This window comes from Lactuca sativa, chromosome 8 (assembly GCF_002870075.4).
Source record: "Lactuca sativa cultivar Salinas chromosome 8, Lsat_Salinas_v11, whole genome shotgun sequence".
NCBI lineage: Eukaryota > Viridiplantae > Streptophyta > Magnoliopsida > Asterales > Asteraceae > Lactuca > Lactuca sativa.
In genome coordinates this window covers 114,126,927-114,271,105 of record NC_056630.2, presented here as the reverse complement: position 1 = coordinate 114,271,105, position 144,179 = coordinate 114,126,927, and the positions used below count along the sequence as shown (strand labels likewise).

The 144,179-nt window shown below is 38.0% G+C and overlaps 3 protein-coding genes across 3 annotated transcripts; 2 read left to right on the top strand and 1 right to left on the bottom strand.

Moving 5' to 3' along the window:
- Positions 1 to 49,076: 49,076 nt before the first annotated feature.
- Positions 49,077 to 53,468, top strand: LOC111896768 (U-box domain-containing protein 33). The gene is made up of 7 exons (XM_023892757.3): positions 49,077 to 49,528; positions 50,750 to 50,868; positions 50,963 to 51,072; positions 51,153 to 51,594; positions 51,678 to 52,220; positions 52,291 to 53,004; positions 53,083 to 53,468. Exons 1-7 carry the CDS (start codon positions 49,261 to 49,263, stop codon positions 53,263 to 53,265), a joined length of 2,379 nt encoding a protein of 792 aa, XP_023748525.1. The 5' UTR covers positions 49,077 to 49,260; the 3' UTR covers positions 53,266 to 53,468.
- Positions 53,469 to 73,146: 19,678 nt separating this feature from the next.
- LOC111896756 (probable protein phosphatase 2C 23) lies at positions 73,147 to 76,593 on the bottom strand. Its single transcript, XM_023892742.3, has 4 exons — positions 74,777 to 76,593; positions 74,585 to 74,698; positions 73,752 to 74,016; positions 73,147 to 73,483 (listed from the first exon to the last, which is right to left on the bottom strand). The coding sequence occupies exons 1-4, from the start codon at positions 76,373 to 76,375 to the stop codon at positions 73,368 to 73,370; spliced, it is 2,094 nt and encodes a 697-aa protein (XP_023748510.1). The 5' UTR covers positions 76,376 to 76,593; the 3' UTR covers positions 73,147 to 73,367.
- Positions 76,594 to 78,864: 2,271 nt separating this feature from the next.
- On the top strand, positions 78,865 to 80,542 carry LOC111896760 (uncharacterized). Its single transcript, XM_023892747.1, has 5 exons — positions 78,865 to 79,335; positions 79,495 to 79,785; positions 79,891 to 80,002; positions 80,100 to 80,158; positions 80,438 to 80,542. Exons 1-5 carry the CDS (start codon positions 78,865 to 78,867, stop codon positions 80,540 to 80,542), a joined length of 1,038 nt encoding a protein of 345 aa, XP_023748515.1.
- Positions 80,543 to 144,179: the final 63,637 nt, after the last annotated feature.

Genomic DNA, 144,179 nt, shown 5'->3' with positions numbered 1-144,179 from the left:
TAACTTTAATTTTAATCGGTCTTTCAATTATATGATCTATTTGGAAACGTTTTCAGTAGTTAATAAATTAATGATGTATAAGAACATATAAGAAAACAGTTTAACATTTTTATTTATTTATTTATTTATTTTGTCTTTTTAATAGTATTGTTATGCATGTACGAAGGTACACTAGGTTGGGAAACATACATACATAGCAAACACAGAAAACCTCTAATTCGGCGAAGGATCCAATGAAAACAGTCCCAGATTCAAACATTCTAAATACGAATATGCATCATCATTCATTCACACTTTCCTTTTTAATTGTATTTTAAAGAATTTATATTTTATTTTATTATTCAACTTTTTATTTTTAATTATAGCTTTTTCTATCACCTCTACAAACCTCAATGCTCCACGAACCACGTGATTTACCTACAAATCTCTTTCACAAAAGCTTCAAAACATAACGCACGGATCTGATCTCATCTTTATGTACAATGCAATTATAATACATTAATTTTAATAATTATAAGATTCTGATACGATTTACAACTAAAAGTTATTATACGTATGATATAAATTATAAAGTTATTTGGCAATTTAATCACCTTAAGGTAATTTTTAATGTTGTTAGGTGCCATTATTCTCTTTTGTATTTTTTGTATATATAACAAAGGTTCTAAATTGAGTTGTTGGGTTGACTTTTTGGAAAGTTAAAATTAGCCATCATAGATTGCTTGGGTTTCACCCATATACATATGATGTATTCTCCTTTTTATATAAGGTGGTATATATTAAATTAAAATTTATTAATCTCAAAATTGAAACAATTAACAAATTTTATAATATTTATAGATATTTTTCATTGCTTCGAAGAAAACCCATGTTTACATTACATGCATATTGCAAACTAAAAAAGAGAATACAACTACCAATATAAAATAATAAACAATAAATTTATTTTATTTTTTGATTTTCAAATATGGCTTACATTAATCGTTTGGATCATAAATAGCCGGCAATGGGTTTTCAAAATTTGAATTTTTTGGTATATTCCTACAAAAATATACATAAATTCGATTTTATTTATTTATTTGTTCCCATATAATATGCCAACTATCGAATAACGTTTCAAATTTTGATCAATAGAAAGTTGTCATGGACTGTTTTATATGAGAAACACATAAAATATATTAATTAATAAATATATTATTCCCCTAAATTTCCCCTGATAGATGGGTAGTAATTTAATTAATTATGAGTGTATGATACATAGAAGATGGTGTGGGGTATTAAAATAAAGAAAAGGTGATGAAGACACAGACTCTCATGGGCACATAATCAAGTGCGTCTTTCATGCTTATGCTTAAAATCATTTTGTTACCATCTCCCATCATAATGTTCTTTCTCTATGTTCCATTTATTTAATTCCAGTTCTAAAGGTGAGCATATGTCTTTGTTATATATTTTTTTAATTACTTACTATTCAAAAGAACTAAATTTGTGAATTAAATTTGGGTAGTTAGGGTATTTCAAGTAGTTAGCACACTCTGAATGCAATAACGTATTTGGTTTCTGATTTAAGTTTATGTTACACAAAAACCTATTAAAAAATGACAATTGTCATGTTGTTGATACCGAATCTATAAAAGGGCATTTTTTATGAATGTGTTGTGATTAACTTTTGAAGAGTTATAACATACCATTTTTATATGAATCATACAAATTAAGAAGAATAAAGATAGGGATATCTTGAACGATATAGATCACTTGCATATGCAGGTTTAGAGGTGCACAAAATCGATCCTAGTAAAACTAGTCCATGGGCTAAAAATAGGGATGTGTTTTGGGCCAGAAACGACCCGAACCGACCCAAACCCCCCGAAACCCGAATTGGATGAAAAGTGGGAACCAAAACCCGAACTGGTTATACTAATATGGTACCAGTTCGATTCGAGTAATACGGGTTTTGATTCGGTTATTAACCCGAAATGACGGAAATAACCCAATTAAACATTTACACTATGCTTTTGAACCAAACAATTGAAATAAATAGAAATGATCCGAATAATCCAAATAAACTGAAATGACATGAATAACCCAAATAAGGAAATTCTATATGTAGTTCAAGAAAAAAAATTATTAATTTAATAGTTTTTTTTTCTTGAACTAGATATTAAAATTATTTATTTGGGTTATTCGAGTCATTTCGGTTTATTTGGATTATTCGGTTCATTTCGGTTTATTTGAGTTATTTGGTTCAAGTGATTATTCACTTTTCGGGTCGGTCTTTTTGGCCCGATTAAACCATTGTTCGGGTAATCCGGACCGAATAACCCAAAACCCGAATTGGGTAAAAATAGATATCTGATAACCGACCCAAATAACTTATTCGGTCCTAATTTGGATCGGTCTGGTCTGGGTTTCGGTTTCGGTTTCGGTTCAAATATTCGATCCAAACACACATCCCTATCTAAAGAATCGTTGACGATGTAAAATACAAAATTTATAAGATTTTAACTCCACTTAAATAAAAATTTTATTTGTTTGATTATAAATTACAAAAAAGAGAAAGAAGTAAGAAACTTAAATTAAACTATAAAATTTTCATCTTTGTTGTAGTATCGCATTTGGCATGTTGGTCATTTTTATTGCATTAGTCTAGAATCTTATCGCCTTGACGCCCTCATTGTCCTTATATATATATATATATATATATATATATATATATATATATATATATATATATATATATATATATATGGTGATGGGTCAAACAAAAGCATTGGGCCAAATTTATAGTGGGCCCTACCTAACATGAAATTAGGATACTCTTCTACCACATGCTCAACTCACCTCGGCTTAGGGCCTTAAGCTACTCTGTAAGTCTGTATATTGTCTCAGTCCAAATATATTATTCCCTCCAAGGCTCCAACTACGAAAAAAATAAAATATTGTAGGAGTATTTTTACAAACTTTTTTCATATCTAACAACCACGGTTCTAAAAAATACTGGCGGATCAAGATGCATCATGGCAGAAGTTTTTTTGAAGGGTTTTTTTTTTTTTTTTTCTAACCAGGGATAAGCATTAAGTTTTTTGTTAAGTTTTTATTACTAGGTGTTGATATACAGTCCTAAAAACTTGATATTTTTGATATAAATATATAATTATACGATTTCTTCTCTTTTTGTATTTATTCAAATTGTTCAAGGTTAAGGATGTGTCATGTGTGATCTGGTATTGTGGGGTCTAGCTATAAACCAATTTCACGATAAAGGTTTGTTCCTTATTTGTCGCTTAACACATTGGAAATGGGTAGTCGATGTCCTTCTCAGAAAATGAAGACTCGTGGCTTTAGGAGTTTGTGGGAATATCAATTTTATGCCTTTTGTTCTTTGTTTGTTGTGTTTGGATAAACTAGAAGATCATAAACACGTCTTCTTGGATTGCAATGTGTCTTATTAGTTATGGGTGTAGTTGATCAATTGGTGTGATTTGGTTTTGTCGAATCGCAATTCCATTTACAAAGTTTGAGACAATATTGATATGTTGTATTTATTTTCTGCTACGAAGAATGCAGTTGAAGCCATTTTTAACCACGTGATGGGTCGTGTGGAACTATCGCAATTTCGTCACTTATGGTACAAGGAACATGTGAAAGGACGTACGTTTTGATTTTATAAGGCTGGAGGGAGTGGTGTTACTGAAACCGCACTCCCTCCTATGCCACATAGATGCCAACTCATATTTTTTCTTATTTCATCAATTTGATACCACATCAAGGTAGTGGGAGAATGGTTAGGAGAGAGAAAAAAAAATGATTGGTAGAGAGAGGAGAAAGAAAGCAAATAAAAGAGGAGAGAGAGAATGGGAGTGCAGTAGAAATTGGGTGAAGAGAGAGAATGTGTGGTTCCGCAGTGTGGGGGTGGGGGTGGTGTTTTGGGTGATGATGTGGCGGAACCGCGGTTGAAAACGCGCCTACACCCTCGGGTCTAACGACGACTTCTTACAATTTGTTCGTATTTAGACATCGCAAGTTGAAGGTTGGTTGGGTGTTATAGAGGCAAAATCATATTGCCATGTAAACGTTTCATAGCTCCTCGATAGTTTTTTATCTATAAATTCCAGCCGAAAATAAATCTAACTAAAAACATGTATATGTATATAATATAATTATAAATTACATATAAAATTTTTGTGTTAAGAGAACATTGAAAAATATTGTGGTCTCGTTATTACTCGTAAAATTCGAGACTATACCTTACCGTCACACTACATGCATCACGCCAATTAAAACTTGGCTAACAACATATTCGAAAAACCTTATGTTTAGTTTTTATATTAGATTAGATTAACTAATATCTACATGATCTAATTTGAAAAGATTATTATATATGTAATGGGCCGTGTATTAATCTCTTGTGTAGTTGCTGAAGAGCTTTGGAAGTTTTTGAGCAAGTGGTGCGATATCTAAATTGGTTAGATTCTATTCGTTTATCTAACATGAAACGGGGAGTGTTGGAAGGCCTAATCACGACTTTGTGGTGGCTTTTATGGAATTTTTGAAAGGGTATTCTTTTTGGTGATCAAAGAGTTAGCGGAATATGTTACCTGATAGTTTGGTTGATTATTCTTATAATTGGTTTGTGTGTAGGAATAAAAAAGTGGGTGTTAGTCGGTTGTCGTGGTTTTTAAACCATATTTTAACTATTCCGTGGCAATTGGTTTTTTGTTTTCTTTTTGTTAACCTTTATTTATCTATTTATCATTTAGCGGCACGGGGGGGGGGGGGGGGGGGGGGGGGGGGTTATGGGGTAAAGATGTAACAAGTCAAAATTTTCATTTTTACTTTAGCTAAAACCTCAATTATCATAAAACTAAATCACAAAAAATCTCAGGTGTATCAATACACTAATCCCAAATCAGAATATCAAAATGTGGAAATCATAAAATCTGCAAGCCGGAGTGTACGGTCATACATTCGTCTTCCCGCAATCATCTGAACTACCTGAAACACATTTAATCCACAATTGTAAGCATAAAGCTTAGTAAGTCCTTCCTAACATGTTCATACAACACATCGTAATAAATAACTATGAGTTATCAGCAATCTCAGTGGGCTAACAACAACCATGTCAATTAACAGCACATTTTAGGGATTATCAGCAATCTTGGGGATTCTCAGCAATCCAAAGTTATCAACAATTCAATTCAAGTATAACAACATTCAACAATTAAGACCTATCTGGTCACATACATAAATAACACACAGGTAGATGTAATGAGAAGACTCACCTCACAGATAACAGCTAAACAGGACAACTCACATAGAGTAGACAGGTACAACAAGTCACCTAATAACAATAAAAAATACCCTCTCAGTCTACACCCTTAAAATCCTAGATGATCCCCCAAAAGTCAACCATGGTCAACCTTAGCCGATTGTCACATCGTGGCCATCCATTGGTCACGTTGTGACAAGACTGGGATAAAACAGTCGTGAACACCCTCCTCTCACAACGTGATATGTCATTCGGCACGTCGTGAGATTTCTTCTGGGCAGCTTTAAGTATTAAGCTCTTAATCCCAAAAGCTACTCCTTGAGACCTTCCAGAAGGTCTTTCCCAACCCAATGGACCATAAAAATCGAAGCTTTTCATTCATGCATTCCCATTGCATGACTTGGACACTAACTATGTCAATAAAGAGAAAAGGAAGCCAAAACTCCAGATTGGGGTCTAGAACCACCACCAAAAATTAGATCTAGATCCTAAACTAATCAAGTGACCTCAATGATCCATAAAAGTTGCTAACTTTATGGATCTCGTGCATCCTACCCCACCCAAACATAAAAAGAAAAGATTAAAACTTAGATTTAACATGCATAAGAGAGAAAGGCAAGGGCTTTAGGACTTAAAAAAGTCCAGAAGCAATGCAAGGTGGTGAGGAAGGAACTTTTTTGCCAAAATGATGCACCCAAAGAGTCTTCTTCTTCTTCTTCTTCTTCTTCTTCAAGGAGCTAAAAATCACCAAATGAGATCTTTAAGATCACAAAGGAAGCTATCATCAATTTGGGCACGAGGAAGGTGATGGAGGCTAAGTGTGTGCAAACCCTATCCCCTCATTTCTTTTAAATAGGGCACAAATTATGGGATTAGAGCAAATCTGATCTCATATTGTGATCGCCTATGCATCACGTCGTGACCCACAAAGACGGACACGCGATTCAACCCGATGGAAACGTCATGAGGCTTTCTCCCTCACTTCGTGACCAGCTATTCATTTGGGTTTTACATTGTTTAATCAAAACAATCAGTAACAGATCGGATACCTACAATAGATGTTACAATTCTCCCCCACTAGAATCAAACTTCGCCCTCGAAGTCCTCAATCTCGAACAACGTAGGGTAGTCTTCTCAGGTTCCCAAGTCCACTCAGAACCCTTTCGGTGATGCCACTGCACCTTTACCAAATTCACCACCTTGTTACGTGGAGTCTTCGTCTTCCTACCGATAATCGCTACCAGCTGCTCGATGTAATTCAGGTGGTCATCAACCTGAATATCATCCAAAAGCACCACTACTATCTTGTTGGTCACACACTTCTGCAACTGGGAAACATGGAAGGTGCTATGAATCTAACTGAGCTCCTCCGATAACTCTAATCGATAGGCTACCTTGCCCACCCTAGCTGCCACCCGGAATGGACTGATGAATCAGGGGCCCAGCTTGCCCCGCTTCCTGTATCGGATAACACCTTTCCAAGGTGACACCCTCAGGAGCAACATATCCCCGAAATGGAACCCTAACTCGGATCTACGTCAATCGGCAAAACTCTTATGTCGGCTCTGGGTTATCTGCAACCAATGTCTGAACTGTTGCATGAGCTCGGTCGTCTTGAGCACTGTCTACGTGCTCCCCATGACTCTTTGTCCAACCTCTGTATGCATGTTGTTATTTGTATATGTTATCTATTTTAGTGTTGGTACTTTGGGGGAACTCACTAAGCTTCATGCTTATAGTTTGGTTTATGGTTTCAGGTACTTCAGTGGATCGTGGTAAGGTGAAGGCGTGACCATACACATCCTCGCGTTTTTGGACTTATAATTTCTAGGAAACTCTGATAATGTGAATGTTTTGAAAACTATGTTGAAAGAGATTCTAGTTTTTAGATAATGTTTTGGGAACAACGGTTTTTGTAAACACTTCTATAGAAAAAGGATTGTTTTGAAAAGTTTAAAATTTTTGAAATTTTATGGATGTTACAAGTACGCCCAGCGTACTCCTCCCATTTAGCCATCTTCCGCATTTAGCCCTTAATCCATTAAGACATTGCTCCAAAATGTAGATCTGACATCCTTGAGTTGGATTATCACGTAAAGTTGCTAACTTTACGTTCATGCATGGCTAAATGACGCTCTTAAAGCTCAAAGGGACTCGATAGGTGACTTAATGCATGCATATGACCAAAAATCCCATAAAGCTTGCACCTTTGTGCTTAAGGAATCCATAATAAGCTCAGATCTAAAAGAATAAGTCCTTAAAACGTCCCAACTCCTCAAACCAACCCAAAAGGGACCAAAAACATAAAAACCAAGATATGAAGAAATCTAAGCATCGAGAAGACAAGGTTTGAACTTGATACAACAAGGGTGATGATTCTGGATCTATAACCTTCTCACTAAGCAAAGCACCCTCAACCTTCTTTACTTCCTTCAAAAAGGGAAAAATAACCACCAAAGTCTTTTCAAGAGCTCAAGAATACCACAAAGAAGGCTTAATGGTCGATTTAGGCTTTAAGGAGGTTTGGAGGCTGGTAAAAAGGCCAGCCCTAAAGACTTAAGGTGATTAAATGGGGTATAACACATTTAAATTAGGGTTCCTTGCACTCCTCGTGCGCCCAGCGTACGAGGCCGAGGCTTCACGGTCAATCTGCTAACTACGCTCAGTGTACACCTCGTGTAATGGTCCTTGCACAAGTACGCCCTGCGTACTCCTCATGTATGCCCCGCGTACTAGGGTTTTCCCCAAACCTTAAATTCTTCTGAATGTCATAACTTCTTCATTATAAATCTAATGTCGACGATCCTTATATCCATGAAAAGGTAACGAGAAGCTCTACGCTTTTATCATCTCATAATCGCATTAAAATTTCCCGAACAAAATTCCAATTTCCATAAAAGTCTGAGCTGACACTTTACCAAAATACCCCATTGGCTCCAAAACACAAACCGAACCCCCGGATCATCTAAATTTACATCGCCCACATCCAAATAGGTATAGATCTCATTTCCTCAAAGGTCCTAAGCCTGATAATACATGCCATTTGTTCACCACTCCCAAATAGGAAACGATTCAGAACAGGGCGTTACATGTACGCTCGAGGTTCAAGCTCTAGCGGTGCTGAGAGGCAGGGTATCAGTGATGAGGAAATTCGGTGGATCATTGCCACTGAGGTGGCCACGATAGTCAAGGAGGCTATCCTTAGGGTATTTGGGTATTGAAGACCCCGATGGTCGAGATGTTTGACGAGTGCTACGCTGCTGTCACCGAGGTTGTTGCTGCCGTAGCCACTGCAGTTGTCACTACAGTTTAAATCATTTAAAACATGTATAAAATCATTCATCCAACATAGATAGCAAGTATACAGATAATATGCACACACAACATGTAATTTATATAAAATACTTCATATCTATGTGTAACCTGAAAGTAACTATGCACTCACCTGAAAAGGTGGTGATTCTGCCTTCGAACAACGTTTCGTTATCTCAAAACAATTATCCCTCGATAAAAACCTTGTATCAATATCACTAGGTTTTAGTCTAACGTTAACCGCGACAAATTAATAGTCTAGCTATTATTACTATTATATAAGCGTTAAACAATACTTATAAACCCATAATAATAGCCCAAGTACTTATTATAAGTTCCTAATAACGTTACTGTAATTAAATAAAAACTATATTAAAAATAGCATAGGCGTAGCTCACTTACAGCGGGTTTTCAAGAAAATCGGGCTTTGCTCGGAGCAGCGTTTCTAAACCGAAAGACCCTTTTTCTCGGGACTTCGGGAGCCTCGGGGCTTCCTTCAGGGGCTAGGGAGGTTTCTTAGGGTTTAGGGCGGGTTAAAACCCTTAGAGAGAGAAAGTAGTTTAGAGAGAGAAGGAGAACGGTGTGAAAAATCTAAGAAATCTCACAACTATTTATAGGCTGCTGGCTTCGGACGAACGTTGGGCGTTCAGCAGCTATGCGGCGCGTAGCTTCTGATAAGGCTGCCAGGTGGATCCAACTGTCTCGCACTTTGGACTCGGATGGATAAGAACCAAGGTACGTTGGGCGTAGGGCGAAGCAACGTGGCGCAAATCCGAAGCGAGGCTGATCAGTGATGGACGGTTGTGGCGCTGCCACGTCATCGACTTCTCATCAGACTTCGCAATTTTGAGTGAAATATTTAAAAATTCGTAACTTTCGCGTACGAGCTCTGTTTTTCGACATTCTTTATATACACGTGAAGGCGGGAACATACTCTACAACTTTTGTTTAGACTCCGTCGGCTAATTTTGACTTTATTTTTAAAGTTATATTATTAACAGACCGGGACAAGATTGATCCGTTAAAAATTCATAACTTCTTCATCCGTCATCTGTTTTCGTCCATCTTTTTATCGTTATGATACTATTAACGAGATCTTCGATTCTCTTTTAGGTTGTGTCGGCTAAAAACCGCTCGATCTACTATTCGAACTTCGGGCTGTATACCGCTAAGCCGAAACTTCGAAAAATCATAACTTCCTCATACGAAGTCAGATTTCGGCGTTGTTTTTATGGATTCTCTCGGTTTAACGTATTTTATGACTTTTGTTTAGGTTGGTAAGGCTAAAACTGTAACGCCTGTGTTTCCGGGCTTGCCACTTTTAGCAATGTAATAGTCTAGGTTAATCTTTGTAACCCGTTTTGAAATAATAAAAGTGTATTATTTGAATATTATGTGTTTTGTGCTTAATTGCTTAATTATGTGGTTTGATTAATTAAGAATAAAAATAAGCGTCAAAATTAAAGTGTGAGATAAGCCCGATATCTTTTCATAAAGTTGTAGTGGTCGAAACAAGGATTCCGGAGATATAAGGAATGTTGAAATCCGAGTTATAACGAAGAAGTTATGACCTGTCGAAGTTTCGCGACAGAACCGGCACGACCCAGCGAGACCCAGCGCGACGTAAATAGTGAATTTAAGGTAGATAGATATTTATCCTTAGTGATCTAAATGAGAATTGAAGATCTCATCGATAGTAGTGCAACGACGGAAAGACAGACGGAATCGGAGTTCAGATGAAGGAGTTATGAATTTCGAACGGAGTTTTTCCTGTCCCGGCCTACTAAAGATAATATATAAGTAATATACTTATAATATATTAAAAATAAAGTCAAAATTAGCCAATGGAGTCTAAACGAGAGTTGTAGAGCATAATCTCACCTTCGCGGCGATATAAAGAACGTCGAAAACGGAGTTCGTATGCGAAAGTTATGAATTTCTGAAGTTCGGGGCGCGAAACCCCAAAACTATCAGAGCCCACGACGTGGCAAGTGTCCTGTCACCTCCGGAAGGCCCCCAGATGCAACTTGGGATGACGCATGCAGTGACAACCAAGCCCACGACGTGGAACAAGGTTGCCACGACGTGGCAAGGGCCAAATTTGCCCTATAAATAGATTTGAAGGGCCAGCCGTTTAGGGTTGCTATTTTCTCTCTTCTCTCTCCCGTTTTGCATCGATTTGCGTGCCAGAAGTACCCCGAAGCCCCGGTAATATTCCCAAGTCCCGAAGCAAGTTCCGAGATCCCGAGAAGTGCGGTTCCCGAGCCGAAGCTCTGCCCGCGAGAAGTTCGATTTTTTTAGAGATCTTCCAGATCTGCTGAGGATTACTACTTCTGCAAGCCATAGTGCTGTCTGATCATCTTCTGATCAAGTGAGTGTGTAGTTACTTTCTTCCAAATACAATAATATGAAGTATTTTATATAAAATACGTGCTATGTGTATATATTTGGTTGTGTTATGTGTGAATGTGTATTCACTCTCTTCTATCTTATAGATCTGATTATTTCTCTATGAGATATGTGTTATGTGTGTGTGCCTCATCTGTTATGTGATATATGTGTCGATTAAAGCATGCTATACAGGTTTTTAAACTATGTATACAAATGTATATTGTTATCTACTAATATGTTGGGTAGAACATGGGTAGATAGTTGGTGTGTAATAAACAGATGAGAGGCCTCGTTGTTGTTTGATTTAGTCATCTAGCGGAGTTTAGATGACGACCACATACTTTTCTAGATAGTCTTGTGGAAACATTAGCAGGTTCACCACCTGTAGGTGTTAATGAACTTGGGTGTTCATTCGCTGTACTCCATCCCCCTCATGGTTGCCTTATTTGACTTATATTGCTGAGGTACCCCCGAAGCATGTGTTGTCGCCCCGATGAAATATTCTTATACTAGGTCCCTTATGTTAGTTGAATTATGGACATTAAAGTGAGAATAACAGGAATGGGTAATTGGGTTATTGTTGGTTGGTGAAAATTAAATATGATATTTATTGTGGGTTGAAAACCCTATATGCTCACCAGGCTCCCAAGCCTGACCCACTCAGTTTTAAATTGTATTACAGGAAGTGGCGGAAGGGCATGAGATGGATGATCCATCAAGTTGTTTTGTTTACAAGTCTGCATATGTTTATATTTGTTATATGACTTGTAATGTATTCGTTTATGCTTATTGGTCTGTATCGGAACATGGCACCCCGAGTTTTGATTATAATGAAAATACATTTCTTTTATGAAATGCTTCGGTAAACATTGTTTTATCATGTTTTGTTTTTGGGAACAAATTCCGCAACTCTTTCAAATCAAAAGGATTTACTCTGAAAATATTTAAAAGCATAAATGAAAATCGGTCTTTTCTGGCCGAGATTTTGGGGATGTCACAAAAACTCACTTTATCATAAATTCACTATTCACGCTTCCCGGTATCATGTCGGTTCCGTCGCGAAACTTCAACGAGTCATAACTTCTTCGTTATAACTCGGATTTCGGCGTTCTTTATATCCCCGAAATCCTTGTTTTGACCACTACAAATTTATGTAAATATATCGGTTTTATCTCACACTTTAATTTTATTTTTATTCTTTATTTATTATACTTTTATAATTAAGTTATAAGCACATAAATACACATAATTCACATAGTATTCAAATATTTCATTTTTATTACGTCAAAAGAGTTACAATAGTTGACCTATACTATTACGTCGTATAAAATGCTTATCCCTAAAACATAGGCGTTACAATTCTCTCCTCCTTAGGATGATTCCGTCCCGGAATCATGCATCAGCAAACAGATGTGGGTAGCGACTTATCATGTCATTTTCTGTTTCCCAAGTGAGATTCGGCCCATTTGAATGTTTCCATCAGACTAGCACTAAGTCGACCATCTTGCGTCGCAACTTCTTAGTCTTACGGTCAACAATTGCCTTGGGCTCTTCAATTAGCCTCTTATCCGCATCCATTCTTAACTCCGAGATTGGAATTATGTTGGGAACTTCTCCCGTGAACTTCCTCAAATAACACACATGGAAGGTGTTATGAATACCATCTAGTTCTTCGGGTAATTCGATCTTGTAGGCTTGGTTCCCAATCTTCTGAAGAACTTTGAATGGTCCTATAAACCTTGGACTTAGCTTTCCACGTTTCCCAAATCTTATAAGTCCCTTCCATGTTGAGACTTTCAGCAAAACCGAATCCCCAACTGCGAAGGTCATCGATCGTCTTTTTTTGTCAGCATAACTCTTCTGACGATCCTGAACTGCTAACATTCTTTCCCTAATCACCTTCAGTTTCTCAACAGTCTCATGGACTATCTCGAGGCCCATAAACTGCTTCTCTCCGGCCTCACGCCAACAAGACGACGTACGACACTTATGTCCATACAAAGCTTGATAGAGTGCCATCTTGATGCTCGAGTGGAAACTGTTGTTGTAGGAAAATTCTACCAGAGGTAAGTGCTCGTCCCAGTTCACTTGGAACTCGAGGGTACATGCTCTCAGCATATCTTCCAGTATATGAATCGTTCTATCGCTCTGACCATCAGTTTGTAGATGGTAAGTTGTACTCAAACACAACTTCGTACCCAATTCCTCTTGTAGACTCCTCAAAAACCTCAACGTGAAACGACTATCACGATCTGATACAATCGTAAGAGGAATACCGTGAAGTCTTACTATCTCCTTCATGTAAGCATTTGCGAGCTTATCCATAGACCACCTCTTCTTGGCTGCTATGAAGTGTGCACTCTTAGTGAAACGATCCACGACTAGCCAAATCATGTTGTGATCGTTCTTCGTCCTGGGTAGTTTAGTCACAAAATCCATGGTGATGTCTTCCCATTTACCCATGGGTACAGGTAAAGGTTCTAGACTCCCATACGGTTTCTGATGTTGTGCCTTAACTCTTGCACATGTTACACACTCAACCACATACTTCGCAACATCGAGCTTCATCGTCGGCCACCAGTAGTAAGGTTTTAGGTCCCTATACATTTTAGTGTTACCGGGATGAATCGAGTACATGGTCTTGTGCACTTATTCCATCAGAAGGTCTCTTATTCCTCTCGTCTTAGGTACCCAAATCCAATCTTGGAACACCTTCAGTCCTTGGCGGTTTGTACCGAACACCAACGTTTTTCCCAAACGTTCTTCTTTTCGGTCACCCTTTTCTAAAGCTTCTTCTTAAGCTTTCCTGATACTTTCCACAATCGTCGAGACAACTTCTATTATCAAGGCTCTTGGCCTTTTTCTCTCAAGGTTGATTTTTTGACTGAGAGCATTAGCAATGGCATTTACTTTACCAGGATGGTAAAGTATCTCACAGTCATAGTCCTTGAGTAACTCTAGCCAGCGTCGTTGTATCATGTTCAATTCTTTCTAATTAAAGAGATACCGGAGACTCTTATGATTAGTGAAAAGCTTGTACTTCGTGCCATAGAGGTAATGCCTCCCTAATTTCAAGGCAAATACTACCGCTGCCAACTCCAAATCATGAGTGGGGTAGCTCTTTTCGTGCTCTTTCAATTGTCGAGATGCGTATGCCATCACCTTTTCTCTTTGGGTCAGAACACAACCCAACCTGACTCTAGATGCGTCACTATAGACCCCGAAGTCTTCAACTCCCTCGGGTAGAGAAACAATCGGTGCTTCACATAACTTCTTCTTTAGCTTCTCGAATGCCTCATCGTATTTCTCACTCCATGCATATGTAGCTCCTTTGTGAGTCAAATGTAGCACCTGGTTCCCGGTACGTATTCCTTGTAATTATAATTCTTATTTCTTACATTTTTGCCTTGGACTCGGCAAGTTGAAGGACCAACTCGCCGAGTAGAAGCGGGATGAGGCGCGGGGTCCAAGCTTTGGACTCGGCGAGTAGACCCTATTTGGGAAAAAACCCTAATACGGGTGTTTGCACCCTATTTAAACGCTCTAACTTGGCCTCCCTTGTCCCTAACACTTCCAGAGAGCTGTAGAGCGAAACCCTAGCCCCCATTTTGTTCTTGAGAGTGTTCTTGGCTTTGTGAAGAAGGTTTAGAGCTTAGGAGAAGAAGGAAGAGGTTCAAGTGTGTAAGGAGGGGAGGTAGATCTGAAATCTTCACTAAGAGAAGCTTCCATTCAGGTAGAAAAGTTCTTACCTTGATCACTAGTTCATTAGATCCCCATTTTGTCCCAAATTAGTGGTTTTCAAGCCCTAAAACCTCAAACTCCATGTATTTGTGCTCTATGTTCCGAAAGGACTTCGGATCTAGACCTTATGGACGTATTAGAAGTATAAAGTTTATGTGGTTGAAGTGATTGAGGTCCCCATTGAGTGTATGAACTCATTAAGAGCTTGGTTTTGCCTTTTGGAGCTTATAGGGCCATGCATGCACGTAAAGTTTGCAACTTTACATGATAAGCATGCCCTAGGATCATAGATCTATGGTTTGGAAGCATTGCATGTCTCAGATTTGGTCTGTATAGGAAATGGGTCGAAGGGACTCGGCGAGTCCCAAAGTGGAACTCGGCGAGTTCTATGAAGATGGTCTTAGAATCGGCGAGTTGGATGAACAACTCGGCGAGTCCTTTGAAGATTGCCTGGTACTCGACGAGTTGTTCTTCAAACTCAGCGAGTCATATGAACTATTACTGAGTTAAGACGGGCTTAAGTATAGAAGGTCCAAACCTTCGCATCTACACGCGAAATTAGCAATTTAACGTGTAGCAATAGTCCTAGAAACCCAAATCTTCATAAAGGATGCTCTGAGGAGGATTTGGAATCGAGTAGGAGATCTGCTCGTGGGACTCGGCGAGTTGTTCTTGGACTCGGCGAGTCGGATCGCGAGTCGGTTCTATAATCCCAAGTAGTGAGTTGAGGGTGACTCAGTGAGTGGGAAGAGGGACTTGGCGTGTAGGACCAGGTTAGTAGGAGAAGGACTCGGCGAGTCTGTGCCATAACTCGGCGAGTCCAGTCAACTGGAAGTTGACTTTGACCAAGGATTTGACCTTGGACCAGGGGTGGGTCAATCATTTGATCTGAGGGTATTTATGAGTGGCTAATTTATGTTTATGGATTTGTAGCTGAAGGATTACCGGTGCAGCAGTCAGACGTTCAACAGTTAATCTTTTGGTAGCTACTTTTCGAGGTGAGTTTCCTTCCAGTAGGAACGGGTCTAAGGCACCAAGTCCGGCCCGTATAGACGATATGATAGTATCGGAGTGTGGGCAGAGCCTGTATCTCTTAGTTTAGTCTGATGATGATATATGCTAGTGTGGTAGAATTGTTTATACACGTTGTCTGTGTGATACTTGTATATTATGGTTTAGTAGTGGAGTGTGGGCGAGGCCCGTATCTCCTAGATAGCGGAGTGTGGGCAAGGCCCATATCTCTTAGATAGTAGAGAGTGGGCGAGGCCCGTATCTCCCAGTTAGCGGGGTGTGGGCGAGGCCCGTATCTCCATGAGTGTGGGCGAGGCCCATATCTCCTAGCTGTTCTTTATATGATTGTATGAAATGTGGTATCATGGGGGAACTCACTAAGTTTCGTGCTTACAGTTTAGAGTTTTGGTTTCAGGTGCCTCTTCAGCGAAGGGGAAGGAGCTGGCACGGTAGCGGCACATCATACACACCCCTTGTTTTTCCGCACTATGAGATTGTTCTGGGATTTGTACTCTGACAATATGGTTGATTACATGTTTTGGTTTTCAGACACGTAATATGTTTAAGAAACGATATGATCGAATGTTGTTTATTTTCAAATGTTTTGCAAAATGTTTAATTAAAAATGAAATTTTTGGCTGTGAAAATTGGGTCGTTACAAGTTGGTATTAGAGCCCTGGTTTGAGGGATTTGGGCACACCCTCGGGGATGTATGAACTCAAATCAAGGGATTAAAGGATTTCGAAAAAAAAGTTTTCTAAAGGATTAAGTAAAGATTTTTACGAAAGAACGAAGTGTGTGATGTGCGCGACCGGCCGGGCTCAAGTAAGTATTCCCCAAAATACCCATACAAGTTATGTTATGTTTAACAGTTTCAGTAGATCAACATGCTAGAATAGGACCAAGGATCTAGGAGTGATGCCTTACGTGCCTGCTTGATGTGCTTCAGCTTATGAGAATTGCATGCTAGTATTGAGTAGACAGCAGTAGGATAGCCTATTTAGGTTATGCCTGACAGTATGAGTTTAGCATTGTATGCTAGATCAGTTTCTCTCTATGAGATCGGATTTGCTTGAGGTTGTTCCCTTTTGTCTGAATGTTGCTTGCTTTGTGCTTGTGGGGCTCTGAGTCATGGGAATTAGCTATTAGGTGAATACGTCACGTCACATGTGACCAGGGTTGAATAAACTTAGAGTGCTGGATCTGGCCCTATTGCGCAGCTCTCGTTTGAGTCTAATCGTTGTAGGGACGAGTCTGTTACTTGAAGGATTATCTGAGCCTCATCACATGTGATGGTATTCAGGTAATGGCTAATTGGCATTACAAGGAGGCCTTCAGCAGCTGAGGACCGGGTAGGGTGGAGTCAGAGATTTCCCTAGGGCAAGCCTAGGATGAGTATAACAGTGATCAATAGTAGTGAAAGGGATCTGGTGGAGTCGAGGCAGTCCTTGAAGCAGGTATGGATAGATGTGGAAGGTAGTATGGGCCCGTACTACTAAAAGCAGAGGATCCGTACCCGAAATAAGGAAGGCCGAGACAAGACCAGGGAACTTGAAATAGACGTGATCCCTTTAGAAGTATCAGTATCACTAATGGTTGCCTGTGTGTATTGCAAAAAGGTGGTACTACGTCAGAGGCCAGCTAGTGGCAGTTCTGGAGAGGGATCGGGTTTGAGATCAGGTTCTGAGCCAGTAGATGAGAGGCTACGTGAGTTCAACGCATCAGAGATCACCAGAGGCATCCTTGAGTCGACCCCCATCATCTTCGGGTCGATCAAGGAAAGGATAGTTGAGCTGATGGAGGACCGCCACAGGGCGTTCAGGAATGGCATGGCATCTGGCCAGTCAGGATCTCGCGCACTGTCCTTTAAGGACTTCAGGGGTAGTGGTGTGCCGGATTTCCATGGGGCAAAGGACCTCATTGCTGCCAGACGATGGATTACGGACATTGAGTCCGCACAGCTGACTAGCTTCTGCCCTGAGGGGTCGAAGGTGAGATACGCAGCAGGGTGTTTGAGAGACAGAGCCAGAGATTGGTGGGAGTCCGTCGGTGACTCGTTGGGAACCTCGACTGTTGAGGCTATGACCTGGTCAAACTTTGTGACCAGGTTCAGGGCAGAGTTTGCGCCGACTGTCGAGCTTCAGCAGTTGGCCAGGGAGTTCCTAGACATGAGACAGACTACAGAGATTGTGGCGGAGATCACCGCCAAGTTTCGGGAGAGGGCATTGTTGGTGCCCCAGTATGCTGGAGACGAGGATATGAGGAGGACCCTCTATCATGACATGCTCCGCGCTGACATCTGAGAGCATGTTAGCTTTTCAGCTTGCCCTACCCTGGAATCCATGATTGCCAGGGCAAGGGAGAGGGAGATTGATCTGGAGCATATCCGGAAGAGGAAGGCAGAGGCGGGGCAGGTGGCTGGGGCTTCGGGGAAGAAGCCCAGGGGATCAGATGGTAGGCCGAAAGGCCAAGGAGGACCGGGCCGCTGCGGGAAATGCGGCAGGTCACACGAGGGAGCATGTAGATTGGGATCGTCGGGCTGCTTCAAGTGCGGCAAGACGGGACACTTCAGCAGGGATTGTACTGCCCCTGCCTCGGTTGTTCAGACATCTGAGTTGTTGTGTTTCCACTGCAACCAGAGGGGCCACAAGAGGGCCAATTTCCCCCAATTGACAGCAGCATCAACGCCAGTGAAGGCGCTCGCTCCAGCGAACCTACAGATCACAGATGGCCGGCAGGGAAAGTCGGAGGCTCCAGTGGTGAGGAGTCGGGACTTTCAGCTGAATGCAGAAGAGGCACGCATCACGCCCAATGTGGTGACGGGTATGATTTCTTATTTATGCTTTATTTTATGTTGTTGTAATTTTGATATGTTATATGTATGTGCTTTGTCTAGGATCGTTCCATGTGAACGGCATCCCAGTTCAGGTGTTGTTTGATTCGAGGGCTACCTGATTGTTTGTTTCTCTTGCGCTTAGCAAGAAGTTTCCTGAGTCTCCGGGCATGTTGGGTTGCCCTTTAGAGGTAGAGATTGCCGATGATCGATCGGTGCGAGCATCAGTAGTGTTCAGGGATTGTGTTCTAAGGTTGTTTGAGGAGTGCTACTTGGTGGATTTGGTTCCCATTCCGTTACGTGGGAACAAGGTGATAATTGGTATGGATTGGTTAAGCCCCAATGGGGCAGTGATAGACTACGCACAGCAGCTAGTGCGAGTCCGAGCCCCAAGTGGGGGAGAGTTGGTGATTCAGGGCGAGAGACCACAGCGAGGGCCAGCCTTATGTTCGGCGGAGAGGGCAAGGCGCTACCTCCAACAGGGTTGCGCAGGTTATGTCGCATATGTTACAGATGCCCGGGAGGCGGGTAGAGAGATAGTGGACAAGGTGCCCGTAGTACGAGAGTTCGCGGATGTATTCCCCGAGGAGCTGCTTGGGATACCTCCGGAGAGGCAGGTGGAGTTCAGGATCGACCTAGTCCCTGGTGCGGCTCCGATAGCCAAGGCACCATATCGGTTGGCTCCTCCCGAGATGCAGGAGTTGTCTGCACAGCTACAGGAGCTGTTAGACAAGGGGTTCATTAGGCCGAGCAGTTCACCCTGGGGAGCCTCGATCCTGTTTGTGAAGAAGAAGGACGGGTCGCATCGGATGTGTATAGACTATCGGGAGCTGAACAAGGTAACAGTGAAGAACCGTTACCCACTCCCGAGGATTGATGATCTCTTTGGCCAGTTACAGGGAGCATCTTAGTTCTCAAAGATCGATTTGCATTCAGGTTATCACCAGATGAGGGTCCGAGAGGAGGATGTGCAGAAGACCGCGTTTCGGACGCGCTACGGCCATTATAAGTTCATGGTGATGCCGTTTGGGCTCACCAATGCTCCTGCTGCGTTCATGGACCTCATGAACCGCGTGTGCAGACCGATGCTAGATCGATCTGTGATAGTTTTCATTGATGACATCTTGGTTTATTCCAAGACGCAGGAGGAGCACGAGGAGCACCTGCGAGAGGTGTTGGAGACTTTGAGGAGGGAGATCTTGTATGCTAAGTTCTCCAAGTGTGAGTTCTGGTTGTGCGAGGTGCAGTTTCTTGGGCACCTTGTCAACCAGGATGGGATTTCAGTAGACTCGGCCAAGGTAGAAGCCGTGATGAGATGGGAGGTTCCGAAGTCTCCATCCAAGATTCGGAGTTTCCTGGGTTTAGCGGGCTATTATCGGAGATTCATCCAGGATTTCTCCATGATAGTCGTACCATTGACCAGGCTAACAAGGAAGGTCGTGGTCTTTCGTTGGGGGCCTAAGCAGCAGGCAGCATTTGAGACACTAAGACGAAGATTGGGTGAGGCGCCAATCTTAGCCCTACCAGAGGGCATGGAGCATTTTGTTGTGTACTGCGATGCGTCTATCTCAGGTTTGGGCGCGGTATTGATGCAGAGAGGGCATGTCATCGCCTACGCATCGAGGCAGCTGAAGCCTCACGAGGCGAATTACCCGATGCATGACTTGGAGCTGGGGGCTGTTGTGTTCGCCCTCAAGATTTGGCATCATTACCTCTATGGGGTTCGCTGTACCATTTACACGGACCATAAGAGTTTGAGGTACCTCATGGATCAGCCGAATCTAAACATGAGGCAGCGTCGGTGGTTGGATGTGGTAAAAGATTACAATTGTGAGATCCTTTATCACCCAGGGAAGACCAATGTGGTGGTCGACGCGCTTAGCCGTAAGGCAGCGCCGATCCGAGATATATGCCTACGAATGACAGTAGTGACTCCGCTGTTGGAGCGGATTCCGGAGGCTCAACAGGAGGCTATGAAGGAGGAACATCAGAAGAGTGAGCGGATTGTGGGGCAGGTTTCCTCCTTCGACTATGATAGCCGAGGGTTATTGACTCTTCACCGTAGAGTGTGGGTCCCTTATCATGGAGGCGTGCGTCAGGTTCTGATGGAGGAGGCTTACAAATCCTGGTTCTCTATTCATCCCGGGGCGACGAAGATGTATAGGGATCTTCGTCTAGATTATTGGTGGCCCTTCATGAAGCGGGATGTGGCTTGGTACGTTGAGCGGTGTTTGACCTGTAGGAAGGTCAAGGTCGAGCATCAGAGACCGAACGGCAAGATACAGCCGTTGGACATCCCGTTATGGAAATGGGAAGATATTACGATGGATTTTATCACGAAGCTTCCCAGGACCGCGCGAGGAGTGGATTCGATATGGGTCATCGTGGATCGATTGACCAAGAGCGCCCATTTTATTCCAATTCAGGAGAGCATATCGGCTGAAAAGTTGGCAGACATCTATATCAGGGAGATAGTGGCGCGGCACGGAGTGCCAGTATCTGTGATTTCAGACAGGGATGTGCGTTTTACTTCCAGGTTTTGGAAGAAGTTTCATGACGAGTTGGGTACTCGTCTGCATTTCAGCACCGCTTTTCACCCACATATGGATGGTCAGAGCGAGCGGACCATCCAAACGTTAGAGCATATGTTGCGGGCATGTGTTCTGGATTTCGGGGGTAGTCGGGATACTTACCTTCCGTTGGCGGAGTTCTCGTATAATAATAACTATCATGCAAGTATCGACCGTCCTCACTTTGAGATGTTGTATGGGAGGAGGTGCAGGACCCTGATATGTTGGGGAGAGGTTGACCAGAGGGTCATGGGGAGCACCGAAGTAGTGCTCAAGACGACAGAGAAGATTCAGCAGGTCCGGAGCAGGCTTCAGACTGCTCAGAGTCGGCAGAAAAGTTATACCGACAAGCGTCGATCAGACCTGGAGTTCCAGTTCATAGATATGGTCCTCCTGAAAGTGTCGCCGTGGAAAGGCGTCATTCGATTCAGGAAGCGGGGCAAGTTGGGCCCGAGGCATATTGGGCCGTTCAGGGTTATAGCCCGGGTGGGCAAGGTGGCATATAGGCTGGATTTGCCAGCCGAACTCAGTCAGATACACAACACTTTCCATGTCTCTCAGTTGCGGAAGTGTCTGGTGGATGACTCAGCAGCAGTACCCTTGGAGGACATTCAGGTTGATGGCAGCCTGAATTACATCGAGCGGCCTGTAGCGATCCTCGACCGGAAGTCAAAGGATTTGAGGAACAAGAGGGTGGAACTCGTGAAGGTGCAATGGCAGCACCAGAAGGGATCAGAGTGGACTTGGGAGCCGGTGGAAGAGATGATGGAGCACTACCCCGAGCTGTTTCCGGGGCGAACAGCAGACTTCGAGGACGAAGTATAAAATAAGTGGGGGAGATTTGTAGCACCTGGTTCCCGGTACGTATTCCTTGTAATTATAATTCTTATTTCTTGCATTTTTTCCTTGGACTCGGTGAGTTGAAGGAGCAACTCGCCGAGTAGAAGCGGGATGAGGCACGGGGTCCAAGCTTTGGACTCGGCGAGTCGATCCCCGGACTCGGCGAGTAGACCCTGTTTGGGCAAAAACCCTAATCCGGGTGTTTACACCCTATTTAAACGCTCTAACTTGGCCTCCCTTGTCCTTGACACTTCCAGAGAGCTGTAGAGCGAAACCCTAGTCCCCATTTTGTTCTTGAGAGTGTTCTTGGCTTTGTGAAGAAGGTTTAGAGCTTAGGAGAAGAAGGAAGAGGTTGAAGTGTGCAAGGAGGGGAGGTAGATCCGGAATCTTCACTGAAAGAAGCTTCCATTCAGGTAGAAAAGTTCTTACCTTGATCAGTAGTTCATTAGATCCCCTTTTGTCCCAAATTAGTGGTTTTCAAGCCCTAAAACCTCAAACTCCATGTATTTGTGCTCTATGTTCTGAAAGGACTTCAGATCTAGACCTTATGGACGTATTAGAAGTATAAAGTTTTTGTGGTTGAAGTGATTGAGGTCCCCATTGAGTGTATGAACTCATTAAGAGCTTGGTTTTGCCTTTTGGAGCTTATAGGGCCATGCATGCACGTAAAGTTTGCAACTTTACGTGATAAGCATGCCCTAGGATCATAGATCTATGGTTTGGAAGCGTTGCATGTCTCAGATTTGGTCTGTATGGGAAATGGGTCGAAGGGACTCGGCGAGTTCTATGAAGATGGTCTTAGACTCGGCGAGTTGGATGAACAACTCGGTGGGTCCTTTGAAGATTGCCTGGTACTCGACGAGTTGTTCTTCAAACTCGGCGAGTCATATGAACTGTTACTGAGTTAAGACGGGCTTAAGTGTAGAAGGTCCAACCCTTCGCATCTACACACGAAATTAGCAATTTAACGTGTAGCAATAGTCCCAGAAACCCAAATCTTCATAAAGGATGCTCTGAGGAGGATTTGGAATCGAGTAGGAGATCTGCTCGTGGGACTCGGCGAGTTATTCTTGGACTCGGCGAGTCGGATCGCGAGTCGGTTTTATAATCCCAAGTAGTGAGTTGAGGGTGACTCAGTGAGTGGGAAGAGGGACTTGGCATGTAGGACCAGGTTAGTAGGAGAAGGACTCGGCGAGTCCAGTCAACTGGCACTTGACTTTGACTAGGGACCAGGTTAGAGACAATAAAATGACTTTTTGATGGAAGATTATTTAGAAGGATTAATCTTAAACAATTTGTAGTATATGTCTCAAGGTTTTCGAAAATATAAAGAACGCCGAAATCCGAGTTATAACGAAGAAGTTATGACCTGTCGAAGTTTCGCGACATAACCGACACGACACAGCGCGACGTAAATAGTGAATTTACGTTAGAGAGATATTTATCCAAAACAATCTAAATGAGAATTGAACATCTCATCTATATTAGTGCAACGACGGAAAGACGGACGAAAACGGAGTTCAGATGAAGGAGTTATGAATTTCGAATGGAGTTTTCCTGTCCCGACCTACTAAAAATAATATATAAGTAATATATTTATAATATATTAAAAATAAAGTCAAAATTATCCAATGGAGTCTAAACAAGAGTTGTAGATCATAATCTCACCTTCGCGTCGATATAAAGAACGTCGAAAACGGAGTTCGTATGCGAAAGTTATGAATTTCTAAAGTTTTGGGCGCGAACCCCAAAGCTGCGTCAGAGACCACGATGTGGCAAGTCTTCTGACACCTCCGGGAGTCCCCCACATGCAACTTGCAATGACGTATGCAGTTACGACCAAGCCCACGACGTGGAAAAAGGGTGCTATGACGTGGCAAGTGCCAAATTTGCCCTATAAATAAATTTAAAGGGCCAGCCGACTATGGTTGCTCCATCCCTTCTCTCCCACTCCCGATACACCCTCTAAGCCCTATTTTAACCCCCCAAAGCCCTTGTATCAACTCCGAGACCCGAAGCAAGTCCTAAAGCCCGAAGATCCTGAGAAGAAAAGAGTTTCCGAGCTGAAGCTCTGCCCGCGAGAAGCCCGGTGTGCGAAGTGATCCTGATTTCACCGAAGAATACTACTCTTAGAGCTGTAGGGCTGTCCGAGCATCGTCTAACCATGTGAGTGTATAGTCACTTTCATCTTACACATAGATATGAAGTATTTTTATAAAATACGTGTTATGTGTATATATATTGTTGTTTATATGTGTCAGTGTGTGGTTACTTTCTTCTAACACATAAATATAAAGTATTAGCTATGAAATACATGTTATGTGTTATATACTATTTGTCTATTTAAAATGAGAATGGAATTGATGTTTTATACAGGTGTTAAATGATTTAAACGGTGTAAGTATTTATATCTACGAAAATGTTGGGTAGAACATGGGTAGATGGGATAGTTGGTGACTATGGAGTTAGCGCCTATTAGATAAACCTTGGTGACTATGGAGTTAGCGCCTATTGTATAAACCTTGGTGACTATGGAGTTAGCGCCTGTTAAAGTAAACCTTGGCGACTATGGAGTTAGCGCATGTTGAGTAAACCTTGGCGACTATGGAGTTAGCGCTTGTTAAGTGAACCTTGGTGACTATGAAGTTAGCACCTACTGTAGTATAAACCTTGGTGACTATGGAGTTAGTGCCTACTGTTAAGTGAACCTTGGTGACTATGGAGTTAGCGCATGATAGCTATGGATTTAGTACCTAAGAGATAAATGTTGGTAACTATGGACTTAGTACCTGATAGATAAACTTTGGCAGCAATGGACTTCGTGCCAATTCCCTAGGTAAATCCTTCGGAATGAATGAATGAAGGATAGTTGATTTTTAGGGTAAAACCTTAAGAAATAAAGAAGATAATGGGGATGGGTATTTGGGTTGATTGTTTGATAATTGAATATAATAAATGTATTATTGTGCATTGAAAATCCTATATGCTCACCAGGCTCCCAAGCCTGACCCACTCAGTTTTCTTTGCATTACAGGTAATGACACAAGGGTATAAGTTGGTGGACTGGACGAGAGATTTTGGATTATAGATCAGTAGTTATAAATAACTGTTGTAAGGTCTATTTTATATTGTTTATGCTTTTGGTCAGTATCGGCACATGACATCCCGAGGTTTTATTATTGAATGAAAATACATTCTCTTTGAGAAACTTTTTGATAAATTTTATCATATTTTGTTTTTGGAACAAATTCCGCAACTCTTTTAATCAAAGGATTACTCTGATTTTTATAAAACAAAGCATAAACAAATCGGTCTTTTCTGGCCGTGAAATTGGGGATGTCACATCGATGAACACTATCACGGATTTATCGAGGAATGGTTTACAAACCCTATTCATCAAATCCATGAATGCTGCTGGAGCATTGGTTAGTCCAAACGACATAACCAAGAACCTGTAGTCTCCATATCTCGTTCTGAATGCAGTCTTCTCAATATCCTGATCTCTCACTTTCAGCTGATGATATCCTGACCTAAGATCGATCTTTGAGAAATAGCTCGAACCTTGCAGTTGATCGAATAGGTCATCAATCCTTGGCAATGGGTACTCGTTCTTCACCGTTGCCTTGTTCAGCTCTCGGTAGTCTATACACATTCTCATGCTTCCATCCTTCTTTTTCATGAATAGCACTGGACCTCCCCAAGGTGATGAACTAGGTCTAATGAAACCGTTATCCAACAACTCCTTAAGTTGTGTCATGAGCTACTTCATCTCCGTCGGTGCCAATCGGTAAGGTGCCTTTGCTATCGGTGTTGTACCTGGTAACAAGTCTATCCGAAACTCCACTTGTCTATCAGGCAGTAATCCGGAAAGATCTTCGGAAAAGACCTCCGAATAATCACACACGACTGGTATATCCTGCACCTCCTTCTTTTCTTTCTTAGCATCGATAACAAATGCCAAATATGATGCACATCCCTTAGAAAAACATTTTCTGACTTTCATCAGGGAGATGATTCCAGAATTTACTCTATGTTTGTCCCCGTACACCAAAAATGACTACTTTCCGGGTGGGTTCACCCTTACTATCTTCTTTCGGCAGAGAATCTTAGCATCTTTGGCACTAAGCCAATCCATTCCCAAAACGATATCAAAACCGTTCAACTCTATGGGCAAAAGCTCCTCGTGGAATTCGTTTCCATTTAGGTCGATGACTACGTTCTTAATACGATTAGTAATAGGTACGAACTTGCCACTGGAAACTTCTACAATTAGGGCATTATCAAGTTTTTCTACAAGTAATGCGAGTTTCCCACCAAATTTACACGACACAAAGGAGTATTTGGCTTTGGAAGCAAATAGTATATTGGCAGGCAAACCATTTACAAGGAAGGTACCTGAAGTGACGTCTACTGCCTCTTTCGCAGCCTCGAGCGTCATCTGGAAGGCTCTCACCTTCGGCTTAGGTCGAACGTTGGTCCTTGCCACATCTTTCGTCTTTTGGCGATCCTTAGCAATATGCCCTTCTTCACAGCACTCGTAGCACACCCTCTTGTTGATGGTGCACTCATTGGCATAGTTCCTCGTTTTCCCACACTTGTAGCAGGTTACTTCTTCGCTACATTTTCCCGAGTGCTTCTTCTTGCACTTCTCGCACCATTTCGATTCATTTCCTCCTCCTCCAAACTTCTTGGAACTGAACTTGCTCTTCTTGTTGTTAGGTTTAGCCAGTGTTGTAAAAGTCGTCGAGTTTGCCGATTACTCCTCCGAGTACTCGTTACTTGGCCCCTTACTGAGGCGAGTTATAGAATCCTAAGTACTCCCTAACCGGCCCCGTACTAAACTGAGCAGTGTTGTAAAATTCAGTCAACTCGGTGATTAATATCTATAATATACTTAACGATTTATTATTTAACACACACACACATGTGATTACTACTACATATATATATATATATATATATATATATATATATATATATATATATATATATATATCTTAAATTTTCAATAATTGTTCACGAAGTGAGAGCATTATGTGTTTTTCAGTTTTTATGTATTCACATGTATCTAATTTTGTTATATATTTCAATCAACTTAATATTTTAACTTATGATTTTGACATATATAAGTTCCCTAAAAATATTTCTACATGAATTACCGAATCCGAGTACTCCTGAGTACTCGCTACTTGGTAGTCGGCCGAACAGGTACCGAGTAACGAGTTCTACAACCTTGGGTTTAACAGACCCTTCAAAATTCCTCTTCTCGCCAACCTCAACCTTGATGGCAGCTCTTCCCTTAATCATATCCTCCACAGACTTGGCAGCCCAGATAGCTGCGTCCAGAGTATGTGCCTGACGCACTGGCACTGCATACTCCCATGGGAGTCCCTTAGCGTACTTGTCGATCTTTTTCATCTCACCCGGGACAAGACGCAAGGAAAACTCCATCTTTTATGTGAAGTTGTTCATGTATTCATCGATTGACATGCTTCCCTTCTTTAGGGTCAGGAACTGGTTCTCTAGCTCGAGCAAGTTTCGAGCTGAGCAGTACTTTCATTTGAATTGCACCAAAAACTCTGCCCATGTCAGTTGCAGGAGCTCATTGGGGCTTAAAGTCTTCCCCAGGGTGTTCCACCAGTGCACTGCTCCTCCTTGAAACTGGCGCACTGCAAAGGTGGTTTGCAGCTTACCTCTGTAACCACATGTCATAAAAGCTAACTCCATTTCTAAGATCCAATTCGTGGCTCCGATCGGATCTTCCTTTCCTGTGAAAGTCGATGGCTTGCAAGTCATAAAATCATTGCATCCGTTTCTCTCGACTACATCATCTTGGACGTTTCTCCTATTAACTGGCAGATCATGTTGGCCCACTGACCTACTGTAGTTTCCTTCCTCCGATTGTTCGGGAATCGGCTCCTGTTGTACAATGGGCACGGTGGCTTCGTCCTTATTCTCTTGCATCTTCCGCCTCATTTCTTCCCTTTGTTCAGCTAACATAGCCCACATCATGGCTTGTACTCCAGCCATGGTGATTGGCTCAGGTGCAACTTCTACTATGAATGATATTTGCTGTATCACTGGGGGTTGATCTCGGTTCCCATTTGCATTCACGTTTCCGCCACGGGTCCTTTCCATCTTGATCTATACACCGAATAAGGTGAATTTAGATCTTTATTTAGGACTAATGTTCAAATCATCCTTATCGCTCCGAAACGTTTACATGTTAGTTCTAATATCGTAGTCGTACGTTTAGAATCCTAAACACATAAGGTTTCCAGATCCGGTCGGCAGTAGACCATAGATCCGAACAATTAACATCATATCAGGCACAAAGCATTTAGCACATAAAAGCATTTTAGGCATAATTCCTAAAATAAACTAGTGTTGACATCTCACAATCATCGCTTAGCATTCTAAGTTTAAGTCTAGAAATCCTAAAAATTCCTAGTTCGCTTAAACTAATGCTTTGATACCAACTGTGACATCCACATTTTCACGGCCAGAAAAGACTGATTTTGTTTATGCTTTGTTTGAAAATCAGAGTAACATTTTAAATAAAAGTGTTGCGGAATTTGTCCCAAAACAAAATATGATAAAGATTTATCAAAAGCATTTCCATAGAAATGTATTTCATTAAAAAGACTCGGGATGTCATGTTCGATACAGATCATAAGCATAAACAGTACAACATAAGACTTACTACATTATTTCATATTTAGAAGCCTATAATCTCTTATCTCCCATCCAAACATCTATGCTCATGCGCCACTACCTGTGATACAAGAAACTGAGTGGGTCAGACTTGGGAGCCTGGTGAGCACATAGGGTTTTCAACCCACAATAAATAAGTTCATTATTTTCATCAACCAAACAACCCGATTACCCATTCCCGTTATCCTCACATTACGTCCCTAAACACTTGTCATAAGGGACCTAGACTAAGGATCATCATCGGGATGGACACTACTGTTAAGGGGATTCCTCAACAATAAATGTCCTTAAGGCAAGTATGTGGGGGATGGAGTACACCTGGTGAGCATACAGTTCAAATAAACACCTACAGGTTGCGACGCTGCTAGCGTTCCACCAGACTGTCTAGAATAGTCCGTGCTCGTCATCTATACTCCGCTAGATGACTGGATTATCAATAACATCTATAACGAGGCATCTCATTATTTTATTTTTTCACACAAAAACCATTACATCTACCCATGTTTTACCCAACACATTTTGTAGATATAAAATACATATACAGTTTAAATCATTTAAAACATGTATAAAATCCAATGTTTTAAAAACCGGTTTGAACCGGCCGGTCAAACCGGTTGGACCGGGAACCGGGAGAGGGAGTGGTTTAACTGTTACCGGTTTTCCATTGATTTCTGAACCGGATTGAACCGGCCGGTTTTTAGAAAAAACCGGTTGAACCGGTCAAAATAAACCGGTTGAACAGGTTAAACCGAATAAAAACACATAAAAAATAACCATTTATATAATAAACTTTGGTGATTTTTTTTTTCAAATCTATATGGTTTTCTCTAAATAAAAACATATGGTAAATGCTATAAATTCTTTTGATGTGTTTGTATGCATCAAAAACTATATTTAGTTTGGTTATTATACTTTATTTTCTTTTTGACGTATATGGATTGCTATAAACCACTAAAACTTATGGTTATGTGTTATTTTAATATATTTGGATTCATCTACAACTTATTTTTATGTGTATTTTAATGTTTGAACTTGTAAACATCAAATTCATAATTTATATATGTATGGATGTGTAGAAAAATAGAAAAAAAAACATGAAAAATATAGAAACCGGTTCATCCGGCGGTCGAACTGGTTAAACCGGTTGAACCGGGAACCGGTCACCATACCGGTTCAACTAAAAAACCGGTTTTTAAAACATTGATAAAATCGTACATCTAGCATAGATAACAAGTATATAGATAATATGCACACAGCACGTAATTTATATAAAATACTTCATATCTATGTGTAAAAGTAACTATGCACTCACCTGAAAAGGTGGTGATTCTGCCTTCGAACAACGCTTCGTTATCTCAAAACAATTATCCCTCGATAAAACCTAGTATCAATATCACTAGGGTTTAGTCTAACGTTAACCGCGACTAATTAATAGTCTAGCTATTATTACTATTATATAAGCGTTAAAAAATACTTATATAACCCATAATAATAGCCCAGGTACTTATTATAAGTTCATAATAACGTTACTGTAATTAAATAAAAGCTATATTAAAAATAGCGTAGGCGTAGCTCATTTACAACGGATTTTAAAGAAAACCGGGCTTTGCTCGGAGCAGCGTTTCTAAACCGAAAGACCCTTTTTCTCGGGACTCCGGGAGACTCGGGGCTTCCTTCGGGTGCTAGGGAGGTTCCCTAGGGTTTAGGGGGTTAAAACCCTTAGAGAGAGAAAGTAGTTTAGAGAGACAAGGAGAATGGTGTGAAAAATCCGAGAAATTTCGCAGCTATTATAGGCTGCTGGCTTCGGACGAATGTTGGGCGTTCAGCAGCTACGCGACACGTAGCTTCGGATAAGGATGCCAGGTGGATCCAACCAGTGTTGTAAAACTCACCGATTTGGCCGATTACTCCTCCGAGTAATCGCTACTCGGCCCCTTACCGATGCGAGTTACAGAATCCCGAGTACTCTCCAATCGGCCCCGTACTAAACTGAGCAGTGTTGTAAAATTCGGTCAACTCGGTGATTGATATCTATAATATACTTAACGATTTATTATTTAACACACACACATGTGATTATTACTACATATATATCTTAAATTTTCAATAATTGTTCACGAAGTGAGACCATTATGTGTTTTTCAGTTTTTATGTATTCACATGTATCTAATTTTGTTATATATTTCAATCAAATTAATATTTTAACTTATGGTTTTGACATATATAAGTTCCCAAAAAATATTTCTACATGAATTACCGAATCCGAATACTCCTGAGTACTCGCTACTCGGTAGTCGGCCGAACAGGTACTGAGTAACGAGTTCTACAACCTTGGATCCAACTGTCTCGCACTTCAGACTCGGATGGATAAGAACCGAGGTACGCTGGGCGTAACTGGCCTCGAACGCGAGGCGTAGGGCGAAGCGACATGGCGCATATCCGAAGTGAGGCTGATCAGTGATGGACGGCTGTGGCGTTGCCACGTCATCGACTTCTCATCAGACTTCGCAATTTCGAGTGAAATCTTTAAAAATTCGTAACTTTCGCGTACGAGCTCCGTTTTCATCTTTCTTTATATCCACACGAAGTCAGGAACGTACTTTACAAATTTCGTTTAGACTCCGTTGGTTAATTTTGACTTTATTTTAAAAGTTATATTATTAACAGGCCGGGACATGATTGGTCCATTAAAAATTCATAAATTCTTCATCCGACGTCTATTTCCGTCCATCTTTTTATCGTTACGCTACTATTAACGAGATCTTCGACTCTCGTTTAGGTCGTGTCAGCTAAAAACCGCTAGATCTACTATTCAAACTTTGGGTTGTATACCGCTAAGCCGAAACTTGGAAAAATCATAACTTCCTCATACGAAGTCAGATTTGGACGTTCTTTTTATGGACGCTCTCGGTTTAACGTATTCTACGACTTTCGTTTAGGTTTCTAAGGCTAAAACCCGCTTTATTGTAAATTCACTATTCACGCTTCTCAGTATCGTGCCGGTTCCGTCGCGAAACTTCAACATGCCATAACTTCTTTGTTATAACTCGGATTTCAGCGTTCTTTATATCCCCAGAATCCTTGTTTCGACCACTACAACTTTATGTATAGATATCAGGCTTATCTCACACTTTATTTTGACGCTTATTTTTATTCTTTATTTATTATACTTTTATAATTAAGTTATAAGCACACAAATACACATAAATCACATAGTATTCAAATATTTCATCTTTATTATTTCAAAAGAGTTACAATAGTTGACCTAGACTATTACATCATCTAAAATGCTTAGCCCCGAAACACGGGCGTTATAGACCACATGGTATGTATGGGGAAAAATTTTCAAGTTTTGAGTGTCACGTTATCTTTTCCTTACTCTTTTTTCTCTCACCAAAAGACCGGAAATTGTCATCTTTCACTGCATTTCATTACATTTTAAAAAATATATTTTATATATACAAATATCATACTTATTTTGTAGGGAATTAAAAACCATAAATTTTGATATATTTTATAATTTTTTTAATAAGTATATAATTTAAAAATATTAAAAAAAAAACAAAAAGAAAAAAAGACTGACCGATCACATAAAGAGAGAGAGAGAGAGAGAGAGAGAGAGAGAGAGAGAGTGTGTGGGATAGGTTCCCCTAACTCTTTTCCCGCACTCATATTACCTTAGAGCATTAGGTATGAGTCATGTTATAACACTCAATTCGTATGTCACGTCAACCATAACATGTGACATCCCCAATTTCACGGCCAGAAAAGATCGATTTGTTTATGCTTTGTTTTAAAATCAGAGTAATCGTTTAAAGAAAATTGTTGTGGAATTTGTTTCCAAAAAAAATATGATAAGAATCTATTAAAACTTTTCTTGAAGAAATGTACTTTCATTAAATAACAAAATTTCGGGATGTCATGTTATGATACAGACCAAAAGCATAAACAGTACAGAATAGACCTTACAACAGTTATTTACAACTGCTGATCTATAATCCAAAATATCTTGATAAGTCATCAAACTTATGCTCTGGTGCCACTACCTGTAATACAAAGAAAAACTGAGTGGGTCAAGCTTGGGAGCCTGGTGAGATATCACACCCCCGAACCAGGCGGCGGAAACGTTCGGGAGCTGTCGTGACTCAATTGAATACCATAACATTGAATATATATGAAACGTAACAACATTCGTCACCATGCATTAATATAGTACAACCAGTAAAGTTTACATGAAGTACATTGTTTAAACATTACATTCCCAAAAATAAATTGTTCGATTCGTACATAATTAAACTGCATGCCATCACTGAGTACGATTTCCTTCGACTCACTGGTTCCCTGAGAATACAAGTATTTTGAAAAACGTCAACATGTGAAATGTTGGTGAGTTCATAAGCGGTATCTGAAGAAAAACAATGTTTCGTATCGTTTGAAAACCACCAGAAATCCGATATTTTCTGAAAAGAAAAGCTTTTGAAAACGTTTGTGAAGATCCATAAGTATGCTTGTTTGTTTCTATACTTGTAAAAAGAAATTGTTCATTAAAGTTGTATGCATTTCGAATCTGTATGTATTGAAAAACCCTAGGAAAACCCGATGTTTTCCTAATTCCTTGAATTCCATGAAGTTACATTGAAACCATTGCATAGCGTGTAGTGTCAGTTCCAGGCGACGTTGGATTATTTTTGAGCATGATTAATTGCTACAAACACGCATTACACAAACGACTAGTTTATAGCTATACTAACGATCCCGTAGGCGTCGTCTGTACTAATCACGTTATCCAACCGCCCTGACTACGTGTAGTCCCACATCCGAAGAGAAAGAGGACACGAAGACCTCGATAACTCCATTAACCGGTTGGGGATAAAAAAATGTACAAGGGGTCCCAGACCCGCCTCGCATGAAATGTCGACTTTACTAGCAATACCAAAGGACCCTTGGGGACCAGTAGTATACAAGCCATTGAAAGTCCTTTTACGTTGTGTTAGATCGGTAAAACCCAACACTTCGTAAGATAGAGGTCTTCGGGCCTTAAGATCAGGTCATTGGGCTAGCTAGGCCCAACAAACAAGATTTTACACTTTTGGGGCCCAAAGATGGTGCGTAGACGTCTGTGCACACTCGCATGTATATTGAATTCCCAAACGTTACTTGTATGAATCGTAGTGTTGTCGTGTTAGTAGTTTCGGATTTTATTGGTTCGAGACCGAACCAATTCGTTTAACAACGACTTTTGGTATTGTTGTGTATTGTATTTCGTCGATAGTCGCGGTGCCATTATTTGATCAAATTGCGTGTATTGAATTAGCCTTGGAAGTTTTCTGTTTTCAGCCCCTCATTGTTTGTAAAATTTACTTTTTCAACCCTTTAATTAAATACTTTCCGGTTTGGTCCTTAAATCAATTTTCTTGACATTTTAACACCAACAATTATTGAAATTAATATTTTTCATAGAAAACACTTTAAGTCCCTGAAAATGCAGTTTTCTCGGTTATAACCCCTTCTTTTCGCAATTTTGACAATTTTGGCCCAAATGGTAAAATTTTTGCAACTTTGGTCCTTTTTAAATTTAAAAAGCATTTTAAACCTTTGAAAAGGACTTGGAACACTATTAGTCCACTGGTTTACAGAAAAACACAGTTTTGGCCCTCCAAAACAGAAAATCTCGCATAATGGGCCTCATTGGGCCGAAAATGTCATTTTTAGCCCATTAACCTTGAAATTTATGTTTTTAATCCTCCAAATGAGTATATTTCCAGAAATTGTTTTATTGAAACTGTTTTGACACACCTCATCCATCAGAATTCGTGATATGTCAATTTGGGCCCTTAACTTTGTATTTTTCACATTTTAGGTCCAAAAATAGTGTTTTTAGCCCAAAGAAAATGTTACTAAGCCATTTAGCTATTTTTCTAGGAACACTTTGTATGTAGAAATATATTTGATGCTAGAATCATTTAACATAAAGTATATCTCAGTTTTGAGGGGTTTTATGGCTAGATCCAACATTATAACACACAACAACACACATATAAGCATGGAAATCATACAAGGCATACAAAACACATATAGATCTACACTTTCACTTGTATTCCCCCCCCCCCCCCCCCCCAAAACTCATAAAAACAGAAAATAGGGGGTATGAAGCTCACCTTGTTTGAAGCTTTCGGTTTTTGAAGAAAAGATGGAAGAAAATGAAGTGATTTTCGGCCTTAGCACCTTTCCTTGGTAGATCTCGAGTTTGGTGACTTCTAAGGTGCATGATCACAAGTTGGAATAGATTTAGAAGAGGTTTTTGATGGAATGAAGTAGCTAGATCATGGATATAAGTAAAAACTTACCTAAGATGATGATTAACTTGCAAGATCTTCTTGAAAGCTTCTTAGAATCTCGAAATTATGGAGAAGAAATGAGAGAGTTTCTTTGAGAGAAGAATGAGTGAATTTTTGTGTGTGTGTTTGAATATGGCCGAGAGTGGGAGAGAGGAGAGAAGAGAAGTGATCTTTGATGAGATGGGTGCTTGGAAGTATGAGTTCCATGCATAGATATCCTTTGGTTAATAATGAGGTGGCATGAGAAAGTCAAACCCTCCTCTTGGGCTTGATTTGGGCCGAAAACATGGGAGGAAAAAGGAAAATTTGGGCTTTTGCTCCTAAGCCCAATATTAGAGTTAGTTTGGGTGAGTTTTAACATAAAAGAATATAGTATGATTTTTTCCATTTTTTGTTGGACTAGTTTAGGGTAGTCATGGATCAAAGCTTTTAATTCATTTCATTCTAGGCCCAACATGGCCCAAAATGTTGAAATAAATTAGTGCGGGTCTAGTTAGAGCCCAATTAGGGTTCTAAGCCCATGATAGTCTAATTGGAAGCTTATTGGTCCATTTGGATCCAATAAGGAAGTCCTAGTCCAAAATGGACTTAAACAAGGACTTCTAGGGTCTCCAATTGTTTGATGACTATTTGTAGTACTTGTATGATGTATTTGATTGAAGCTTTTGATGTCATAATCATAGGTGTCACACATGTTCTTAAGTTTTTGATTCACATTAGCTTGAGTGTATAGATTACATGACACAAAATTTTCAGTTGTGACATCATCCCCCCGTTAGAGGGAATTTCGTCCCGAAATTTTGTTTGAAAGCTAGATTTGAGAATGCTAGAATAGGTGAGGGTACTTTTGCTTCATTTGATCTTCGCGTTCCCACGTGAATTCGGGCCCACGCTTTGCGTTCCACCGTACCTTCACGATCGGGATGCGGCTCTGCTTAGTACGCTTCACTTCCCTGTCCATGATTTCGATTGGTTCCTCGACGAACAGGAGATTCTCATTGATTTCGATTTCATCAAGAGGAATGACAAGGGTTTCGTCTGATAGGCACTTCTTTAAGTTAGATACATGGAACACGGGGTGTACACCGTTTAGCTCCGCGGGTAGTTGTAGTCTGTATGCTACCGGACCTATTCGGGCGACGATTTCGAAAGGTCCAGTGTATCGCGGGTTCAGCTTTCCCTGTTTTCCGAAACATATAACCCCTTTCCAGGGTGAGACTTTCAACAGTACTCGATCACCGACCTGGAATTCTAAGGGCTTTCGCCGTTTGTCGGCGTAGCTCTTTTGTCGGTCACGCGATGCTTGCAATCGAGCTTTGATCTGGACGATCTTTTCTGTGGTTTCGCGAATGATCTCCGGTCCCGTTAGTGCCCTGTCCGACGTATGCGTTCTTGCTAGCTGGGTATCACCTACTTCAGCCCAACATAACGGTGATCTACATTTACGCCCGTACAGTGCTTCGAAAGGAGCCACCTTGATGCTCGAATGGTAACTATTGTTATATGAGAACTCGATCAACGGTAGGTGGGTATCCCAAGACCTTCCAAAGTCTATCACACATGCACGAAGCATGTCTTCAAGCGTTTGAATGGTTCGTTCACTTTGACCGTCCGTTTGTGGGTGATATGCGGTGCTCATATCGAGATGAGTTCCCATTGTCTTGTGGAGTGATTGCCAAAAGCGCGATGTGAACCTACTATCCCTATCCGACATGATAGATTTTGGCACTCCATGGAGTCTTACGATTTCTCGTAGGTACAAACGCGTCAGTCTCTCCATCTTGTAGGATTCTTTGATTGGCAGGAAATGGGCAGATTTCGTCAGTCGGTCGATTATTACCCATATGGTGTCCAGTCGGTCCAACGTCTTGGGCAGCTTGGTCACGAAATCCATAGAAATCCCCTCCTATTTCCACTCAGGGATTGCCGGTTGTTGTAACAATCCTGAAGGTTTCTGGTACTCCACCTTTACTTTGGCGCACGTAAGGCACTTACTAACATAGGTCGCGATTTCCGCCTTCATGTTAGGCCACCAATAGTGTTGTTTAATGTCCAAATACATCTTGTCCGAACCGGGATGAATGGAGTATCGTGTCTTGTGGGCTTCCTTCATAACGGCCTCCCTAAATCCTCCAATTTTTGGGACCCAAATACGATTCATGAAGTAGTATACCCCATTCTCTCTTGCTTCTAGGTTCTTTTCCATCCCGCGCAATGCCTCGCTAGCTCTATTTTCCGTTTTCATAGCCTCCGACTGGACTGATGCAATTTGAGTGGCCAGATGAGATTGAATGGTTATCGAGTGCGTTTTCGTACAACTATTAGAGTACTCCTTCCGACTTAATGCATCAGCTACCACGTTGGCCTTGCCTGGATGGTACTTGATCTCGCATTCATAGTCGTTTAGCAATTCCACCCATCTTCGTTGTCTCATGTTCAGCTCCTTCTGATTCAAGATGTGCTGGAGGCTCTTGTGATCCGTGAAGATGGTGCACTTTGTACCGTACAGGTAGTGCCTCCAAATTTTCAGAGCGAAGACCACGGCTCCCAGTTCTAGGTCATGGGTCGTGTAATTTACTTCGTGCGTCTTTAGTTGGCGGGACGCATATGCTATCACTCTTCCACGTTGCATGAGAACGCAACCTAAGCCCTGATTCGACGCGTCACAGTAGACTACAAAATCTTCCATTCCTTCAGGTAGAGATAGTACAGGAGCGCTATAGAGAGCTTGCTTCAAGTTTCGAAACGCAATCTCTTGTCGGTCTGTCCACTTGAATGGCACGCCCTTTTACTAAGCAAGGTAAGCGGCTTGGCGATCTTAGAGAAGTTTTGGATGAATCTCCTATAGTAGCCCGCTAGGCCTAAGAACTGACGAATTTCCGTGGGCGTGGTCGGAGTTGCCCATCCTTCCACCGCTTTGACCTTAGAGGGATCCACTTGAATTCCGTCTTGGCTAACTACGTGGCCTAGGAAATTCACACTCCGGAGCCAGAACTCGCACTTGGAGAGTTTGGCATAAAGCTTTTCTGATTGTAGAGTTTCTAGGACTTGTCGGAGATGTTGGCCATGCTCCTCTTTGCTTCGAGAATAGACGAGGATGTCATCGATAAACACAATGACGAAGTTGTCAAGGAACGGTCGACAGATTCGATTCATTAGGTCCATAAATGCGGCAGGTGCATTTGTTAGACCGAAGGGCATTACGACGAATTCATAATGTCCGTAGCGGGTTTGGAAAGCGGTTTTAGGAATATCCTCTTCTCGGACTTTGAGTTGGTGGTATCCGGACCGTAGATCTATTTTAGAAAAATAACTAGCTCCTTGGAGCTGGTCGAATAGATCATCGATTCGTGGGAGTGGGTAGCGGTTTTTAACAGTGAGTTTATTTAACTCTCTGTAATCGATGCACATTCTGAAAGATCCGTCCTTCTTTTTGACAAAGAGCACCGGGGCTCCCCATGGCGAGTAGCTAGGTCGGATAAATCCCTTGTCCAGAAGCTCACTGAGTTGGCTGGACAGTTCCTGCATTTCAGCAGGAGCCAACCGATATGGTGATTTAGCGAGAGGAGTTGCTCCTGGAACGAGGTCGATTCGGAACTCAACCTGTCTCTCTGGGGGTACTCCTGGAAGATCTTCAGGAAACACGTCTAGAAATTCACACGCTACCGGAATATCTTGGATGTTAGTTTCTTCTTTGGTCTTGTCCACTATGTGAGCCAAGAACGCCAAATTGTTCTTTCGCAGATGTTTTTGTGCCTTGATGCACGAGATGAGACGAAGATTCGTACTGGGTTTGTCTCCGTAAATTACTAGGGTTTCGTGATTTGGGAGACGAAGGCGAACGGCATTCTCGTGGCACATAATCTCAGCATGGTGGAGGCTTAACAAATCCATGCCGATAATCACATCGAAACTCCTAATTGATACTGGCATTAGGTCTATTCGAAAGACGTGTTGGTTAAGGGTTAGGGTACATCCGATGTAGATCTCCCCAGTGGATTCGGTCTTCCCATTGGCCATTTCCACCGTATAGGTTTCATTTAGCTTCTGGGGTTGTTGTTTTAATAAATGTTTAAACTTCTCGCTTACGAAACTTCGCTCCGCTCCGGTGTCAAATAAGATGCATGCATAAGTGTGGTTTAGGAGGAACGTACCGGTCACAACTGCGGGGTCCTGAACTGCATCTCCCTGACCCATAGTCAGCATCCTTCCTGCTCCTCTGTTTCCTGAGTTGCTGTTAGGGCAATCTCGGCGGAAATGCCCCGTCCTTCCACACCCAAAGCAGGTGTGGCTAGGCTCTGCATTGTTGCCGCCGGCATTGGTGTTGTTGTTATTGCGGTGGTTGTTGTTGTTGTTGTTGTGGTTGTTTCCCTGACTTTGGTTCTGAGGAGGGTAAGCCCTGCAGAACCTTGCAGTGTGTGCCCTTCGGTTGCAACTGGTGCAATGGAATTCCCTACATTCGCCAAGATGGTGGAAACCGCACTTATTGCATTTGGGAAGATTACTGGAATAGGGTCTTGAAGCATTTGAAGCAGCTGAGGCTGGAGCATGTGGTGTGGCTGGAACCGGTGCGGTGACAGCGTTAACTGCCACTGTTTGCTGCTTTTTAGAGGTCTCGGGGCCCTGACGCCCCTTTCTCTTGTTGTTCTTCCCTTTCCTGCCATCAATCTCCTTTTTCTTCTCAGCCTCCACTGGCTTCTCGCCCTTTTTGTTGTTATGATCATATAACCTCTTCGCCAATCTCTTCGCACTGTCAAATATTTCAGGGTTCGCAGCTATCACATTCCCTTGAATGGGAGGTGTCAGTCCCCAGATGAATCGTTCAATCTTCTTTCCTTCTGATGTGATCATACCCGGGCACAACAGATATAGTTCGCTAAATCTCGATATGTAGGTATCGATGTTCGCATTCTGCACAGTGAGATTCCATAGCTCCTGCTCCATCTTCTGTATTTCGCCTCGGGGGCAGTACTCAGCCATTAACATTTCTTTCATTTCTGCCCATGGGATAGAGTTGGCGACAGGGAGCGTCATAGCTTCCACGTGTCCGTTCCACCAAGTGAGTGCTTGGTCCACAAAAGTGCAGGCCGCGAACTTCACCTTCATCTGCTCGGGGCAATCGCATACCTCGAATACCGACTCTACCTTCTCGATCCATCGCTTCAGAGTGATCACCCCTCCAGTTCCGTTGAAAGTTCGTGGTTTAGCGTTTGTGAAGTCCTTGTAGGTGCACGTTTTAGTGGGTCCTTGATTCGTCCCGTTGTTCGAACTTCCGGACCCTTGCCCGTTGCCTCCTCCGTTGTTCCCTCGGTGAAGTTGTGCCATAGCTGCTGTGACCGCAGCAGACACGGCTGCCTAGAAAGCAGTGGTGTCAACTTCGGGCGGGGTTGGTTCAGGATTTCCGCGAGTAGCTCGGCGAGGCATCTTTCTGTCATGAAACAGAAAGATGTTGAGTGTATGTGGTTTCTGTGAGGTTGTGATCCTACTAACTAGGTGTATGGTACGAACCTAGACATTACTACCATCGGTCATACAATCATAACGTCTCAACACATAACAACTAGTAATATCATAGCAAAACACATAAAAGTTCATTAATATTATCCGCATTTAATACAAGAAAATTTGCTCGTAAGAGCATACATAAGTGACACTAATTAGGCAGCATAACGGCTCCATGAGTAGTGTAGTCACTTAAACATAGAGTCGGAGTACATAACATAGTTCCTAATGGCCTACTATGATAAGTCTATCCCTAACCGCGATGAGCTGCGTCTGGAGGTGGTGCCGAAGATGTGGATGCTCCCTGAAGACGAGCCACCAAGCGTTTTGCATCCTGAAGTCGAGACTCCCACCTTACCTGCCTCATGTGAAACTCCCGAAGGACGTCACGCGTCTCCTGTTCCGCATGCTCGACCCTAGTCCACAACTGGCGTACTTGATCAGCAGTGCCCTGAGCAAGGTCGCCGGTGTCCCGTAATCGTCTCACCATAACCGGTAGGGCTCGATCGGCCGGTCTTCCGTCCCTCAGGTTAAAGAACTCACGTGACATGCCAAACGGGGGTCGCTGTCCCTGATGTCTGCTCCATCTCCAAAGATCAATGCCCCAAGGAGGGGTAGGTCCAGTGGGGCCTACACGATAAGCAGGCACCCTGATCGGGTAAGGGGGGTTGATGACCTCGGACTCTGCATCCGAATCACCCCCTTCGCTGTCCTCAAGCTCCTCTTCGAAATGCTCTTCGTCCTCTTCGGGTTCGGCAGGCTCGCCCTCGACTTCGGCCTCCGGTTCCCCGTCGGATTCCTCTTCGGGGTCTTCCTCAGGTTCCTCTTCAAGCTCTTCCTCAGGCTCCTCCTCCTCTAGCCACCCGTTGTTTCCCTGATTAGGGAAATAGGGGTCTCCAGGGTGATGAAAACCAGCCATGCTGTCTGCGCGGGTATGTAAATATGCTAACATTATTCCTAGGGTGCTATGACTATTATACAGACTAAGCGAACATTCTCTTTTTGGTGATAAAGGGTATAGTTTTAGGTTCCTTAGCTATCCCGATCTCATCAAGACGTGTGTTAGTTTTACTTTGGAGGGAATGTAGTTGATCAAGCAACATTCACTCCTTGGTATCACTAAGAACAGTCCCGAATTAACCGAGATACCAACATTATTGTGTTTGATTCGGCGTTAGGTCCTTATTCCTAATGCAAGCAAGCGTGTTTTATTTACTTGTTTTGTTCAGAGTTATGTTAGTCCCTCTTTTTGGTTTATAGTTGCATATCAATGTGTGGCTCGACATGCTAGTTCACTATAAACAAAGCTCTGATACCAACCTATCACACCCCCGAACCAGGCGGCGGAAACGTTCGGGAGCTGTCGTGACTCAATTGAATACCATAACATTGAATATATATGAAACGTAACAACATTCGTCACCATGCATTAATATAGTACAACCAGTAAAGTTTACATGAAGTACATTGTTTAAACATTACATTCCCAAAAATAAATTGTTCGATTCGTACATAATTAAACTGCATGCCATCACTGAGTACGATTTCCTTCGACTCACTGGTTCCCTGAGAATACAAGTATTTTGAAAAACGTCAACATGTGAAATGTTGGTGAGTTCATAAGCGGTATCTGAAGAAAAACAATGTTTCGTATCGTTTGAAAACCACCAGAAATCCGATATTTTCTGAAAAGAAAAGCTTTTGAAAACGTTTGTGAAGATCCATAGGTATGCTTGTTTGTTTCTATACTTGTAAAAAGAAATTGTTCATTAAAGTTGTATGCATTTCGAATCTGTATGTATTGAAAAACCCTAGGAAAACCCGATGTTTTCCTAATTCCTTGAATTCCATGAAGTTACATTGAAACCATTGCATAACATGTAGTGTCAGTCCCAGGCGACGTTGGATTATTTTTGAGCATGATTAATTGCTACAAACACGCATTACACAAACGACCAGTTTATAGCTATACTAACGATCCCATAGGCGTCGTCTGTACTAATCACGTTATCCAACCGCCCTGACTACGTGTAGTCCCACATCCGAAGAGAAAGAGGACACGAAGACCTCGATGACTCCATTAACCGGTTGGGGATAAAAAAATGTACGAGAGGTCCCAGACCCGCCTCGCATGAAATGTCGACTTTACTAGCAATACCAAAGGACCCTTGGGGACCAGTAGTATACAAGCCATTGAAAGTCCTTTTACGTTGTGTTAGATCGGTAAAACCCAACACTTCGTAAGATAGAGGTCTTCGGGCCTTAAGATCAGGTCATTGGGCTAGCTAGGCCCAACAAACAAGATTTTACACTTTTGGGGCCCAAAGATGGTGCGTAGACGTCTGTGCACACTCGCATGTATATTGAATTCCCAAACGTTACTTGTATGAATCGTAGTGTCGTCGTGTTAGTAGTTTCGGATTTTATTGGTTCGAGACCGAACCAATTCGTTTAACAACGACTTTTGGTATTGTTGTGTATTGTATTTCGTCGATAGTCGCGGTGCCATTATTTGATCAAATTGCGTGTATTGAATTAGCCTTGGAAGTTTTCTGTTTTCAGCCCCTCATTGTTTGTAAAATTTACTTTTTCAACCCTTTAATTAAATACTTTCCGGTTTGGTCCTTAAATCAATTTTCTTGACATTTTAACACCAACAATTATTGAAATTAATATTTTTCATAGAAAACACTTTAAGTCCCTGAAAATGCAGTTTTCTCGGTTATAACCCCTTCTTTTCGCAATTTTGACAATTTTGGCCCAAATGGTAAATTTTTTGCAACTTTGGTCCTTTTTAAATTTAAAAAGCATTTTAAACCTTTGAAAAGGACTTGGAACACTATTAGTCCACTGTTTTACAGAAAAACACAGTTTTGGCCCTCCAAAACAGAAAATCTCGCATAATGGGCCTCATTGGGCCGAAAATGTCATTTTTAGCCCATTAACCTTGAAATTTATGTTTTTAATCCTCCAAATGAGTATATTTCCAAAAATTGTTTTATTGAAACTGTTTTGACACACCTCATCCATCAGAATTCGTGATATGTCAATTTGGGCCCTTAACTTTGTATTTTTCACATTTTAGGTCCAAAAATAGTGTTTTTAGCCCAAAGAAAATGTTACTAAGCCATTTAGCTATTTTTCTAGGAACACTTTGTATGTAGAAATATATTTGATGCTAGAATCATTTAACATAAAGTATATCTCAGTTTTGAGGGGTTTTATGGCTAGATCCAACATTATAACACACAACAACACACATATAAGCATGGAAATCATACAAGGCATACAAAACACATATAGATCTACACTTTCACTTGTATCCCCCCCCCCAAAACTCATAAAAACAGAAAATAGGGGGTATGAAGCTCACCTTGTTTGAAGCTTTCGGTTTTTGAAGAAAAGATGGAAGAAAATGAAGTGATTTTCGGCCTTAGCACCTTTCCTTGGTAGATCTCGAGTTTGGTGACTTCTAAGGTGCATGATCACAAGTTGGAATAGATTTAGAAGAGGTTTTTGATGGAATGAAGTAGCTAGATCATGGATATAAGTAAAAACTTACCTAAGATGATGATTAACTTGCAAGATCTTCTTGAAAGCTTCTTAGAATCTCGAAATTATGGAGAAGAAATGAGAGAGTTTCTTTGAGAGAAGAATGAGTGAATTTTTGTGTGTGTGTTTGAATATGGCCGAGAGTGGGAGAGAGGAGAGAAGAGAAGTGATCTTTGATGAGATGGGTGCTTGGAAGTATGAGTTCCATGCATAGATATCCTTTGGTTAATAATGAGGTGGCATGAGAAAGTCAAACCCTCCTCTTGGGCTTGATTTGGGCCGAAAACATGGGAGGAAAAAGGAAAATTTGGGCTTTTGCTCCTAAGCCCAATATTAGAGTTAGTTTGGGTGAGTTTTAACATAAAAGAATATAGTATGATTTTTTCCATTTTTTGTTGGACTAGTTTAGGGTAGTCATGGATCAAAGCTTTTAATTCATTTCATTCTAGGCCCAACATGGCCCAAAATGTTGAAATAAATTAGTGCGGGTCCAATTAGAGCCCAATTAGGGTTCTAAGCCCATGATAGTCTAATTGGAAGCTTATTGGTCCATTTGGATCCAATAAGGAAGTCCTAGTCCAAAATGGACTTAAACAAGGACTTCTAGGGTCTCCAATTGTTTGATGACTATTTGTAGTACTTGTATGATGTATTTGATTGAAGCTTTTGATGTCATAATCATAGGTGTCACACATGTTCTTAAGTTTTTGATTCACATTAGCTTGAGTGTATAGATTACATGACACAAAATTTTCAGTTGTGACATGAGAATATAGGGTTTTCAACCCACAATAATATAATTATTATATTTAATCATCAAACAATCAACCCAATTACTCATCCCCATTATCTTCTTTATATCCTAAGGATTTACCGTAAGAATCAACTATCCTTTATTCATTCATTCCTAAGGATTGACCTAAGGAATTGGCACAAAGTCCATTGATGCCCGAGGTTCCTATAACAAACACTAAATCCATAGCTGCCAAGGTTCATCTACACAGTACTAAATTCATAGCTACCAAGGTTCATCTACACAATACTAAATCCATAGCTACTAAGGTTCATCTACACAATACTAAATCCATAGCTACCATCGTATTTATATAAGGCACTAAGTCCATAGCTACCAGAGTTTTTAGAGTACACCGGTGAATATCAAGTCCACAACACCTACAGGTTGCGAGCCTGCTAGTGTTCCACAGGACTCTCTAGAATAGTCCGTAGTTGTCATCCCTACTCTGCTGAATGACGGGGCCATCGTTTGAGTAAAGGTTTCACTCATTTTTCACCTGCCACCCTCATCTCATGATCTAAATCATCTTTCGTCTCATCCTTAAACTCATCTTTCATCACACACCAACTATTTCGTCTACCCATGTTCTACCCAACATATTTGTAGATATAAATTACATATACAGTTTAAACCATTTAAAAACTTGTATAAAACATTCATTCAACATCCATCTCAAGTAAACAAACAATGTATAAACACATAGCACGTATTTCATAACAAATACTTCATATCTATGTGTAAGAAGAAAGTAACTACAGACTCACTTGTTAAGACGATTGTCGGACAGCACTACGGCTCTTCAAGTAGTAATTCTTTGATGAATCTGGGATATCTTCACACACCGGGCTTCTCACGGGCAGAGCTTCAGCTTGAAACTCTTTTCTTCTCGGGATCTTCAGAGCGTTGGGACTTGCTTCAGGTGTCGGGATGATATCGGGACTTCGGGGGGCTAAAAGTAGGCTTAATGATGAGAAAAATATGAGAGAGGTTGAGAAATTAGCAACCAAAATCGGCTGCCTTCGATTTCTATTTATAGGGTCGTTTTCTGGATTCACGTCGTAAGTTCAGTTGTCATCAGGTGCGTTATCGCAACTTGGGTCTGACAGGCTCCAGGAGACGTCATCATTGAGTTCACGTTGTGAACTCTGACACAGTGTCGGGGTTCGCGCCCCGAACTTCAGAAATTCATATCTTTCGCATACGAGCTCCGTTTTCGACGTTCTTTATATCCACGTGTAGGTGAGATTATGCTCTACAACTCTCGTTTAGACTCAATCGGCTAATTTTGACTTATTTTTATTATATTATTTTTAGTAGGTCGGGACAGGAAAACTCCGTTAGAAATTCATAACTTCTTCATCTGACATCCGTTTTCGTCTGTCTTTTTACAGTTGCATTACTATCGACGAGATCTTCAATTCTCGTTTAGATTGTTTTGGCTAGAAACCACTCGATCTCATATTCGAACTTTGGGGTGCATACCGTTAAGTCGAAAATTCGAAAAATCATAACTTCCTCATACGAAGTCAGATTTAGACGTTCTTTTTATGCACGCTCTCGGTTTAACGTATTCTACGACTTTCGTTTAGATCGCTAAGGTCAAATATCGCTCTATCATAAATTCACTATTTACGTTTTACAGTGTCGTGTCGAATATATCGCGAAACTTCAACGGGTCATAATTTTTTCGTTATAACTCGGATTTCAGCGTTCTTTATATGTACGGAAACCTTGTGACATATACTACAACTTGATTAAGATTATTTATTCTAAACACTCTTCTATCAAAAAGTCATTTTTGACGCTTATCATCTTTAAATTGACTAGCACAGATCTACAGACGTTACATAACACAACTATATAGCACCAAGGGGGAAATAGTGTTCCACATGTTATATATGTTAAAACATGTTAAGAGGTAGATAGAGAAATAAAAAAAATGATTTGATTGGTTGATAAAGACAACAACCAATTAAACATCCAGTTGCATCTTGTCTTCGTCACAACGAGATATGTCATAACACCTCCTTAACAAGAAGGGGGTTGGTGTCATCTTGTTATGATAGGATTATGAAGTGGCACATCAACAATAACATCACTTCTCGTTGTCCATACCGTATGCTCTTACCCTTGGTATGTTGTTACGAGGTGAGGGAAAATTTCTCTCACTCTTTTCCCGCTCCATACCTACCGGCCTCATAGGGACAAGAAACAATAGTTTACTCTTGGTTTTATATCGATTGGCCTCGTAGGGACAAGAAACAATAGTTTTCTCTTGGTTTTATATCGACTTATATTAAACAAAGTTAACGAAATATCATGCATTTTTATATAATAAAAAAAATTAAAAAAAATAAAAATAATTCATAGTATTTAAGCATGAAAAGTGTTTTCAATTAGGTGACATTGTTTTTCAATTGTCTCCATTGGACCATCAAATTCAAATATAAGCACCTAAAATGTCACTTCCGATGGCCTAATATTTAGGCCAAGACAACGATACAGTCTTTGTTTAAAGAAAAGTTTTTTTTTTCAAAAATAAATTATAGTTTTGGTTTTCGTTGTTAATACATATTTGCAATTTTAATTAAAATTTTAAATTAATACATATTTGCAATTTTAATTAAAATTTTAAAAAATTGTTACTGTTTATCTTCCTGGTTTGAAAATGGCAAAATGCTAATGTTTGGTTGCTTTACTTGTTATCGTCGATGACCCTCCATTAACTACAGACAATATGTTCATTTTACCTTATTGCCTATTATTTTTTTAATTTATTAAATATTTTCAAGAATTAAAGGACTGCCGTCCTTTAGACTATCAGGTATCGTGACTACATATTCACTAGTAAAGTGCGTCACACATCATCCAAATATGTCTATTAGCTTTGAGGGTGGTATTTACGGTATTTACTAGCGAACAAGAGAGAGAAAGATAATGAGAGATAGAAAGAAGCCAATAAGAGTTTCTAGATTTTTCTCAATAAAAAGTCTTTGTGATCCTCCATGATGCATACCAATCCACATCAAACCACTAGCCTTTAGGACGGTGTTCCCTTGTGAAGATGTATGCCATATCATCATTTCACGTATAGAAATTCTAACATACCCCAAGGTCTTACACATCATTCATCACTCACTATCGGTTTTTAACCAACACCACAACCCATAACCCTACACCAGGTTTTGGCCAACCATATCATCCGTCACTCCTTACTAGTTTTCGGCTAACCATACCACTGTTCCACCTAACACTTTCTTATGATACGCCGCCATAGTTAAAACCAAAGTTTTAATAATCACACTAAAATACATATATTTTTAAATAAAAAAAATATGAAATCATATTAAAAACAAAAACATAAAAAAATAGTCAAAAGAAATCTATGTTTAGAATGAACTAGCTTACAACATTAAGATGTTAAATTTTCAAAATTGTGACCAAACATTTAGAAATGGGTAAATAATACCATAGAGACCAAAAGTATAATCTACAGTAACAACAATTTTTGAACTTTTACAATATTTTCGCTTTCACACATTATTTATTACTACATTGGAGATTTTTTTATTAATCGCATGCTTCAAATTTTAAATTATTAGTATGCATTTTAGTCTATATTATCTGTCTTACCTCATATTCATCACAAGTTATCTTAAACCAACCGAGTTCTGGTTTGATATTATACTAGGTGTGAGACCCGTGTATTACATGGGTTTATAAAAAAAATTAATATAAAATTATAAGCATTACATATTTTTTAAAGTAATAATTTTATATAAATACAAAGAATATAATAAATAAAGTAAATAATAAAGTTTGTAAAGCATTTATTATGAAATTTAATAGAATGATCTACTTTATATATATAAATCTCATTAAAATGTGAATTTTAAATTTAAGAAAAATGAAACATTTAAGAAAATGACAAAAGAAAAAGAAATAATTCAAAAACTCTTAAAAAATGACATGTGTCAAAATTAATGAGAATATGACATTTGGCAAAATTGATTTTCATTTATTATGTTAGATTGATTTAATAGTTAATAATTTTTGTTTATTTTATAAGAATTAACTTTATTACCGAACGCGGGAAAGTTGAAATCGTTCGTCATCATCGTTCAAATGAACACCGAATTTGTCATTATTCTTCATCCTCCATTATTTTTATTCAAATAGAATCAGCCCTCCCTTCTACCTAATCCACTCGTTTCTTTACAAACATCACAGTCGAGTCTAACTAAAAGTCAAGCACACTTTTCATAAACAATTCCCTAAAATCCCACTTTAATGGTCGAAAATTCCTCCACGGGTGTTAAAAAACGTCAACGGAACTTACGAAGAAAGATCCGAGTTTCTGACGCTTGAAGTGAAGTGTGGTTTAGCAATTAATGGAGCTTTTGAGACCATCACACCCTCCTGTCACCATGGCCACCGACGGCTGTTCTGGGTTTTCTCCAGCGGCGAGTTCCCAAGATGGGTTTCACCTGAACAGTCCGGTGGCGGCGGATGTTTTCCGTGGTGATAAGGTTTATGTGGCTGTTGGGAAGTCGGTGGAAAAGGCAGTGTCTTTGTTTCACTGGACTTTTCGGAGGTTTAGAGGTCGAGAGATTTGCGTACTTCATGTTCATCAACCTTCTCCCTTGATTCCAACACTTCGTGAGTTAAATTTCAATCCCTTTGTTCTGAATGCAAATCTATTTTGATTTTGATATAAATTGAAGGGTAGTTATGTCCATAATTGGCTTATTCGAATTTTGATTTTTCTGTAGTTGAATGTGTTCATGTTTTGACCCAAGCCCGACTAACAATTGGATAGGTAGATAGATGCAGAACAATAGTTTGCTTTTTTTTTTAGGTCACGTATACTATTTTCCAAACTCAAAATTAATATGATTTCATTGCAAATTCAACCTGAAAATGTTCTTGATGTAAAGCCTTCTATACAAATTAACTAAATTTTAATCACCATTTTCTTCAAAAAGATCTCTGATTCGCATTGCTTTTGAGGTTCAAATTTGTCCCCTTGATTTTGACATTGATTTGAAGACAACGTCTCGTTGATTAAGTGGAAAGCAATACCTCATATCTAGTAATGTTTTGCACTTTTGGCTGCTGCTTCTACTTGTGGTAAAAAAAAAACATTTGCCAATGATATTGGGAATCGAGGTCAATTAGCCAAAGAAATATCTTTTATCTACAAAAAAACATTTGCCAATAAATAACTTATATAGCACGATAACAAAATATTATTTTACAACATACTTCAGGATCAAAGAAATATCTTTTATCTACAAGAAAACCTCAACCTTAGCAGAAACAAGTTTGACCGAGTGTAGCCCATATTTTAATAACATAGACACACAGTTCAGAATTTTAATCATCAAACCTAATGCACAATTATTAAACAGTCAACATACTTCAAACATATTTTATGTACGAGCAAAAAAAAACTACGCTAGTTGCCAAAAAATAAATCTAGTTGTCCTAGTGGTAATGACAAGTTTGCTATTGTAGTGGTTGTGATTCCATATTTTACATGATTAAAGTGTATGTTGTTGATATATTATATGATTTCCTACTTTATTTTCAACATGGGGTTCATACACACTTAATCCTACCTTATTTCCAACATGGTGTTCATCATATATCCTAAAATTCAGATATCTGAAATTTTAGATATGCGTATTGAATATGAAAACTTTAACCAAAAAAACCTACATTATTAAAATATTAAAATCCAATCGTATTTGAACCTCATAAAAAAAACAGCATTAAAAAAATATATAACTCCAATTGTTTAGTATGAACATATGAAAGAAGAAGTTCATCTTTCAGTTATAAAGCCATTATAATATGATGTGTGGTTCTTTAATGCAGTCGGTAAACTACCTGCAACTCAAGCAAACCCTGATGTCGTGTCTGCATATAGACGAGAAGAGAAGAACCAGACAGACAAGCTTCTTCTTGATTACATGAGCCTTTGCTCTCGATCAAAGGTGCCTTAAGTCCCTTCTATAATAACCAAAGTTTTAAATGCTCATACAACTTTTCTGATTCCATATATAGTTAACATGTACATCTTATATTTAGGTTAATGCAAGCTTCGTGACCACTGAAAATGAGCAAGTTCGTAAGGGAATTATGGATTTAGTCAACGAATATGGCGTACAGAAGCTTGTTATGGGAGCTGTGCCAGAGACGTAGGTGTTAATTAATTAACTTGAAACCCTAATTTTCATGATCAACTGATGAACCCTGTAATCCTAACATTCATACACAGTTGGATGAAGGTGACGAAGAACTCAAGCAAATCAAGTTACGCTGCCAAAAACGCTCCTCCATTTTGTCAAATTTGGTTTGTTAATAAAGGTAAACTTATTTACACGAAAGAACCTTCTGAATCCTACGATGTTATGCCACCATCGATTCATCAAGATTCCAACACTTTGAGATCTCAATCATTGCATTACCCCGGAGTGGAAAGGGGGTTACAGCAAGTTTACCATTGTCCGAGATCGAGATCGATTAGTCCACATCGTTCACTGGTGAAGACTTCTTCAGATTCTGGGTGTTCGTCGTCTACAGAACATGAAGAAGAAGCTTTGTTATACAAACAACTTGAAGAAGTCAACATGGAGGCAGAAGCATCCAGGAATGAAGCGTTTCAAGAGTTCTTAAAACGAAAAAGATTAGAAGCACAAGCTTCCGAAGCAATTAGCAAGGTAAAATCTTTACGAAAAAATCGAATATGTTATGTGAGGTATCTTGTTTTTTGACTTTTTCAAGCTTTGGTTTGACTTTGTAGGTGAAGGCTTATGAATCTGCTTATGCGCAAGAACTTGAACTAAGAAAAGCTGCGGAGGAGACGCTAAATTGTGCAAAACGAGAGCATGAACAACTCTTGGAACGAAGAGAAATGGCAGCAAACGAACTGCGTAAGGCGATGAGAAACATAGCGATCTTAGAGAATCAAGTACAAGAAGCAAACCGTAGACGTGAAGAATCCGCTCAAGAGTTGAAACTCATTCAAGCATCAATTACAACTCTAAAGATCGAAAAACAAACAGTTCAAAGACAAAGATTTGAAGCAGCAAAGTGGCTCGATAGGTGGAAAATTCGTGAACCTGCGGGAAGTATATCTTGTACAGATGAATCTACGGCGGCGAGACCACCGGAGTTTTCATATCTGGATTTGGAAACTGCAACTTGCGGTTTTTCTGAGAGCTTCAAGATTGGATATGAAATGTATGGTTCTTCCGTTTTTAAAGGTGAAATGTCGAATAGAACAGTCGTTATAAAGAAACTGCATCCGAATAACCTGGAAGCACAATCGGAGTTTCAGCAAGAGGTTAATCTCTCTTTCTCTCTTTATTTCTCTCTCAAACACACGATTTTGAATTTGATTTGTTCGAACGCAGGTTCGAGTTGTTGGGAAACTGGATCATAAGCATATATTGAAATTAATCGGCACATGTCACGAAGCATATGCCCTAGTCTACGAATACATGCCTGGAAGCCTCGAGAGTTGTCTTTCCAACAAAAGCAGCTCATTTTCCTGGAAAACACGAACTCGAATCATTTCCGAAATCGCAAATACTCTTATGTTCTTGCACACTTCTCGACCCGAAGAGATCATACACGGGAATTTAACACCCAAAAACATCCTTCTTGATTCTGAACTATCCTGTAAGCTCTGCAATTTTAGATTTTCCCCATTGGTTAACGAGGAAACATTCCGATGCCGTAGCTTTCGCCTATATGAAGAAGGGAGCGGACCCTTTTCGTTTACTGATCCGGTGGTTCTTCAAACTGGAAATTTAACAGCGAAATCTGATGTCTATTCTTTTGGGATGATTATCCTGTGGCTACTCACAGGTAATCAGTCACCTGGATTAAGTAACGAAGTAAGAAAGGTGGTTTCCAGTTCAAAATTGACCTCGATTTTGGATGCATCGGCCGGAGAATGGCCTAGCTTTGTGGTTAAACGGTTAGCCGATTTGGGTCTCCGGTGCTGTGAATCAAACACTAGAGATCGGCCGGTGGTCTCACCGGTTCTGGTTAAAGAACTTGAACAGTTGTCTGTTATTGAAGACCGACGAATCCCTCCTTTTTTCTTGTGTCCGATTTTAAAGGTAAGTAACACCATCTTCTTCGTTGGATTTGAGTTTAGTAGAACATGTGAAGCAGGATTAATGGTTTTTTTCTTGCAGGAAATCATGTATGATCCTCAGCTGGCGGCGGATGGTTTTACATATGAAGGAGAAGCGTTGTATGGGTGGTTTAAAAACGGGCGGGAAACTTCTCCGATGACAAATTTGAAACTTAGTCATTTGGATCTAACTCCGAACCATTCACTTCGAGTTGCGATTCAGGATTGGCTTTGCAATCCTTGAGCGTATTTGAGTTATCGTGGTCGTACATATAGTTGTACCTTGCGCATTGTTGGTTGTACTATTGCATAACATAGTCATAGAACATGATAGTTAAAAGATGTAAAATCGGCTCATTGGCCATTGCTTGAGTTGTTGTAGTGAGGAATGAGCTCAATCACATATGTACAAGTTTAATGAATATAGATTTATTGGGTTTTTGCAAATTAGTGTTCTTGTAGTACTATGTGCAAGAATGGTTGTACTTCGTCTAGAATGCAAAATAAGGGTGACGTAGTAAAAATAATTTTTGTTTTGAATTTATTCATAAAAGGGTTAGTGACCTAAAAAGCTGATGATGAATTTTAGTCTTTGTCTATATTTAGGTAATTATGTTTTTTTTTTCATTCAAATTTGACCACTAAACTTTTTTGACTTGTTCAAAATAGGATATTATGACTGGTAATTACGGTAATATTATTTTATTATGAACAAGCCATACAAGTTTATTGGTCAAATATGTAAAAAAAAAAAACATAGTTACCTAAATATGGACAAAAACTAAATTTCTTACCAGTTTTGTTAATATTGGACAAGAACCGTCTCAGGGACTTTACCCTAGGATTAGGCTCCGACAACAATGAACAATTAGGTTAGACTTGGTATAATCTAGTTCAGTCCCGGCTAGTCATGGGTTAGGCTGTGTTACTAAGTCTTTAAAGCACATACATCGTAGTCCCTTAAGTGTATACAACCCAATCCCTAACTAGTTGGGCCTAAACTGGGTTGGCCTTAGACTTGACCATCTCCTCATACACAAAAACCGGACAACCCAATTTCATGTCACATTAATGAATCTTATGACTACTTGCACTTAACATAAAGAACATAATATTACTAAAATGGGTAAGGAACTGTGGCTTTTGTCCACATTTAGGTAACCATGTTTTCGTATGCATTTGACTAGTAAACTTATTTGACCTGTTCATAATAGGATAATGTTACTGCTAATTACCAGTCATATTACCTTATTTTAAACAGGTCAAACAAGTTCAATGATCAAATGTGTACGAAAAAAACATAGTTACCTTAATGTGAACAAAGACTAAAGTTCATTACCTTTCTAGTTCATTAACCCTTCACAAACACTAATATACTTGAAAAAACGGTTTTTTTTACCAGGTCAGAGCTAGTTTATACTAACGGATTTTTGGCCCGAATTACACAGCCAAGGCCCAAGAGATTAGGTATTCTGGACTGACATAATTGGGCCTGATCTTTTTTGACAGAGAGCCGACATTTGTTCACCTCGCGTCGTGGCCTCGCCTCTATACATGACGAGCATGCCATAATTTTTAAAGCATGTTATATTTTAGGGTTTAAGTCATTTTTTGTTATTTAACTTTTGACTTTGTGTTCTTTTTGTCATTTAACTCATTAAGTTTTAAAAATGTCACCGAACTTTTGGCTTTGTGCTTATTTAGGTGTTGTTTGTTTTTTCGAAGCAAAAGTGTTTGAAGTTTGCAGACCACCTCTGCAACCCTCTGTAGCAGAAAAGGGGGCCCAAACGGCTGCAGCATGTAATAAAAAGTCTATTTGTTTTTTAACATCGACAGACTGTTGCAATAAGTTAAAGTAAGGTGTGAAGAGGTTTAAAGCAGAGGGTCAAGTGTTGCGCTACGCAGCACACGCGCAACAATTTTTAAGTCATAAGTATTCTGAAAAACAAACAACTGCGAAGGGTCAAGTGATGCGCATGTGCTGCGTGACACAATAATAAATGGTCAGAAATGGTTTTTTTAGAAAAAAAACAAACAACACATTAGTTGCTTAACTCATTTTAAGTTTTAAAAGATCACCGGACTTTTGGTTCTATGCCCATTTAATCACCTAAATTTTGGTTTGGTCACTTAACTTTTGGCTTTGTATTCATTTAGTCACCTAAATTTTAAAAGTGTGTTCATTTAGTCACGAAACTTTAAAATAAAGTTATAATAATGAGCACACTTTCAAAGTTAAGTGACTAAATGAGCACAAATCCAAAAGTGAAGTGACAACCAAAAGTTTAATGGCCATTGTAGCATAAATTTAAAAGTTCGATGACTTTTTAAAACCTAAAATGAGTTAAGTGATAAAATGAGCATAATGTCAAAAGTTAAGTGACAAAAAATGACCTAAAGCCTTATTTTATATCATGAAACTTGAAAGATTGCCTTAATGATCATTTGTATGCATGCAAGAATGTAGTTACAATTACAACTTGGGAAATTGATTAATCTAACCACTTTCTAATCTCTATATATATTAAAAGAGAAACCTGATGACATCACTTTCAACAATCAGGGTCATTGATTGTATTTCCTTGATTAATTTCAACCCTTACATTATTTTGATGATGTCATCCTAAAATAAAATAAAATAAAATTATCATTGACTAAATTTGAAAGTTTGACTAACTGATTTTATGTTAACGTCATTTCTAAAAGGAATGTATTCAAATTGTGTAAACCTCATCATAATTTTTGAAAGTAAATTTTGTTCATTCATAATTAAAATCACGTTCTTAGCTGGCAACTTTCGTATATTGTTTCATTTAACATCTATTATATGAAACATATCTATAAAATTATGAGATATTGTCGCTCAATTTCAATGAATCAAAGAATTAGAAATTTGATATCCTTTCCATAATCATTGTTGAAAGTTATATATAAATCATGTGTTGTTGTTCGTACATTATGTTTTCTTCAGACCCTTACAACATCACATTCGAACAACATCACCCTTTCGAGCATCACGTTCGCCACCTAGGTTCCTTCTTTAATATGATATTTTTAATTTTATTAATTGTATTCGACTTTTTGATTCTCATTAGTGTTGTATTTGACTATGATCTTTGAACGCATGGATAATCTTGATCATAAATGTTAATATTAGTTTTTCAATGCTTTACTTTTGTTTTTTTAACCTTACATTTGATGTTACACTTTGCATGTTTGGTATAAATGCCCATGAGAAAAACACATTGACTTTTGATTAACTGTATGTATGTATGTGTGTCTTACGTAATTAAATTTTTCTGTGATTGTTTGGATTGCACGGTAGTTGATGATTGAAAACTACCATTTACCCTTTAGCTTTTTTAATTATCAGTATTATATTGCTACTAATTTGAAATATTTGCCCATAATTCTTGGTTTTTAACGGATTTAGTTAATAGCAATGTACTTTGACTTTAATCTATAATGTTTTGAATTGCAATTTCTAAATTTCTTTTGCGTTGTTTTACCTGTGTCCAGTGGATACAAAGTGCATTGTAATTTCTATTTTGTTTTTAATATATTTAGTTAATAGCAATGTGCGTATGTGGTTTTTTTTTTTTAAAAATTCAAAGCTCTTATTTCAACATTTTTCTATAATCTGTGCATGTTTTTTTTGTCTTTGAAAGATCATATATCGGTCATGGGAAACCCTTTTTGGTCGAAATCAGTAAACAAAGTTTCGTATTTAAGACAATCAATCTTGAAAGTAGCATATTTATAAATAATTATAAAGTAAGATAAAAAAAAATATAAGATATTAGGAGATTTGTAAAAGTACAATGAGTAAAAACGTTACAATTATTAAAAAAAAATAAGATGTTAACATTAGTAAAAATGCAATATATAAACTAAATTATCATAATAGTAATGAAATGTTATTATTTGATATTTCATATAATTAAAATATATATACCAAATTACACTGATGATATACCAAAATTATTCAAAGTTGCATCAAGTGTAATACAAAGTTCTTGCGAACATCAAATAAATAAGAACAAACATAAAAACTGACACTTATATTCATAATCTATTTAAAATAAACCAATCATGATTTAGAAAAGAATTTTCATTAATGGTATACTAAAATTAAACCCATTTAACATTTAACATTCCATCAATTATACTTTATGATTTTATTTGAATAAATGAAATAGTTGTTAATATTTAATGTAGTGAAAAAACGGTATATTGGTTCTCAATATAGATTTAAATTAAGTAACTTTATTGTGGAAGGAAAGTCTAATTAGAATGATTATGTTTATATAACAATATAATTAAGTAACATTTTTAAACAATTGAAAAACATAGAAAAATGACAAGTGGAAAATAGTTAATTCAAAAATACAAAAAATTGTCATGTGGCAAAATGAATGAAAAAAAAAACATGTGAAAAAATAATTCTTATTTATTAGGATATATTTTTTTATGTTGCCTTATCTTATTTTTTTTTATTGTGTCGGCTTTTTATAACTTTATATGTATTTTTTTATATGTCCCCCAGCATTTAAAACTTTATATTTTGATGACTTACACGTTTCCTTTATCAAATTCATACTTTCCAAAATCATATTTTGATCGTAACCTACTAATTTAATCGTCATTAATTTCATTTTTAATTTCACTAATTTTAAATTTGTATTTTCCTTATATAATATTTTTAATGATCCCGATTTTTCCTTTCCAAATATATTTCAAGCATTTATTTCTTAGGCGTTCTTTTATCAAATTTAAATTTGTGTTTACCTTATATCCATAAAAAAAATTATTTTGATAATTTACACGTTTCCTTTATCAAATTTAAATTTTTCAAAATCGGATTCAATCGTAACCTATCAATTTAATCTTCATTAATTTCATCCATAATTTCACCAAATTTAAAATTGTATTTCTAAATATAATTTTTCTTAACAATCCCGATTTTTTTTCTCCAAAAATATTTCAAACATTTATTTTTAGATAATGTTGTCCCATTATAATTATTACTTTCCTCATATAAAATAATATACTTACCAATATATATATATATATATATATATATATATATATATATATATATATATATATATATATATATATATATATATATATATATCAATTCTATAAACAACATTAACACTAAAACAAAATGATTTTTTTAATAACATACCGACCTATTTTGTTTTATCTTTATATAGTAACAATAAAATTTATAAATTTATACAAAAAATATATATACATATTTCGAATTTTATCATAGTATTATACCTTACAAACTATAATTCCTTCCAAAATAATATTCGTCAGTAATATCATCCATCATTTCACCTAATCTAGATTTGTGTTTTCTTCATACAAAATATTTTAATGATCCCGATTTTCCCTCCAAAAATATTTCAAACATTTATTTCTTAGATATTGTTTCCCCATTATAATTATTATTTTCCTTATATGAAATAATAAAACTTATCAATATGCCTATATATTTATATTTAATTTTTATAAGCAACATTAACAATAAAACAAAGTGATGGACTCAAGTAACAATTCATTTTCTTTAAGGAAAAAAAATTAAAAGTTTTGTCCCTAATGTTTTACCCATGGTTCTAAAAAACACGCCATGGCGCGCCTCAAGGCGTGCCATGGCGTGAGGCGTGGTGTAGCCGTTATGAAAACGTCCAAGGCGGGTTTGTTAAGCGTGACGCCCAAATAACGTGTCTAGGCGCGCCTTATCGCGATATGGCGCGAGTTTTTTTCAAGGCGCAAATTTTTTTTGTTTTTTTTTGTTTTTTTATCGGGAATAAAATAATTGAGTTTTTGTTAACTTTTTTTTTTGATTTTTTTTATCGCGATATAACACTTCTAAAAACTTGATATACTTGATAAAAACCAATAATTATATGATTTATCTCTTGTAATATATAGAAGATAGTCACGCCTTGAAAAACGTCATGACTCGCCGAGGCTTGTCATAGCTTAAATTTTACCTTGCCGCCAAGCCACGCCTCACGTTATTTAGAACCTTGGTTTTACCCATCAATCTTTGGTCAAATTGTACTAATGTAATTATCTATGATTGTGAAGTTACTCATATGTGACAAGAAACGTCGTTCAACTAATAAAACAAAAAACAATAACCACAATTTGTTTTTTGAAAAATGACCTCAAAATCTGAAATGAGTCATTCTGGACTCGTATGTTGAAATTGGTAATAGGTATAAGATCTCACCTGATATTATGGTCCCTCTATAAATACAATTTCAGACTTCATTTCAAAGTGACTAATACTGGACTACATTCCATACTCCATTTCAAACACAGTAATTTCGGACTACCAAATTCAACTGCAAATGTCTTCTTCTAATGATGAAGAGTGTCATTTTTTATATTTAAGTTTCCATTATCTTTATAATTATGTCTTTAATTTAAATTATATGTTAAAACCTAGATAATTTATGAAATTATATAGGTATTTATTTTTATTTATGTCATTTTTAGTGGTTTAAAGGCAATTATATGATTATATTTGCTTATATATGTATGCTAGATCAACAAATCTTAGAAATATTCTAATTTTGCAAGTGCCATTTGGATAGATGTTCCAGATTACTCTAAAATTTGAGTTATCGTTTTTTCTTATGTATGTTTTAAACAATTTCCTTATCACGACATAGCGAAAAATAAGTTTATCAGGCCAAACGACAATTTCTAAAATATTCTACTTTCACACAAATATCACTACGATTTTTTAGACAACATTATCATATCGTTGACTTCTTTTTGTTACTAGTTTTGACGTTGAATCTACTTTTAGACTTAACGTTACTTTTGACACTTGACTTGGTCTTACTTGAATATTCAGTTTTTTTTAATATACGGTAAACTGAGCCTCACAGTTTCTGCTTGTGTGGGCATTCAGCTTAGGAAGGGATACAATTATGGTTTCGTAGTCGCCCGTGTTGTTGCTTGTCCATCAATGGTGGTAATACAACCATCAATTCATCTAGTTGTTCTTACTCAGTTGGAACATCTTGCCCAAGTAGTTCCCTTTAAGGTGTGTTCCGTCAATGATAATAATATGACACAAACATGTTTGAAACACTTGAACCTACAAAATAATTATAAATATATTATTCATTAAAGTGAACACATGTAACAACAATAAATTTAAAGAACTCATTATAAAAGATATATTACCGCGCAACCGATAGCCACGAAAAAGTATTTAAATTTTTTGTCATGACTCGTCTTTATATGTGTAACCGTCCATGGGTTCTTATTCTCCAAATTGTAACAATATAAATGAAGTCTTTGAAAGCTTTATTCAAGGGGTCCCTCTTAACAGATTTAGAGCATATATTTTAGCACTTCATGCTTGCTAATATGAAATATGGATACTAAGACTGTAATAACCCATTTTTTCCTTACAGTATAAATGACCAGTTATGTTAAACTGACTTTTTGATAGAGGGCCATTTAGGATAAATAGTCTTTCCAAAACTCAAAGTAGTCGTAAAAGCAAGAGTGTGCACATTTAGAACGCGTAAATCTGACTTCGCTTGAGGAAGTTATGATTTTCAGAAGTTTCAGGGTAGCAGTGTGTGACACAGAAACCAAAATTAAGATCGGTTGATGTTAGGAAATACAATCTAAATGAGAGTTGAAGATCCTGTCAGTACCTAACTGTTGATATAAAGACAGTCGAGAATGGATATCGTATGAGAGAGCTATGACTTTTATATGGGCTTTAACAATCTAAGTTTGTTAAAAATAGAGGTTTAAAAATAAAGTGAGAGTTAGTCAACAGAGTCTAACCGAAATTTGTAGATCTCGTCGATAGCTACGCGTGGATATAAGAAATGTCGAAAACGGAGTTCGTATGAAAAATACATGATTTTTTGAAAAATCAGAAAATCTCACTTGCAAGCGCACACGCCAACGAGGTGCGCGCTGACACACTCCCCAGAAGCCAACACGTGTCACATTCTGCATGGAGTCACGTCACTCACCTGACAAAGTACGCGGCACATACAGAGAGGGTGCGAGGCGCGCATTCCATTTTCATCCTTATAAATACTGGATCAAGCTTCTTTATTTCTCACACCCAATTCTCATACATCTCTCTCTAAATTCGACCTCTAGAGATACTTTCGAGTGTCTGAGGAATTCTTCAGTAGTGAAACCCTAAGGCATTTGAGAGCCTAGTGAAATAGAAGTGCTCAGTATCAAAGCACTACTTGCGATATTTCCAATTTTCACTAGGACCCCTGTAAGTTAAGCTACGCTTCTAGTGTATCTTATATTTATATTCATAGTCCTTGTTATGGATATATAGGATTTATCACTAATTCCAGTTATAAGGATGATTGATCTACTTACGGAGAGGTGTCTAGAATGGGCGCGTTGGCTTGCTTGTTGGATTTCAGAAAATCTATATGCCAAAACTATCCAGCCTGGCTGATCCATATTTGATAGAACTCTTTATATTCATTGGGATTAGTGATGGATCTAACTTTCATAATCAGATTGTCCTACGAACTGATAAGCTATAGTATTCTAGGTTAATATCTGTTAGACGTGTTACTCATTACGCCGAAGGGATATCGGTTAATCTTCGGAGTAACTATCCAGGTGAGTCATCTCACTATATCTTGTATTACAATATATACCCATGTATGTTAGGATGTAAGAGTTAGTAAAATAGAGCTGATAGTATAACTTCTATGTACTTGTATAAGTAGAACCTAATATGTATTCTTTATGTATGGTTATGTATATCGGGCGGGGCCCGTCATGTAGTTTGGGTGGGGCCCATTATATGTGTTAGGTGGGGCCCATTAGGTAGTTGGACGGGGCCCATTACGTAGTTTGGGCGAGGCCCATTTATGTGCATGTATATGTATTATGGTATATGATATCTTAGGGAACTCACTAAGCTTCGTGATTACCCAGTAGAAAATAAATGTTTTTTCAGGTACTCATGTGAAAGGCAAGGTTAGATTGTACACACGCGCATTCGTAACATGTTTCCACATAAATGTAATCATATACTGATAATATTTTAATGAAAATTTTGCATTGAAAATCAAGAAGTTACAAGTTGGTATTAGAGCCCTGGTTTGAGTGAACTGGATGAACACTCATGTGATTCCAGACTCAAACTAAGGATCTAAGTAATTAATACATCTTTTCATAAAAATAAATAATACAAAAAGGAAAGAATGTGATGCATGCAATCAGCCTAAACTTAGAAAGGAAAGTGATTCCCAAAATATTAATATTTGTTATGCTTATTGATATATGAAATGTTAGAAATGCATGCTAGTATGTAGGCTAGGGATCTTCTCGGAAATTGCTGGTTAGATTTGTCTGATACTTAAGATGCCTTATAGCCTATGAATTTGCTTGTTAATTGCTGCTTAGAACATATATTGATATGGATTAGTTATTTGAAAAATATGTTAGGTTGCATGCTCCCAGAATTAAAGAGTTTTAGATTGCTTGATTTGGCGTTATTGTGTAGCTCTCGTCTGAGTCTAATCGCCATAGTGTAAGATCTTTTAGTCACCAGATTGTTTGATTTTAGACGCATGTAATCGTACCATCTGATATTTAGTTAATATTAGTAGAAGTTATTCATCAACCAATAGTAAAGAGGGATGTAAGAATCTTAGAAGGAAAGCCTAGGAAACTCATTATGTTTTTAATAAGTCCTATATTTGCAAAGTTTGGCAGCGGTAAAGATGTAAAGATCTAGTAAAGTTTGCGAACATGAGTAATTAGGCCCTTATAACACTAGGTGTGTGAAAAAGGCCTATCAGTAGATGAGTGTAGTAACTTGGAAATCTTGGAGCAATTCTTGGATCCAGTGTGGAAGGTATTATGGGCCCATACTACCAGAAACACAAGATCCATACAGGACTCAAGAAAGGTCACAAAGTTGCTAAGGAACTAGAGAGTATTTGAATATCCCTTTAGAGCTAGTTTGATTTGTATTAATCCATTCCTGTTACACCTTCAACATGGTAATGATTACAAGAGCAAGCGAGTCGGGTCCTGGATCTGAAGGGTTAGGACCAAGCGAAACTGAGATACGCGATTGGATAGATGCGGCTGTATCACACACCTAGGAAACTTATTATGTTTTTAATAAGTCCTATATTCGCAAAGTATGGCAGCGGTAAAGATGCAAAGATCTAGTAAAGTTTGCGAACATGAGTAATTAGGCCCTTATAACACTAGGTGTGTGAAAAAGGCCTATCAGTAGATGAGTGTAGTAACTTGGAAATCTCGGAGCAATTCTTGGATCTAGTGTGGAAGGTAGTATGGGCCCATACTACCAGAAACACAAGATCCATACAATACTCAAGAAAGGTCACAAAGTTGCTAAGGAACTAGAGAGGATTCGAATATCCCTTTAGAGCTAGTTTGATTTGTATTAATCCATTCTTGTTACGCCTTCAACATGGTAATGATTACAAGAGCAAGCGAGTCGGGTTCTGGATCTAAAGGGTTAGGACCAAGCGAAACTGAGATATGCGGTTGGATAGATGCGGCTGTATCAGCAGCTGTAAGAGAGATACTTCCGGAAATGTTTGGAACTATTAAGAATGAATTGATAGCTTTGTTTGATGAATGGTACGCTGCCATTGTCAGTACCGTTGTTTTCGTAGCCACTGTTGTTGTCGCTGTTGCAGCTTCACCTAGAGAGAAGGAGATGTCTTATCGAGAGTTCAACAACACCAAAACCCCAGAGTTCGATGGTGTTAAAAATCCAATTGTTTCCATGAGGTGGATCTTGGATGTGGAAGGATCATTCTACACTTGTTCTTGTCCATCGAACCTAAAGTTCAGATATACGTAGAATCTTTTATGTCTAGGAGTAAAAGACTAATGGAACTTTGTCACCAAGAACTATTATCCGATGGAGAAGAGTGTGGTGACTTAGGAGCGGTTCATTGAGAAGTTCAAGCCATATTATGTTCCACCAGTAGAGAGGGAGCGACTCACTCAGGAATATTTTTCACACAAACAGACCACTGAGTTAGTGGATGAGATCGTCGAAAGAGCCTTGTTTTTTTCCAGAATATGCCTCATCGGAGAAAGTGGAGATGTTTCGATACTTGAGTATGTTGAAGATTGATATCAGGGAGTTCGTATCGAACAATAGATACAAGACCTTGTCCAAGATTCAAGAACATGCCAGGAGAAGAGAACTTGAGTTAGAGACTCAACGAACGGGAAAGAGGCAGATTCCAGCTCTGTCACGGCCAACGATGAAGAAGTTCAAGCCCGACAAATCAAGGTCTGGAGGACAGAGAGGTCCACGGTGCAATAAGTGTGGGATGTCCCATGAAGGAGCTTGCCATGCTTTGTTATTCTTTAAGTGCGGCAAGGATGGACATTACAGTCGAGACTGTAAGCATGAAGCACATGGAGTGCATATCTGTTTCCACTACAACCAAATAGGTCACATCAAGGCCAACTGCCTCTTCTAAATCAAACAGGCACAATGCAAGCTCCAACACTTGCAAATTTAAGGATAATTGATTGACAACAAGGTAGAGTTGAAGCCCAAAGGGCCAAAGGGCGAGCCTTTCAACTTATGGCGGAGGAAGCAAAGGAAGCAGCAGAGGTCATTGTTGGTGGTGGGATGTCAAGTCCACCAAGCAAATTACACCCTTTGTTTGCAAATAAAATGTAATATAATGGTAAAAAGGGGTATCGATCCTCGAGGAAATGGTTGTATTCAATCACCAATGAAATCTAAAAGAACTATTGTAAATAAACTAATTAACTACAATTAAACTAAAAGGGGGGGTGGGGGTGGGGGTGTTTGATTAGTTGAAAACTAAAAGACTTGAATAACTAAAACCTTGCAATTAAGCAAGATAGTGAGATGCTCAAATATTGGAGAGAGTTTGTTAACTAAGGCAATTCAACACAATGAACATTTGTGTGTTTATCATTAGGATTCAACATGAAGCTTATCATTCATCCCAAATTGGTTATAGTAATCATGAAGCATGATATGCCAAGATTCCTCTTAGGTAGTATGGAGGTTGGGGAAGCCCACATCACACCTTCTAAATCAAGATCAAGGGTTTAATCGAAGCAATTGAACCCAAGAAGTTAATTAGCCTTAAGAAATAAGGAATCCCCAATTCCTAGAGGATGTCAATGCTTACACATCCATAAAGGAGCTATGATTCATAAACTAGAGATGATTTTTACCATCATAAAGCCCTTGTTCTAAGTTAATTCAATGATTCAATGCAAAACCAAAGAAATAAACTAACAATAGCTCATTCAAGTGCCAAGCTCATGATCAAATCATTAAACAAGCATAAGAAATATGATCTAGAACCATAAACATAAGATAATTGATAATCTAGCATGAATCCTTCAAAAACCCACAAACATTCAAAGGTTTTAACCAAAGTTAACCGATATAAAGAGTTTAGCCACTCATGGAAATAGAAAAACAATCACAAAAGTCTAATTGCATAAAGAAACTACCAATATCTTGGAAAGATGAAAAGAAATGAGTCTTCAAGCTCCAAAATTCCTACAGGTCTCCAATGGTGAAAAATCGAGAGTCTAGCTGATGGATCTGATCCCCAAAGGTAATGGCAAGCGAAATGACTAAAATGCCCAAACTGGGCAGTTGCGCGGGTACCCGCGCGACGAAAATCTCACCCACGCAAATGTTGTTATAATGCTATTGGTCCTTCATTCCTCCACTCCACCCTTCTACTACCAAAGATTCCTTTGGTCCCTGCCATATCCATGTGATTTAAACTAGCCAATCATCTTTTAGTTACAAAAATGGATGCTCCAAGCCCAAATTAATTATCCATGATCCATCTTCACAAGCCCACTTCATCCAAGCCTTTATCTTTTTAAGCCCAAATCTCCTTTTATGGATCCGCCAAGCCCAATAGCACCTCGAGAGCCCACAAGTCCGTATTCACTCTAATCCACAATCGCGATAAGCTCCAAAACCCTGTAAGATTCCTCATGCAAAATAAAAAGTCCCTGATACGATCCATGATAAAGAAAATAAAGAATATATAATGCAATACTAATAAAAAGAGCTAAAAATCTAAAATAAACTAATAAAAATAAGGAAATAAAATAAGCTATCAAATCACCCCAAGCTTAAACCTAACTTTTCCTCAAGTTAGAACAAGACTAAAATGAGCTCGGGATGATCTAAACTAAAAAGAGAAAAAGAAAGATACCATAGAACTTGGTCAACATCAGTCAACATGGTCAGAATTAGTCCTTCATGGACCCTACGCATCTTCAAAATGTTCCGCGCTTTAGAGCCATAAACCACATTCTCAACCACTTGATGGGCGAATAGATCACGGTTGGATGTAGTCGCGGTGTGCAAGAAAAAGGAAACAGAGATGCGCCCAGTGGGGGAGGCACTTTAATCACCAATGCAGATCATAATGCATGAAGGAAAGGCATCTCTTCACACACTATGATTCCTACATATGTCAAGCTAAAGTGTATAATAACGGAATAGGGCTTTGCAGCACGGCCTCCGGGCAAACATCCGGTTTCAGAGGCTTCTCACTTGTACTGTCCTTTACAGTCTACCGTCTCATCGTCGGGACCTTTTCTCACCAAAAATCAAAAATAAAATAAAATAATAAAAATTCTACTTAACCTAAATCTAAACCTAACAACCTAAATCTTCAATCTTGAACTTCTTTTATTTGGTCTTCAGTCTTCTGTGCTGCTTGATTTTTTTTTTTGAAGAGAAGTCTTGAACTTGGAGTCTTGTTCTTTTTTTTGTGTTTCTCTTTTTCTTCATTTTTATTGTCTTTGTTTTTTTATTGGATTTCAGAAAAGCTATATGCCAAAATGAGCATGCACCCCAACTGTTCAACCTGGTTGTTCCTTATTTGATATAACTCTCAGTATTCATTAAGATTAGTGATGGATCTAACTTTCATAATCAGATTGTCCTGGGAACTTATAAGATATAACGTTCTAGGATATTATATATTAGACGCGTTACCTGTTACGCCGGAGGGATATTGGTCAATCGTCGGAGTAACTGTCCAGGTGAGTCATCTCACTATATCATGTGTTACAATACATATCCATGTATGTTCAGATGTAAGAGTTAGTAAAATAGAGCTGATAGTACAGCTTCTATGTGTCTGTATCAGTAGAACCTAATATGTAGTCTTTATGTATGGTAATATATGTCAGGCGGGGCCCAGGATGTAGTTTGGGTGGGGCTCGTTATGTATGTTGGGAGGGGCCCATTTGTATGCATGTATATGTATTGTGGTATATGATATCTTAGAGAACTCACTAAGGCTCCGTTTGATAATGAGCTGACTGGATCCGGTCATCAATTTTGGCTGACTCGGCCCAGATCCGCTCGTTTGCTAAAGCCCGAAAATGTCTGACTTGGTCACCAATCACTGGCCTAGCTCCTTAATCGGTCCATGATTGAAAGATTGCTGACCTAGTCCATCCTGCGTCTTTCTCATTTATGCCCTTCACGTTGCTTCCTTCGTACTATGTCAAAAGTTCAAGAACGCAGGTTTCCTACAATCAATCGCAGAGTTTCTTCCATAGTCACCAAGATGAAAAACTGCATACGCGACCTGCAACGTGAAATTTGTCGATCCCGATTTTGTATCTGATTCAATTGGGATCGAGAATTGTTCGACTCTAGAACACGAATTTGTCAAATTGGGATCGTAAACTGATACAATTGGAACTCAAATTGGTCGCCGACTGATTTAACTGAAATCTGATTTTCTTCTATGTGATGTGATTACGATAATTTGGCAAATCAATTGCTTACATGTGCCGATGGTTGTCCACTGTTTTGATTTAATGACTTCAGTTTTTTAAATTCTCGATTTGTTGCTGAGATTTTTTGTTGCTGCTTGCTGTGCTCGTTTGATGTGCTTGTTGCTGTTGATTGTTCAGATTTTTTTGTTGTTGTTTGTAAAATTCTGATGGTTTGATCAAGTTTTTGAGATCTTATGGCAGCTCTCGTTAATATAATTTTTTTTAACTTGTTAAATCAAATTGATATGAATTTAATTTTGATTGTATGTGAAATTTCTTTTGATTTTGGGTTTATGATTTTATAATACACCCATGACCCATGGTTTGATTAAATTGATGGATTGATCAATTTTCTTTTATGGTTTGATGTAATCAAATTTCTTTTATACAGATGGTTTGATCAAATCTCATTTTCTTTACGGTTAATTGTATGTTGAAAACCACCGAATGTGTGAAGTGTACAAGTGTTAAGAAGTATACAAGTGTCCATTATAAAAAAAAATATAGTTTGAGGGTAATATAGTCATTTTGCTAGTCAGTCAGATATAAAATCAAACAACAAGTTTGAATCAGAAATTAACTCAGTCAGAACTTCTAACCCAATCAGTTTCTAACTCAGTCAGTTCTAACACAGTTAGCAACTATCAAACGACCCCTAAGCTTCGTGCTTACCCAGTTGAAAATAAATGTTTTTCAAGTACTCATGTGAAAGGCAAGGTTCGACTGTACACATATGCATTTGCAACATGTTTCTGCACAAATGTAATCATACTCTGATATATTTTAATGAAAATTTCTGTTTGAAAATCGGGACGTTACAAAGACGGTTACTTAAAGTTCATTGTATTTGTTTCCCCCCGCAACATATTACATGTACTATCAGCTAATATGCATTTCAAGAAGTCACTCAATGCCTTTTTGTTAGCTTGTCGATGACGGGGACGTAGTTGTGTGTTTGAGTTAGTTTGGCTCTCTGATAGTTTAACCATTTGAAATGTATCAATATTTTTATCTTTTATTGCTCGTATCCATCAGTCACAATTTTACACAAAGCAAACAACTTCAAACCCGTCTTTTGTAGATTTTCTCACTTTATATTGCAAGCCTTTAGTAACACATTTCAATCCTAATTTAAGAAAAAAATTCTTCTTTGTTTTTGAAGAGTCGGAATAACTTCACATAGGAAGTATAATTGTGGGTTGTTGCACCTTTACATTTTTGTTGAGCTAATTTCGGAAATGGTAAAGGTTCATGCATACCCCAATGGGTGGTTTGTGTTTCTTCAAAATCCAAAAAATAATAAGGAAACTTTTCCTCTTGTGGTTTTCGAGGTTTTAAGGGCTCAACTTACCCCCTCTTCATATTTAGTATCACCCTTATTGGATTCAGTGTAACTCTGAAAATGTTTAACTAGCTCTCCATGTGGAATTATATTATAATCATCAACCAACAACATTAGTTTTTACTGATCATTTGCAGATTAATCAACATCAAATGTTGGATAAGCATCATCAACAGACTTACCTTTATACATATAATCACCCCATCTATAGGGTCATTAAAAGAAGGAACATGGTTGGTTGTCATAGGTAACACATTACAAATTTTGTTACTTCCAGCACCGGAAGATCCATTTCCACCATAAGATTTTCATCGGCAAATCCTTGAATACTACTTTCCATAGCAGTATTAACAACAAACAATTGTATTGTGTTAGGAGACATACTACTAACAAAATTAAGAAAATAATTGACATCACTATCATCAAGAATCTGCATAACTATATTTGATCAAGGACATTAAAAAGATTGACGTATTTGATTAGTGTGTAACTTGGACTTGGATGCAACCGACGTAATTAACCTAATGAAGATGATATCATTGCTTATATCTACACTAAAGCATGTATAGTTTGGAGCAATATATATCATAGATCCCGTATTACGTTGCCATTTCCATCCACTACAAACTGGCACTTAAAAAAAATTCGTTTAAATACTCATTCTTCTATATTATGGAAACTACCAAAGAACGTTGATGAACATACAAACAAACATACTTCATGTAGGGAATAAAGAACACAAGTACCCTAATTTTACCTCTCTGAAACAGTACTCTAGAATGTCCGTACATTCCGGAATAGACTTTTCAGTTAGGAGCGTACGATGTGTCAGATTCCGGACCCAAATCCTACCTACCACCTCCAACTGTGGAATGAGCATAAGTACTTTGGAATATCATATTCTGGCATCCATAGTCATGAATACATTTTGTCAATTAGAACGTACGATTGTCAGATTTCGGACCCAATACCTACGAACGACCCCAACTTTGAAATGATCATACCTACTCCGGAATATGATATTCTGGAGAAAGTGGTTATTTTTCAAAAAAATATTATGGTTGTTATTTTTATTATAATACTCTTTTATAAGGGTTAGATTACTTTATTTCAATTACAACTTTGAGAAAAAGAAAATGGTATGTTATACCTATTGTAATGGAATGGCTTGTCTAACCATACATGTACATCCAAATCATTTTTTGTTAAATTATTTGAAATATGATTTGGATTTGGTTTGGGGAAAACCTAGATTAAATTTGAATCCAATCTATTGTATTAGATAGGTTGCAACAATATATGGAATATCAAATTTTTATTTGTTTTGGTGGCGAGCGTTCAGGAGCTTCTAGCTTGTAATTTAAAAAAAAAAAACTCAACTTAAACAAATAGCTTCATTTGGAGTATGCACATTTAGCTTTTAGTTTGTTTGTTTTTTTAATCCAAATGTAAAAGCTATTTCATGCAATGTTTAAGAAAAACTATTGAACTTTTTAAATTAATTTTCAAAATTGCCTTTAAAAATATATGTATATATATTTATCGTTTTTAAACAATTGTCTTTTTAAGTAATTTCATATATTTAAAAAAAAATCAGTTATTTTTATCAAACTCATATAACAAATAAAATGGGCACGACACCCACAATTGTTTTTTTACCCCTTAAACGACCGGTATGACTACAAAAGACCATTTTTTTTTCAAATTAAAAGTATAAAGCTATCCATTAAAACTTTGTTAATTACAAAGCTATCATAACAAAATAGTGAGTTTTGTTTATGATGATATTGTTGGAATAGTGTCTAAGGCTGTAACTATATCCGGTTGTGCATGGTCCTTTTGGGTTGCCTTCACCATAGCAACTTGATAGGATGATTTATTAAGAGAGAATAAATATTATTAATATATTATGAGAATAATATAATGAATAATATATTTGTTATTTGATTAATATAAGTCATAGAATTAATTAGAATTAATTTGGTGACTTAAAGAGATTAATTAAATAAAGGGGTATAAACTGTCAATTGTTTGATAGTTAAGCTTTAGACTGTAAATCCATTAGGATATGGTTTGGACGGATTCTAAGAGCTTTAGGAAAGCTAAAATCGTCCATATGCTTATCTAGGAATGGATTTGGATAGCCTTAAGAGAAGATTATCCGATTAGGGTTTAGGTTGTAACCCTTAAGGAGTCTACAAGTATAAATAGACCCCATGGCATAGGGAATTCGACACCTCTGATTAAGTAAGAGAACTCTGGTCGAAATTCCTCCCCTCTCCTCTCTCCCAAATCATCCTCCTTGCTTTGGTGTTTGTAAGCCATTAGAGGAGTGACATTTGTGACTCTAGAAGCTCCAAGACCTCAAGATCAACAAGGAACTCAAAGGTATGATTCTAGATCTGTTTCAATGTTGTTATTTAACCTAATTAGTAATTAGAAGTCTTGGATTCAAAGCATGTTTATTAGAAAGCCTAGATCCAAGCATTAGGGTTTTGCATGCGCACATAGGAAAGTTCTTATGGCTAAAACCCATCAGATATACCATAAAATATTCGTTAAATTTTAACCGTGTAATCAAGTTCAACACAATACATTGAAGAAGAAAACAAAATATAAAATTTTTATCCATATTTTTAAAATCCGGTTTCAAAATTATCCAAATCTTGTTATCTAGGATCATATATAATTTACGAGAAATTAAATATTCTCTTAACTTTTGATTCCTATTTATCTTACTATTTATATGAAAAAATGACAAAGACAAATATCATTTCATATAGATAGAAAGAAAAATAGAGGGATATTTAATTTCTCATATTTTACCTACTCTTAGACCGGACAAAATCCGATTTGCAATGGGCCAATACCGGTTTTCATTGTTCACATAAAACTTTGAACCATTTTTTTTTCTAGATCCGATCTTCTTGTACACGTTCCAAGTAATTCGACCAAGGCTCAAGTGCTTGTAACGGATATAGTTTAGGTCAATAGGAGCTAAGCTTTATATTTCATCAAGGCTAGTTATTCTGAGTTTCCCATGTAGGTCTAATGAGGCTATTTGGAATTTGAAGGCCACTTTAACTGTTTTGAGTAATTCATTTTGTATTATATCAATCCGTTTACTAGAAAATCAAGTTTTGTATGTATCAACATTTAACAAAGCTTTATATTTCATCAAGACTAGTTGTTCTGATATATCATTGCGATTTGCAAATTGTTGAGTTCCAATAGATCGACTTGTATTAAATTCGTTGACTAAAAGAATTTGATTTTATTCATATTAATAATTAAATAAATCTTGAAACCAACCAAATCAAATCACATATGATAGAGTTGGTTGGATTTAGTTCCAACCTTTTAGCATGTTATAGCAAATAAAGGATACAGAAGGATATTGTCAATGGTTAATATCTAAACATGAAAAATTAAATCGATCTTTTATCAATTAGTAGTTGAAGAAATACATTTATAAAATTAGTATATAACTATAAGAGCTTATGTTATAAAATAAATCAGCATCTGATTTACGTAATATATAAATTAACTTCTAATAGTTAGGTCTCTTATTTATTCGTACATGTTTAACAGAGATCACAGACATTGATCTATAAGAACAAATGTAATTTTTTATGTTTTATTATAAAATAAGATTTCATTATTTGTTGATTATTTGATCATTCATTTCATTCTCATCGACCAAACAACAATGGATTCAAATATGGGGAAAACATTGTGTAGAAACAAATACAAAAGTCTAAGTCTTCTGTTGAAGAAAGTCAACCCTTTGACGTTTCCATCCACACGGTTTGTTTGACCAAAATTAATACCAAATTAAAGTCGTTGTCTCCAAATGGACTTCCATTTATTTGATCAGACAATTTCAAAACCATCACAGCTGACAACAACTTTCATTTATCCAACACATTCTAGTAATTTGACCAAAACTCTTGTATTTTCACTTAACCCCTCATTTATTACAATATTTGCAATTCTGGTACACCACAGTTTAATATTAATTAACATGGCCCAAAGTTTTTACATCTTTACAAATTTTCACCACCAAAAAGACCGATCGAAAAATTGTCCGTATCTACCTATTTTTCAACGTAACCGATTTATTTCTTAATTTCTATGTTTACAATATGTGAAGATTACACACACGATCTCCATATCCTTCCTTCAAGTGAAATCACAATAATCGAAACATCATCATGGTAACGCCTTCTATCGCCTTGTGGTATTTCCAACAATTCATGAAAATCCAAACCTATAAACAACAACAAAAAAAAGTTAGATCTTAGCTAAAAAAAATCAAGGGTTCGAGTCTCAGCAGCCACAATATAACATTTTTATCTTTTAAGTCCGATATGGATTGGGCACTTTGTACACATTGATCCTTATATCAACCATCTAACAGACTGTTGTGTAACTGATTTAAATTAGGGCAGTGTAGGCCAGTTTAGGGTTGCATAAGACTTAGATTTTTAAACATTTTTGTGAAGTTACAATTTTTTTTTTTAATTTGAGATTATTACCGGCTTTCTTGGCGGCGCGAAGCAAAACTTCTTCAACCAAATGTTGGGCGGGGTCACCTTCGGGTGACCATTGAATGAAAAGCTCGACTTCAGACACAGCTTCCTCGTTTGTGAAATATTGATAAAGCCCATCCGAGGATAATATCAAGAATCTATCTCTTGGCCCTAATTTGTGGTGATGAAGGTAAGGGAGACAATTTATGTATGGAGTGGTTCCCACATAATCGATTCTAAACATTTCTAGTAATGCATTGTTCCATTTTGGCTGCAACAAGCAAAAAAAAAAAAAAAAGACTTTAGCATCAAATATCAAATCAAGAAAGTAAAGTTGAGCATTTGTATGGAGCTTTATAATCTTGAATTGTATCTAGAATTTGTGAAATAAGAGAATGGTCAAGGGTTTGATTTGAGTCATCAGACTGTGTACCTGATTTACATCTCCTAGGGTGGAGCGATGTGGGCCAAGTCCAGGGGTTGAAATAATAATAACATCGATAAATAATATAGCTACATAAAAGTTAAATTTTAAGGTGGGATTAACCGAGTCAACTATGATTATTTGAAAAGTCAATCAGTTTTGGATTAAGTTTATTCATGTGTACAAAAGTAGAAATGTCAAAGGGAATCCAACAACTCCAAAAATGGAAAGCAACTTGGTTTAAACAAATTGGAAAAGAGCTATGAAGGTATAACTCCTTAAAGAATATCCAATCTTTCATTTATTCTAACAAATATGAGAATCTAGCTTTATGAAGCACCATCAAGAATCAATCCCACATTGCTTTTACTAAGATTTTATCTAAATCAAAATATGTTTCTTAATTAGTAATTACCTGTTTAAGAAAACCAGCACCAAAAGCTCGAGTGACCTTTAGTGAGCCTTTGACTCGGTCATTCATAACTGCACATGCATCCTCAGGGTGTTCACTCTTTATTCTTTTTACTTCCTGCAGAAAGTTAATTAATGAGTCTGTAAGGTTAAAAGAAGTTGGAATTGAAGTTATTTATTTATTTATTTATTTTACCTCTTCAATGGAAGTGCTATGATCCATGCTAAGTTGACAAGCAGTTAAACTTGGATTTGTGGTGGCAATATCAGCATCAAAAACTTCAAGATCATACCATGTTTCTTCGTTTATTTTTTCTAGATCTTGTCTCCAGATATCTGGCTCGGATTTCTGAGCTAAAACTGCACGACTATCACCAACATTCATCACGTAAACATCTTCTCCTTTCATTAGCATGACAAGAACACAGGAGCCCATTAAAGCTAGTTCAGGATTTTCATCAAGCATTTGGTCTGCAATATCTAAATACGCCTCCTCTGTTTTCTTTAGGCCTTGAGATAAAGCTTTCAAAACGTCTGAATGGTTAATGGAATTTGAACCGTTTGAATTCATGTGTTCTCGTAATCTTCGATCAAGTTCTAATCGCTCCCGGTCAAATTCACACTTCCACCGCCTCTGATTCTCCTCCCATTTCTTAGCCGCCCCGCGATTTCTAATCTTGCTCCTCTTTTTTCGTGAATTTGTCTCGAGATCTTCAGTTGCACATGGGTAACTCTCCTGCTGATGAACATATCTTGATGAAGAATTTTTTTGAGGTTGAGAATTAATATGAGAGTCGACTGCATCTAAGGATTGCCCCGAAGAAGTTGAATTCGATGCATCTGTTTGATCATCCCATAACAATCCTTTGAGTTCTTTATGAACAGCTGCATACATATTCGATAACAGAAAATCAGGGGCATCAGGTCCATTAAATCCATCATAAATCCCAACAAAAACCCACCCATGTTCCTCCGATACAACGACGTGCACTCGATCTTCTCCTGCTTTGCCTTGCGCCCACTGGAGATTCTGGCTCTGATTCAAACAATCATCGTCGTCCAAAATACTACCTTCGCTGCTTAAATTAATACTGCTGATAGTCAATTCGTTATTTTTCTCTGCAGACCCAACATTCCAATCATGATCCTTCAAATGACCCAGGTTTTTAGTGATCGGAGCGACAGTCGAGTTTTGCCCACGGGTTGTAAAAGTCATTGAAATCGCCTTCTGGATTGCCCGAATCAAATTCCCTTTTCTCGATCTGCGTTTGAAACCAAAACCCCCATGGGAATAGCTTCGTTGGAACTGATCGAGATTACCCTTCTCGAGAGGACCAGAAAAAAGGGGACCCGATTGAAATCCCCGCTCAATCGGGCCAGAAACAAACCCTCGGTCCATAGGACCCGAATACGCACCCGAACCAAACGGCAAAGGACCCGAATTGATTGAATTTCTAGGCAAAGGTTGGAGAGGAATTGATGCGAAGGATGTGGAGCTTTCGAAGGCGGAAGCCTTATCACTGGTGTTGTAAGAGTATACATCGAGGAAAGAGGTAGATAGGGGCGTGGATGTGTTGGCGGAGACAGAGGCGCCGGAGATTGACCGGAACGTTGTCGTTTCTTCAGCGGAATGGACCTTGGAGGAGGAGATGCAAGATTGATCAGGTCTTACATAGCAAAAAGAGTGACCAAGATCGTCTAGTGGGTCAGAGATAACAAAGGCCAAGTCTTTCCGCCGTTGGACGATGTCGGTTCCGGTGAAACAGATGGTCAGCTTGCCGACCCCGTTTCCCATGACTGGTTTTCCGGCAAAGGATAAAGCTAAGGTGCTCTGCTTAAACAGGAAGATGAACTAAAACTGATGAGAAAAATTGGATGTGAGTATGTATATATGTAAATGTGTGATCTCCCTGGGGGTAATCAGATATGGGTTTAGTTGGAAGAGAAGAATTTTGTGTTAAAAGGATGTTGAGAGAGAGAGAGAGAGAGAGAGAGAGAGAGAGAGAGGTTGACTTCAGGGCGGAGGTTTTTAAAGCCTTAAAGACAAAATTCAAACAATTTGATTTTTGTTTGAACTTAGAATAATGACTACAAACTGAATTAAAAAATCAGGGTAATAAAACTTATTTACTTTTTAATTAAATACTTAAGAAATTGGAATCTAACGTGGTCGATTAAATATATAATCTAAGGAGAATTTCGTTTATAAATTTGTCCGGCTAAATTTCAAACATTGTATTAGTATTTCATAATATTTTTTTAATATCATATATATACTTAAATATATATATTTTTTTAATGATTTTTGTTGATTTATAATTCTTTTTAATTATCTTAATTCATTATAATTGAAAATAGACATGTATTAGACAATAATGCCCTTACTTGTAAAATCATATACTACATATAATCGCTTACATACGATCGCAACCTGGTTTCAATTCCATGTTTTAATTCCGATCGCTATTGTCTGTAAGTACTTTTGATCGGTTGTTGCTTCCTTATTATCGCATCACGTTCACGCATCAGGTAAACAATAAGCTATCATATTCCTATTTTCTCTTTCTTTAATTTTGTTATTGGTGTTTTTGATTTGGTCACGTTAATGTGTAGAAACGCTACTATCTTGATGTTTCAAACTGTGAATTAATTAACATGATATCATGGTATAAAGATTTTGAAATCTGAATAATTCAAATTGTTTTTGTATTATTCAGTGCCTTTTGTATCAAAATATACACTTTTACTGTTTTCTACACATAAAGTTGTAATTTATTCACGGTTTAAAAAACTGTAATTAATTCACGATTTAAAAAATTGTAATTAATATCAATAATGTGTTGAAACTTATACTTGATTACAATCTTGAATTCTTTCCATTGTGTCAATTTTGTGTGATCTTGATGTTTGAAGCTACTGTATTTACAATCTTGAATAATCTACAAATTGTAGTGTGTTGATTGTTGTTTCTTGGTTCATACATCAAAGCATGTTATTTGTTGTAACTTATCTGAAACTATAATGCCTTATGTGGGTTATGGTGTCTAGATTATGAAACAATAACCAATTCAAATGATTATTGGTTAATAAGTTAATTATAAAGCATACGTTTGGTATTTGTTATATCTTTATATCTTTTTTTCTTATCGACGACTTAAAATTATGTTTTAGAGGCAACACAAACCAATGTCGGAAGATCATTCTCAAACAAAAGATATTACACTTCATGACACATCCAAACCAATATGGGAGAGCAGGGCTACGTCTCCGATAATTGAATATGTTTATGTGAATATCTTAATTTTAATTTATTAAACTTTTACTAAATTGTATGATTGTTTCTCTTATTAATTTAAATTTCAGGCGTATACCAACATCTAAGTTCAAGTTCAAATTGAAATATGGGGGTTATTTTTGTCTAACAAAGAACGATTGTAGGCAAATATATTGCTTTGGCTCTAAAAAATGTATCTACATAAACACATCTTTATATAAGTTAAGTCAACTACATGAAGAAGTGACAAAGCGTTATTCATCAAAGAACAACCCAAAAATTTCTATTATTTATGTTGACAAGTATGCACCAGACAAATCCTTTATTGAGCTCAATTCTGATGAAAAGTTCATGGCTATGCTTAGCATGTATGGAAGTGAGAAACAAGTAACAATTTATGTGACAACAGAGAATAACCTCGGCTCCAATAACCATACTAACCATTGGTGTGCCAACAGAGATGAACCACACGATGAGTATGATTCAGACCTTTGTCCTAGTGAAGAAAGCTATCATAGTCATCTCAGTTCTGATAATGAAGACAATCTAATGAATGCTGATGATAAAGAGTACTCAGTTAGTAAGAATAGTATATGCATGGAAGTCGGTTCAGAATTTGAAAACGTGGTTGATTTTAAGAGAACATTGAACCTCTTTGCAGTCACAAATAAGTTTAACTACTACATTCAGAAAAGTGACCCGACACGATTCACAACAAGGTGTGAAAACCTAGATTGTGAGTGGAGAATCCATGCTTCTATTAAACAAGATGAAGTTACCTTTGAAGTAAGTGTATAGCTTAAGTTATACTTAACACCCTTTATATTAAAAATATATTTATGTTTATTTAATTCTTTTTTTAGGTTAAGAAAATGGTAGAAGTACATACTTGCACTCGAAGCAATAAGGGTGGCAATAAGCGTGCCACTCAAGGATGGATCACTAATGTAGTTACTGACAAGTTGTAATCTGATGGGGATGTCTCTCCATATGAGCTTAGAAATTGGATTATGAAAACTTACAATGTTGACGTGCCATACCTAAAAGTTTTTAGAGGGAAAGAGCAAGCTTATACCGACATGTATGGTAAGTGGGAAGACTCTTTCATGAAGATGGATGGATTTAGAGAAGAACTATTACGAAGGAACGAAGGAAGCATTGTTGAAATTGACTTTGACATAGTTGGTGGAAAGAAACTTTTCAAAAGGCTTTTTATTTGTTTAGCAGCTTGTTCTAGAGGGTTTGTTGCTGGTTGTCGTCCGTATATTAGTCTTGATGTCTGTCATTTAAAAGGAAAGTTCAATGGTGTACTAGCTACTGCAACTGGTATTGTCGATAACAATTCTATCTTTCCAATAGCATATTGTGTGCTTGAATCAGAAAACACACAATCATGGACATGGTTTCTTGACTCACTCAGAAAAGCAATTGGAATGCCAAATGGTCTAGTTATCTCATCGGTCATGCAAAAAGGGTTAGAAGTATCCATGATGAATGTTTACCCTAATGTTGAGCATAGATAATGTATAAGACACTTATATAGTAACTTCAAGAAACACTTTTGTGGTGACTTCTTTAACACCAAACTATGGACTGATGCGAAAACATATCATCTGACCAAGCATGACATATTATTGAAGGAAATTAGTGATAAAGATGAAGATGTCATTGCATATCTAAATACCAACCACAAAAAAATATGGACTAGAAGCAAGTTTGGTACTACTTCCATTTGTGATTACATCACTAATAATATTTCAGAAACATTTAATTCTTGGATTGGTAAATTGTGCTATAAACTCGTGCTTGATCTCCTTGACGCAATTAGGGAAAAGATTACGAAACGCTTTGATAAGAAAAATAATTTGGTAAATACATGGAATAACGCATTGAATCCTATTGCTAAAAACCATCTCAATGACATCGCTAAGGTAAGCATGTTAAATAATTCAGTTAAATGATTATATTTGTTTAAGTTTTTACTTCAATAATACATATATATATCTAAAATATATCTATTTTTAATTTTCATGTAGAATTTGGGTGAATATGAAGTTACTAGAAGTTGTGAAAATCAAGCTGAAGTGAAGTACAAGGGAAACGTTGGGAGGTCAACCTATATGAAAGAAAATGTAGTTGTCGAGTGTGGCAAATTCAGGCCGACTGTGTGTACATGCAACGACTTTTATAGCTTTTATAAGGGATGCTAAATGGGACAAATATGTTGATCCTTATTTCACTATAGAGAAGTTTAAAGCTGCATATGCTTTTCAAATTGCTCCAACGCCAGGAGAGGATCAATGGGCAAAAAAAATGAGGAGAAAATATATCCACCTATTATCAAATGCCCACCTGGACGACCAAGAAAAAACATAATTAAATCATCAGACGAGTCTAAAAGAAGACACAAATGTCCGCGATGTGGAGAGTATGGACACCATGAAAAGACATGTAAAAATCCAACATCTCAAAGTTTGGATCAAAGTGAAACATTCACGTCTAAAAGGTTACTCAAATTTCTATTTTTTTTCATTAAACAACAACAATACTAACAATGAAGATAATTTTTTTTATTCATTTTAGGAAACGTGGAACGAATACAAAATCGCAGGATGGTTTGGGAGTTTCGGGGTCTATATGAAAAAAGCTTGTGAATTAGTTGGTCATTTTAACAATTTTGTTCTTTAGTTGCAAATGTTCTTAATTAGGGTTCAATTGATGGATTCTTTTGTTAGTACGTAACATAAATAAATATTTTAATATAGTTTTTATTGTCAAATTGGTATATATTGTGACTTAAAGGAACCATTTATTTTCGACAATAAATAAATTTGTGCAAGGACTATAACTATACTTTAAGTACGGGACCAAATTGTAGTAATTGCAAAATTAAAGTTAAAGGACCAAACTGTAATATGTGTAAATTTAAAGTTTAGGGATAATGATTTGATGTAATCCATGATTGCTATTTTATATTGGTACTGAAAGATATTAACATGCTCTAATATTTCTCGCTTTCCAAATTATCTAACCAAAACACGCTCTTTGACTAGACCTAGCTTTACTAATTCAACGTAAACACGCTCTTAGATTGTATTGAAAAACTGCATTAAGTTTTGTACAAGCTTCCTAACAATGTTCATTCCTTCTTATACACTTGGAAGTGTGAAAACATGTGATATATGTTTTTACAATAAGAAAACTTATTGTTTGCTACCAATTATTAACTTAATAGAACTATTAGGTGGCCTAAAAGTTAATTAACTACACAATAATTCAATTCAAGAAAGTGGCCAATCAAACACAAATCAAATTCAAGGGTTCTAGTTTATACAAAAACATAATCACTAGAACAGAATCAGAAATCAAACATCAAATCACATGCTTCAAGTCAAATAATCAACATGTTTTGAATAGGAACTAGAAACTAGGGTTTCTTAGCCACACATGGCTAAGAATCAAATCAAACAAGAATAAAGATGGAATTAAAATGTTTAATGCTTATAAAATGGAAGTCAAAAGTGTTTGCAATGATTAATAGTCTTCAAGAGCTCCAAAAATTCTCCCAAAAACCACCCTCAGTTGCTCCAAAAATCGTATGTCATGAAAAATGGTGATTTCCTTATTTTATTAACTGCTCACGTGCCTAACTCAAGGCCATGCGTTTTTATCATGGTTATGCCCTTTTGCCCATGTGTTTTGACCATGTGTTTTTAGCATGACCATGTTTTTTGCAAAAACTCTAATAAGTCTTCAAACTTATTGCTCCGTCTTCGGTCTAGCTTCACCCAGAGTCATGTTGCTTAAACTTATTGCCCCATCTCAGTGTGATACGAACTGTGTTTCAAACGTAGTCCTTTGCTATGATGATGTGCAACGACTCTGGTTATGTCTTCATGTTTTCTTCCATGGCATGGTTAATTCATCTTCTCTTCATGCTCTAATGCTCCAAGCTCCAAGCTCTGAGCTCCAAACTCCAAGATCGCCTCCATAGTTCGAATGATCCAAGCTCCATAATGCCTACAAAATTAATCAAAAATAGTGAAATACCAGGGATTCTGAGTAAAACATGAAAGTGCCCAAATAATAAACTAAATGTGATATTATGACGTAAAATGCAATAAAAAGATTGAAATAAATGTGCAAAATAGGTAAGGCTGGCAAATATGTACCATAGAGAACCAACCAACATGTTACCAACTGAACCAATTGAATTGGTAGCCAAAATGTTCGGTAGCCAATACGTTTGGCCGGTATTACCATACCAATTAAGTAAACTTGGTACGGTAACGGTATAAAATTTTGAATATCCCGGTTGTATCGTACCAACCAATTCATATATATATATATATATATATATATATATATATATATATATATATATATTAATTAATACATATGAAGAAATATTAATTATCACATTTTTATGTTTCAATTAAGAGCAGCAAGTCTGACATTACGTATACATTACTCGATTACTTGTATATTAATCAAAACAAGAAAACAAAAAACAATTAACTAATCACTACTTAGACTAGTATATATTTTTTTGTTAATTCTTTATATATAATGTTTACAATTAAGACGGTGAGACAGCGGTATAGTTAATATATAACAACGTCATAGTTGAATACATTTATTTTGTATTGTGCATAGGGGTGTAAACGAGCCGAGCCGAGCCCAAGCCTAACCAAGCTCGAGCTCGGCTCGTTTAATTTTGAAGAAGCTCGAGCTCGATTCGAGCCTTAAAATGACGCTTGAGTTCGGCTCGTGAACAATTTAGTGAGCTCGCGAGCCTAAACGAGCCTATATACATACATACATACATATATATATATATATATATATATATATATATATATATATATATATATATATATATATATACTCTCTCTCTCTCTCACACACACACACACACACACACACACACACATATATATATATATATATATATATATATATATATATATATATATATAGGCTCGTTTAGGCTTGCGAGCCCACTAGCTGAAGCTCGGCTCGAGCTCGGCTCGGGCTTGTTTAATTCGATCTCGAGTCGAGCTTTTAACGAGTCGACCCCGAGTAGCTCGGCTCACTTACACCCCTAATTGTGCATGATAGTTATTTTATTTTATATGCATATGAAAGGTACTAAACATCAATGACAATTTTTTTTGTTTAATTTGTTTCCGATTATGGAAAATTTTCTAACCGTTGGGTTGGATGATGATTACAATATGAAGCCTAATATAGTTAATCATGTGTCAAACTCTTCAAATATAAAAATTAGTTAAAGAATTTGGTATTTACCAGTACCAATATGTACCAACCAAACTTTTTGGTAGCCAAATAAACTGGTACCAAGTATAGTTGGTACGGTACTGGTAGTTAAATTCTCCTACCAACTATAGTTGGTACGGTACGCGGTTTGAAGAAAAAAAAAGTCGGTACCGTACCAATTCCACCCCTAAAAATAGGTGCATAAAATGCACCTATCAAACCTCCCCAAGCTTAGACATTTCTTGTCCTCAAGAAAAAAACAAAATGAAGAATGACCTTGGAGAAGACGATAGGTGAATAAAAGGAAACTAAGACGAAAAGAGTGGAAAAAACCTATAAGGCACTAAAACTGAATGCATGCAAGGAAAAACATCAGAAATAACATATGTACAAAAAGGAAATAAAACTAAGAAAAAAAATAAGATTAACAAAGCTAATAAAAATAAATAAATAAATAAATAAAAATTTTGTTTTTGTTTTATGTTTTTTGTTTTTTTTGGTTTTCTTTATTTGATCCAAACTTCATAATTTCACCTTTTTAGATCACTAGGGGTAAGAAAGTCAAGTACCAATTATCCAAACACAAAATATTGTCCATTTGTTGTTTTCACTTCAAGAAAGTCTCAGCAGAGTCAAAACTTGGATGTTGTCCTTTAAAGGATAATCATGGCCTGGAGTTTAAAATGAAAGGGTTGTAAGACTTCATGCGAAAGCCACCGATTTAGTGGTTTTGAAAATGTAGACAACCCCGGTGTCAAGTTACTTTATTTGGGAGAGTATCATATTTTTGAATATGGACTGCTTCTAAAACTCCCTTAGTGTACTCAAGGTTGCACCAACCTTGCATTCCATCCCAGTGCTCACTATCCATCTCAGGCTTACTCCCAAAGGTAATCATTGCATCCACCCGAGGTCTTGTGTTGCTCGCCTCTTTGATATTCAACTTGACTTCTTTGATTTGCCTTTCTTGAACTTTGTATTTCACTTCTTCAAGTTGCTTTCTTTTGATTTTTTTTTTGATTTTTTTGAGACCACCTTCTTTTGATTTGGCTTGGCTCATGGATTCTTTCTTCAGTTTGGCCTGGTTAGTGCAATGGCCAACCAAGACTTTAATACTTCAGACGACATGTGAACGGGTGGATGCAATGAAATCCTCCTTCAAGAGGTCTACCCAAAAGAGATTCTAAAGATGGTTGCTCGGTTGTTTCAAATAGGATTGACATTTAGTATTGGGTTTTAAAGAATGTGGTATTTTCAAAAGCTGTTTTACCCTCCTTTACTCCATAACTCAACACGAGAAGTCATCTACCCTTTATTTTTGAATTACCAAACCCATGACGAGGAGGACGCCTTCGGGTCTATCAATGCGAGACATTTGAAGTGAGGAGGTATTTTATCTTATTTTATTTTTTTAGTGATTGATGGATCAATTTTTCAGGGCTTTTTTTGAAAGTTTTTTGATGCAATGCAGAAAATGAGATGCAAAAAGAAAACTTGAAAATTAGAATAGAAAGAAAATCTTTTTGGAATTTTTATAAAATTTTGGATGAAATGTAAACTAAGGATAATTTGAAAACAAAATCTTTTTGTAATTTTTGGTGATTAACAATGCGAAATGCAAAGGAATAAAATAAAAATGAAAATACTTTTGTAATTTTTCTTTGAATGCTTTGAAATGAATGCATTAAAAAAATGAAAATAAGAAAAGAAAAATCTTTTTGGATTTTTTGAAATGTTTCTGATGAAATGAATGTGGAAATTTAAAAAGACCCATCCCCTACCTTAAGATTAAGCATCGTCCTCGATGCTTGGAGAGGGTAGGTCAACCTGCTGACCACTGGGGGTCCAACACTGCATGAACTGCATAATCACTTGTACCGTTTGTGTCAATTGATGAACGGAGGCATTGGTTGTAGAAAAATCAGCGAAGATGTTGAAAACAGCTTGTTCAAGGCGATCAAAACGCCTTATGTATGTGTCATGGTACTGAGTTACCCGTCGGGTGTAGAAGTAACGTGCGGTCTCTACCTGAGTAGTAGAAGTGGATCCCCATGCATTGGAAGGAGCAGAGTGGGCGGGAGGAACATGGTGATTAACACGAGTATCATCTTTGTGGTCGACGACCAACCACTCAGGAGCTCTCGGGATGGGCTTGGGGCGCGTGGACTGGAGTCTGCAGAAATATTCTTTGGTAGACACCACCGAGTCTGAGTGATGCCCTGCTGGAGCTGGAGGGAGTTGAAGTTCCCAAACGGAACTCGGAAATGGGGTTCATCCTGTACAAACCATGTAAAACTACAATCACTTTCTCTGCAGGAGAAATATAAGGTTGCAAGGACATTGGATGTGATAGTATTGGAGCCTTGTGTGATTTTTTTCGAGATTCAGGTGCTTGCTCTCAAAAAGCTCGACACAAGTAAAGTGGGTGGCGAGATAAGTGATAATCCCACTGTAGTGAATAAGGCCAGAATCACTAGTGGAGACCTTGATAAGTTTGGAAGCACGAAAGGCACCAAAATATGGTATCTTCAAGCTAGTGACCATGCAACAAAGAATTTCTAGCTCCATCTTACCATCTTTGCTAACGTCTTCTTAGGGGAAGACAATATTAACATTAATTCGGAGAGCCACCCTTAATACTGGATGAACGATTTGAGATGATGTGGCAAATCGAGCCTTATACACATCAAGTCCCATGATTTCTTTCCAAAAGGCTTTGGCTTTGGTTTTGAAAAGGGTATTTTTCTCTCGCATGTATCCTAATTTGGGACCATAAGTATTGTTTGTAGAAATCGCAACATGCCCACTAAGATCGTTTAAACTCGAATAAAATTGCAATTGCATGAGAAGGAATGAGAGAATTTTGGCATTGTCATTGAATTCCAAAGATTGTAAGAATTCAAGAGTTGTGCTTTTATAGGTTCCATTGGTCCCAAAGTGAGGAGACTCTCCCAACCGATATTGCTAAATAACCTAAGGATCCCATCATAAACTCCTAGTTATTGGAGAGTAGGAATATCTACAAACCGTTGCTGAGAGTATTCACGGTCCTTTAGGTAGTTGTAGCGGTCATGATGCTCAAGAGAATTATGTACAATGGTGGTGACACCATACTTGGATTTCAATTGTTCCTTTGGATTTGGATTCTTGCATTTTGTCATGATGACAAATCAAATATATGATAGACAAATGGTGACTAAAGCCTAAAGCACAACTAGACAAGCACAAATAAAAACTATATGAAGCACATGGATGGATTTTCAACAATTCTAGACAAACAAACTTATGATTAATGCATAAAACATGAGATATGGAAGGGTTGTACCATTCAAATTCTTGAATTTGTGATGTTTTCTTGAATTGTTCACTTCATCTTCAACCTCAAGAAAACTTGAACTCATCAATTGTGGAATGCATAACTGGAGATGAAAGCTTCCAATCTTCCTTCCAAAATACCTCCCCAGGCTTGTTCTTCAAACCCTTGGAGCATTAGTCTTGAGTTAATTGATGGAAATAAAAAACTTTGCTAGGGTTTGGAGGGTTTCCGCCGAAGAGCGATAGAGATGAGAGGAAAGGCACGGACATGAGGGTTATGTGATTGCTGAAATCGGGCTTAGACCAAATGGCACGGTGGTACTTCAAAATGCATGGGTAGTAGCATGGTCATGAGTTTTCTTCCATGTTTTGAAAATCGACCGAACCGGCCGGTTCGACCAGTTAAACCGAGAACCGATCCCGGATCCGGTTTTTAAAGGCCAAAAAATTGGTATTGATGTGAACTGGCAAAAACTGGTCAAAACCGAGAATTTTAAAAAATATTTATTTTTTTATTTTTTGTATTTTTATATAATTAAAGTTAATAACAATGTAATTATGACATCATCCGATTTTTCCGATTTTTGAGACCGGTCCTACCGGTTGGACCAGTTGAACCATCGAATCAGTAAGACGACCAGTTCAGTCTTCGGTCTGGTTTTCAAAACCTTGGTTTTCTTAACTTGTCCCATGCGGTTTTTTTTATTTCCGAGAGAAGTCGAGAGCTACGACCAAACACATGGTCCAACCCACGCCGTGCGTTTTCGAGGTGAATCTGTGAGAAATTTAATTTTTGTTTGGAGATATGTGACTCACACACATGATCATAAACTACGCAGTGCGTTTTCAATTTAAGGTCGTGCGTTTTGGGTGTCTGCACGTGAGATTTAATATTACACTGTGCAAGTTTTTTTTCTTTGAACAGATGCGACACCGATGCATGTTCTAGCCTTTGCCCGTGCGTTTTGGATCTTTTCCCGTGCATTTGGGACTTTGACCATGTGAATTTTTTTTCTTTTGAAATCCTCGATGTCTACGCACAATCATAAAATCTGGCCATGCGTTTTACGCGTTAGCCTAAGCGTTTTCAAGCTGGACCATGTGTTTTTTACTGTTATCCTCACAAAAATGTATTTTTCAACTTTTTTAAACCCAATTTACTCTCGACCCTTAGATAAGAAAATTATTTTGCACTAAACCGTCGAAAAGACTCAAAACATTGCAAAACAGATGAAATAAAGTAAAAGAAAGCAAATAGAAAGAAATACACTCGAATTGCCTCTCGGTTAGCCGCCCTTGTTTCAAATCTTTGGCTCGATTTTGCCCTTAGATTTACTTGATGTAGTCCGGGCGCTCCAAGCTATCAACCTCCATATCCTTCTCCTGGAAGCCTTCACAAAATACCTTCAACATGTGACCATTAACTTTCAACACTTTTCCCATTTTGTTACTTTTAGTCTCGACTGCACCATGATCATATACATTTAACAATGAATGGTTCCACCCATCGGGACCGTAACTTACCGGAAAACCATTGAAGACGAGATTCATAGAGTAATACCTTTTGACCAATCTCAAAGGTCTTACGGGAAAGATACTTGTTGTGAAATGCTTTGGTGTTGTCCTTGTAGATATGTGAATTATCGATGGCTGTAATTTGGAATTCCTCCAACTCTTGAAACTTCACCTTCCGGAGAATAACCATTTCATTGAACCCAATGTTCTTCTTGTCATTCATAAACTCCACAATTCCCAACAACTCATCATCTAGCTTGAATTTTTCTGCAATCTCCTTGACTAAATTTTTATCAAATTTTATATTCACAACTAACTCCAAATTTTCATGGTTAGTCAACTCAAAACATTCTTCAGTCAAAGGCTAAACAATATCCATGAAATTTAAAGAGTAAACATCACTTGGGTACCTATTCTCTTCAAAAATATTAAAGTTAATGATTTCCCCATCAAATTCCATTGATAAAGTTCCATTGTAGACATCAGTTTTTCTTTTTGCTATTTTAAGAAAAGGTATACCCAAAGGTATGGAACCTGAATTTGAGGAGTCATAATCTCCCATACGTAGAACATAAAAAACAGTCAAGAAAACAAGTTCATTGACTTGAACTGACATGTCCTCTAGTACACCTTTTGGGTGTACTATCGATCGATGAACAAGTTGAATGATTACCCCTGTTTTGCTCGATGTTCCTATACCAATTTATTTGTAAACAAAATATGGTATGGCATTTATAGATGCACCCAAGTCAAGCATAGCTCGAGATACATGAAGATTCCCCAATTTTCAAGGCACGGTAAAGACGTCGGGATCCTTGCACTTTGAGGGCATCCTTAACTGCAAAACCATTGAAATGTTCTCACCAAGTTTTACCATTTTATTACCTTTGAGTTTATTTTTAGATATGTAAAGTTGTTTTAAGAAGTTAGCATATATAGGTACCTATTTGATGACATCAAGGAGGGGGATATTGACTTGAATTTTATGGAACATATGCATGATCTCAGTCTCCTCTTGTTCTTTCTTTGTGCTCACCAATCTTTTGGGAAATGGAGCGACTGGAGTATATTTGACTTCGGTGGTGGCAGGCTTCTTTTTGTGCACCATTTTTTCTTTCTTTTCATCTTTCTTTGGCTGATCTTCTATCACCAACTATTCTTCTTCTTCTTCGGGAATCCTTGGGCCATCATATTTCCTTTCACTCCTCAAACTAATTGCACAAGTATTGTGCTTTCGGTTCTTTTCGGTTTGAGCAAGCAGTTTTTGTTGGTTCTCCATTTTGCTCACCAATTGAGCAATTTATGTCATTTGTTGCTCAAGATTCTTGATGCTTGTCTCGGTTTCATGCTGAAAACTTTGAGTGCTAGTGGCAAGACTTTTCACAATATCTTATAAGGACAAGCTTGAGGATCCGACTTATTGATGAAGAGATTGAGGCTGCCTTGGTTGGTAATTTTGTTATGGAAATGGTGGCCTTTCTTGGTAATGGGGTGGTTGTCTTTGTTGATAGCCCATATTTTGCTTGTTGTTCCACCATTTATTGCCTCGGGGTTGATCATAAGTTCTTTGATTATGCCCGGAATAGCCCCCCATAACATTTTCTTCCTTATATTCTTCTTCTAGCAATTGATGACACATATCGGTTGGGTATCCCACTTTAGTGAAAATACCACCAGGAAGGGGTTTGGATTGCACACCCTTATCCTTAGCAAGCATCATTACCACCTTAGTCAACTTGGATACTTGAGCTTCAATTTTAGGAGCGTGCACCTCTTTTACACCTCAGGGTGCATCCATGTACCAATATTCATTTCGACTCATATGATTTGCATCCTCCGTCATGTTTTTTATGAGATCCTGAATCTCGGTAGGGGTCTTATTGGTCAAATATCCTCCACTTGAGGCATTAATAAGTCTTCTTTCCCAAGGAGCCATGCCTTCAATGAAGTATTGTAGGATTTGATACTCACTAATACCATGCTTTGGGCAACGGGTGCTAAATTTTTTGAACCTCTCCCAATATGTATGAAAGGCTTCCCTGTTGTGTTGTTTGATCCTAATTATCTCTCTTCTTAGAGCCGAGGCTTTCATTTCTGGGAAGTATTTGTCTAATAAGATGTGTTCAAGGTCTACTCATGTGTTGACCCTCCCCGGTGGGATATCATAAAGCCAATGTTTAGCTTTGTCTTGCACTGCAAAGGGGAGTGCCTTAAGCTTGATTTGATCCTCCGTGACATTGTGTGGTTCATGGAAACACACACAACATGGAATTTGATGAGGAACTTGTGGGTATCTTCATTTTCTAGACCAATAAAGGTTGGGAGTAAGTGGATAAGACCGGATTTTGGTTCAAGATTTTTGGCTGTCGGATAGGTGATGCAAAGAGGTTCTTGAGTAACCTCTTGCCTCACCCATTGGCGAAGGGATTATTTGGGTGGTTTTTGTGGACCACGGTTGTTTTTGTTACCTACATTTCCTCATTGGTCTCCTATGGTAGAAGTTGTAATTGAGGTTTCTGTGACTGTGGAGTCTAGGATGGTGTGAGTAGGTGAGGGGGTGGGGTGGTGTTTCTAGATGAGGATGGTTGAGGTGAGAGTGAGAGTGTTTCTATTTCAGTTTCTGATACACTTGAGAGGGGTATGTCCTCCCAAATGTTGATGATCAGAGGGGTAGATGATGGACAAGTCCCGAAACCAGGTTGCCTCTTACGAAGCTTAGCATGCTTTCATAACCTCTTTGTAGTCTTGTATATCTCCGTGTCAATTGGAAATGGTGAACCTGTACGAAAAGATCTAAGCATAAAAAATTAGTAATACCGTGTCCCCTGAAACGACACCAATTTGTTAGGCGTGTCAAACCCAACAAGTGATAGGGGCACAATAGACTCCAAATACACGACTTTAATGCACTAAAAAGTAGTGCAAGGCAAGCAGGGTCGATCCTCAAAGACACGAGACAATCAGTCTATACCTCTTTGCGCAAAGAACTTGGATCACAAAAAAGAGGTTTTGTTTGCAAAAGTCTAGTAATGAAAATAGGAATCTAATATGAAAACATGCAGAAAATGAAATAAACTTGTAAACGGGTTGTTGAAATGGTTCCAGTTCTAGTTCTCAATGTTGACATTTTAGTTGATTATGATTTGATATAATTCATGATTGTTATTCTTGTTGGGTTTTGAGCACTATAACACTCTTATGGTGCACATGCAACCCTAAATGCTTTGGATGTAGGTTTTCTCTAATTATACATGAATATTTTCATTTTCCAAAGCATTGTCCCAACTAGCATACACCTTTCCTAATGAACAATACAACTAGTTAGATGACTTACCTCTTAGAAGGACTTGTAGTTCTTGACCTTTGAAAGCTTGAGCACCCCAAGTGTGATGCCTCTAATGGTTCACAAACACCATATGCAAGAGGAGTCTTGAGAGAATAGGTTAGCAAGCTCAAAATTGTGTATCACTCTCTTGGAATGATGGGGAAACCGATTTTGGCTCTATACGGCTCTATTTATAGTGTGACAAATGCTAGGGTTACACTTTGTAAACCCTAATAACCTTTCATATACTTAGGCTCCATAGGCTAACCTCCATGGACTATCTCATTGGTTTAGCCCATCCTAAATAACCATGGATCATTGGCCAACACTATTAGAATCATTGATTTACATAATCAATCCCCATATATTTAATTAGTCTCTTTTGATCACTAAATTAATTCCAAATTAATTCTTGATCAATACAAATTAAATAATATGATTTCATATTAATATATTATACTTGTAATATATTAATAAATCATAAATAACCTTATTCTCAAAAGTCCATCCTATCAAATTGCACTGATGAAGGCAACACAAAAGGACCATGCTACAATCGGGTCAAGTACATCCCAATTATAATTATGGGCTTAGACACTAAATCCAACAGTCTCCCACTTGGATAAGTCTAATAACTATAACTGTCAATGTAACTCTAGGATCCGACTTAGCAATCAAAAGCTTTCAAAAGCCGCTGTCGAACTCTGACCTAGTCGGTGATTCGTCCTTTAGATAAGGGATCATATATTCCTCTGTTTTCAAGATATCAGCCGGACAATTACATGGACCAATGTCATACTTATTGTCCAGTAGTTTGTTTCCCGATTTCTGATTCGTATGACATATAACATAACTGAACACATCAATTTAGTTCTGAACGGGCCCGAGACATAGTCAAAACAGAATCATCGAGGGGCCCAAGATATCGCTTTTAATCCTCTTAGGATAAAAGGAACATATAAACTTCGACATTATATGCTTGTACTAACTACTCATTAAGTCATTCACAATGATACATTTTATAACATCAAGTTACTGATGTATTTTCGTATCATCAATGCACAACCAACTCGTAGTCAACAACTCATATATCTTAGTTTGAAGACTATATGATATTATCGTCTCACGATCACTTGTGATAAATTCCAGAATGGTGTAGCAAACTTTTGCTATGTCTAACACCTTAGACAATCTACAAGCCAACTCATGACAGTCTTCTTTCATACTTACTTCCAACGTATGATCGACTGTGGATGGTTTGAATAATCTTATTATTCCGGAAGTCAAAACATGCAAAGTAAAACACAAGAATAATACTAATCCTTATGGCCCCAAAACTTGTGAGTGTAAATAAAACACCTTTTATTTAATCACCATATTGATTACACATTATTCATTGTATATTGTTTCGAATTATCAACTAATACTTGAATAAAAACAATAGCTATCCCATACTCCAAGCATACACATTATGTTTACCTACAATCCTTACTTTGTGAAATAGATCAATTGTAAACATTTCTAATGATACTCATTTAACAATTCCAAATCCTTATCATAAGTGTAAGAATACCAAGTTCTTGCCACTTACTGTAATTTGTTAGATTCAAACTTATATGTAGTGATCCTTTTGTAATGACTATGTACACAAGTCACAGAGACTTTGTGAATTACAAAAGTTTCCATTAAAGATTGTTGCAAGACAATTCCATAGATCAGAAGTCTCATATTAAAACACATTCCTTTGAACATCCTTATTGCATAAAAGTTTTTAACTTTCTCATAGATTCTTGATATCCAACTCCTATTTTGGAAACATTTCCATATTTTCCATATGACAACTCATTGTTAATAGAATCATGTCTACTCATAATAATGTCAATATGGTCCATCCATTACTATACTTCCAACTATCCATAAGCAACCAATCTTTGGCGAACCTTGGATTGTTCTTAGCAATTGTTTAATAACTTTAGCCATACCCAGTTCTAGTGCTTTCTCCCTCTTAATGCCCTAGGCATTTGGAAAATTAGAACACATGAATATTATAGCATATGCAATCGATCCTACACCCGAAGCATATGGAAAACAATTCATAATGTCTTACATAAAGACATGATACTTGACCAGTCTTTTGTTATAATATTTCCATATATAGAATTTCCAATGTTGAAGCATTTCAACATGGTATTCATATAAATCCTTGACTAAATTTGATTAAAATCTCAATCTAAACTTTTAGAATTGAAATGAAGTATAAGTTCCTCTCCTTTAATTATAGCAAAACAACTTTTCAACCCTACAACTTTGCGAATTGAAAACTCTGTTTTCTATCATCAACATTGCTAACTTGCAATAGTTACCATAATAATTATGCTCCCACTAACATAACAATTATTTTGTTACTTGAATAACATTTATGCTCCCACTAGCTGTGACATAAATCCAGAAATCAGCTGGACTTCTAGAAATCAATGCTTTATTGATTTTCTTACCAATGTTTAGATTTCTGATACAAGAAGCTTCAATAAGACTTTATCTAGGATTCTCAAAATCATACACCTTTCCTTAGATAGCTCACACATGTGTCCAAACAATTCTATAACTTACAATAATAAGTCTCAAATGTTTAGACCTTTTGCCATTTCTCACAATTCGAACTATGAATAGGGATGACGTAATCATAATCGAATTTGAGAATGCAAATATCACAATTGCTACCTCTTTAAATCTACCTAGTGAAAGCGTTACTTCACAATCATTTTCATGAATTAGAGAGAAACCTTATGAAACTTAGATTTTTTTGGTGTAAGTGTTCCTATCCATGTGAAAATGTCATTTCCAACCATTTTCACAAGACAAGATCTATGACAAATTCAAACTCATATAGCCTGAACTTGTTCAATCTTAATTTCTTGCCACTTGGCAGCACAAGGGCCTACCATGTCTTCCAAGTTGTTCAACAGATCACCCTTATTGATCAATGAACTTTCACTGACCAAGGTGCTTTGCCCTATGAAAACAATTGAGAACTCTTAGAACTCACATGCATAGTCAACTTTAACTAGAATGGGCATAGAAACAAGAATATGTCAACACGATAGGTTACAAACCTCAAGTCGTGTGCTAGTGATTAACAATAGGTTTACTCTTGATTAGTTCTTAAAATTTTTCAAGATCTTTAAGACTCCCGCTGACCTCTTGACATATAAGATTCACTTTGTCAAGGAACATTACTTGACAAACAAATATTCAAGAGTTAGTGCAGTTTCTTATCAAGACAAACACTTCACACAATTGGTCTTAGTTAGTCTTTGTCTTATCCAAAACATCACAACTTACCAATCTCAAATGTACAAGAATAGAAAATATTTTACTCTACATTTGCTGATATATCACTCAATATACAATCTTGGAGTATGACTCTAAGATTTGATTTTGGAACGAAGTATGATTCATCCTAATTAATTTAACCATTTCAGCAATTCCGGATTCCTCTTCTTAGCCAAACAAATGCACTAAGGCATCCTTAGAGGATCAAATTGTGATATGGTTTTTATAATCATTAAGATGATCATAAAACACGATACTCAAGTACTCTCCCATCTTTTCAGATTGGAGAAACTTTTGTCTTTCTGCCGACTTTGATTCTTCTTATTCGTTCTGCTATATGTTGAGACTTTTCAATGACTCAGAATTATACTTAATCTTGTAAGCATAACCATATTTACTAACTTTAGTAAATCATAACAAATAGTCTTATTGTTCTTTGTGATTGACCTGACCAACGCACAACTAAGTGTACCCGATCCCCTAGTCCTTCACTTGACTCACATATACATGTGAACAAGGAATTAGTCCTAATTTCCCAAAGATGAAGGTTATCATTCATCATACAATACAAGTTGCATGATCCCAAGTGTCTGTCCAATTGAAACTTGGGTGATGAGAATCTTTCCTTATTTGGTAAATTTAGACACTACCACAAACAAAAGAATCAAATTCATATTGCTAAAAACTACAAACATCAATTTTCACATATTCCACTGCAAGGAAATATAAAATAAGATAAAATAAATCTTTTTCTTTATTTATATAATTACGGAAAAACTTTTCCTTACAATGTAATTACATATGAAAACTATGTTATTACAAATTTCTAAGCAATCTATCATAACTCTTAAGCAGCAGCTCAAAAAATCCGATCATCGAACCATGCAATCGAAATCCATCTCTTTGCGATCAGACTTTGCATGCTTTTCCTTTAAGCTTCCCTTGATCCTACAAAACATCAAAATGTAATAGTATCACATCATGTATCAAGAATCTACCAATAGGAACTTAATAGAGTTAGATATTGAACTTACCTGAAGCAGAGTCAAACCTTTTTGACTTTAGCAGCTCTTAGATCTATCAAGTAGTTAGAGCAACTTCGCAACCAATGCCCTTTCTCTTGAAAATAGAAACATATGGACTCTTTCAGAATGGTACACGGGATAATCTTAGATTTAGTCTTTCCCTTTCCCTTGGAAACATAAATCTTTTCTTGACTTTCAATGTTTCCATTGTCAATGTCCATGGAAGTTTGGGAAGTAGATCTTATAATCAAATTTGCATTACCAGTGTGCCAAATCATTGCTGACTCAGCAGCAATTATCAAATATGTAAGATCGATAAGGGACATGTCGCGGCCTGTCATATAGTAGTCTTTAACAAACTGACTATACGACTCGGGAAGTGACTGAAGAAACAAGTCAACAACCAACTTCCTCGACACAATGACTCCTAACGTTGCAAGCCTGTCAATTTTTGACTTCATCTCCAAGACATGTTCACACACAGACTTTCCATCTCGGTGTTTGCTAGACAATAGGGCTTGAGTGACCTTGAACTTTTCAAGTCTTTAAACTTGTGGGTTAGGGAGAATAATTAAAGGAGGTGGAGGAAGTGAAGTATGATATTGTGGAATATCATCTTCATGTGGAAAGCTTCTTCCAACAGATTCAGAAAGACCATAGTTGTCCGAACTAGACATCTATAAAGGGAGAAATTCAAGTTAGTTGAAGGTAGGTAAATGATGATTTACCAATTTCCACCATGAAAAACGAAATGGATTATTACGTTTTAATTGGATTGAAATTCCTAGATCCTTTGAGATTCATTGAACTTTTCAATGGCATGTTTAAATCTCAATTTTGCCCTTCAAGTTTGTGACTGGGATGTCGAGGATCAAAAACAAGGTGTGAATAACCATGCAAAATAGCTTGGTACACACAATGTTACAAATCACCTAATTAATGTGCTGGTTAACCACACATGCTCCATCGATCTATGACTAACATCAAGCTACCCTTTGCCACACATTGTTAGTCCTAGAGTGTGCTAGTTAACCACACACGCTCCACTAACGACTTAACAAGGTGCAAAGTGCAATTTCATGGATTAACACCATTTTCACATTTTCCTAAAGTAACTAAGATTGGGAAGTTAATAAAAGTTGAGTTACTTTATTTATTTTTATCATTATACTTTTAATGAGGGAGAATTAATGTCCTATCCTACCCGTTCGGATAACGACCCTCCACCAGTCAAGGAAGTGGTGGGTCAGAGTGGACACCCATTAAACCACCATTTTATACACAGTAACCTTATACCCCCATATAGACCGGCTTCGTGAATGAGGCCTAGTAACGGTAAAATTGACTTGTATTATATATATATATATATATATATATATATATATATATATATATATATATATATATATATATATATATATATATATATATATATATATATAATTAAACTTTTAATATAATAATAGTATAAGAGTTAAATTTTAACTTTTAAAACTCTAGGGTTTGGAATTAAAGTTTCTTCAGTGAAACTTTACAAATTCCAAACCTTGAGGGCAAGTTTTGAAACTTGTCAAAACTCTTCATATCCATAACTTATGAGTTTAATGTGTGCTTTATGAAAATACACTTGATAATCCATAACTTGAGGACCAGTTATGGAGTTCATTAAAAACATTTATGAAACGACTTTTCATGTTCCATTACTTGAGTACAAGTTATGGAACCCATTAAAGAATATTTAGATCAATTCTAACTAAAATTATCATATAATATTATATTGATCCAATCTAACTCATGTAGCAAGGCAAATCATATCAAATAATACAAATAATTAACCTGTTATTTTAATATTTGACAATTGTCCTTTCATTTTCATAACATATTAGTTTAATGTAATTTTAATGTATGAGACTTTTCATTTTCCATAACTTGAGGACAAGTTACGGAGGTCATTAAAATTCATTTAGATCAATTTTCTAACAACTAAAATTATCACATAATTTATGATCTAACTAAACTCATTAACAAGAGAATTTCAAGTCAATAATTTGAAAGCAATTTTGTTTATCATATAAAAACAACAACTATTTTAAAACTTTGACAATTATCTTGTGGTTAGATGAGTACAAGACTACCATATCATAAAAAACATTTCCAATGATCCAAAACAGTTTGTGGTAGTGTTCCCAATCCAAACCAGACCAAGAAACTCGAAATTCTACAAATAGAGCCTTCAACTCGTCAAGTGCATGAATTGGACTCGGTGAGTTTCCCTGTTACTGAGTGGACTCGTCGAGTCTGTTCATGGACTCAGCGAGTTCACCAGTCAGAGGCCAAAATTTTGACTTTTTTGGCTTTGAAAAACTAGTAAGCATCAAATATACTAGAAAACAATCATAGGCTCTAATACACTGTTGGGATTTGAGCACTATAACATTCCTATGGTGCACATTCAACCCTAAATTCTTTGGATCTACGTTTTCTCTAAGTATACATGCATATTTTCATTTTCTAAAGCATTGTCCCAACTAGCATACAAATCGCCTAATGAATAATACAACTAGTTAGATGACTTACCTCTTAGAAGGACTTGTAGTTCTTGACATTTGAAAGATTGAGCACCCCAACTGTGATGCCTCTAATGGTTCACAAATACCATATGCAGGAGGAGGCTTGAGAGAATAGGTTAGCAAGCTCAAAATCGTGTATCACTCTCTTGGAATGATGGGGAAACCGATTTTGGCTCTAGGGAACTCTATTTATAGTGTGACAAATGCTAGGGTTACTCTTCGTAAACCCTAATAACCTTTCATATACGTAGGCTCCATGGGTTAACCTCCATGGACTATCCATGAATTATCTCATTGGTTTAGCCCATCCTAAATAACCATGGATCATTGGCCCACACTATTAGAATCATTGGTTTACACAATCAGTCCCTATATATTTAATTAGTCTCTTTTGATCACTAAATTATTTCTTGATCAATACTAATTAAATAATATGATTTCATATTAATATATTATACTTGTAATATATTAATAAATCATAAATAACTTTATTCTCAAAAGTCCATCCTATCAAATTGCACTGATGAAGGCAACCCAAAAGAACCATGCTTTAATCGGGTCAAGTACGTCCCAGTCATAATTATGGGCCTTAGACACTAAATCCAACAATTCTACGTTGGTACTGAAAGATATTAACACGCTCTAATACATCTCGCTTGCCAAATTATCTAACCAAAACATGCTCTGTGACTAGACCTAGCTTTACTAATTTAACCTAAACACACTCTTATACTGTATTGAAAAACTACATTAAGTTTTGTATAATTTTCCCAACAATGTTATTTCTTCTCATACACTCAGAAATGTAAAAACATGTGATATATGTTTTAAAATAAGAAAACCTATTGTTTGTTACAAATTATTAACTTAACAGAACTATTAGGTGCCCTAAAAGTTAATTAACTACAAAAAATTAAATTCATGAAAGTGGCCAATAAAACAGAAATCAAATTCAAGGGTTCTAGTTTAAACAAAAACATAATCAATAGAATAGAATCACAAATCAAACATCAAATCACATGCTTCAAGTCAAATAATCAACATGTTTTGAAACGAAACTAGAAACTAGGGTTTCTTAGCCACACATGGCTAAGAATCATATCAAACAAGAATAAAGATGGAATTGAAATGTTTAATGCTTACACAATGGAAATCATAAGTGTTTGCAATGATTAATAGTCTTCAAGAGCTCCAAAATCGCCCTTTGTTCCTCCAAAACCGTTTGTCATGAAAAATGGTGATTTCCCTATTTTATTAATTGCATGTGCCTAAGTCAAGGTCATGCATTTTTAGCATGGTCATGCCTTTTTTCCCATGTTTTTTTTGGCATGACCATGTGTTTTAACTGTGTTTTTTTAGCATGACCATGTGTTTTGCAAGAACTCCAATAAGTCTTTAAACTTATTGCTCTGTCTTCGGTCTAGCTTCACACGGTGTCATGTTGCTCAAATATAAGATGAAAAAGGACAAACACAACTTGTTTTAGTGTGACACGAACCATGTTTCAAACATAGTAATTTGATATGATGATGTGTAACGACTCGGGTCGTGTCTTCATGTTTTCTTCCATGGCATGACTAGTTCATCTTCACTTCATGCTCCAATGTTCCAAGCTGCAAACTCCGGGCTCCAAACTCCAAGATCGCCTCCATAGTTCCAATGCTCCAAGCTCCATAATGCCTACAAAATTAATCAAAAATAGTGAAATACTAGACATTCCGAATAAAACATGCAAGTTCCCAAATAATTAAATAAATGCAAGAATTATGAAGTTAAATACAGTAAAAAGATAGAAATAGATTTGCAAAATAGGTTCATAAAATACACCTATCATAACATGTTAATGAACACATATTTCTTTGAAATGGTGCAAAAGAAATAAACAAAATAATGTACTATTGATTATGTGTGAGATCGTGGGACGTTAAAATTTATATAAAAAAATCCAAAATAAATAATAAAATTTATTAGATAAATTTCATTATATACTAACCAAAATAAATAAGAAAAATAGAATAATTTATTATTTATCAATCAAAGTAAATTAAGTAAAATAGTTTTATTTATTAAATAAAAGAGTTTATCTAATAAAACCAATGAAATTAGTGAAAGTAATTAGTTTTGGGTCCCACTTATTATTATTTGGGCTAGAAGTATTGAAGGCGAGAAATAGCCTAGTTATGAAATTACCCAAAAGACATTTTAAAAAATCCATCATGTCTCTCTCCGTGTGTGTGTGTATGTATGTGACAATTACAAGGAAGAAAATCGAATAAAGTCACTTGGTGTTGTCGATTTTATTAAGAGGATAAAATTCCTTGGATTTCGGCTTTGTGGATGAAGATCTAATAGTCATGTAACACCGTAAATTTTCAAACAAAATTTTCGATTTTAAATTACCAACATCACATATAATAATTCTCAAAATCTCAAGTGTCGATGTCATAACATATTTCAAAATAGTTTTCAAAAGTAATTATCAAAATCCAGGATCCTCATTCATGACTCTTTTCTCTTGTGTTTACAATCGAGTCGCCGCCTTCCCGCAATCCTGATAAGAACCCGAAACACATAACACATAACACGGTAAGCACGAAGCTTAGTGAGTTCCCCAAAATATCACATACATATAACTAGCCACTCGAGGCTATAGCTCTACGAGACCTTCCGATCGATGTGTCTCAGTGGGCCTTCCGGCTACACAACTCTGGTAGACCTTATGGTCCTACCCATGATGACCTTTCAGTCCTGCAACTCGTTGGACCCTCTGGTCAGGTCTGGTTGAGCCTTTCGGCCTCATATATCGTTGGACCTTCCGGTTTGGTCTGGTTGAGCCTTCCGGCCTCATAAATCGTTGGACCTTCCGGTCCGGTCTAAAATAACTCATAGCATAATATCACACAGACAAGATGCATAACTCAAGTAAGCACATAAGACCTTCCGATCACACATAAATACCACTCTAGGTAATGTATAGTGAGAAGACTCACCTCAGATGATGAGCAGTCCCTATAAACGCTGCTGCCACGCACCAACCTCTAACTCTGTGGCAAACCCACAATTATCCCAATTAGGAACTACTTCTCAACTCTCGCTCATTAGGACTAAAGGTAATCCACTAACCAGCCCATCAATGACCTAAAACCCATTGGGCCCACCAAGGCCTAATAATAAATGGGCTCTCCCAAGGCCCAACTCTCTCACATCTAATGGCAAGCCCAACTCAAGGGCCCAAAGCACATATATAATCCTCTGGTCCAAGACTCTATTGCAACAAGTCCAAACTCCAGGCCCAACACTCAAGGCCCAAGATGAGACTAAGCCCAAAAGTCCATAGTGAGATTACGCGGGGTGTACCTCTCTTGGTACGCTCAACGTACTCACGAATCCATATTGGGCATCGGGGGCACTAGGGCAGTACGCGGGGCGTACAGGAATTATGCTCAGCGTACTCCCCAGATTCACTCTTTCTACTCATTTGGTCTTAAACAGTTAAGACATTACCTCAATCCCCAAATTTGGACTCCCTAATGGCACCTACTCCATAAAGTCAATGACTTTAAGCCTTTGCTTGGTTGGAAAGGTCACAAACACCCAAAACACTCACTTTCTTATCTCAAAAACCTCCTATCTCATGCTTGGCTTGATTCCAATGACCAAGATTGGATTTTTATGACATAACACCACTAAATATACTCAAAGGGACATAAATTATGCTTTGGAGTTCAACAACTCATAAAGCTTCAATATTTGGGACCAAAAACCCTAAAATGGACCCAAAACAAAAACTAGCACAACAATAAGCAAGTTCAAAACTTGATACCTCTGGAAGATGCACAAACAAGAGAAGAACATAGATCCAAAAGCTAGGTGCTCAAGTTATTCTCTTTCAAAGCTCCTTCTTCTTCCAAAGCCAAACAAAACAAGTGATCACCCCACCAGATCCATATGAGAAAGCCACCAAGATTCAAACTTTATTCTTTCTGGAGCTAGATCAACATGATTAGGGCTTGGATCCACAAGCTCCAAGCCAAGCAATGCTTCCTCAAGGAACTCCTTCTTCCACAATATGCACCAAAAACTCACCAAATCACCAAAATGCTCAAGAATCAATCAAATGGAGGCTTAGGGTCAATTTCTAGGGTTTAGAGGGATGGAGGCTGAAGATATTAGGGTTAGGTTATGAGATAAGGAGCTTAAATAGGGTCCAAGACCCTAAAATAGCGTTCAGGTCTGATTCGCGTACGCCCATCGTTCATATAGTACATCCAGCATACTCTGAAGAAAATTCGCGACCACCCCTGGTCAGTACGCCCAACATACTCCAAAATTACGCCCATCATACTAGTACGCCCATCGTAGCTTTGTGTACACCTAGCGTACTCGGCTAAGTCTGCAAACCTCAAAACTTGTGAAGGCCATAACTTCTTTGTTATAAATTCGTTTCTGACGATCCTTATATCCAGGAAAAGGTAATGAGAAGTCCTACACTTCTATCCACTTTATTTCTCCTGAAGCCCACTCAAACTCAGATCCAAAATTCATGAAAAGCCTGCACCAACTCCTTTAACAATACATTTGGGCTCTAAAGCACAAACCAAACTCTTTTATCACACAACCTACCTTACCCATATCCCAAAAAGGCCTAAACCTTTCTCCTTCAAAGCCTCAAAGCCTTCTCATACTCGGATTAAAGCCCACGGGCCTTAAATCACAAAACAATCTATAATAAGATGTTACAAGTCATCTAGTTGACTTGTTATACATCATAATAACAACCTATTTGTTGTTTTCTTCTACATCAAAGGTCTTACACTTAATGTGTATGATCTCTAAGGTGTGTGTGGAAAAACTAGTTACTCGTCGGAAGCTAAAAGTTATAGCTTTTATTTATACATAAATGTTTAAAAAAAGTAGTTACTACTTTCAAATATGCAAAATTATTTAAAAACTAAAGGCTTCCAAAAGCTATTTGAAGTTGTTTTTGGATCCATAATTTTTTTAAGAAAGTAGTTATTACTTTCAAGGGATATATTTTCATCACATATAGTTAATATCAACTCAAATAAGCTTTCTCGTTATCTTTTCACCTCTTAAGTAGCCACCTTATCACCTACCTTCAATGTTTTAAAACCCGGGTTTTTAGTTGACCCGGTGTGATGACCGGTTCACGGGTCAACCGGTTCAACCGGTTGAACCGCCGGGTCTACCCGGTTTATGGTCTTTTTCTATTTCTATATATTTTTACTTTCATGCATAATGCATAAACATATAAAACCAATAATTTGATGTCCACAAAGTTTAAACAATAAAAAATATTGAAGAAACCGCAAACGGTTCGTTGTTTTGGCATTCGCTACTTGTATCCAACTATCCAAACTCTATTGAAACGGGTCAAACCGGTTTAACCGGTTCAACATAAGCGGTCGAACAGCGGTTTAGGGGAAACCCGGCCGGTTCGATCCGGTTCGTATTTTTACAAAAAACCGGTCTCAATTGACCCGCCTTCTATCCCGGGTCACGGTCCAACCGGTTGAACCGGACGGGTCGACCCGGGTTTTAAAACATTGCCTACCTTCCTCACCATGGGGATGGTTTGTCTTACCATATGTTAAGATTCAAAATGTGTATCAAAACAGTTAGTAGTCAGTTAGTTAGTTAGAGTTATTGTTAGAAAGTTGAAATACAATATATCAATGTACTTTTGCATTATAGATGTAAAGTTCTTAGCTCAACAATCAATAATAGATTTTCATTACACTTTCAACTTTCTCTCTCTAAACACAATTCATATTGTTAGAATGGTATCATTGTCACGTTTAACTTTTCTCAACAAGAATCATGCAATTCCTCATGAGACTTAATGATTCTTACTATAATTTGAGAAATCAAATTCTTGTTTTAGATCCTTACCTACAGTTCAGAAGGCATATTTAATGGCCTTGAGTGTTGAAAAAAAAGAGAGATGCAACAGACCTTCACCTCTTTCACAAGACCCTGTGAATGGTGATTTTGTCATCTTTCCCAAAAGACAAGATTCACACATATCATCTGATTTTAGGTCAAATGATTCCAACACTCCATCCTTTTGGAGTTGGGCTATGCGTTTCTTGTTAATGTGTCCAAGACGACAATGCCACAAGCATGCCTTGTCTACACTATTAGACAAGTCAATATTAAGTACACTATTTCCTAAGCTATCAACACAAGTCACTGTTTCATACACACCATCACAAGGTAAAGCTTCAAACACAAAAACACCATTCTTATAAACATAAATTGAACCATTCAAATCATTAAAAGAATATTTAAAACCTTGTCTGAACAATGCATGAAATGAAATAATGTTTCTCGTCATCTCAGACGAATAGCAACAATTTATTAAGTCTAATCTAACATCATTACTAAGCAATAGTTGATAAACTCCGATCTTGGTCACTGGTGAAGACTTTCTGTTCCCCATGATCAAGTTTATCCTCCCATGCTCTATCTCCTCACTTTCCTTTAGCCCCTGCAAATCAGAACAGATATGAAAACCACATCCTGTATCAAGGACCCATGAACGAGAAGATAATGAGTTATTAGCAGAAATAGTGTAAATACCTGCCGAGGATGGCTTCACTTTGCCATCCTTGATATCTTGCAGATATTGTGGGCAAGATCTCTTCCAATGCCCCTTTTGATTGCAGTAAAAGCAAATGGCCTCTTTTGGATCAGAAACATGGGGAGTGGAACCATTGGGCTTAGCCTTCGGGCCATTACTAGATGACACAGCTTGAGCCTTGCTCTTCCAGTTTTGCTTGGGAGGACCTTTCCTCTTCTTCCCCTTTCCCTGTCCAGTGGCCAAGACAGGGGCACTTGCAGGTGTGGAGGGTATACTTTTACCCTTCATCCCTGCCTCAGCTGTCTGCAACAAGTTGTGCAACTGGGCCAAAGTCTGCTCAGTGTTGTTCAAATGGTAAGTTAGGATAAACTGACCATAACAATCAGGTAACGAGTTCAAGACCATGTCAACGGCCAATTCCTCATCGAAGTGAATGTTGAGCTTGACCAAACACTCTATGTAGCGTTGCATTCTTTGCACATGAGATACAACCGATTCCCCCTCTTTCATCTTGCAAGCCATGAGTGACTTGACTACCTCAAACTTTTCTTGACGAGCTCGCTTATGGTACTTTTCCATAAGGTCCTTGTTCATCTCAAAAGGCCAATAGTCCTCATAATACCTCTGCAATTCTGGGGACATGGTTGCAACCATGATGCATGCCACTTTGGTAGCATCATCATAGTGTTTCTTGTAGGCAGCATACTCTTCAGGAGTGACTTTTGACTCATCAAGTTCTTTGAGCTCCTTTTCAAGGACATACTCTTTGTCCTCGAATCTAAGCGCCATCTTGATGTTACGCATCCAATCGTTATAGTTGGAGCCATCCATAACGACTTTGGAGCAGATGTTTAGTAGAGAGAAGTTGTGGCTGGAGGATGATGAAGCAGAAGTGTTTCCAGGAGTAGACATCTGAAACGAAAGGTAGTTTTAGTTAGATTCCAAGATACCTCAATATAATAACCCAAAGATATCATATCAAGGTTAGGACCCAACTATGACGATTTACAACTTAGAAATGGGATGCCGAGATCCAAGTTCAAATCTCATAAAGGTAGGTGAATGACGATTCACCAATTCCACCATTAGACAAAATAAATGAAGTGAAATTCCTAATTCTTTTGAGATACATTAAAACTATTTAATGGCATGTTTTAATCTCAGATTATGCTCTACTAATTGTGACTGGGCTGCCGAGGATCACAAACTAGATGTGAATAATCATACAAACGTGCTTGGTAACCTTATTGTCTTTATCATTAACTATTGATGTGCCGGTAAACCACACACGCTCCATCAAAATGATAATTATAAGATACCCATTACTACTCTTTATTAGTACCTTTTAGTGTGCCGGTTAACCACACACGCTCCACTAACGACCAATAAAGCATAATGTGCAATTTCATGGATTAGCATACTTTTCACATTTTTCCTAAAGTAACTAGAGTTGGGATTTTGAAAATTAGTGTTCTAGTACTTTCTTTAATAGCATTATAATTTTAATGGGAAGTAGTTGTCCTATCAAATCCGTTCTGCTAACGACCCTCCACTAATCAAGGAAGCGGTGGGTGAGAGTGGACACCCATTCAACTACCATTTTATAGGCAGTTTCCTTATACCCCCCTTATAGACTAGCTTCGTGAATGAGGCATACTAGCGATTTGACTGACCATATTCTTATACATATATAATATTTAACTTTTAATTATAATATATATAAGGTGTGTTTTAAAACATTTTAAAACTCCCAGGGTTTATATAAATTTTTCCAAAATTTAAACTATTAAATTTTAAATTTAAATAAACCAATTAATTAGATTTAATATTTATCTATTAATTAACTTTTAATTAATTTATTAAATCTTGTAAGGATTATCTAATTAAATTAAACAATTAATTTAATCCTAATCCATATCCCTTCTAGATTTCGAAAATATGGGGATAGCATAATTTCCTTATATTTCTCAATTATCCAATAAGGCAACTATTATCCAAAACAAGGAAACCCTAATCTTTATAGCATACTTCGAAATTTTCAAGGGAGGAGGCTAGGGTTTTCAAAACCCTAACCCTAATTTCGATTAGGGTTCTTTGGAGGCTAGGGTTTTCAAAAACCCTTTGATCCACAACCCTAAAAATCGAAAAAATGGCCTTTAGGGTTTAATAGCTATAAACCCTAATTTGCAATTCAACAATTATAACAATTCAATTTAAAACAAACAAAGGCTCTTATACCACTGATGGGTTTTAGGTAAAACAAATAAACTAGAAAACAATTCCTAAGTTCACATGCAACCTACTTTGGATCTATGTTTTATCTATTGAACATACAACTTTGAATTGCAAAACAAGAACCCTAGAGGAGAGAGGCTATAATCGAAATTTACAAACTAGGGTTTAGTGATTACATACCTTTCAATTGTTATAGTAAACAATTGATGATTCCCTAGATCTTGATCTTGATCTTCTTGGAAGCTTAGCACCACAAGTGTAATGCCTCTAATGGAATCACACCCAAACTAGCAAGAAGGAAAGTAGAGGAGAGAGGGGAGAGGGAGTATGCAAAATTTCGGCCCTTAGGGTTTTTTCAAAAGAAAAGAGTGACCAAAACATGAACCAGGAGGCTCCTAATGCTCCTTGCTTAGGGCCTAAGCAAACCCAAGGGACTTATCCAAGCCCCCTTGGACGAAATCCTTAGGGTTTCCCCTATAGATTTCGTCCACCTCCTTCCAAGGAGGTTCTGGAGCCTTCCACTCAACTATCTGATAATTGCAAACTAGTCCCTGCACCTTATAATTAATTCTTTTAACCCCGAAATTAATTCTAATTAATTTTTGGCTAACAATTAATTAAACAAAATAATTTCTTATTAATATATTAATCTTTTAACATATTAATAAATTCATTTATATTAATTTATTAATCTTATAATAAATTAATATCTCTCCTTTCATAATTTCCTTGTCCGGTTGCTAGGTTTGAGGGCAACCCAAAAGGACTGTGCTGCTATCAATTCAAGTACATACCAATTATAGTTATGGGCTTAGACACCTAATCCAACAGTATTTTGTAGGACATTCAAATTGTTTAAATTATGGCTCGTGGGAAGATCACGAGATATCTATATGTTCTTGATAGTGTTACTCTTGTTTCTATTAATGATTATGTTCTTGATTCATGTAAAGCTCCTCAAAATATTACTTCTCAATTGTTTAATGTTGTTCAAAGTGCAAACAAGTGTAGTTTTTATGTTTGTCATAAGAGACATGGCCATACATCTGAGCCTATATTGAGTCCTTTGAAATTGGTTCCATTGAAAACTATTAATGAAATCATATATTGTATCCCTTGTCATCAAGCTAAGCAACAAAAGAATCCATTTCCAAATAATGATTCCTTTACTAATTCAATCTTTAAACTTATTCATTTAGATTTGTAGGGACCTTACAAATCTAAAACCATTATAGGATCTTCTTTCTTTCTCACCATTTTTGATGATTTTTCCAGGTCAACATGGACTTTTCACTTGAAAGATAAAACTCAAGTTTTTAAAATACTATCAGATTTCCTTGCTTATGTATCAAACCAATTTCATATATCTGTGAAATACAAAAGGACTAACAATGGAAGTGAGTTTGTTAATCGCAATCATCAAATTCTTTTCTCATCTTGGGTAAAATCCATCAAAGAACAACTCTTTATTCTCCTCAATAAAATGGAAGAATTGAAGGAAAACATCAACATCTTCTATAAGTTGCTAGAGCTTTGTCCTAGGCAAAATTACCCATTCATTAAAGGGGTCATGCTATTTTAATGGCTACATATGTCATTAATATCCTTCCTACACAACCTTTAAAATGAGAAACTCCTTTTCAGAAGCTCTATGATAAACCTCCTTCTTATTCAAATTTGAAAGTATTTGGTTGTTTATTCTTTTCTACAAATACTATTCCGCATAAAACAAAATTTGAATCTAGAGTTATCATGTGTTGCTTTCATGGTTATAATCCAGGCCAAAAGGCATATAATTTGTATGACCTACATGAAAAAGATTCTTATGTCAAGAGATGTCATATTTTATGAATATCTTTTTCCATTTAAGAATGTTCGAAAGAATCTAATTGGAGATAAGGTTATTCTTTTGAATGTTATCAATGATGAATCATGTCCTTTTGAAGTTAATGTTCAAGGCTTTATACCTTTAGAGGAGTATAATCTAGATCAAATTGATTTTATTAATGAAAATGAATAAATTATTGAGCCACAAAAAGAATCAAGAAATGAATCATCAATAAATCAGAATGATCAAACAAATTCCAGAACAAGTACAAGACAAAGGAGGAATCCATCATGGCATAATGATTATATTATGCATTTCAACTCAACAATTGATCTCATACTTCCAGGAAATTTACTTCACCAAATTATCCACCCATTTTCCGTATTTTCAATCATCCATTCTAATAGAAGCTCATAAATGTTTCTTAACATCAATTTCACAAGTAAAAGAGCCTTAAAATTATGCAAAAGCATGTGATAATAATCAATGGGTGAATGTAATGAACAAAGAAATTCAAGCTTTGGAGAATAATAATACATGTAACATTATGCTTTTACCACCAAATAAAAAGCCAATTGGATCAAAATGAGTATACAAGGTAAATATACATTCAAATGGCACATCTGAAAGATACAAGACAAGACTTGTGGCAAAGGTTAACAATCAAATATATGGAATTTATTATGTAGATAGTTTCTCCCCTGTTGCAAAAGTGGTAACAGTGAGAATTCAATTGGCTTTGTCTATATCAAAAGGATGGTTTCTATACCAAATTGACATAAACAACTCATTCCTACATGATTTTTTTTGAAGAAGTGTATTTACTTCCACCACAAGGTTACAACAAGGCCAAGGAAGGAGAAGTGTGTAAAGTAAACAAATCCTTACATGGATTGAAGCAGGCAAGTAGATAATGACACATAGAGTTTTGTAATAAACTTTTGGATTTTAAATTTCAACAATCCTCACATGATCATTTTTTGTTTAAAATAGAGAAGGGAATAACTTTTCTGACTCTTGTGGTGTATGTTGATGATGTACATATTGTAGGTCCGAATGATAAGATTATTATTGAAGTAAAGTTTCTTGTTTTCATATTGGTTCATGGCCACCGCAAATGGGCCGCCTTCATGTATGTTGTTTATAACAAAGTTATAAATACCATTGAATTCAATGCATTTAACTCTCATATCGCGATACTTCGAACATATTTTATCAACACCACAATTTTGGCAACCCATTAATTCATGGAAAATGTTTCTAACCTTTATCCAAAAATTAGGACGTGTTACTGGGTCTTCTAAAGCCGCTACCCATGCTCATGCTAAGTTCTCTTCTTTATTTTCTGACCAATTCATCTTTTAGGAGCCATTGGTTTTGGAATAATGTAAAAGAAGTGTGTGATTTTGTGAGAAAAGAAAGTAGAAATTGAGTGAATATGTTTAATAGAAAGCGTGGTATTTATAGAAAAATGTGAATATATTTGAAAGGTAAAAAAGCAAAAAAAATAAAAAATTTCGTTGCAATCCAAAAGTAGCCGTTGCAGTATCAAGCCAATAGAAATGCCCGATTGATTTCGTGGTACAAACAACGAACGAACACGACCACGACCGGCCGGGACGGTGTGCACGATCGTGGTCGTGGTCCACGTATACCACGATCGACCTCGTGCTATGTATATTGTATGGCCTAATCGTGCTAGTTAAGACCTTAATTAATCATTTGCTATTTTTCTCTCCTTTTGACTCTTGTACTCAAATTTGATTAAACATCTTGATACACTCGTTTTCTCTTCTCTAGTATTCAAATTTGTAGATTGTAAGCGTTGAAGATGTTCTTCCAATCAGAGATTCATTAATCTATTAGGGAGGAGAGAGTCGTTCCCTCCCAACCCACCGAACCCACTGCCACATCAATTTTTGTCTCTTCTTTTTCTTCATCTTTCCGAATCCACAACACACGGAAATCCTATATTTTTGAACCCACTCAACCCACTCAATTAAAAAAAATACAAAACAACTAAGGTACAAGTTTTAAAACATATGGTACAAGAGAAAATAAGAAAGAGAACGTAGAGAGAGATGATGAAGTGGGTTAGTGAAACCAATCAACCCACTCGTTGAAGCGTGAATGGTACCGCCGATAACTCTATTGCAAATTAAGATTTTACATTTGATTGTTTTGTAAATTTTTTTAATTGAGTGGGTTCAAAAAGATAGAGTTTCCGTGTGTTGTGGGCTCGGAAAGATGAAGTAAAATAAAAAAGGAAAAGTGATGTGGCAGAGGGTTCAGTGGGTTGGGAGGGAATGACTCCCTTCTCCCTTAGGGAGGAGGGAGTCGTTCCCACTGAACCCACTGAACCCACTACCACATCAGCTTTTCTCTTTGATTTTTTCATCATCTTTCCGAACCCACAACACACGAAAATCCTATCTTTTTCAGCCCACTCAATTAAAAAAAATACTAAACAACTAAAGTACAAGTCTTAAAACATATGGTACAAGAGAAAATGAGAGAGAGAGAGAGGATGCAGTAGGTTCGTGAAACCAATTAAACAACCCATCGAAGAGGAAGTGGTACCGGCGGTAACTCTATTGCTAATTAAGATTTTACCTTGATTAATTGGTACCACTTCCTCTTCGACGGGTTGTTTAATTGGTTTCACGAACCCACTTCATCCTCTCTCTCTACTTTCTCTCTCTCATTTTCTCTTGTACCATATGTTTTAAGACTTGTGCTTTAGTTGTTTAGTATTTTTTTTTAATTGAGTGGGTTGAGTGAGTTGAAAAAAATAGGATTTCCGTGTGTTGTTGGTTCGGAAAGATGAAGAAAAAATCAAAGAGAAAAGCTGATGTGGCAGTGGGTTCAGTGGGAACGACTCCCTCCTCCCTTATAGGTATTACTTTGATTAAGTTATTATAGGTGTTACTTTGAAGTGAAGACCAAGTGGTCGATGAAACGTCCCAAAAGAATTTGGGCGTGTTTTTAGAAGTAAGAGTGTCTATATCGGGTTAATGTAATCATTTATTAGTTAATCTCATTTTTTTAGTTAATCTAACCATTTATTAGTGAATACAATTGTTTATATGAACTCATATACTGTTATTTATAATACATAATTAATAAAAATTGAATATAATGATAATTTTAATCATTATCACGTACATATAAGATAAGGAAGAACTGTTCCATTACATTACTAGATAATAAGAATATCACATTAGCAAGATGACTGTTACTTTCTCGATAACGATACAACAATGTATCTACTAGAAAACAATGTATTTGTTTTAAAAATATAGTAAATTTATTGATGTTATAAATATGATCTCATCGAGAAAAGTCATGCCCACACTACTACACATTTTTTTGTGCATGTTTGTTAACCTTCTTTCGTAACAAATAATAAATTAAGCATTAATTTTATTGATTTGACATTCTTTTGCAAGATTAAAGATTTTTCATTTTCATCATTCTCGTTTAGAGATCATTATAAATTGCATGTCTTTTTTAAATTAGCTTTCATCCGGGGAATAATATACTCATGTTTTGTTGTGTAGAAAAACAATCGAACCGAGATCGTTATGAATGACCAAAACCTTGAAGAAGGACAAGTTTAACATTGCAAATATTACACAAGATCCTAAATATATAATCTCTAAAACACACATGTACACACACACACACACACATATATATATATATATATATATATATATATATATATATATATATATATATATATATATATATATATATATATATATATATATATATATATATATATATATATATATATATATATAGAGAGAGAGAGAGAGAGAGAGAGAGAGAGATATATATATATGTTGACTCTTTAACGATAATAAATCCTTAGTGCATGGTTGAATGGTGTATCGGGAATAAACAAAACATAGCTACTCGCCTAGTAGAAAGTGGCTAGCACATCCATAACGACCTTTATATGGTAGGGTTTAGCAGTAATAAATCCTGGCATAGTGCATGGTTAAACGGTGCATTGAGAATCAACAAAACATACCTTAGCAACATTTACATGGCAGGGAGATCATTGAATTTATTTTAAAGATTTCTCCAGATGGATTAAATGTATTCGTAAAAGTTTATTAGAGTGTTTTATGTCAGAAAAAAATATTTCAGTTGGGCTCATATTCGTGGTAGTGGTTGTCATTTTGTTAAAATTTCGAAATACCTTTAAGTGTGGTCATTTTAATGACGGGTTAATTCTGTTGTTATAATACAAGCTTTATAATTCGATCCAATTTAGTAACTAACCTTTATTTTGTGTATTTTGAATCCCTAAAATTATAAATGGTCTTTCTTATAAAGTATTATGTTTTTTTTATCGATAATCTATTATGGTTATATATTATTAATAGGCAAAATTATCCATCTGTCCATATGTATTTATTTATTTATTAAAGTTAAAAAAAAAATTAAAAGAAAATTATAATTTATTCCCCCAACATCCAACTCAAAAGGGTAGAAATAGATATGGATGAGAAGAGTGGGAGGTGCAACTCATGGTCCCTTTGTATTTCTATGTGTTTGTAGTTGTGAACAAAGGAAATCAGGGAAAGACCATAATGGTCTATCTATGATTCTATGTGCTTGATTCAAACCGAAAAAAACGAAAAGGAGATCAAGAGAGGTTGATCTTGATCGAAGGACCATATGAAAGAGATAACATTGTCAATGAATGAATCAAAGTAAGGGGTCGTTTGATTTTGCATCCGACTGACTGTGCAAAATGACTATCTTACCCTCAAACAACATTTTTTATAATAATTCCTTTTTGATTTATCATTTAATTTATAACATTACATTTTTTATAAACATTACATAAGAGCAAACACCTTTGAAGTTCCATGAATCAAAAATAAAACTGAATGCAATCTCATAACAAACAAAAAATTAAATTACACAATTGAGTTCTTGCATCTACACGTTTAAGTTGACAGATTATAAATATAGTTTTACCAATTACACAACGTGTCAATGTAGAGTTCTACCCTTACAACAAGATCAAACACTATTATCAAGAAAACAAAATAGATTTTAGAACACTGTTATGAAGAACAAGATTTTCTCAGCTTGAATCTCGATGAATCTTGTCTTAATAGGCTGTTTTGCCAACAACAAATCTTTTTCTGCAAAAAATAAATAAAAATCATATTTTTGTTGAATACAGCAGTGAAGGCTGCCTAAAATGCTATTAAAAAAACAAACATCAAGAGTGTTTCAGGCCATACAAATCATTAACTTTATATAAATATAATAATTGGATGTTGACCTACAAAATATTGCAATTTATTTGTTTACTGTATGATCACAATTCACAAGTATAAACTCAATACATGTAAATTATCAATTAGGGATTAAGTAATTATATTTCACTGGATACCATGGGATTCTATCTTAATGGTCCCTAATTGAAGCTTATGTCAGTTCATCAGTCACCATTATATCTGGACAAGTATTGTAAAACTCCAATCAATCAGAGTTAAAACACATTTAACAAAGAGATAATCAGTGTGTAAAGTCCCAAAATTCAGGCCCAAAAATTTCATTTTTGATTAATTAATTCATGAAACATTCATTAGAAAATATTATGTAAACATGTCATCTCAAGACCAAGTATCATATTGGAAACTCCTCGGGGAATACGTTCGCAAACTCCCGTACCACAGGTACATCGTCCACCGCCGCCCTACCCGTTTCCCAGGTATCCAAAACATACGCGACATAACCTGCGCAACCCTGCTGAAGGTAACGCCTAGCTCTCGTAGCTAAACATAAAGCTGGTCCTCGCTGTGGCCTCTCGCCCTGAATCACCAGCTCTCCCCCACTTGGGGTCCTGACCCGCACCAACTGCTGCGCGTAATGGATCACTGCCCCATTAGGGCTGAGCCAATCCATGCCTATAATCACCTTGTTCCTTCACAATGGAATGGGAACCAAGTCTACCAGGTAGCGCTCCTCAAATAACCTCAACACACAATCTCGAAATACCGTCAATGCCCGCACCGAACGGTCATCTGCAATCTCTACCTCTAGAGGGCAATCCAACATGCCCGAAGACTCGGAAATCTCTTGCTAAGCGCAAGAGACACAAATGACCGGGTAGCGCCCGAGTCAAACAACTCCAGAACTGGAATGCCGTTCACATGGAACGATCCTAAACAGAGCATATATCAATAACACAATCACAACAAAAAGAGATCAGAGGGAAAGAATCATAGCCGTCACCACATCAGGTGCAACGCGTGCCTCCTCGGCTGTCAGCTGAAATGCTCGGCTCCACACCACTGGAACCTATGTCTTGACCTTCCGGCCATCAGTAACCCGTGCCGTCGCTGAGACCGGCGCTGCCGCTGGCACTGCTACTGACGCTGGCACTGCTGCTGACGCTGCTGTCAATCTCGGGCAATTGGCCCTTTTGTGGCCCCTCTGATTGCAATGGAAGCAAATCAGGTCTGTCATCTGTACCGCAGGGGCGGGGGCAGTACAATCCCTGCCAAAATGCCCCACCTTGCCACACTTATAGCACCCCGAACCCGGCCCAGTGCAACAAGCACCCTCGTGTGACCGACCGTATTTCCCACAACGGTCCCGTCCTACCAGGCCTTTCGGCCTACCATCAGATCCCTTGGGCTTCTTCCCCGAAGCCCCAGTCGTCAGCCCCTCCACTGTCTTCCTCTTCGGGACGTGCTCCATATCAATCTACCTCTCCCTAGCCCTGGTAATCATGGAATCCAAAGTAGGGCAAGCCGAAAAACTAACATGCTCCTGAATGTCAACTCGTAGCATGTCGTGGTAGCGGGTCCTTGATATGGGCATATTTAGTTATAAAATCCATGCATTATCTTAATACTTTATGTTGATTTTATCTCATTTAATGAACAAAAGGTGCTTAATTAGTTTATAATTTCATTTTTCAGCAACAATTACATGCTCAGATGGAAAAGGAAGTGGAACTAGCGATTGGAGGCTTGGATCTTGGAGTTTGAAGAAAGAAGGATGTTGTTGGACAGCTTGACCCCTCGTCAGTGTTTTGTCCATATCTCCTGAACCGTAACTCCGATTGACGAGATTCAAAATGTTCTGAAAACTAGACACAATTTCGGACGACTTTCGTGTGTTGAGAAAATGCTGATTCCAAACGGAATCGACGAGTAGGCCATAAACTCGACGAGTCACGTCGAACTTTCGCGATTCTGGACGCGCTGACTTGTCGTGCATGGGTTTTAAGTGACGGACTCGCCGAGTAGGTCACTGGACTCAACGAGTCACCTCTGTTTTGTGAAAATCTATATAAAGGGACTTTCAGATCGATACCCTAGCATGGAGAGAAACCCTTGGAAGTAAAGCTGCGATTAGAAGACCTGCTAAGGTGTTGGAAGCCAGAGAATCAACCCTAGATCCAATTTTGAGAAGAATCAAGGCAAATTCAAGTCCATTCTTACTTATTCTTTAGGTTGAACTATGTTTGAGTTGTTTGATTTCGTTTTTGATCTTAGTTTTACTGTAATCATGAGCTAAAACTATTATCTTCTGTTTAGGATAGATGACTTTATGATTATGGTATGATTTTATGGTTAGGATTAATTTTATTTGGTAATATTGTTTTGTTAATCTTGTTAAAGAACCTTATATGTTAACAATAACTATTTTTTGTTAATAAATTAGTAATTAAGTTGTATGAACATCTCTTAATTGCTAATCTCATATGATTTATGTGAACACATAGTTATATGCCTAGGAATATCGAATGTGAAACTAGGGTTAACTAGAAAATGGGTAAGTTAATGTGTGAGCTTGTGTGACGAACCATCAACAAGGAGTTAATTGAATTAGCATATTTGATTAGCTTATTACAAGTGTTACTTAACCCGAATTAATAAACTAGGTAATCTATTAGTTTAATCACTTGATCACTGCTTGAATTGATATGTTTTCTAAGGATTAGTAATAGCGAACATGAACCTAATCACACTTATCGGTAGCCAATGCTAATTAATCCATTGCACTCGTCATAAAATAAACCATAGGAATAAATGATTCAAACCTAAACAGAAGTCTCTTCTATTATTGGATTTAGTTGATTTTTGTTTACTTAGCTGTTAGTTGCTTAGTTTGAGTATTATTTAGTTGTTTAAGTTTCTAGTCTCGCAAAACTAGAGAAAACCCCCATTTCTATTACTTGTTTCATTTAGATAATATTAACATTAATTTTAATTGTTACCGTTCCCTGTGTTTGATACCCTACTTACTTGAACTAAACTGCTAATTGATAGGTACACTGCCTTTCATGTGTTTGTCTTTGTGTTTAAGTTAGGAAGGTTAAAACTAGTGCATTTTACACACATCAGTCCTCCTAATATCCTCATCACCCGCATACTGGGGCACCAACAATGTCCTCTCCCGGAACTTGGCGGTGATCTCCGCCACCATCTCCGTAGTCTGCCTCATATCCAAAAACTCCTTGGCCAGCCACTGAAGCTCCACAGCTGGTGCAAACTCCGCCCTAAATCTGGTCACAAAGTCTGGCCAAGTCATAGCCTCAACAGCCGAGGCTACTAATGAGTCACCAACAAACTCCCACCAATCTCTATCCCTGTCTCGCAAGCATCCTGCTGCATATCGCACCTTCGACCTCTTAGGGCAGAAGCTCGTCAGCTGCGCAGACTCAATGTCTGTGGTCCATCTCCTAGAAGCAATGGGGTCTTTCACCCCATGGAAATCCGGCGCACCACTTCCCCGAAAGTCCTTAAAGGACAGTGTGTGGGCACCTACCTGGCTAGACACCATATCACTCTTGAATGATCGGAGACGATCCTCCATCAGCTCAACAATCCCCTCCTTGATCGACCCAAAGATGATAGGGGTCGACTCAAGGATGCCTCTCGTGATCTCAGACGCGATGAACTCACGTAGCCCGTCGTCAACCTGCTCGGATCCCGAACCCAAGCCTGATCCTGATCCTGATCCGGATCCGGAACCTCCTGCTCCAAGTCGTGTGGTCACCATACTGGAAACACGCGCATAAAAGTCAGGATCATACATATACTCGAGAGATCTAACACACTCTCCAAGGCTCCCGATTTCATCTAGGCCCTCCTTGATTCGAGTACGGGTCCTCTGCTTTAAGTAGTACGGGCTCATACTACCTTCCACATCTACCTGTGCTTTCCTCAAGGATTGCTTCGACTTCACCAAGTCCCTTTACCGATACCTCTTTCCACTAACCTCATCCTAGGCTTCCCTAGGGCACTCTCCGACCTACTCTCCGCCATCAGCTGCACAGGAGCCCCTACCATTTCCCCCTAACTAACTTGTAGGTACTGTTACATATCTGCTCCATAGTTAGTTGGAAATAGCCAGAACCCCCATAGCACAAAGCAATCAGCATTCGTGCATCGAGTAACCAAATCAGGCATAACCTATACAGGCCATCCTATTGCTGACTAAACAACCCTAGCATACAACTCATACAATAGGCATAAAAGGCATCCTCCTAGATCCTTAGCCCTAACTAGCATGCGATTATCACAATCATATATCAGGCACACAAGGCATCTTCCTAGATCCTTAGTCCTATTCTAGCATACAATTCTGAATCAATCCATAAAGCATAACACAATGTATGGGTATCTTGGGGAAAACTTACTTGAGCCCGGCCGGTCGCATGCATCACACACCTTGTCTTTTGTAAAATCCTTTCGCTTAGATTTTTAGAAAACCATTTTATTGTAAAAATCTTTTAGCCCCTTAGTTTGAGTCCAGACACCCCCGAGGGCGTGTCCGAATTCCTCAAACCAGGGCTCTGATACCAACTTGTAACGTCCCAAAATTCAAGCCTAAAAATTTCATTTTTGATTAATTAATTCATGAAACATTCATTAGAAAATATTGTGTAAACATGTCATCTCAAGACCAAATATCATATTGGAAACCCACAACCATGAACAAATATCATATCAGAGTACAATCCCAGAAAACACCGTGCGGAAAATCATATGTGGGTGTGTGATGCCATGCTACGCCGCCGACTCCTTCCCCTTAGATGAAGAGGTACCTGAAACCAAAAACTGAAACCGTAAGCACAAAGCTTAGTGAGTTCCCCCATCATACCACATACCATGCAATACCATCGGTATCTTTCAACCGGTAATCCTCATCGGTATCTTTCAACCGGTAATCGTCATCGGTATCTTTCAACCAGTAATTGGGGACTACTCCACCCCTACCACTAGCATACCATAGCAAGATATAAGCACATATTCAGACATATCCGGGTACTGACCTACCCCTTGGTCCTAAGGACCACTATCAGGGAAACTATCCCTATCATGTAACATATCATACATATATAACTCATAACCAAACGCATACCAGACCATGATAAATTATCACAAAGACAATTATCTTCTAAATACTCCTCAATGGTGGGCCGACATTGTGGCCTTAGACCCACCCCTACTGGAAGGTAACTCGCCTCGTAGCTGCTGAACTGTGCGGGAATCCTCTGACTGCTGTCGTTGCTGCTCCGGAAATCCTCCGGCTATGATTCCCACAAAACACTTAGTCAGAAACTGACATCTACCCTTAGGGTAAAATGACCATGTTACCCCTTGACCAAGTCAAACTCAACTTCCAGTTGACCTGACTCGCCGAGTTGACTCGCCAACTCACCAAGTCCCTATCCTTCCATCAGACCTGATACCCGTCTCTACTTGTCGAGTTAGGCGATGACTCGATGAGTTTTCCTTCTAAATGAATACCGATTGAATCCACACCCGACTCATCAAGTTGTATGAACAACTCATCGAGTTCATCATCAACTGATACTCATGTCCTGTCTTGACTCGCCGAGTTGTATGAACAGCTCATCGAGTTACTCTTCATCCTATGAACATGTTCTGTCCTCGACTCGCCGAGTTGATGAACAACTCGCCGAGTACCATGAAGATTGTCTTGGACTCGCCGTGTCCGTTCATGCACTCGCTGAGTACCATGAACTCCCATAACACTTTGCTTAGTCCATAACGTTGGGTCACTCCCCGGGACTCCTAAAACCCTTCCACACTCAACTGGTCCTAATGACCCTCACTGATATGGGACCAAAACCCTTGGACTCGCCGAGTCCAGGAAATGGACTCGCCAAGTCTATCACATTCCTTACTAAGAACTTCGATTTCTGATGTACAACACTTAACCAAATGATAGATCCAGGCCCCTAAATTCGATCTAGCACGTAATGTTACAAACTTTACATGCATGCATGGGACATTAGAGCTTAAAAGGCTCTAAAATGGTTCTTTTGTTGCACGGGGCCTTCCTTGGTGCAAAAAGCAACCTAAATCTGACTTGTGGCTCATAAAATGACATGATATAGAAGCCCAAACCCCCAACCATGTTTGCAAACATGGTTGGCCACCAAAAATGGATTATAAAAGCTCAAAATCACCTCAAAGAGGGATCTAACAAATGAATGAGCAAGGTTCAGACTTTATACCTTCCAAAGACTGCAAATGATGAACCAAACTCGAATCCTTCAGTCCCCTCTTGATCCTTCTATGCTCTTCCTTCTTCCTTGAGATCAAAACTCACAAGAATCACTCAAAAAGCCTTAGATCTTCTAAAAAATGGCTAGGGTTTGCTATGAGGAGTGTTTGGGAGCATAAAGGGGGAAAGGAGGCTGCATAAGGTCGTTTAAATAGGGTGCAAACCCCTGGATTAGGGTTTTTGTCCAAACAGCGGCTACTCACCGAGTCCGGGACTCGACTCGCCGAGTCCGCAGCTTAAACCCTGTGCCTCATCCCGCTTCTACTCGGCGAGTCAGTCCTTCGAATCACCGAGTCCAAGGCCAAAAATGCAAAAATAAAAGAAGATTTAATAATAGAATACATACCAAGAACCAGGTGCTACACAGTGTAATATATGGCTAGAATCTATTAAAATATTGCAAAACAACTTGATAGTAAAGATTTTTAAAGACCCCACTTGATAAATAAGGATTTAAGAAATTCATAATCAAACAATGGATTTAAGAAATTCAGAATCAAACTTCAGCAACCAATCAGATTTATAGAGAAAGAAATCATTTTCAGGGAAAATAGAGAAAATCAGAACACACAGGGGATGATTGGAGAAAGAAATAGGTTTCAGGTGAAGAGAGTCCAAAGTTTACCTGTGATATCATTCGATTGAGATATATGGAAGTTCAATTGAAAACATCTCGATTATACAGATATACCTAAGAGATAGAATTTATCTAAGAGTTTATAAAATACAAAAACACAATATATTAGTAGTGCCGATCAGGACAAAGTGGCGAGACATCTTGTTAAAAAACACACTTACCTGATGAAGATAATAAGAAGTTTTCCCAATCTTATATGAATTGGAAGGAGGCCGGAGGGAAGAGCGACGCAGATGATGTCGCTGATGTTGGGGTTGGGCAAGAACAAGGAACAAGGAAAGGAGAAGGATAAGGGTAGCGAATGTTTTATTTTTTCAGTCAGCCATATTTTTTAAGCGGACCGAATAAGGAGCTTGGTCAGTTATTACTGACCGAGTCAGTCATTTTTGGGCTTTATCAATCGGGCTGACCGGACCCAGTCACTCCACTATCAAACGGACCCTAATTATGTTTCACCATCGCCAATGTGTGCGTTTTGTTTGACCATGTTGGTTCACCAAAGGCTTCCACTACTACTACCTTTTATTGAGAAATACGGGGGCTCAAAGTGAAAGACATCATTTTCAGTGTTAATTTCTTTTAATGTAAGTGTTTCTTTTATATTCTTGATTTCTTTAAATTTAAGTGTAAATATATGTGCATCCTTGCAGCAAAATAAAGTACAGATCGATAAATGAATCAAGGGAATCATGGTGGTGATTTTGTTGGTTTTGGTTTGGTTTGATCATGAATGTAATGTTGGAGATTTTGGTTTAGTTTTGTCGTAAAGCTAATTGTGGCTTAATTCAGTTATGGTCATGAATTTTGATTTTGCTTTGGTAACAGTAATGAGAGGTTGTTTAGAGGAAGATAAATAGTAATTTTAAGAGGTGATAATAAGATGTAGGTGATGGTAGAGGTGGGTAGTAGTAGGAGGTGAATGTGTTCTTAGATTTAAATGAAACATTGATGAGTTCTTCTTCGCCCATCGTGGCTCCTTAATATTAAGAGGTTTAGGGTGAAGGTTCACTTTTGGTAATGATATTAAGCAATCCTTTTAGAACTGTGCCATACACCCTACTCCTAAATATCCTTTGATTGAAATCTCAAAATTTGAAAACTGATAAAAAATTAAAAAAGAAAATAAAAAATAAATATTTTGTGGTGAACTAGGCCGTCGGCACAAATCAAGTTCACAAAAAATAAAGCACCGTGTCCGTAAACTATTGGTGGAGATAAATCATTTTTAATAATAATTAAAATTACTTTTATTCAATTAATTTATAGTAAAAAGTCAAACAAATATAATACATAATTAATTTTTCTCTATAAAACAAGACTGATATTGATATAATTTTTAATATAAAATTATGTTGGATTGGATTGTTAATGATTGTGAATAATTGAATTGAATTGTATAGGTATATGAGAGATAAATTAGTTTTTTTAACGGAAAAATTGGATTCATAAATACACGATGAAACATCAAGGTAGTGATTATTTAAATGAAACATGATTTAATAATAATAATAATAATAATAATAATAATAATAATAATAATAAATCTAAGATTAATAAAAAATATAACGACAAACAAAAAACCATGTAAATGTCAAAAGACGCTACAAATGACTAAAATGACATGTGATATGCGACATAAATATAAAATGACATATGCCACGTAAGCGTATAACTTTTATGACTTCAATTTTGAAAGTTTAAAGGGTTGAAATTATAAAAAGTTGATTGATAACTAAGTACCATCCAAATTTAAAATTTAAAAGAAAATTGATTGAAATAATAACATTAACCATTAACGAATTATTCAACAAAAACAAAAAGAACAAATATAAAATTTTAACAAAAATGAAACTTCAAAAAGAAAATTGAGTCTAGCACAAAAATCTAATTCGTAATATGCTTATAAAACAAAGGGAAAATGACTTAAAAAGATAACGAAGTTTAAAAAATGTACAAAAAAGACCATTGTTTTTTTTAGTATACAAAATACTATTTTACCGGTTATTGTAGGTTACCCGGTTTCCAAGTGTTCAAAAAATACCATTGTTGTTTTTTTAGTACAAAAAATATCATTAATGTTACTATTTGTATACAGAATACCAACGAAGTACACATATATTCAACTAAAACATTGTGGTAACAAGATACTTCAGGTAAATGAGAAAATAACTTAAAAGTGTAACGAAGTTCCAAAATGTTTAAAAAATATCACACTTTTTGTTAATTGTGTTGTTGTCGGATTATATAGAACACAATTAACGGGGATCATGAACTGTCATATCAGTTCACAACAATTGTGCAAATCTCTTTCATTCCTTCACTCGATCGTTCTTGTGGTAACAAGAGAAGTAAGTGGGTAATAACATTAGTTAAACATTCTTGCTTCCCGATCACATTATATGACACAAACCTAAAACATATATACGTTTTATAGATGCACATATTATACATCAATGTTAGCCGTCCATTAGTGTTGCGGCACAAGAGAGACACAAAGGAGAAACGAGTGTGACGTTATGTCATGAGAATTCCTAAATATAGATTTAGATATAAACTGATTGAGTGATAGGATGAATGATAGTACACAAATGGTGTGAACTGGTACGATGGTGACTAATCTCCGATGACTACGTTCTATATAATCCGGAAACAACGAAGTTAACAAAAGGTGCTCTGAAAAAACAACAATGGTATTTTTTGAATATTTTGGAAATTTCAATGGTACTTTTTATACTAAAAAAATAATGGTATTTTTTGAACAAATTTAAAACTTTGTTACCTTTTTAAGACATTTTTCTGTTACCTGCAGTAATAGGTTACCCACAAGTAGGGATGAGATTTAGAACCGGAAAACCGGACCAGAACCAGAATCGGACCGGAACCGGAACCGTTAGAACGGTTCCGGTTTCGGGTTTAAAAATTGGCTTTATCCGGGTTCCGGGTAATCCGGGTTTGGGTCCATCGGGTCCGGGTAAACCGGATCTAAAAACTGGAACCGATGTTTGGAACCGGAACCACTTTTAGGGCCAGAACCGGTTTTTGTGAAATGTTTAAAAGATACATATCTCATCCGTTTCAACTCCGATTGACATGCGGTTTTTTCCAACATGTAGTTTAGAGTTTGTATATGATTTTAGACTATAAATTTACCATTTTTAGTATTATATTCATTGACTTACAGTCCTCCAAAGTCGAGATATCAAAGCTGAAAGTTTTTAGTTTTTCAGTTTTTTTGTATTCGGTGAAAGTTTTAAAACATGCATATCTAATTCGTTTGAAGTCGGATTGACATGTGATTTTTTCCAACTTGGAGTTTACAGTTTGTACATGAGTTTAGAATATAATTTTGACATTTTTGGTTTAACATTCAATGATTTACAACCCTCCGAAGTTGGGATATCAAAACTGAAAATTTTCAACTTTTCAGCTATTTGTTTTTGGACTTTGTATTATGTGAAAATCTTAACACATGAAAATATCATTTGTTGAAAGTCGGATTGAGATGCGGTTATTTCCAGAGTGTATTTTAGATTTTGTACATGATTTTAGACTATAATTTTGTTAATTTTGGTTTCCTATTCAATGAGTTACAGTCACCCAAAGTCGGGATATCAATATGAAAATTTTCAAAGTTCAACCCACTAAGTAGTAAGTAATTACCAAAAAATTTCCAGTTTTTCCGGGTTTTCCGGTTCTAAACCCACTTTATCCGGTTCCAACCTACCCACTTTGATGTTTCCGAGTTTTCTGATTCTAGACCCACTTTACCTGGAACCATACCCGAAACCGAACCGGAACCGGTTCCTATATACCAGTCCGGTTTCCGGTTCTATAAAATCCTGTTAACCGGTCCGGGTTTTCCGGGTCCGGGTCCATCCGGTCCGGGTTTGGACCCACTTTCATCCCTACCCACAAGACTTTATTTGAACACATGTATACTTTATTTGTATTTTGTATATAAAAAATATACTTTAATAATATTTTATATACTAAAAAAAACAATAGTCTTATTGTACATTTTTGAAATTTTATTACCTTTTTAAGTAATTTTTCCTAAAACAAATATTCATTTTTGAAATTAATAACATAATAATAATTACTATTCTGATAAATCTAAAGTTGACCAATTCCATTATACGAAAGTAATTATAATACGTGTTTCTAGATCTCGAGTCATGCAAGAAAAAACGTAACACGGTTTGGAAGCATTTAAAGTGAAGTCAATATTTTGACATGTTAGTACTTAGTCGTATGCTAATTATGATTTCATCATATGACCATTTTATCATTCTCATCTTACATTCTTACGTTCATATTAAACGTACTTAAATTTAGAAAAAAAAACATGCCGTATTTTCTTTTTCAGTTTTTTGTATTAATTATTTATTTTCTTGTAATTCTGATTATGCAGTTTTTATGGCGTGACAAAAACTCGTGTCTTTTAATATGAATTTAGTTACAATATTGAACAACACTGAAAATGATCAATTATATCCATCTAAATTTGTTTGAGTAACTCCCAGATATTTGGCATCATTTCAATAATATTATTTGATGAGTTATTAATATCCCATGATTGACCACTAAACCAAGTACATGATAAGCCATTTTAAGCAATTGGAACCTTTCGATGAGCTAGTTGAGTATGTGAATTTGACAAGAGAAAAACGGACCTACAAAGATCCCTAGTGGAAACATTCTTGATTTCATAGTAAGAAAGCCAGTACATAAAAAAAGAAAGTCAAGTATCATAATGGATCTTGCGAATGAAATGACCAAACAAAACAAAGAGAAAATAGAAAACATTCTTCTACGAGTTCTCAGTTCAATTACCATATTATTAGTTTCTAATAAGCCCTAACACATCATGGTTTAGGCTCCGTCTACAGAATAACTGAAAAACTAGTTGGTTGCTGATAAGTTAGCTTATAAATTAATAGTTTTTGATAAAAATAATAATTTATAAGGTAGATTGCAAAATAAATAACAAAAATGATATAATTAAAACCATACTTGATATTTTTGAAAAAGCTTCATGAACTAATAAAAAACTATCTCAAAATAGTTTATCAAAAGTTAGTTTATAAACTAATGCATAAGCTAAAATAAGTTATTTTTATGGTTTTTTCAAACAACAAATTATAATAAGGTAGCTTATTTTGCCTTAAATCCTGACTCTTAATTAGTAATTAAAACACTAGCTGGGTCTAGTCCATTTAGCTAACAAAGTGTCTAACAAGATATAACAAGAAGGTCCTGCGTTCAGATATATACTACCTTGTTGTTCCAAAATTTTTTTTACCAATTAAAACAATAAAATTAAAGGATATTTAAAAAATATCATATGGATTTTCAAGATTATAAAAAAGGACCGAGCTTTTTCCTGTTTAGGTAAAATCTGAAAGACTAAACTGCACAAATGGTCTCTATGGTTTGCTCAACATTATTACTTTGGTCCAAAAAGGTTTTGACTAACACTCACGTCCAAAGTTTTCATTTTGTTGCGAGTTTGGTCCGTTTCATAAATGAAAGTGTGTAAAATGATCTTTTTACCCACTTTATTTGTTTTTTTTTATTAATTTTGTATTTTTCTAATTAATAATTAAATAAAAAAGAAAACAAATATAACCCTATCCCACCCATACTCCCTTTTTAAATTTCTCTACCCCTCTCACTAAACCATCGTCGAAAAAATTAGAACACCTCCGGAGCTATCACCACCATTGGAGTTACCAACGTCGGAAATGTGGAACATGCCGATTTTCAGACGGCGAACTGAAAATCATAATAGTGGCGACGATGAACTCGACCTCATCGACAAAGCTTTGGTGACTACCACCTTTGGTAGCTTGATTTTCAGATATAGTCGGACCAGATTAAGATAGAGGGAGGAAGATAGAAAGAAAGTTGGGGGTAGGAGTGGGAAACCTTTGCCGAAACGCCGCCTCCTCCCTATGACGAAACCATGAACATCATCGATCTCCGGATCTGTTTGTAAAAACATCGCCTCTTTGTTGGTTCTGAAATGTACCTAGTGTCACCGCCTGTCATAGTAAACCTTAGCGTCGTTCTTCGTCTCCCTACTTTCTCTTCTTCTCGTCGGAAGACCACCATAGAAAAAGAAGGTGTAACTCCGCTGAAACAAGGGTTTCTTGGAGGAAGAAGATGACATCCACAGATGGGAACCATCCACGTCGAGGTTTGATTGCCTCTACTCTATGTAATTTCTCTGGTACTGGTCTAACTCATCAATAACTTGGTTTTGTTAGACTTGTAATTATCTTATACATTCCATACTATAACTAATTTTTCTTGTTACAAATCCGATTTTTCTTGTGGGTTTAAAAATATTGTTCTTGATTTTGAGGTTACAGATTAGGAAAATTTAATGTTTGCATTTTCAGATCTGGTAAAAATATCTTTGAATTCATCAGATGGTGGTTGTAGCTCTTGAGTTTTAATTAGATATTGTAGATCTGGAATTATATGAGTGTTTTGTTATTCAGATATGGAAAAATTATGCTGTGGTGGTGGTGTTGGTGACTGGTGGGGACAGTGGCGGTTGTTGGTAACCAACGTTGGTGGTGAATGATGACGATTGTGGTTGTGATAACATAATTGGTAGTGGTATGAGAAAGAGGAGGGGGAGGGGTGGGGTAGTATTTTATTTTTTTATTTTTAATTACAGAAATTCTAAAATGTTTTTAAATAAATAAAAAACAACTTAAAATTAAAAAAAAAAATAAGGGTAAAATCATCATTATGAAAAGTTCAAAGCAAATTCTATCAAACTTACAACAAAATGAAAAGTTTGGACCACTAGTGCTAGTCCAAACTTTTTTGGACCAAAGTGGCAATTTCCAGCTAACCACATGGACCATTTGTGCAGTTTTGTCAATTTGAAACGGGTTCCTTTGGACCCAAGATAGGTACGATGCATATATGCCTGGTTATGTTAGTTTATGGTGCTTCATTTTAGTTTTTTTTTTTATTATTTAAATGATTGTTTTAGTTTCGTATTAGTTTTGTTTGTTGTTGTAACATCCAGATTTCCAGTTATCATAATTTAAGTATTTATTTTTAGTTAAGAAGGGGGGACTCGACGAGTTGACGCCTAAACTCATCGAGTAGGATCGTGACTGATGACTTGGATTAATGAAGGGACTCGACGAGTCGGAGAGTCAACTCAATGAGTCTGCGCTGTGGACATAAACCCTAAATCTTTGGACCTGAGACCTATTTAAAGGCCCTTATGGCCTACATTTGCGGCCAACCTTCCCTTTGAGAGACCCTTATCGATCCAGAGAGTTTAGAGTGAAAGAGGAAGCCATTTTCTTCATTTTGGTGCATTTTTGCAAGCAAGGAGAAGGTTGTTCAAGCCAAATCAACCATAGGAGCTCAAATCTACTTCTATTCCATAGGAGCTCAATATTCCATTCTAAGCTGTTGTTAAGGTTCGAATCTGTACCTATTTTGTATGATTATTAGACCTCATGAAATTAGGGTTTCTTTACCCTCTTTTAGTGTGGGATATTGAGTATATGAGGTCCCCTTGAGGCTTAGACTTCAGATCTGGACCTTGAGAGGTCCATAGAGTCCCATGAGTCAAGCTTTATGTAGTCACATAAGAGGATTAAGCCTAAGACACCATTATAAGGATTATTTTATCAAATAGAGCTAGATTGTGGTGCATGGGCATAAAGATTGCACCTTTACGTTACTTTTGGGTGCTAGAAGGCCAGATTTATAAGTTAGAGAAACAAATATGACCTTAGAAGATCAAATGAGTACTGCCATGGAGGAAACTCGCCGAGCCCATAAGAGGACTCGACGAGTCGGATCGAGTTGCCCCGCGATTCAGTGGTAACCCGTCGAGTGTAAGGTTAAACCGATGAGTCGAGTGAGGCCTTAGGAGGATTCAGAGGGCACGCATGGACTCGCCGAGTCACCCGAGTGTACTCGATGAGTCTGGTCAGAGTTGGACCATTGACTGGAGTTGACTATCGTTGACCTTAGGGTTTTGGTCAAACGGATTCATGAGAGGCCATGGAGGGGTAGAATGGTCTTCTACCCCTTCTTTAAAGATGAGAACATATGAGAGTATGGAGTTGAGATATTATCATTTTGATAGGAGGAGGCTAGATCGGGGATTCGAGAACGAGAATTTTCTAGACATCTAGCGAGGTGAGTCTTCTCACTATACATTACTTAGAGTGGTATCTATGTGCAGACCGGAGGGTCTTACATGTTATGTGCTTGTTTGAGATTATGTGCTTTGTGATTTATGTATGCTATGTGATAGACCGGACCAGAGGGTTTAACGACTTATGAGGCCAGAGCGTCCTCAACCAGACCGGACCGGAGGGTCCAACGAGCTACGGGACTTGAGGGTTCCGCTGAGACACATTGACCAGAGGGTCTTACCGAGTTATAGCCTCGAGTGGCTTATGTGTTGTATGTGGTATTTTGGGGAACTCACTAAGCATTTATGATTACCTTGTTATGTGACATGTGTTTCAGGTACCAGCGAGGATCAGGGGAAGGCACCAGCATGATTTGTACACACTGGTAGAGGATAGTGTTTGGGATTCTGGGATATGTTTTATCATGATGACATTTGCTATACTCGAGTTTTGAGATGATTTGTATGAGACATGTTTTGTTTGAAAAATGAAAAAAATTGTTTAAAAATTTATGTTGTGTTGGTATCAGAGCCTTGGTTTGAGGGATTTGGATGCACCTTTGGGCGTATCTGAACTGAAACTGAGGATTTAAGAAAATCTTTCATAAAAGAAACAATTTTTTTTCTAAAAAGAGTAAAAGATTTTGAAAATAGCAAGAAGGAGCAGTGTGTACGATCAGTCAGCGCCCGAACGGTGATTTCCCAAAATACCCTTACATTATGTGTTATGAGATCTTATGTGATGTGCTATGCATGATAGAGTAGGCTAGGTAAATCATATTTTAGGACTAGGGTGGCCTGATATGTGATGCCTTATCCTAGGAGTTTATGCTGCTGTGAGTTGCCCTGATTGCATGTAGGTAGCAGAGAGTAGCTTGTGAGAAGTCTGTGTGAAAGTAGGCTGAATTCAGGGGGGTATAGAGTACTTGCGAATTGGGATCCTAGGAGGAGGACTTGGTGTGGATACGGATACGGTGTGTAAGGTAGTATTGGGCCCATACTACTGAAAGCACTGGATCGGTAAACATCCCAAGAAGGAATCCTTAGGATGCTAAGGAACAAGTAGGAACAGTTGATCGAGTGTGAGAAATCTTGGTTGAGTCTCTGATTGTTTTATGTTGTATTTCAGAGACATCATGGTGGGGACGCGCCACAACCCAGGAGGCAGTGGGACTAGTTGTACTAGTGATGAGGAGATCCATAGGATGATTCACGAGAAGGTGGTTGCCGCCATCCGAGCTGAGATACCGAAGATGTTTGGGTCTATCAAGACCACGTTGATTGAGACAATCGACGAGCGATATGCTGCTCTGACTGAGGCGGCTGCTGGTTCAGCCACTGCGGCTGTCGCTGCCGTGAGGCCGTAGGTAAGTGACTCGTTGTTGTACCGAGAGTTCAGCAACACGAAGCCACCATAGTTTGATGGGACTCAGGATACGATAGTTGCGATGAGGTGGATCTTTGACATTGAGGGATGCTTCTACACCTGTTCATGCCCGAAGCATCTAAGGGTACGGTTCGCGCTGAACCAGCTTCGCTTAGGAGCGAAGGACTGGTGGAAGTTTGTGACGGCTGATTTCACTTCTGCAGAGATTACAACGGTGACCTGGGAGAGGTTCACCACCATGTTCCGAGATGAGTATGTTCCCCTGGTGGAGAGGGAACGGTTGGCCCAGGAGTTCTTTTCCCTCAAGCAGGGGACGGAGTCTGTGACTGTGATTACACAGATGTTTCATGAGAGGGCGTTGTTTTGCCCTGAGCACGTGTCTACCGATCAGGCACATATGAGCCGATATCTGAGCATTCCGAGGAGAGACATTCACGAGTTCGTGGCGAAATCGTCATACCGGGCATTTGCCGAGCTCCAGGAAAATGCACGGAAGAGGGAGATTGAGCTAGAGACTCAGGCCAGGGAGGAGGTCGAGTCCTAGGGGAGGGACAGACGACTGGTTCAGTCACAGCTGGCAGCCAAGCGGGCAAAGCCTGCTGATTTGAGATTTGGGGGACAAAAGGGCCGCACTTGTGGGAAGTGCGGCAAGAGCCATGATGGATTGTGCAAAGCAGGGGTGTGCTACAAGTGTGGCAAGGAGGGGCATTTCGTGAGGGATTGCCCCAAGGGGTTTATAGTTTTCTTTCATTGCAACTAGACTGGCCATCGAAAGGCCGAGTGCCCACAACTACTTCAGGGATCAGCACAGGGATCTAAACCTGCTGTAGCTAGAGCTACCGAGGCCCAACCAGTGAAGGCTGTGGCACCGGAGGCTCGCGGGAGAGCCTTTCGATTGATAGCGGAGGAGGTCCGCACAGCGCCTGATGTCGTGGCTGGTATGTAATCTTTTATTTATTTATTCTAAGTTTGATATATTGTGCTTATATTGTGATATGCATAGGTACTTTCCTTGTGAGTTCTGTACCCGCTTTGGTGTTATTTGACTCGGGTGCGAGTCGATCTTTTGTGTCATTAGCATTTAGCCAACACATCAGTATCTGACGAGAGGCGTTGAGTCGCTCTTTACGAGTTTCCATAACTGAAGAACGAGCAGTTTATGCTACTGATGTGATTCGAGGATGTGTACTCGAGATTTTCGGTGTTGAGTTCCTAATAGATCTGGTACCGATTGCGATGCAAAACCTAAAATCCCCTAATGCCTATCAAATAAGAGTCCTACCAGAGATCAGGTGTCAAAGGTGTCTAGAGCTGAAGAGCGAGCGGTTTATGCTACTGATGTGATTCGAGGATGTGTACTCGAGATTTTCGGTGTTGAGTTCCTAATAGATCTGGTACCGATTGCGATGGGGGATGTCTGTGTCATCGTAGGCATGGACTGGTTGAGCCAATCTGGAGCTGTTATAGACTGCGAGTGACAGTTGGTGACCATACGAGACCCCAGTGGGGGAGTACTTACGGTGTATGGCAAGGGTACCTGATCTTAGTCATCATTTTGTTCGGCTGCCAGAGCGAGACAGAGTCTACAACAGGGTTGTAGGGGGTTTGTAGCCTATGTGATGGATACATGAGTTGCCGCAAAGAGGCCAAGTTCTGTCAATGAGGTCCCGATAGTACGTGAGTTCCCAGATGTTTTCCCCGATGAGTTTCCAGGTGTGCCTCCGAAGAGGCAGGTGGGGTTCCATATTGATTTGGTTCTGGGAGCGGCGCCTATTGCCAAGGCACCCTATCTCCTCGCGCCACCAGAGATGCAGGAGCTATCCTCGCAACTTCAGGAGCTGTTGGGGAAGGGATTCATCCGACCGAGTAGCTCGCCGTGGGGAGCGCTGATCCTTTTTGTCAAGAAAAAGGATGGTTCACACCGGATGTGCATTGATTTTCGGGAGTTGAACAAGTTGACGGTCAAGAACCGTTATCCGCTACTGAGGATCGATGATCTGTTCGATCAGTTACAGCATGCATCTTGGTTCTCCAAGATAGACTTGTGGTATGGATATCATCATATGAGGGTGCGTGATGAGGATATCTCAAAGACGGCGTTTAGGACTCGTTATGGGCATTATGAGTTCGTGGTGATGCCTTTTGGGTTCACCAATACATTGACATCGTTCATGGATCTCATGAACCGAGTGTGCAGACCGATGTTAGATCGATCGGTGATCATGTTCATTGATGATATTTTAGTGTATTCGAGATCCAAAGAGCAGCGTGAGGAACACCCAAGAGAGATCCTTGGAGTGTTGAGATCGGAGATGCATTATGCCAAATTCTCCAAGTGTGACTTCTGGTTATAAGAGGTCCTGTTTTTGGGGCACCTCATTAATAAGAATGGGATATCGGTCGATCCGGCCAAGATTGAGGCGGTTATGAGTTGGGAAGTGCCGAGATCCCCCACCGAGATCAGGAGTTTTCTAGGATTGGCCGGCTACTAACGGAGATTTATCAGGGATTTCTCCAAGATTGTCGTTCCCCTCACCAGGTTGACCCGGAAGGGCGTTGTTTTTACTTGGGGTCCTGAGCAGCAAACCTCGTTTGAGACTCTTCGCCAGAGATTATGCGAAGCCCCGGTGTTAGCCCTTCCAGAGCGAATGGAGGATTTCGTGGTATATTGTGATGCGTCGATATCGGGGTTGGGTGCGGTGCTTTTGAAGAGAGGGAACATGATAGCATACACATCGAGGCAGCTGAAGCCTCATGAGACGAGGTATCCTACCCACGATTTGGATTTGGGGGTAGTGGTGTTCGTCCTCAAGATATGACGCCATTATTTGTATCGGGTTCAGTGTACCATATACACAGACCACAAGAGTTTGAAGTATCTGATGGATCAGGCCAACCTGCATATGCGCCAGAGGAGATGGTTAGATGTGGTAAAGGATTATGACTGTGAGATCCTGTACCACCCGGACAAGGCTAATGTGGTAGCCGATGTTCTGATCCGCATGGCGGAGAGTGCTCCGATTCGAGATATATGTATGAGTATGACGGTGATGACTCCGGTGTTGGATACCATTCGAGAGGCCCAGACAGAGGCTGTGAGATCGGAGAACCACAAGAGAGAGCAGGTGATTGGGCAAGTATCCGAGTTTGTTACCGATAGCCAAGGGCTTATGACCATTCAGGGTTGGATTTGGGTGCCATTTATAGGCGGGGCACGTTGCATGCTGATGGAGGAAGTGCACAGATCAAGATTTTCGATCCATCTCGGGGCCACTAAGATGTATTTGGACCTGAAGAGAGATTATTGGTGGCCCTATATGAAGAGGGATGTTACGTGGGTAGTGGAGAGGTGTTTGACCTGTCACTGGGTTAAGGCCGAGCACCAGCATCCACATGGCAAGTTACAGCCACTAGAGGTTTCCCAGTGGAAGTGGGAACAAATTTCTATGGAGTTCATCACCAAATTGCCAAGGTGTCACACCCCAAAACCGAGAACGGCGGAATACGTTCTGGGGTGGAGGACGTCATGTACAGTATCATAACAATGCATAATAGTAAACACAAGCAACCACATCCATTGCATTAATATAATAATTGAAATACAAGCGTGTTCTGTACAGTTTGATAGACACCAAAAGTATAAACAAAATAAAAGATGAGTCCTATCTGTGCTCCATCTTCCCAAAAACTACATCAGTACCTGCTTATTGTTGACCTGAGAATACAAGTTATTTTGAAAACGAGTATCAGCATAAAGCTGGTGAGTTCATAAGTATTTAGTGTCGTTGCTTGTATAAAAATGTTTACAATCATGTAGTGAAATGGTTGTTATCAAAATTTGAAACTAGTTTGATTCCTAGAAAATCCCATATTTTCCAGCAAAAGTAGTATTTTACCAAGACTAGGTTATTTGTAAGTTCGTTTCTTTGAAAATGTAATAGTCTTCTCGTGAAAATATCAGTAATAATGAAAATACAGTTTTAAACTCGTTCATTATAGAGAAGGAATAAAGTTTCACCCCAGCAGCATCCTTGCCGGTTAAATGTAATAGTGAATGTAAACTCCGGATAGTATTAATTTTGTATACACCTCGGGATGTGTGTTTAATTAAGGTTTGAATGTGAGCTCGTATGTAATCATACTGAGTGATAGTAGTATAGCAGCTGACCCTCCAGGTCACTAATAGTGTAGTAGTGTTTTGTCATCCCTGGGCCTAAAAGGCTCGGACTGTAGCTGGCAGTCGGGATGGGGGAAAATCCGCCCCGTATAGATCTATACACGTAGTGGTCGCTCTCCCTCCAGGAAGCGATGGTTACCCGACAATTGCATAGCAAAGTGTCGTATAGAGAAATAGCGCATCACATTCCATTGTAGTATTTTCTCTCCTATATTATATAGTATTCTCTTAGTGTACTATGTAATGTTCTCTTGATGTAGTTTATAGTGTTTCTTCATATAGTGGATGGTGTTACCTTAGTATAGTATATAGCGTTTTTTTCGCATAGTGTATTGTACATATAGTCTTGTAATTGTACTGACCATAGTGTGTATCATAGTAACATCGGTAATGAAGGATAATACTTAACTATACCTATTATAGTTAAATAGAGTACTTAATTGAGTGTCTTCGATATGTAGGAGTATTGAACTGGAGTGAAAACTTTTATATCTAACACAAATATAGAAGATATATAACTAAGTATTAAACGACAATCGGACAGATAACCTAACACCCTAAGTCCACAATCAAACAAGAACAGGAAATAAGGTCAGTTATCAGTTCTAAGTCCTTCAATACTTACTTATATAAATATACTAGTGTAGACATGATTTGGAAATAATTTAAGGTTTGAAAACATTGAAAATCAGTTTTGAGTCAATTGATTCGTGAAAATGAGGTTGATAAACATTTGAAATAACTTTACTGACAAGATACTTTGAAAATGTAGAAAATCCTTTTGATAGCAAGTCTTAAATCACATGTGATTGATACTGCAATGTATTGGATTCAACTTGTATTCCACCCCCGCCCCCATAAAAGCATTAAAAAACATCTGAAAGGTTAATTAAGGGGTATGAACTCACTGTTTAACGTAGGCTTCAAGTGTGCTATCGATATGAGTGTCGAGTGTCAACGGATGCTCTGAACGCAAGTAGCCCCTATTAATCATATGGTGACACATATATAAGTTAGAGCTAGGGTGTTTCATGACTAAACATGATGGGAAATCACCCTAAGGGCTTGGAATCACTAGGACTAAGTGTCCCGTGTTCTATACTCAATGATCTATGCAAGTTTAAGGCCAAATATGAGTATTAAGGTGGGTGTATGACCATAAAAGTGAGTGTGCGGCTGGGGAATGCGGCCAGACTTGTGTGTGAGGCCGAACACTAGAGTGTGCGGCCGTACAGGGTGTGTGTGCGGCCGTACACAGGGGTGTGCGGCCATACACTCCTTGTTTGAGTCCTATGTGTCGATTGCGTGGGCATACTCTCACTTTGGAGGGTGTTTTGAATGTGTGCGGCCACCTGATGAGGGTGTGCGGCCACATTCCTTCAAGGGATGAAGAACACGAAGAACACTGAGTTTTAAGCTTAGATTCAAGTGTTTTACATATATAACAAGTTGAACGATGATGTTCTTGACGTTTTGGAGGCCTTCTAAGTGTTCTTGGATGGTTTTTCTAGAGAGAGAAAGTATAAAGAGAGAAAGATGCAGCCAAAAGTGAATGGAAGGGGGTCCTCTACTATATATAGGGTCGGGTGTGAGGCTGTAGGGGGTTTGCGGCTGGGTGTGCGGCTGGCTGGCCGTACACACTAGTGTGCGGCCGAACACACCTCTCTTGGTGTGTTTGGCTGGATTTTTTGATGCAATACCCTTCCTAACCCTTCCTAAGGCCCATATCTATGATATACTAAATCTAAAGCACTCGCGCGGACCCAACATTTTGCTAAAAGATGCTAAATTCAAGTGAATTATAGATGTATGGATCGATTGCATAGTGTAAAAGTGTCGGGTTGTCACATCCTCCCCTCCGTTAGGGGAATTTCGTCCCGAAATTTAGAGTTCAAGCAGTTAAGATATTACAAATAACTAAGTAAAAAGATGGGGGTATTTAAGTTTCATTTGATCTTTGCGCTCCCAAGTGAACTCCGGTCCTCGTTTGGCATACCAACGAACCTTCACTATAGGGATGCAGCTTTGTTTCGTTCGTTTGACCTCTCGATCCATAATCTCCACCAGTTCTTCCACGAAGTTGAGGATCTCGTTGATCTCGATCTCGTCGAGTGGGATTACAAGAGTCTCGTCGGATAGACACTTTTTCAAGTTTGAGACATGGAATGTAGGATGTATGTTACTAAGCTCGCGAGGCAGTTTGAGTTTGTAAGCCACGGGGCTGATTCTAGAGAGAATCTCGAAAGGCCCTATGTATCTTTGATTTAGATTTCCACGCTTCCCAAAGTGTATTGTGCCTTTCCAGGGTGAGACTTTCAGAAGGACTCGGTCTCCCACCTGGAACTCCAAGGGTTTTCTTCGTTTGTCTGCATAGCTTTTCTATCGGTCTCTAGCGGCTTTTAATCTTTCACGAATCTGAACGATCTTCTCGGTCATTTCTGAATGATCTCCGGACCTGTGAGAGTGCTGTCAGGAATCCGTCCTTTAGCTAACTGGGTTTCAACCAACTCAGCCCAGCACAGAGGGGGTCTACACTTTCGGCCGTAGAGGGCTTCAAATGGAGTTGCCTTGATGCTCGTGTGGTAACTGTTGTTGTAGGAAAACTCGACCAGGGGTAAGTGGGTATCCCATGCCTTACCAAAGTCGATCACACAGGCTTGCAGCATATCTTCCAGAGTTTGGATAGTCCTCTCACTTTGTCCGTCGGTCTGCAGATGGTAGGTTGTACTCATGTCCAACCTCATTCCTAAGGCACTCTACAATGATTGCTAGAATCTCGAAGTGAACCTGCTATCCCTATCGGAGATAATAGATATAGGAACACCATGCAGTCGAACAATCCCTTGGATGTAGATTCGGGTGAGTCTTTCCATCTTGAAAGTTTCTTTGATTGGCAGGAAATGAGCGGATTTCGTCAATCGATCGACAATTAACCAAATGGTATCGTACGTACTCGGAGATTTGGGTAATTTGGTAATGAAATCCATAGAAATCATCTCCCATTTCCACTCAGGTATCTCGGGTTGCTGGAGCAGACCCGACGGTTTATGATATTTGACCTTCACCTTGGCACAAGTCAGACACTTGCCCACGAAGGTAGCGATCTCGGATTTCATGTTTGGCCACCAATATAACTTCTTGAGATCAAGGTACATCTTGTCCGAAACTGGGTGAACGGAGTACCTGGTCTTGTGAGCTTCGTTCATGACACCCTCTCTGTAACCACTGAACTTTGGGGTCCAGATCCGGTCCATGAAACAATAAACTCCGTCTCCTCGGATCTCAAGATTCTTATCCATTACCCTCAAATTTTCTAGTTTTAGGGCTTCCATCTAGGCTTCTCGGATTTGCGTGGATAAGTGAGAATGGATAGTCATTGTCAGTGATTTAACCCTTCGACCAGAATATTCTTTCCGACTTAGGGCGTCTGCTAGTACATTGGCTTTACCCGGGTGATAACGAATTTCGCATTCATAATAATTGAGTAGTTCGACCCACCGTCGTTGTCTCTTATTGAGCTCTTTTTGGTTGAGTATGTGTTGGAGGTTTTTGTGATCGGTGTATATCGTGCTCTTCGTATCGTACAGATAGTGCCTCCAGATCTTTAGGGCGAACACAATTGCTCCCAATTTGAGATTGCGTGTAGTGTAGTTGACCTCGTGTGTCTTCAGCTGTCTCGAAGCGTAGGCGATGACCTTACCTCGTTACATCAAAACACAACCAAGCCCTGATTGGACGCATCGCAGTAAACCACAAAATCATCTGTTCCCTCGGGAAGGGATAGTATTGGCGCGGTGCATAGGGCTCGTTTCAGGGTTTGGAATGCCTTCTCCTGTTTCTCTCCCCAGTCAAAGGCCACACCCTTCTGGGTCAATGTTGTAAGAGGTTTCGTTATCCGGGAGAAGTTCTGAATGAACCTGCGATAGTAGCCAGCGAGACCTAGAAATTGACGAATTTCTGTAGGCGTCTTCGGTGCTGACCAGTTCTCAATAGCTTTAATCTTGGATGCGTCCACGTGGATTTCTTCTTCGCTAAATACGTGTCCTAAGAACTCGACCCTTCAGATCCAAAATTCTCACTTAGAGAATTTCGCGTATAGCTTCTCTGATCGTAGGGTTTCCAGGACTCGTCGTAGGTGCTCGCTATGCTCCTCCTTACTTCGAGAGTAAACAAGTATGTTATCAATGAAGAGATGACGAATCGATCCAAGTAAGGACGACACACCCTATTCATTAAGTCCATGAATACTGAGGGCATGTTGGTTAGTCCGAACGACATCACTACGAACTCGTAGTGTCCGTAACGAGTTCGGAAGGCTGTTTTCTGGATATACTCCTCAAGCACTCGTAACTGGTGATACCCGGACCTTATATCAATCTTGGAAAAATAACTCGCCCCTTGCAGTTGGTCAAATAAATTGTCTATACGAGGAAGAGGGTAACGATTTTTGACCGTGAGTTTGTTGAGCTCTCTACAATCGATGCACATACGGAACGATCCGTCTTTCTTCTTTACGAACAAGACCGACGCTCCCCAGGGCAAGAATCTTGGTCTTATAAAGCCCTTATTGAGCAGCTCGTTAAGTTGACCGGACAGCTCTTGCATCTCAGCAGGTGCTAGACGATAGGGCGACTTGGCTACGGGGGTAGCTCCTGGAATTAAGTTGATTCTGAACTCGACTTGACGTTGGGGAGGTAATGTGACATCCCCTAATTTCTCGGCCAGAAAAGACCGATTTAATTTATGCTTTATAAAATAAAATCAGAGAAATATTTTTAAAAGATGTTGCGGAATTGGTCCCCAAATAACATATGATAAAAGTTTATCAAAATCCTTCATTAAGAAGGTATATATTTTCCATATATATCAAAACCTCGGGATGTCATGTTCCGATACAGATCAAAAGCATAAACCAGACATTATAAGCCTTTCAACAGTTATTTACAACTACTGGCCTATAATCCAAAAATCTCTCGTCGTCCTCCGACTATGCTCGGGGTCCACTACCTGTAATCATAAAAACTGAGTGGGTCAGGCTTCGGAGCCTGGTGAGCATATAGGGTTTTCAACCCACAATAATAATATACTTATTAAGTTCACCAATCAACAATAACCCTGATTACCCATTCCCGTTGTCCTCATTTTATGTCCCTAAACACCTATCACAAGGGACCTAGCCTAAGGATTATCATCGGGATGGACACTACTGCTAAGGGGTTTCCTCAGCCATAGATGTCCTTAAGGCAACCATGAGGGGGATGGAGTACGACAATGAACATTTAATTCATCAACACCTACAAGTTGCGAACCTGCTAGTGTTCCACTGGACTGTTTAGAAAGTCCGTGGTTGTCATCTATACTCCGCTAGATGACAACAACAACAACAACAACAACAACAACAACAACAACAACAACATCGAGGCCTCTCACCTTTTTAACACACATCAACTATTTCATCTACCCATGTTCTACCCAACATATTTTGTAGATAAAAAGCATATACAGTTTAAAACTTGTATAAAACATCAATTCAACAGTCACCTCAATTAAACAATTAATATATTTACACATAACACGTATTTCAAGGTAAATACTTCATATCTATATGTAAATTGAAAGTAACTACACGCTCACATATTTTGATGAAAATCGGGCAGCAATTTGTTTCCTAAAATGATCGTTTCTAATAAAACCGGGAGTTTTATTGAGAAACCGGACTCTGCAAAAGTCGGGCTTCGAAACCGAAAAGATAAATTTTTCGGGCTTCTCGGGCACTTTGTGGAGTATTCTGGGCTTTACAATCGATACTGGGGCGTTGTAGGATGTTAAGATGAAGAAAATATGGGTTTAGGGGTTAAATATGGCAAAATTTCAAAATTACCCGGGAGGTCTCGCACCCTTCTATTTATAGGGGCGAGGCTTCTGATCGGATGGTCAGGAGGAAGACACGCATCGCAGATCCGACGCTCGCAGAGGAGGTGGCTCGCACGTTGTTGCGCATGGCTCGCACATGGGTCGCACCTGCGAGGGCTCGCTGGCAGCTTCTAAGTGGACCGGAGACTACTGGTGCAGATGCGAGGTTCGGAGCTAGGCTATGCGAGGCTCGGAACACGCGGCAGGCATTGCGAGGCTTGGAGCTAGGCTGCACACGCATCGCTTCTCAGATGTGCCACGGCTTCGGATGACTCAGCAGGACACGTGGCATTTTTTCAGCGAGGGTGATGTGGCAACTCGTGACTATGCGAATTTTCTCGATTTTCGCACCAAAACTTCTAAAATCCATAACTTTCGCATACGAGCTCTGTTTTTGATGTTCTTTATATGCACGCGTAGCTAAAATTATGCTCTACAACTTCCGTTTAGACTTCGTCGGCTAATTTTGAATTTAAATTTTATATTATTATTTTTAATAGACCGGGACAGGAAATCCGTTAAAAATTCATAACTTCTTCATCCGACGTCTGTTTTCGTCAGACTTTTTACCGTTGTGCTCCTAATGATGAGACCTTCAATTCTCGTTTAGGTTGTGTCAGCTAAAAATCGCTCAATCTAAAATTCAAGTTTTTAGCTGTCTACTGCTAAGCTGAAACTTCGAAAAATCGTAACTTCCTCATATGAAGTCAGATTTGGGCGTTCTTTTTATCGAACTTCCCGGTTTAACGAATAATACGACTTTCATTTAGATTATTAAGTCTAAAAAGTAGTTTATCGAAAACTCACTTTGTACGACATTCAGCACCGTGCCGGTTTTGTCGCGAAACTTCGACAGGTCATAACTTCTTCGTTATAACTTGGATTTTGGTATTCTTTATATCCCCGAAATCCTTGTTTCGACCACTACAACTTTATGTAAAGATATCGGGCTTATATCACACTTTAATTTTGACGCTTATTTTTATTCTTAATTAATTGAGCCCTAATAATTATGCATAAAACACATAACTCGCATAATATTCACATAATTCCTTTTCATTTCTTCAAAATGAGTTACAAAGGTTATCCTAGACTATCAACTCAATATAAGTGCCTAGGTTAGAAACACGAGTGTTACAGGTAAACCCGGTAGCTCTTCTGGAAAAACGTCGGGGAAGTCGCATACTACGGGGAAGTCTTTTAGATCTTTCGTCTTCTGGCTCGTGTCGACAACGTGTGCAAGGAATGCACTATATTCTTTACACAAGTACTTCTGGGCTTGAATACTTGAGATGATGCGAAGACTCGTAGTGGGTTTGTCTCCGTAGATTAACAGAGTTTCGTTATTCGGTAGATTTAGACGGATGCCTTTGTTGAAGCACAGGATATAAGCACGATGGAGACTCAGCCAGTCTATGCCTACGATGACGTCGAAACTCTTGATCAATACTGGTATGAGGTTGAAAGGAAATGAATGATTATCTAGCGTGATGGTGCAACCTATGTAGACGTCGTTAGAACTCTCTGTCTTTCCGTTAGCCATTTCTACGACGAAGGTTTCTTTTAATGGTTGTGAGGATTGTTTAAGTAAGTGTTTAAAGTATTGGTTTATGAATCTTCTCTCTGCTCCACTATCGAAGAGGATACAAGCATAAGAGTTATCGAGAAGGAACGTACCCGTGACTACTGTGGGGTCTACTACTGCTTCATTGTGGCCAATATCAAGTAGTCTTCCTGTTCCTCCCGCATTCCCTGCTTTCGGGCAATTTCTTTTGAAGTGCCTTGTCTTGCCACAGCCATAACAGGCTTGACTCACTCCAGAACTGGGAACTTGATTGATGGGTTTGGGTTGAGATCTGCAGAACCGAACGGTATGACCCTTCCGGTCGCAGTTGGTGCAGTGCATTTCACGGCAGGGGCCGTGATGATGGAAAGAGCACTTGGTGCACTTGGGTAGGTTCCCTGCATATGTTTTGGCTGGTATAGGGGTAGCAGGAGTAGTGGCAGCATGGACAACCACAGTCTCCTAGTTCTTGGAAGAGGATTGAGTTGACTTGCCCTTCTTTCGGTCCCACCGCTTCCTCTTGTTGTCGGATGTCTTGGTTGGTGCAGTGGCAACCGTTGTGGTTGTTGATGGAATGGAGGGAGCTTCATGATCAATCAGCCTTTGGGCCAATTCCTTGGCGCTGTCAAAGGTCGTAGGGCGTGATGCTAAAACATTCCCTCGATACGGGGGCATTAAACCCCAGATGTATCGTTCAATTTTCTTGTTCTCAGAAGGGATCATGTTAGGGCATATAGTTACTAGGTCGCAGAACCTAGCTGTATAAGCCACTACGTCGGTCCCCTTCATCTTGAGGTTCTAGATTTCCTCCTCAAGTTTCTGGATTTCACCCCTAGGGCAGTACTCCCTTCTCAGAAGGTCCTTCAGTGTGTCCCAGCCCATGGCGTTGGCTGTTACCAAGGAGAGTGAATTGACATGGCCGTTCCACCACGTCAGGGCCCTTTCAGTAAAGGTGACAGCAACGAACTTTATCTTGCTTTCCTCAAGGCACGAGCACATTTCAAAGACAGCTTCAGTTCTTTCGATCCATTGGGATAGTGCAATGATCCCTCTGGTCCCACTGAAGAATGTTGGTTTGTAGCTCATGAAATCCTTATAGGTACACCCCTGCGTACGTGCATGGATTTCACCATGTCTAGAGTTGGTGCCCATTCTGGCTCCGCTTGCATCGCTAAAATTTATTTGGGCCAGAGCTGCAATCACAGCTGTCTGACACATCACCAGATCAAACTGGTGAGGAGGAGGTGGTAGAGGTGGAGTTTGAGTCGCAGGTCTGCTTCTGTTCAGGCGCTTGCGGGGAGGCATCTTTTACTGAAAGTTTATATAGATAATGACAGTAGTAAGAATCAACTGCAAACATGATGAAAGTGTTTCATGGACTAAATCGACATTGTCCAACCATCAAATAAAGTCATCGCAACATAGTAGGTATATGCCAATATTACTGGTATTAATGATGTAATATGAGTTCGGGAAAAAGTGACCTAACAGTAGGTCTTACATCAAATCATAAGGGAAAACATTGGCAGTCTAGGAGTCTAGATAAGGTACTTTTAGGGTTAGAAATGTTTACAGACAAGTGCTCTACTGAGCATAGGAAAGAAAAGGTTATTCCTTAAACAAAAGAGGGAGATAAGTGGACATCTTCTACTGGCGACGGGTATCCCTTGGGCGAACCCTAAGATCAGCCAGTTGGTGTGACATCCCCAAAATCTCGGCCAAAAAAGACCGATTTTCATTTATGCTTTTAAAATAATTTCAGAGTAAATCCTTTTGATTTGAAAGAGTTGCGGAATTTGTTCCCAAAAACAAAACATGATAAAACAATGTTTACCAAATCATTTCATAA

Excerpts from the sequence above, each read along its gene's own strand:
- LOC111896768 (XM_023892757.3), top strand. The coding sequence starts at position 49,261 with ATGGAGCTTTTGAGACCATCACACCCTCCTGTCACCATGGCCACCGAC. Across the intron at positions 49,529-50,749 it reads TCCCTTGATTCCAACACTTC|TCGGTAAACTACCTGCAACT; the intron begins GTGAGTTAAATT and ends TCTTTAATGCAG. Across the intron at positions 51,595-51,677 it reads CTTCCGAAGCAATTAGCAAG|GTGAAGGCTTATGAATCTGC; the intron begins GTAAAATCTTTA and ends TTGACTTTGTAG.
- LOC111896756 (XM_023892742.3), bottom strand. The coding sequence starts at position 76,375 with ATGGGAAACGGGGTCGGCAAGCTGACCATCTGTTTCACCGGAACCGAC. Across the intron at positions 74,699-74,776 it reads ATAGCACTTCCATTGAAGAG|GAAGTAAAAAGAATAAAGAG; the intron begins GTAAAATAAATA and ends AACTTTCTGCAG. Across the intron at positions 73,484-73,751 it reads TCGCGCCGCCAAGAAAGCCG|GTTTGGATTTTCATGAATTG; the intron begins GTAATAATCTCA and ends TGTTGTTTATAG.
- LOC111896760 (XM_023892747.1), top strand. The coding sequence starts at position 78,865 with ATGAAAACTTACAATGTTGACGTGCCATACCTAAAAGTTTTTAGAGGG. Across the intron at positions 79,786-79,890 it reads ATCTCAATGACATCGCTAAG|AATTTGGGTGAATATGAAGT; the intron begins GTAAGCATGTTA and ends ATTTTCATGTAG. Across the intron at positions 80,159-80,437 it reads CGCCAGGAGAGGATCAATGG|GAAACGTGGAACGAATACAA; the intron begins GCAAAAAAAATG and ends TATTCATTTTAG.